The sequence below is a fragment of the Salmo salar genome, chromosome ssa02 (genome assembly GCF_905237065.1).
Source record: "Salmo salar chromosome ssa02, Ssal_v3.1, whole genome shotgun sequence".
In the NCBI taxonomy this organism is placed as follows: domain Eukaryota; kingdom Metazoa; phylum Chordata; class Actinopteri; order Salmoniformes; family Salmonidae; genus Salmo; species Salmo salar.
Genome location: NC_059443.1, coordinates 46,104,811 through 46,248,989, shown reverse-complemented (window position 1 = coordinate 46,248,989; position 144,179 = coordinate 46,104,811). Strand labels below are relative to the sequence as shown.

Genomic DNA, 144,179 nt, shown 5'->3' with positions numbered 1-144,179 from the left:
ATGGCAAACACTCCATCCACTTCTCCCAGACCTCTCGTATGGCTGCCAGTTTGTCTCTCACACGCCTTGCGGGTCTTGACTCACGGTTATCAAATCGTAGCATTCTTGAGAAAGTGTGAAAGACTTCCAGTGGCATCGTGGCACGGAAAATCGCCCTTCCACTCTCTGCATCCCAGAGACTACATGTAGACTCGCCTCAGGACCTACACACACCTGCACATTAGCAGCCCTATGTAGGCAAGCAGGTCAATCTCATCCATCCTTTTCCAGTTGTCTCCATATTTACGGAAACCCTCCAAATTTGTCATCTCCAGGATAATATTTTCGACTGCATGTCTTGTGGGCCCTGGGGTCATCCTTATGACATTTTGTGCTGCCATCCTGCCCTGGTTGTCATATGGTGACAAGGACCATGTTATTTTGCTGTTCTTTGACAAAAATGTCTCTTTCAGTTTGGGGGATTTCTTCTTCGTCTGAAGATGATGCATCATTCTCTGGGTTGTTTTCTTCCCCATCTTCTTCTTCAGATACCTCTTCTTCTAAATCATTGTTCTCTTGTTCCTCCTGGACATCTGAAAAAAAATCAGATCTACGACCTGTTGGGCATTGAAACGTGATGGCTTCAGCAAACTGGGGGGACTGTCATCTGCAGCACCTCTATAGCCTCTGACTGCATTTCCCATTAGTAAACAATGCTTTCAAGAAATGTTTATTTTGTCTAAAATTGTTTCTCATTGTGTGTGTGTGTGTGTGTGTTTTTGTGGTATATAAATGATTGTATAACTGCCGGGTCAAAAATGACCCTAAGCCAATATTTGTACAGCTTTCGTGGAAATATGAACAAAGGCAATGTTTCACTTTTTCTAATGTTGGGGGTCACTCTAGGAAAAGTCATCAAATTTCCTTGTTGAAAAAATATCATTTAGGGGGTTTTCTCTAATGTTAAACATAGTGGCGGGTCATTTTTTTACCTTTAAGACAACACAAGGTTTAAGATCATTACACATGTCTTTAGATTGTCTGAAGCCTGCATTTTCCAATAATTTAGGTCACCCAGGATAATAACTTCTGATTTCGCAAAAGAAGACAACAAACTAGTTAACCCCGAGTGTACAAAGGTTAGCAGAGGGAGGACGGCAGACCCCTATAACAATTATGGATATGTTTTTCCCCCAGAAAAATACTTAAAGATAGTAGCTCAAATGTTTTGGCAGTAATCCAGTTTAGGAAGTAAGCTCCTAATGTTCTGATGCATCAACCCAAGTCCTTTGAGATTGTAGGCCCTGTCTGATGGTTGATATTGATATAGTTGATATGGCTATAATATTGCATAGAGCTGCACCATATAGTACCACAGTATGAGTCATAATACCCATAAAACTGAGCAGCCAAACAGGGAAATGTTTCGAATCTTTTTTCCACCATTCATTTTTCCCATAGGGGATTATAGAAACAGTTCAAATAAGGGCTGTGTTTCATGTAGACTTACCCTGTCGTGATGTTTTGATAACCGTGTATCTCTAGGACGAGGACATTTTCATCAATATGCTTGTACTTACTTACTTGTACTTACTGAGAGCCGAATATATTGATAAATGTCACCTTGTCCGAGAGAGATTTACATGGTTATCAAAACGTCACCCCAGGTTAAGCCTACACGAAACACAGCCCTTATCTTAAGTATTTCTAAAATCACCTATGGGAAAAATAAATGATGAAAAAAAATTATTGGAACTGTCATAAGTGTAGAGAGGAGTAGGCAGGAGGCAGTCAGGGGTTTAGAACTACTGAATTTATTAAATATATATATATATTAAAAGTACAGCAGGAGAGATTCCTCTCAAGAAAACAAGCAACATTTACATCGACCAATCAAAGACAAATGACAGAGGGAGTATATATACAGTGATAGAGTGGAGATTGGAACCAGGTGTGTGTAATGATGACGAGACAAGTCCGGGGTTGATGAGAGAAGGGCGTTATCCAGCAGCAGGTTCAGCAGCAGCTAGAAGGCCAGCGACGCCGAACGCCTGAGCTGGACAGGAGGGGGAGCCAAGCGAAGGCTGGTTTGATTGGAACCATTTCCCTGTTTGACTGCTAGGTTTTATGGGTATTATAACATCTCCACTGTGGGGTTCTATTTGGTCTATCCCTATTAGTAATACAGGAAGGAGTAGAAATTGGAAATACTTTTCCAAAGTTAGCACCATAATGCCTGAGGCTGCAGCCAATGTCAATGAGGAACTCTCAGAGTAACCAGTGATGGAATTTCATAAACTGACTTGCATGGGATTTGGTTGCTATCGTGCAACAACCAAAGCCCTCTACGTGATTTGAAAACTGAGGGGGACTGAAGCCTCAGACACCCTCGAGGCTTGATGTGAGAGGAAGCCTGAGGGTATGGTCTTGTGGTAGAAACCCACTGAGCTGGACCCTCAGGAGACAGGGTAGAGGATGAAGGAGCAGGAATCTCTGGAAGCAGGTGTGCGAGACTGTGTGTATCCACCGCTGCCTTGCACTGGGCTTATGGTGTGTGACATGCCTCCTGGTCCTCAAAAAGCGTCCATTATGTTCCTTTATTCTTCAAGGGAGGTGGGGGGAGAGGTGCGACATGGTGGCAAGGCAGTGGCACGACGACCAGTCTGAGGAGTAAAAAAGGAAAAGGTCTTAGAGTGGGACCTTTCCAGGATACGCTGCAATCTCTCAATTTGCTTACTCTGGATTTCCAGCTCAGACAAAGTGCATTCGCAAAGAATTCAGAACTCTTGATTTTTTCCACATTTTGTTACGTTACAGCCATATTCTAAAATGGATTCGTTTTTTTCGTTTTTTCCCTGTTTTCCCCCACACAATTCCCCGTAATGATTTTTTTGCACATCTATATAAAAAAAGAAACTGTAATATCACATTTAAAAAACTATTCAGACCCTTTACTCAGTACTTTGTTGAAGCACCTTTGGCAGCAATTACAGCCTCAAGTCTTCTTGGGTATGATGCTACAAGCTTGGCACACCGGTATTTGGGGAGTTTCTTCCATTCTTCCCTTCAGCTCCTCTCAAGCTCTGTCAGATTGGATGGTGAGTGTCGCTGCACAGCTATTTTCAGGTCTCTCCAGAGATGTTTGATCGGGTTCAAGTCCGGGCTCTGTCTGGGCCACTCAAGGACATTAACAGACGTTGCGTTGTGTTGGCTGTGTGCTTAGGGTTGTTGTCCTGTTAGAAGGTGAACCTTCGCCCCAGTCTGAGGTCCTGAGCGCTCTGGAGCAGGTTTTCATCAAGGATCTTCTCTCGATCCTGACTAGTCTCCCAGTCCCTGCCGCTGAAAAACATCCCCACAGCATGATCCTGCCACCATCATGCTTCACCGTAGGGATGCTGCCAGGTTTCCTCCAGACGTGACGCTTGGCATTCAGGCCAAAGAGTTCAATCTTGGTTTCATCAGACCAAAAAAATCTTGTTTCTCATGGTCTGAGAGTCCTTTAAGTCCCTTTTGGCAAACTCCAACAGGCTGTCATGTGCCTTTTACTGAGGAGTGGCTTCCGTCTGGCCACTTTACCATAAAGGACTGATGTGCGGAATGCTGCAGAGGTGGATGTCCTTCTAGAAGATTCTCCCTTCTCCACCCAGGAACTCTAGATCTCTGTCAGAGTGACAATCGAGTTCTTGGTCACCGCCCTGACCATGGCCCTTCTCTCCCGATGGCTCAGTTTGGCCTGGCGGGCCAGCTCTAGGAAGAGCCTTGGTGGTTCAAAACTTCTTCCATTTAAGAATGATGGAGGCCACTGTGATCTTGTGGACCTTCAATGCTGCAGACATTTTTTGGTACCCTTCCCCAGATCTGTGCCTCTACACAATCCTGTCTCCGAGCTGTACGGACAATTCCTTGAACCTCACGGCTTGTTTTTTTGCTCTGAATGCACTGTCAACTGTGGGACCTTATATAGACTGGTGTGTCTTCCCGAATAATGTCCAATCAACTGAATTTACCACAGGTGGACTCCCAAGGGTCTAAATACTTATGTAAATAAGGTATCTGTTTTTTCTTTTTTATAAATTTGCAAGCATTTCTAAAAACCTGTTTTCGCTTGGTCATTATGGGGTATTGTGTGTACAGTAGATTGATGAGGAAAACATGTGGGAAAAATGTGGAAAAGGTCAAGGGGTCTGACAGTTCTCACATTGAAAATTTGGCCGGACAATATTATCCAGGAACTGTGCAAAGTAGGTGCAGCTCCTACATGGGATGAAACGTTCACCGTAGTCTCTGAAGGTGGTAGAAGTCAATATGGAAAAAGTCAGTTTTCCCATATGGCAGAAAGTGGTGGAAACAATTTTCTAAAAAGTCAATTAAAATCCACACAAATAAAATGGGTTGACTAGAAGTCAGCTAAAAGTCAATCAATCCACACACTGTGATAGTTAGATTGAATCACACAGTTTGTAGGATCACCACAGTTATAGCCAGCAAGCCAGATCCCAACCACAGACTAGAAAGCAGCCAGCCCTAGGGCCCACAATAAACACAACCCAGGCACAAAACTCGCCAGCATAACAACAGCAAGGAGAGAGCGGTGACTTACTCAATGCGATTAAATGCTGGGGCCCATCAAAACAGCAACACAACGGAGGCCATGTACCAGTATGATAGCCAAGTGTATAGTACATTGGAGGGAAGTAGTTTCCAGTATAGGCTGGTGGAGGCCGGGAGGGAGGCAAGCTTTTCATCGGGCTGTGGGAGAGTCAAAAATAGTAAATCCAAGTAGGCTAAACCAAGCGGAGTTCAAGTTTGGCAGTAGTCCAAAACAGGCAGGAAGCTCGAGCCAGGAACCTCCATCAATCTCAGAGTAGCTAAATCCATTCTCTCTCTCACCCTACTCTCCCCCTCCTTCTTTCTCTCTTACCTCACTCTCATTTTCTCCCATTCTCTTTGCCCTCTCCTTCTTTCTCACTCACCCCACTGTTTTTCTCCCACTCTCTTTGACCCTTCCCTGCCTCTCTCTATCCCTCTTTCCTGAACTTTATCTTTATAATGTTCATTCTTGCCCTTTCTAATTTGCACAAGTACACTAACCTCTGTGTGATATTCATTGACCAGTCATCACCTGTTGCCGTGTCTGTCTCTGGGGAGGACATGACAAATGGTTGCACTTTTAACTGAAATCCTGTTCCCTGTGTGACCTGCATGTTCTGTTCATGACCTGTGTCACATGTCTCGCAGCTGCTGCAGCTTTGCCTGCAGGTGTTTCCGAAGTCACAGGTGCAGCCGTCAGACCAAGCTACAGTGTGTGACCAAGTTCTGTCATGTTTCAGTTGGGTGAGGTTTAACTGATTCATGGTCTGAAAAGCACTCGGAGGGACTTTCAAACTCCCTCAAAGATAGACTTGGTCAGCACGAACATTCCATCATCCATATTTCTATGAAACGATACGTGCATGTATATGATGCTATGTTCCATGAAACACCTGATGATGAAATGGACACCCTGGCTCGAATGAGTGTGGAGGGGTGGAGGGACGGTATAAATGTCATCAGGTGGGATACATTTTCAGGCCTGAGGCCGAGTTGCCAAAGAGAGAGAAACTATCCTTCTCTGATCACTTGTATGTCCTTTGTGCATCGGGCCGTCAGCCACCAGCCAACACTGCCATCCCCTTGTGTCCCCTGGGTAGATTTGTCCCATGTAGACACACCCAGATGACTCGTATGCTCTCTATTAACGCTAAGGCAGACACTCCCTTACATCACAGTCTATAGGTCTCAGGAGAGACTGACCTGGGATCAGGTCGAAGGGTGGCTGGAATAGGATCTGAGAGGGGGAAGGGAGCTGGGAAATTAAACTAGTATACCGCTGTGGACTATATTTCACCTCACACACTTGACAGTTGTGTTCAACCTACATTAGGTTAGCTGGCTGGCTCCAGTTTCGAAGGTAGAGCTATGGTTGGGGTTATTATAGGGGAATAGTACTACCACTGAAAGTCAGCCAAAGGTTGTTACACTGGATTACTGTACATGGATTCAGTTCAACTTCAAGGAGCTAGCCAGCGTATAAATTGTAGCATGGGACATCATTATTATGTAATATTCTGGTTGATAACCAAATTACAACCAGATAAAGATGTTTTTCATGACTAGATTGAGACGCCTGGGAAAGATGACATATTTTGTCCAAGTCACAATCAAAAATTCGCTGAAAGGACGTCTTTTCTCAATCAGTGTTTTTGGGGACATGACTGTTCTACACTATAGTATTCACTGTAGTGTTTTTGCAGACATGACTGTAGTACACTATAGTATTCACTGTTGAGTTTTTGCGGACATGAGGGAAATATACTATAGTACTCACTGTAGTGTTTTTGCTGACTTTACTGTAGTATTTACTGTAGTGTTTCTGTGGACTTTGCTTCAGTATACTGTAATGTTTTTGTGTACATGACTATAGTAAAATATAGTATTCACTGTAGTGTTTTTGCGAGCATGACTATAGTATACTATAGTTTTCACTGTAGTGTTTTGCAGTCATGAGTGTAGTATACTATAATATTCGCTGTCATGTTTTTGCGGACATGACCGTTGTACACTATAGTATTTACTTAAGTGTTTTTGCAGACATAATTGTAGTGTTTTTGCGAACTTTACTGTCGTATTCACTGTAGTGTTTCGGTGGACATGACTATGGTATAGTGTTTTTGCGGATATTACTTTAGTATACTATAATATTCACTGTAGCGTTTTTGCAGAACATGACTGTATTATACTGTAGTATTCACTGTAGTGCTTTACAGAACATTACTGTGGTATACTATAATATTCAATGTAGTGTTTTTGTGGACATGACTGTACTACAATATTGTATTCACTTAAGAGTTCTTGCGGACTTTACTGTAGTACTCATTGTAGTATTTTGCTGCCATGACTGTAGTATACTATAGTATTCACTTTAGTGTTTTTGTATACTTCACTATAGATTTCACTATGGTGTTTCTGTGGACATGGCTGTAGTATACAGTAATCACTGTAGTGTTTTTGTGGACATTACTTTAGTATAATATAGTACTCACTGTAGTGTTTTTGCAGACATGAATGTAGTATACTATTATATTTACTCTAGTGTTTTTGTGGACATGATCATACTACACTATAGTATTCACTCTAGTGTGTTTGCAAACTTTATTGTAGTATTCACTGTAGTGTTTTCGTGGACATGACTGTAATATACTGTAGTACTTACTGTAGTGTTTTTGTGGACTTACTGTAGTATTCACTTTAGTGTTTCTGCAGACATGACTGTAGTATAGAGTATTCACCATTTTTTTGGCGGACATAACTGTAGTGCACTATAGTATTAACTGTACTGTTTTTGCAGACATGACTGTAGTATACAATACTTTACACTGAGGTTTTTATGGACTTTACTGACATGACAGTAGTATACAGCACTGGAGTGTTTTTACGGATATTACTGTAGTAAACTATATTATTCGCCAAATTTTGCAGACATGATTATAGTATACTATAGTATTCACTGTAGTGTTTTTACAGACTTTATTGTAGTATTCACTGTAGTGTTTTTGCGGATATGACTGCAGTATACTGCAGTATTTACTGAATTGTTTTTGCGGATTTTACAGTGAATACTACAGTAAAGTCCTCAAAAACACTACAGTGAATACTATAATAACGTTTACGTATCTTGCATTACTCATCACATATGTTTATACTGTATTCTATACTATCTACTGTATCTTAGTCAGACATTGCTCATCCGTATATATATATATATTCTGAAATCCATTCCTTTACTTAGATTTGTGTGTATTAGTTATTTGTTGTGAAATTGTTAGATATTGCTGCACTGTCACGTCCTGACCAGTATAAGGGGTTATTTGTTATTGTAGTTTGGTCAGGGCGTGGCAGGGGTGTGTTTGTTTTGTGTTGTCGGGGTTTTTGGGTATTGTTCTATGTTTTGTATTTCTATGTTGTGTATTTCTTTGTGTTGGCCTGGTATGGCTCTCAATCAGGGGCAGCTGTACTTCGTTGTTGCTGATTGGGAGCCATACTTAGGTAGCCCTTTTTCCACCTGTCTGTTGTGGGAAGTTGTTTTTGCACTGCTGTGGTTTGCCTGCAAACTGTCTAGCTGTCATTCGTTTTTTCTTGTTTGTGTAGTGTTCAATAAAAGTTAAGATGAGCATTCACATACCCGCTGCATTTTGGTCCAATCACTACGACGGCCGTTACATGCACTGTCGGAACTAGAAGCACAAGCATTTCGCTACACCCGCAATAACATCTGCTAAACACGTGTATGTGACCAATGATTTGATTGATAGTGTAGTACGGTTATGTCCGCAAAAACACTACAGTGAATACTGTATACTACAGTCATGTTCGCAGAAACATTACAGTGAATATTACAGTAAAGTCTGCGAGAACACTAGAGTGAATACTATAGTATACTACAGTCTTGGCCGCAAAAACATTAGTGAATACTACAGTAAAGTCTGCAATACCACTACAGTGAATACTATAGTATACTACAGTCATGTCCACAAAAAACACTGCAGTGAATATTATAGTATATTACAGTAATGTTCTGATAAAACACTAAAGTGAATACTACAGTATACTACAGTCACGTACGCAAAAACACAACAGTGAATATTGTAGTATACTACAGTCATGTCTGCAAAAACATTACAGTGAATATTATAGTGTAGTACTGTGTCACGGTTGTCGTCGGGAAAGGATGACCAAAATGCAGCAGGATTGTGGATGCTCATCTTGAATTTTATTTTAACTCAAAAGTGAACACCAAAATAATAAACACAACGAACTCACGATCAACAAAACAGTCTTGTCAGGCTCACACACGCTAAACAATCTCCCACAACTACAAACACAAAGTAATATATAGGACTCTCAAACAAAGGCAAATAGACAACACCTGCCTTCAATTGAGAGTCCCTACCCCAATTAACTAAACATAGAAACAGATTCACTAGACTAAACATAGAAATACATAAACATAACACGGTGCCCAAAACCCCCGGAATACATAAATCAAATGCCCTACTAAATCAACCACCACCCCAAACCACATAAAACAAATACCCTCTGCCACGTCCTGACCAAACTACAATAACAATTAACCCTTATACTGGTCAGGACGTGACATACTGTCATGTCCACAAAAACACTACAGTGAATACTATAGTATACTACAGTAATCCTACAGTATTCATTGAAGTGAATTCTACAGAAAAAAAATTGAATTCCCAGTGAATGCAAGCTATACGGTATGTTAGCAAGAGTTGAAATCAAATGTAAAAACAAAGGAGCAATACTGTAGGCGACTGAAGGGATATCTCAGTGTTGTTTGTTTCTGTGTAGAATAGTCTTTATGCAGTGACCTGCTTACCAAAGTCAGCAGAGATGCTGCTTTAGCAGCAAACACTTATGTCTCTTGTGCTTGGTGTTTGTTTACAGAAACATTATCACTTTCAAAAATATTACTACCCCTCCTGACTCCTCATGTTATATTTAGTCCTCCATTTGTTGCTTTGTTTATTTTTCTGTCTCTGGGTGATTGGTTGTAATATTGTATGTTACAAAGTTTCCTTGGGAAGTTTACTTGGTAATTAATAAAAAATAAACTCCTGCATACTAGCAAGGAGTGCACTATAGCGCTAACGAGTCAAATTTCAAATAAATGCATTAGTCAACAAAACGTGTTCCTTAAAGATGGAAAAAGTCTGATTAATTACTATCCTTTGATGTATGAACATCCTCTAAAGTAGTGCCAACGATGCACTCGAGACTTTAGACATATCACAGACCCCAAAAATAGATGACAGGATACTGAAAACAAACCGTCATACCCCAGATTCCACTCTCTCCCTGGGTAAGCTGCTGAACATGTGAAGGAGGAGTGGCAGTGTCCATGGTTGGGGGAATGGTCCCTTTATCCCTATCTGCATTAGTGTAGAGACAGCCTGTCTCCAGAATCAACCACGTCCCATTTACTCCTGATTATGGCATATTAGTGGCTGAGGCCCGGGGAGACAGGAAGCGTTGTCGGGGACGATGTGAAGGTAGATGTGCATCATCTGTTGATCCAGGAAGACTAATGGCTCCCATTAAAGATGAGTCCTGTTTGCGCCACGGGATGACAATGCTAGAGTACACAACACTGTTACTTGGGGACAGATGGAGAAAAAAGGGTAGGAGTAATTCAGATGGAAAGTGGTGTTACACTGAATAGTGAGAGTGGGAGCTGAGAAAGATGACCATACATGGGTTCCATATTGTGGATGCTAAAATGAGAGGAATCTCAATATGGGGAGGTGTGGCTGGTAGGACAGATTATTGGATGATATTTTTTCATCAATAGTGCTAATTAAATGAAGTGTACACCACAATGGGTTTTTATCACTATGGACATATTTTCTGTGGTAGATTCTCTGGCAAAGCTTTATTATAGAGCATTGTGAGATTCAATGGAGATGTCTGGTCATGAGTTCTGTTCCAGGAACATGAAGAGATGAAATGGTGATCACTGAAACACATACCCGTGAGGCATATGAGTAAATTTCAGCCATTAACCTATAATAGCATTTAGTGAAGCCTAGTTTGACCCCTGAGCAAGCCACAGTCAAAACCTCTCTCATCACATCCCCCTAGGGAATGTAAAATGTGAGCTGTGTTGTAAATTCTTTGTCTTCACCACGGGAGTTTTACACAGTCATCAATCTTCTCTCTTAGTGCAGTATCATCACTGGATCACTGGCCCCATACATAATGGCCGTCATCTTGGGGAGCAACTTAAGTGCATTTCACAAAACTACTCTCTCATAGACAGATGTACATAACATAAATGTATCGTAACAGTTATACAAGATTTTGTATCTGAATTTCGGAGATTACACAAAAGTGGTGGAGAATGGGTTTCGGTGTGGGGGTAAGATAATGTTGGGAGATTGTAATACTATAGTGGTCTAATGGGAAAAGAGGTGGTTTAGTATCTCTGGATTCCATAGAGGAGGAATTCATGGTACATTGAGAAAGACATGCACAGTGCAGACTCAGGTCCAGGCCTTAACCTGGCATCTAGCGAGTGTCAATATGGGAATTTAAGGTGGTTGGTATGACTATCAGCTCTGTTAACACTTTAAGTTTGGGAATGTGAGAGACATGCTGGAGTTTGACTGTGGCTGCAACCTGTGGTCTAAATACCCATGCTCCCTAACCAAAACCCTCTAAAGGATAGGATCATTTATGTTACTCACAATTTCCCTGTGTCATTGCAGCATTAGCTGTAAAAAAATAAATATGGAATTGACAGAATTTTAACTACTTTGCATTTATGAAACTAACAGACAATCATAATATCAGCAAGACATATACAATTCCCAGTTTATGCAACAAAACCAACCAGCATGACATAAAATTCCCAGTTTATGCAACAAAACCAATTTGATAAGAGGTTTTAAAATAGAACCTATTTGACTCAACGTTCCATGACGTACACTAAGGCATTGTTGGCAGAATAGATGGAGGCAGTTCAATGCATGATTAATATAATATAATTCACCAATACATTTCTTGGTAGTCCAAAACATATTGCTATCAGGTTGTAAATCACAGCTGGCCTGGTACATTGTTTGCTGCCTCAATACAATCAGACTAGCAAGGGCAATGATCACAAGTCCATCATAACGTGGCTAATAGGCTATCATGTCTATCTATGTAGCAAGCTAAAAACACAGAGCCTAACGTTAGCTAGAGAGCTGGCTAGCTGCTAGGAGAATGTCATGTCATTGGAAGAGTGGGTGAGTGACTGACTTTTCCCCTTCATATCCTTTTTTTGGTGGCTATAAACAGCTAGAGATACAGGTGTCATTTGGTTAGCTAGCAAGAACTTGAACAACTTATCTGGTTAGCTAGCATATCTGTTTCGCTTTCGCAAATTCACTCTGGCTATCTAGCTAGCTACTCTGATTTCAAAGCAGAATAACTGATGAATTTACGAATGCGCAACACCTGCTGAATATGCCTGGTGTCAGTAAACATAGGCAAAAAAAAGTTGTTAGTCAGTCACGATACGCTCTAGATAACATGTAAACAGTCTAACCAACTCTGCTAGGGTGAGTAAAATTGTCAGAGTGAGGTGTTCTCTCATTTATGTCTGGAAGTAGCTAGCTAGCAAGCTTGCCAACATTAGCCAGTTAGCTTGGGTGCTTGGTCGGGACAAACATCCATTGACAGGCTTGCTGCAGAAGGAATAGTTAGCTGCAGTACAATTCCCCATCGTTTATCAGTGCAATTTTGACAGACAACTAGCTGAAAAAGTTTGAGAGGGTTTATCTAATGTTCTTTTGTTAGATTTTAGCACATCTTGCTCTGGCTAGCGTTAGTTATTGATCTTGTTGTTGCTGATGTGCATAACTGAGGGAGAGAGAGCCTACCTTTTCATGGTTGTTTGACCAATAGGACTGTAAAGTTCCCAAATGTAAGAGACTCCCGTGGTATTTGTAGAAATCCATGCAGGTGTATTTTGTGGCTTTTGGAGAATGCATTCTAAGAAGCTAAAATCGTGCTGTTGCAACTGTCTGTAAACACACAATCCAGTTAAAAGTGAATGATGGCAGGCCTGTATGGCAAAGTGCTTTTTTTAAGTGTCATATTCTTCCTGGGAGAGTACTGTATATTAACAGATTTTAATAAGATTTCATGTTGCTAAGATGCTGTCAGTTCCACTTTAAAATCCCATGCAAACAACTCAAACACACATAAAACATGCATACTGTTGTGCACAAATCATATGGATTGTCATGTAGAATGTGGTATAGTCTTAGGTGTCTCTGGTGTCTGCCTGTATCTCTCTCTCTGTCCCTCACAGTTCCCCGCGATCTCCACTAAAGAAGGACCCATGCCTCGCTAAAAGAGCAAACATGTAGTTAAGTCTAAATGTGTCTGCGTGTATTGACGTGGGCGACACGTTTTATTACAAGAAAAAAAATGAAAGCATGGATTTGGGGAAAATGCCTGTTTTCCAGAGGAGGGTAATGACAGACCGCTGAGCTAGAAGAGGGGGGAGCTGTCACCCGCGTCGCACGCCAACCTCAGCCAGGCACCATCCGAGCCAGCCAAATATTCTTGGTCAGATATATGAGCCACGTAACATTACTTTTTGGTCAGATATATGAGCCACGTAACAAAAGCTGTAACAAGCTTTTTTACGTGCAATTACAGGCATTCAGAGGGGGATTGCTTGCATTGAAGCACTTGCGAAGGGTGCATTTTTGGGGGACTCATACCATTTGACTGCTCTGCAATTTTGTCTTTTCTCTCCTACTATTCCAGGCCTGGAAATTACACATGGAGCGTGACAAATGGCTTAACTGCAACATTTAGCCTATGCGTGCAGTATAGAGGTGTTACGCTCGTTGTTGGAAGGTTTGAGCCAAGGTGCAGCATGGTAGGCGTACATCTTTCTTTATTAAATTAATACCAAAAAAACTAAACAAAATACAAACAAAAAGTAACGTTCAGAAGGGCTACACAGCACAGTACTAAAACAAGATCCCACAAACTAAAGGTGGAAAAAGGCTGCTTAAGTATGATCCCCAATCAAAGACAATGATAGACAGCTGCCTCTGATTGGGAACCATACCAGGCCAACAAAGTAATAGAAAAACTAGATTGCCCACCCTAGTCACACCCTGACCTAACCAAATAGAGAATTAACTTCTCTAGGGCCAGTGGGACGATTTCGTCCCACCTACGTAACAGCCAGTGAAATCCCGTGGCGCGATTTTCAAATACCTTAGAAATGCTATTACTTCAATTTCTCAAACATATGACTATTTTACACCATTTTAAAGACAAGACTCTCGTTAATCTAACCACACTGTCCGATTTCAAAAAGGCTTTACAACGAAAGCAAAACATTAGATTATGTCAGCAGAGTACCCAGCCAGAAATAATCAGACACCCATTTTTCAAGCTAGCATATAATGTCACAAAAACCCAGAAGACAGCTAAATGCAGCACTAACCTTTGATGATCTTCATCAGATGACAACCCTAGGACATTATGTTATACAATACATGCATGTTTTGTTCAATCAAGTTCATATTTATATCAAAAACCAGCTTTTTACATTAGCATGTGACTAGCATGTGACTAGCATTCCCACCGAACACTGCCGGTGAATTTACTAAATTACTCACGATAAACGTTCACAAAAAGTATAACAATTATTTTAAGAATTATAGATACAGAACTCCTCTATGCACTCGATATGTCCGATTTTAAAATAGCTTTTCGGTGAAAGCACATTTTGCAATATTCTAAGTAGATAGCTTGCCCTGTGATGCCGGGCTATTTAGACACCCAGCAAGTTTAGCCTTCACCAAACTCCGATTTACTATTAGAAAAGTTTGATTACCTTTGGTGTTCTTCATCAGAATGCACTCCCAGGACTTCTACTTCAATAACAAATGTTGGTTTGGTCCCAAATAATCCATTGTTATATCCAAACAGCGGCGTTTTGTTTGTGCGTTCAAGACACTATCCGAAAGGGTAAAGAAGGGTGACGAGCACTGCGCATTTCGTGACAAAAAAATTCTAAATATTCCATTGCCGTACTTCGAAGCATGTCAACCGCTGTTTAAAATCTATTTTTATGCCATTTTTCTCGTAAAAAAGCGATAATATTCCGACCGGGAATCTGCGTTTAGGTAAAAAGACGAAAGAAAATAAAGCACGGGGTCGACTCGTGCACGCGCCTAAGCCCATTGTCCTCTGATCGGCCACTTGCCAAAAGCGATAATGTGTTTCAGCCTGGGGCTGCCTCGATATGATTCAGCTTTTTCCCGGGCTCTGAGAGCCTATGGGAGCCGTAGGAAGTGTCACGTTACAGCAAAGATCCTCAGTCTTCAATAAACAGAGACAAGAAGAACAAGATCTTGTCAGAGAGGGCACTTCCTGTAAGGAATCTTCTCAGGTTTTTGCCTGCCATATGAGTTCTGTTATACTCACAGACACCATTCAAACAGTTTTAGAAACGCTAGGGTGTTTTCTATCCAAAGCCAATAATTATATGCATATTCTAGTTACTGGGCAGGAGTAGTAACCAGATTAAATCGGGTACGTTTTTTATCCGGCCGTGTCAATACTGCCCCCTACCCCCAACAGGTTAAAAGGATCTCTAAGGTCAGAGTGTGACAAGATGAAAGGAAGGAGAAAATATGTTGTGCATATGTTGGCATTACGTGCTGTGTGAGGTGAAACCTATTTCCTGTGTCTTTTGTCTTATTGTGCTGAGGGGTTTGGCACCCTACACATGTGCTACATATCCCCACTGGATTGATTTTTTCCCCAAGGGGATTTTTCGCTTTGGCTTTTTGGGCCTTTTGTGTGGCTTTTATAATTGGGCCTTGCTGCACAGGTTGCAAGGCAGATCCTGACTGTGACAGATCTGGAAGTCCCTTAGGGGTGTTTGCCTGTTGTCATTGTACTCAGCGTAAAGAAATACATTATAATCAAACACCAACCTTCGTCGGTTTTGTTATTTCATTTATTAATCTTTCGACCTTGGCACCACGGGGTATTGGGTGCAGTTGTTAATCAAACAAAAGATGAAAATGCATTCCTACAATACCATTCATACCAGGAAGGGGCATGGCTCAGTAAATCATTGCTGATTCTTTAATAAATAGAACATTTGATTTAACTCGAAGTTAAACATTTATTGTTTCCTACTTTACAAAAATGATTTAGGTAAAGCAGCATTCAGTATGTGCTTCACTTTGTAAGTCTAGGCTGATATGAGTACTGTCATTCACCTGGCTACTGCTCTCATGAGTTTGTTAAAAGTGCTGGTTATGATGGTGAAGTTTACATTCTATGGGCGTGTCACTGCATGGTGGGAGGAGGATCTGAATGTGGACTTTAGGTAAACCTACCAACATCCAACCACACCCCCTGTCTATGTCCTCATATGACCCAATGACCTCACATTGTCATCTTCACAATCACACACTTGCACGCTCGCACACACGTACGTACACACAAACACTAGCACACACAGACACTAGCACAAACCCGTCAAAGTCAAATGCTACAGACCTCACACCATGCCACAAGGGACCTCACACACACATGCACGCACACCCACCCACCCACAACCTCTCTGGAAGAGTCACAATGTAACACACACCCACTGACCCCACAGCAGTTGTCCACGTCAGTCCAGCAGAAGACATGTGAACTCTGAATCCAGTCCAGTGTTGGGGAGACTGGGGTTAGTTTTCGCACGGGTTGGTTGTCACAGTGCGGTGTAATAAATATCAAGATAAAAATGTGTGTCCTGCATATGCGAGGTCATCCATGTGGTCAATATAGGTCAAAAATCACAAAATATTGAGAGGAATATTGTCATTTTGTTATGGGTGAAAGTAAATATTTATATTCTTGTTATTTCTTTAATAAATACAGTAGTTATGTGGTGAGCGTATCCATAAACAATTACTTGTATTGGGGGGAGGGGGGGGGGGGGTTTCATCCCCATTGGAACAAAGTAAGCTAAATTATGTTGAAAAGACGTCTATGTTTTACAAGTTTGGGCGGCACAGTACAGCAAAGCACAGTCAGTACAGAGTACAGTAAAGTGCACAGTGCAGTGCAGCACAGTAGAGCAAAGTAGAATACAGTACATTGCAGTACAGTGCGGTAAAGTACAGTTGAAATCAGTAGAGTATAGTACAGTAGATCAGAGTGCAGTACATTGTACTCTGCCCTACTGTGCTGAAATCTACTGTGCGGTATTGAACTGAACTATACTCTACTTTACTTTACTGTATCATACTGTGCTTTACTGTACTGCACAGTACTGAACTGAACTATACTCTCCTTTACTTTACCCTACTGTACTGAATACACTACTTTTCTTTACTGAACTCTACTGTATACTGTCAAACTTGTGAAACATAGACATCTATAATTGATTCAGATTTGGTTTGGTCCAGACCTGCTTGTCAAAACATGGAGTCATGCAACTCCTCTGAGAGTCAGCAACACACACACACACACACGCCAACCTATTCCAGTTTGAAAAAGCAATCCTTGTTTACCCCCCCCCCCCCAAAAGAAAAGGTTAACACAAATGTTTACAGCTTTACTTTTTTCACTTTATCAGAAGTCTCTTCTTCTTATTGATGTCCTTTAGTAGTGTTTTTTTTTTACAGCAATTCGACCATGAAGGCCTGATTTACACAGTCTCTTCTGAACAGTTGATGTTGAGATGTACCTGTTACTTGAACTCTGTGAAGCATTTATTTGGGTTGCAATTTCTGAGACTGGTAACGCTAATGAACTTATCCTCTGCAGCAGAGGTAACTCTGGATCTTCCATTCCTGTGGCAGTCGTCATGAGAGCCAGTTTCATCATAGCGCTTGATGGTTTTTGCGACTGCACTTGAAGAAACGTTCAAAGTTCTTGAAATGTTCCGTAGTGACTGACCTTTATGTCTTAAAGTAATGATGGACTGTCATTTCTCTTTCCTTATTTGAGCTGTTCTTGCATAATATGTACTTGGTCTTTTACCAAATAGGGCTATCTTCTGTATACCCCCCTACTTTGTCACAACACAACTGATTGGCTCAAACACATTAAGGATCTTTCCTTAATTCCACAAATTAACTTTTAAGAAGGCACACCTGTTAATTGAAATGCATTCCAGGTGACTACCTCATGAAGCTGGTTGAGAGAATGCCAAGAGTGTGCAAAGCTGTCATCAAGGCGAAGGGTGGCTATTTTACGAATCTCAAATATTTGTTGATTTCTTTCACACTTTTTTGGTTACTACATGATTCCATATATGCTATTTCATAGTTTTGATGTCTTCACTATTATTCCACAATGTAGAAAATAGTAAAATAAAAGAAGGTGTTCTTTTGACCGGTGGTGTACATATTTTCCTTAACTTCATTTTGATTAATTTATTTATACTATTTACTCCTTCCACGAGATGTAGTACCGACACAAATCTAGGGTTGCTACACAAGCCCGCTGGTCGTTCGTTCTATCGGGTCGGTTGCCAGAGACACGACCCAGTCGTTAATTATTTTTGTTCTGCATCTATGGACGCAACCCCGTCGTTCGTTCTAAATGTTCTATTGCCATACTGTTTGGCAGTGTTCTTATCCCTTGCTTGCTAGCTAGCCAACTACGGCTAACTTAAAGTCACGTCAAACAGTGCAGCCAGAAAAACAACGAAGTACCTGCGTTTGCAATTTTTTAAGCTGTTTTTTTGTGACATTTATTTGGATACATCCATAACAATAAGCTAATGATGTGCGACTTCACCTGGCATTGAACATATGCTCCCTCGTCAGTACACTGTTGTTCAGAAGAGCTAGCCAACAACACAGCTAACACAATAACTTCAAACTGAAGCTGTTAAGACTGCGAACTAGCTGCACTTCATTTCGTTTGACCTGTTTTCTATTGATATTTCTTTGTAATATGCCTTCGGCAATTATTCAGACCCCTTGCCATTTTCCACATTTTGTTACCTTACAGCCTTATTTTAAAATGTATTTAAAAATTCTGCCACAATCTACACACAATACTCCATAACAACAAAGCGAAAACAGGTTTTTAGAAAAGTTTGCAAATGTATAAAAAATACAAAACAGAAATACCTTAATCACATAAGAATTCAGATCCTTTGCAATGAGACTCCTGTTTGAATTCAGATGCATCCTGTTTGATCATCCTTGAGATGTTTCTACAACTTGATTGGAGACCACTTGTAGTCAATTCAATTGATTGGACATGATTTGGAAAGGCACATACATGTCTATATATGGTCCCACAGTTGACAGTGCATGTCAGAGCAAAAACCAAGCCATGAGGTCGAAGGAATTGTCCGTTGAGCTCCGAGACAGGATTGTGTGGAGGCACAGATCTGGGGAAGGGTACCAAAAAATGTTTGCAGCATTGAAGGTCCCCAAGAACACTGTGGTCTCCATCATTATTAAATGGAAGAAGTTTGGAACCACCAAGGCTCTTCCTAGAGCTGGCCGGCAGGCCAAACTGAGCATTTGGAGGAGAAGGGCCTTGGTCAGGGAGGTGACCAAGAACCTGATGGTCACTCTGACAGAGCTCTAGAGTTCTTCTGTGGAGATGGGAGAACCTTCTAGAAGGACAACCATCTCTGCAGCACTCCACCAATCAGGTATTTTTTGGTAGACTGGCCAGACAGAAGCCACTCCTCAGTAAAAGGCGAATGACAGCCCGCTTGGAGTTTGCCAAATGGCACCTAAAGACTCTCAGACCATTAGAAACAAGATTATCTGGTCTGATGAACCAAGATTCAACTCTTTGGCCTGAATGCCAAATGTCACATCTGGAGGAAACCTGGCACCATCCCTACGGTGAAACATGGTGGTGGCAGCATCATCCTTTGGAAATGTTTTTCAGCTACTGGGACTGGGAGACTAGTCAGGATCGAGGCAAAGATGAACGGAGCAAAGTACAGAGAGATCCTTGATGAAAACCTTCTCCAGAGTGCTCAGGACCTCAGACTGGAGCGAAGGTTCACTTTCCAACAGGACAACGACCCTTAGCACACAGCCAAGACAACGCAGGAGTGGCTTCAGGACAAGTTTCTGAATGTCCTTAAGTGGCCCAGCCAGAGCCGGGACTTGAACCCGATCGAACATCTCTGGAGAGACCTGAAAATAGCTGTGCAGCAACGCTCCCCATCCAACCTGACAGAGCTTGAGAGGATCTGCAGAGAAGAATGGGAGAAACTCCCCAAATACAGGTGTGGCAAGCTTGTAGCATCATACACAAGAAGACTCAAGGCTGTAATCACTGCCAAAGGTGCTTCGACAAAGTACTGAGTAAAGAGTCTGAATACTTAAGTAAATGTGATATTGAATTTTTTAACTTTTAATACATTTGTAAAAATGTCTAAAATCCTGTTTTTGCTTTGTCATTATGGGGTATTATGGGGTATTGTATGTAGATTGTTGAAAATGTCAAGGGGTCTGAATACTTGCCAAATGCACCTCCTACTATTACAAAAGATTCCAGGTGGCACCTACGTTTTAGGATCAGACTGGCCTACTTTCTTTAAGAAGTTCCTATTGATTGGTTGGTGTCATGCAGCGTTTCACTACAGTCATAGATATTAAGCCTTTTTTGGCCAGTCCCTCTTGAGGGTCACAACTAAGTGCATAGCAGTGGGAACTATGGCAACTACAGCCACAATATTCAATGGGACCACAGCTCCTCCTACTGGTCCCGAGGTTAACTCTCTTCTGGAAAAAAAAGGAGGATTTACCTTTGGAACATTAACTGATTTAATAGATGACACATATCAGGTTTAACCCCATCATATGAATGCTGTAAAGAAGTATTCTCTGTTGCTGTGACCAGTCTGGGTAAGGTGTTTGGTCTGCTCCAAAACAGTCAATGAAGGTTCAGGTTCCCATTCATCTCTTCGGACAACATCAATGTTTTGTTTGGACAGATTTATCAGTGCAATGTCGCGACAAGCAATGGAACACTGGCAAATACCCAGAACTCATTGAAAACCACTGTTATATTGTTTCACTCCAATCATCTTAAAATACATAGCCCTTGCAGTGGCCAAAGAAAAAACTATGTACAATAACATATTTTCATAGCTTTGTTGGCATGCTGTCCTTAGATATCTTGAGGGTTGACTGACAATACTACAAAGACGGGGCCATGATGAGAAACTCAAAGCCTTCATTCAGTCTCTAAGAAGAAACATACATAAAACTTCACCTCCAGACAGATGATATGATTGGTGTGAATTCTGTATGTATAAAAGATAACTAATAAGAACCACGATGCCAGACTTTTCGGGGGGCTTGTGAGAAAACGAGCGGCAACTGGAGGAGAGTCAAATCCCAGTGATGTGAGTGAGTTTACAGTCCAGACAGGGAGATCAGAGGGGTAAAGGATGGGGGGGTAAATGTGCAGAGATCCTGTGCATGTGGGGGTCGTCTGCAGGATTATGGAGTACGAGCACACTTTCATCAGCAGGTATTCCAGCACAGGCTAGAGTTTCGTCCAAATATCTGACAAACCATTCACACAGATACAGTGGAGCTTCGCTTCAGTTTCACAGAAGGGGAGAGCGCTAGAGCAGAGGGGCAGAGAGAGAGAATAAGAGATATATACACAATCAAATTTCCCTAGATCTCATGAAATCCACATAAGAACTTATTTGGCAAACTTATTTGGCATGAGTTTGTCAGTACAGATCAAACATCTTAAGCTTGTTCTTCAAGTTGGACCCATTAACCTAGAAATTAAGTTGAAAAGTAAAAACCTTTCCTCAAACTGACTTGTTTGTCTCTTAGTGCAAGGGGAATTCAAGTAATTATTCTCAATCTTTCCAGTGGAACATGGGGTGACCAATTTGTTACACACCACAGATGGGCTAACTTGCGTCACCTCAAGGCCAAATTCCTCAGTGTGCAGAATTCCGAAATAAAATTTTCAACAACCTTGAAATGTTTCCTTTCAGAGCTGTTTCTTCCCCAACCAGCCTCTATAATTAGCCAGAGCAGATCACTGCAGTTCCCTTATCAAGTGTCTGGAGAGAAACGGCAAATGTGAATGGAAAACTGAATGATCGGAAAATGATTGGACATTTCTGACCTTGTCAAAGTTTTCCCCCAGTTTTTTCCCCATTTGTCTAAAAACGTGGGACATACAGAACATAACTACCTGCAAGTCAAGAGGTGTTGTTGTGTCATCTGCTCCGTCTCACGATCTCCTGACTCAACCTCACCCTCAGTGTGACACTGGTTCAAATCATGGTAAACATCTGACTTTGTCTTAACTTTTTGGTTCATGAGGAAAATACCGCATGTCCAAATATATTCCTTTCTAATATTAAAAAAGGGTTAGTAGAGGCCTCTTATTTGCCAGTGAGGGGTGTTTGGACAGTGAATATAATAAAGGTCTGACTACCTCATTCATTCATTACATTCTACAGTCAGATTTCACACGTTAAGTGAAAACACTGGACAGACATAATTTGAAATAAAGGTTTAATGTATAGTTTTCCCAAAATATGTAACATAGATAAAGTAAATACTAAACTAAGGGCTCGATTCAATCCATAGCGCGGAAGATCTGCGTTGTAGTGCAGTTGACATTTACAGGTAATTTCCGATTGAGCAAACATATGCAGCGTTTATCGTGAATTCAGTCTCCGCGGTAACGTTGCCTTTAAATGTCAATCGGGCTACACCACAGATCTTCCGCGCTACAGATTGAATGTAGCTGTAAACGTAAAGTAAATGACTTGTATACAGGCAGAAGTTGACATGGGTTGAAATGTAGGTGGGTTTGGAGTTTCACTTATGGCTAGACACCACCTTCTCACTGTCACGGCCGTCGTCGGTGAAGGAGGACCAATACGCAGCAGGTACGTGTATGCTCATCTTGAGAATTTATTTACTTCAAAAAATGAACGTACAAAAATCACAAAACAAAAGAACGAACGAACAACTACAAACAGTCTGGCTAGCATAGGCTCAACACAGAACAATCACCCACAAATAACACATACAAACACACCCTAATATATGGGACTCTCAATCAAAGGCAGATAGACAACACCTGCCTTCAACTGAGAGTCCCAACCCCAATCAACCAAACATAGAAACACACACACTAGACTAACCATAGAATTAACTAAACATAAACCAAAACCCGGAAATACTAAATCAAACACCCTTTACACAAACACACCACCCCGAACCACATAAAACAAATACCCCCTGCCACGCCCTGACCAAACTACAAAACAATTAACCTTATATACTGGCCAGGACGTGACACTCACAGACCCAGATACACGCTGCCCTTCTGCAAGATGGGATCTAGAATGGCGCTGACCAATTGTGCTATTTTGTGTGGTTTTTTTGCGTTGGTCTTAACTTTTCTTCTCCATAATGTTTTCGGCATCATTTCCTATGACCAAAAAGAGGTTGTGGATGTCAGAACAGTGATCACTAACCTTGATTTGGATGGGGACTTCTACTTCAATGAGTCGGGGGAGAAGGACATTACAGCTCATCCCGGACCAGGCCCAAATTCCCGACACTCTATGACGCCTCCTCTTCCTTTTTCGAGGCAGGTGTGCGACATACATGACAAGACTACATTGGAGAGTGGATAAACCGCCTCTACCCTCCATTCTATTGCAGAACGGGCACTGTGCGAAAATAGTAAATATCAGGGGATATCTTTATCTACAGTGCATTCGGAAAGTATTCAGACCCCTTAACCTTTTCCACAATTTGTTACGTTACAGTCTTATTCTAAAATGGATTAAATAAAACAATCTACACTCAATACCCCATAATGACAAAGCAAAACAAGGTTTTTGGAAATGCTTGCAAATGTATAATGTTTATTTTAGAAAATAAATAATAACAATAATAATATATACATACAGTTGAAAGTCGGAAGTTTACATGCACTTAGGTTGGAGTCATTAAAACTAGTTTTTCAACAAATCCACTAATTTCTTGTTAACAAACTATAGTTTTGGCAAGTCGGTTAGGACATCTACTTTGTGCATGACACAATACATTTTTCCAACAATTGTTTACAGACAAATTATTTCACTTATAATTCATTGGATCACAATTCCAGTAGGTCAGAAGTTTTCATACACCAAGTTGACTGTGCCTTAAAACAGCTTGGAAATTCCATAAAATGATGTCATGGCTTTAGAAGCTTCTGATAGGCTAATTGACATAATTTGAGTCAATTGGAGGTGTACCTGTGGATGTATTTCAAGGCCTACCTTCAAACTCAGTGCCTCAGCTTGACATCATGGGAAAATCAAAAGAAATCAGCCAAGACCTCAGAAAATAAATTGTAGACCTCCACAAGTCTGGTTCATCCTTGCAATTTCCAAATGCCTGAAGGCACCACGTTCATCTGTACAAACAATAGTATGCAAGTATAAACACCATGGGACCACGCAGCCATCATACTGCTCAGGAAGGAGACGCGTTGTGTCTCCTAGAGATGAGCGTACTTTGTTGCGAGAAGTGCAAATCAATCCCAGAACAACAGAAAAGGACATTGTGAAGATGCTGGAGGAAATAGGTACAAAAGTATCTATATCCACAGTAAAACTAATCCTATATTGACACAACCTGAAAGGCCGCTCAGCAAGGAAGAAGCCACTGCTCCAAAACCGCCATAAAAAAGCCAGACTGCGGTTTGTAACTGCACATGGGTACAAAGATTGTACATTTTGGAGAAGTGGCCTCTGGTCTGATGAAACAAATTAGAACTGTTTGGCCATAATGACCATCGTTATGTTTGGAGAAAAAAGGGTGAGGCTTGCAAGCCAAAGAACACCATCCAAAGTTGTGGCAAAATGGCTTAAGGACAACAAAGTCAAGGTATTGGAGTGGCCATAACAAAGCCCTGACATCAATCCTATAGAAAATTTGTGGGCTGAACTGAAAAGCGTGTACGAGCAAGGAGGCCTACAAACCTGCCTCAGCTACACCAGCTCTGTCAAGAGGAATGGGCCAACATTCACCCAACGTATTGTGGGAAGCTTGTGGGAGGCTGCCCAAAATGTTTGACCCAAGTTAAACAATTTAAAGGCAATGCTACCAAATACTAATTGAGTGTATGTAAACTTCTGACCCACTGGGAATGTGATGAAAGAAATGAAAGCTGAAATACACTGCTCAAAAAAATAAAGGGAACACTAAAATAACACATCCTAGATCTGAATGAATGAAATAATCTTATTAAATACTTTTTTCTTTACATAGTTGAATGTGCTGACAACAAAATCACACAAAAATAATCAATGGAAATCCAATTTATCAACCCATGGAGGTCTGGATTTGGAGTCACACTCAAAATTAAAGTGGAAAACCACACTACAGGCTGATCCAACTTTGATGTAATGTCCTTAAAACAAGTCAAAATGAGGCTCAGTAGTGTGTGTGGCCTCCACGGCCTGTATGACCTCCCTACAACGCCCGGCATGCTCCTGATGAGGTGGCGGATGGTCTCCTGAGGGATCTCCTCCCAGACCTGGACTAAAGCATCCGCCAACTCCTGGACAGTCTGTGGTGCAACGTGGCATTGGTGGATGGGGCAAGACATGATGTCCCAGATGTGCTCAATTGGATTCAGGTCTGGGGAACGGGCGGGCCAGTCCATAGCATCAATGCCTTCCTCTTGCAGGAACTGCTGACACACTCCAGCCACATGAGGTCTAGCATTGTCTTGCATTAGGAGGAACCCAGGGCCAACCGCACCAGCATATGGTCTCACAAGGGGTCTGAGGATCTCATCTCGGTACCTAATGGCAGTCAGGCTACCTCTGGCGAGCACATGGAGGGCTGTGCGGCCCCCCAAAGAAATACCACCCCACACCATGACTGACCCACCGCCAAACCGGTCATGCTGGAGGATGTTGCAGGCAGCAGAACGTTCTCCACGGCGTCTCCAGACTCTGTCACGTCTGTCACATGTGCTCAGTGTGAACCTGCTTTCATCTGTGAAGAGCACAGGGCGCCAGTGGCGAATTTGCCAATCTTGGTGTTCTCTGGCAAATGCCAAACGTCCTGCACGGTGTTGGGCTGTAAGCACAACCCCCACCTGTGGACGTTGGGCCCTCATACCACCCTCATGGAGTCTGTTTCTGACCATTTGAGCAGACACATGCACATTTGTGGCCTGCTGGAGGTCATTTTGCAGGACTCTGGCAGTGCTCCTCCTGCTCCTCCTTGCACAAAGGTGGAGGTAGCGGTCCTGCTGCTGGGTTGTTGCCCTCCTACGGCCTCCTCCACGTCTCCTGATGTACTGCCCTGTCTCCTGGTAGCGCCTCCATGCTCTGGACACTACGCTGACAGACACAGCAAACCTTCTTGCCACAGCTCGCATTGATGTGCCATCCTGGATGAGCTGCACTACCTGAGCCACTTGTGTGGGTTATAGACTCCGTCTCAGGCTACCACTAGAGTGAAAGCACCGCCAGCATTCAAAAGTGACCAAAACATCAGCCAGGAAGCATAGGAACTGAGAAGTGGTCTGTGGTCACCACCTGCAGAACCACTCCTTTATTGGGGGTGTCTTGCTAATTGCCTATAATTTCCACCTGTTGTCTATTCCATTTGCACAACAGCATGTGAAATTTATTGTCAATCAGTGTTGCTTCCTAAGTGGACAGTTTGATTTCACAGAAGTGTGATTGACTTGGAGTTACATTGTGTTGTTTAAATGTTCCCTTTATTTTTTTTGAGCAGTGTATATCATTCTCTCTACTATTATTCTGACATTTCACATTCTTAAAATAAAGTGGTGATCCTAACTGACCTAAGACAGGTAATTTTTACTAGGATTAAATGTCAGGAATTGTGAAAAACGGAGTTTAAATGTATTTGGCTGAGATGTATGTATACTATATTATTTACATAAGTATACAGACCCTTCGCTATAAGACTTGAAATTGAGCTCAGGTGCATCCTGTTTCCATTGATCATCCTTGAGATGTTTCTACAACTTGTGGCTCAGTTGGTAGAGCATGATGTTTGCAACGCCAGGGTTGTGGGTTCGATTCCCATGGGGGACCAGTACGGAGAAAATAATGTATGAAATGTATGCATTCACTACTGTAAGTCACTCTGGATAAGAGCGTCTGCTAAATGACTCAAATGTAAATGATTATAGTCCACCTGTGGTAAATTAGATTGATTGGACATGATTTGGAAAGGCACACACCCGTCTGTATAAAGTCCCGGAGTTTCGGTATATGTCAGAGCAAATATCGAGCCATGAGGTCGAATTGTCTGTAGAGCTCCGAGACAGGATTGTGTCGAGGCACAGACCTGGGAAAGGGTACCAAAAAATGCCTGCAGCATTGAAGGTCCCCAAGAACACAGTGGCCTCCATCATTCTTAAATGGAAGAAGTTTGTAACCACCAAGGCTCTTCCAAGAGCTGGCTGACTGGCCAAACTGAGCAGTCAGGGGAGAGAGGCCTTGGTCAGGGAGGTGACCAAGAACCTGATTGTCACTGGCAGAGCTCCAGAGTTCCTCTATGGTGATTGGAGAACCTTCCAGAAGAACAACCATCTCTGCAGCACTCCACCAATTAGGCCTTTATAGTAGAGTGGCCATACAGAAGCCACTCCTCAGTAAAAGGCACATAACAGCCTGCGTGGAGTTTGCACCTAAAGACTCTCAATGAGGAACAAGATTCTCTGGCCTGATGAAACCAAGGTTCAACTCTTTGGCCTGAATGGCAAGAATCACGTCTGGAGGAAACCTGGCACCATCCATACGGTGAAGCACGGTGGTGGCAGCATCATGCTGTGGGGATGTTTTTCAGTAGCAAGGACTAGGAGACTACTCAGGATCGAGGGAAAGATGAACGGAGCAAAGTACAGAGGCATCCTTGATGAAAACCTGCTCCAGAGTACTCAGGACCTCATACTAACAGGACAACAACCTTAAGCACACAGCCAAGACAACGCAGGAGTGGCTTTGGGACAAGTCTGAATGTACTTGAGTGGCCCAGCCAGAGCCCGGACTTGAACCCGATCTAACATCTCTGGAGAGACCTGAAAATTGCTGTGCAGCGACGCTCCCCATCTAACCTGACAAAGCTTGAGAGGATCTGCAAATAAAGTGGAGAATCTCCCCAAATACAGGTGTGCCAAGCTTGTAGCGTCATACCCAAGATGAATTGAGGCTGTAATTGCTGGGTTTGAATACTAACGTACATTTTTAATAATTTTTAATACATTAAACATATTTTGGGCTATTTTTATTGTGGGGTATTGTGTGTAGATTGATGAGGATAAAACATAAATTTAACATAAATTCTAGAATAAGGGTTTAACGTATTTTTTTTTGAAAAAGTCAAGGTGTCTGAATACTTTCCAAATGCACTGTATATACAAAAGTATGTGGACACCCCTTCAAATGTGTAATGATGGGCGGTGAAACATTTTAATAAAACAGCAAAACTGCCGATACACAAGAACACCGATACACAAGAACAATACCACCTGGTGAGTGAACATGGGAGAGTGACATATAAAGGGGAGGAAATTATGAAGGTAATGGAGTCCAGGTGTGAATCATAATGATCATAATGATTCACAGGTGCGCGTAATGATGAGTGCCAGGTGTGCGTAATGATGAATCCCAGGACCGGTGGTTAGTACTCTGGTGACAGTACCACCCCTCTGACATGTGGCTCCAGCTGCAGTACAACAACGACCAGGGGGATGACCCTGAGGAGCGGATCGGGCCGGGCGACGAAGGTGGAAATCACGGATGATGTTGGGGTCAAGAATGTCCTCCACCGGAACCCAACACCGCTCCTCTGGGCCATACCCCTCCCAGTCCACCAGATACTGGAGCCGACATCGGGAGTCCAGTAGGGATCTGACAGCGTATGTCGGGCTCCCCTCGATGTTCAGGCGGGGTAGAGGTGTGTTGTGGGGGACAGCATCAGCTAGGGGACCAGGAACCACCGGCCTGAGAAGGCAGACATGAAAAGAGGATGAGATACAGGTTACCCAGTCACTACAGTATGTCACCTCATTGACACTCCGGAGAACCTTGAACGACCCCACAAACCGGGGGCTCAGTTTCTTGCAGGGCAGGCGGAGTGGGAGGTTCCTGGTAGAGAGCCAGATGCGATCCCCAGGATGGAACATAGGGGTCTCACTGTGGTGACAGTCTGCCTGCTCCTTCTGACGATGGATGGCGCACTGGAGTCTCACGTGCGCATTGTTCCACACCTCCTCCACGACTGTAGATATTCCGTTAAAAAAAATCTGCAGTTTCCAGCTACATTTCCAGCATTAACAATGGCTACGCTGTATTTCTGATCAATTTGATGATATTTGAACTTCTTAGGGATAGGCGGCAGTATTTTCACATCCGGATGAAAAGCGTGCCCAAAGTAAACTGCCTGTTACTCAGGTGCAGAAACTAGGATATGCATATAATTTGATTTGGATAGAAAACACTGTAAAGTTTCTAAAACTGTTAAAATAATGTCTGTGAGTATAACAGAACTGATTTGGCAGGCGAAACCCAGAGGACAAACCATCCAGCAAAAAAGAAAATTGTAGTCATAGTATTTCCCGATGGGTTTCTATGGGAAACCCTATTTAATAGGAACCTGGTTGCAGTTCCTATGGCTTCCACTAGATGTCAACAGTCTTTAGAAATTGGTTGATGTTTTTCTTTTGAGAAATTAAGAAGTATGGCTGTTCTTTGAAAGTGTCACTCCAGATGGATGTCTCTCTGTTTGGTGCGCGTGAACTGGAACACGCTTCACGTTGTTTTTAATCCAGGATTGGAAACAGTTTATCCCGTCTTAAAATGTATCGATTATTTACGTTTTAGGATACCTGAGGTTGGATTAGGAACGTTGTTTGAAATGTTTGGACCAAGTTTACAGGTAACTTATTACATAATTTGTAGTCATGTTGGGCGAGTTGGAACCGGTGTATTTCTGAATCAAACACACCAAATAAATGGACATTTTGGGGATATAAATAAGGACATTATCGAACAAAAGGACCATTTGTGATGTTTCTGGGACATTTTGGAGTGCCAAAAGAAGGAGATCTTCAAAGGTAAGGCATTTATTATATCGTTATTATTTTCATGTGTTTGTATGCGGGGCGCTGTCCTCAGATAATCGCATGGTCTGCTTTCGCCGTAAAGCCTTTTTGAAATCTGACACTGCGGCTGGATTAACAAGAAGTTAAGCGTCATTTTGATGTATTACACTTATATTTTCGTGAATCTTGAATATTGATATTTCTGTAGTTTGAATTTGGCGCTCTGCAATTTCACTGGATGTTGTCAAATCGATCCCGCTAAAGGGATTGGCGCGCGAAGGGATCACTATTAATGGACCAAAAATGTGCTTTTCTTTAAAAAACAATGAGATTTCTAAGTGACCCCAAACTTTTGAATGGTAGTGTATAGTGAAAAAAAGGTGGTCCAAAAACTGAACCTCGAGGAATACCAAAACTTAGCATTGATTTGTCAGAGGACAAACCATCCACAGAGATGAACTGATATCTTTCTGACAGATAAGATCTAAACCAGGCAAGAACTTGTCCTTGTAGATCAGTTAGGGTTTTCAATCTATCCAAAAGACTGTGTCAAACTCGGCACTACTGTCGAGGAGAACGAGGACAGATGCAGAGCATTGGTCTGACATCATTAAAATGTAATTTAACACCTTCACGAGTGCAGTCTTAGTACTTTTAGTTAGTTTGGTACACATCCAGAGGATAGGGAGCCACGTATTATGTTCAATATAGGAGTGCCAAACAGAAAGTAGCTCTTTTAGTAGGTTAGTTGGAATAGGGTCCAGTAGGTAGCTGGAAGGTTTAAAGGCCATACCTATTTTCATGAATGTGTCAAGAGATACAGGTTAAAAAAAACGTCAGTGGCTGCATTGATCCTAGCTTGTGGCAGTTCTGTGCAAGCAACGGAGTTTTGAAGAAATACGCAGATTAAAAGAGGAGTCCATAATTTGCTTTCTAATGATCATGAACTTTTCATTGAAGAAGTTCATGAATTCATCCCTGGTGAAGTTAAGGCCATACTCACTTAGGGAATGCTGCCTTTTAGTTGGCTTTGCGACAGTATCAATAATAAATGTGGGATTGTTTTTATTCTGCTCAATTAGGTTGGAAAAGTAGGCTGAACGAGCAGCAGTGAGGCCTCTTCCATATTGCACGGTACTGTCTTTCCAAGCTAGTCGGAAGATTTCCAGTCTGGTGGAGTGCCATGTCCTTTCCAATTTCTGGATGCTTGCTTCAGGGCTTGGGTATTTTCTGTATACCAGGGAGCTAATTTCTTGTGACCAATTTTTGTTTTTTAGAGGTGCGACTGCATCTAGGGTATTACGCAAGGTTAAATTTAGATCCTCGGTTAGGTGGTTAACTGATATTTGTACTCCGACATCCTTGGGTAGGTGAAGGTAGTCTGGAAGGGCATCTAGGAATCTTTGGGTTGTTCGAGAATATATAACACACCTTTTGATCCTTGGTTGTGGTCTGAGCAGATTATTTGTTGTGATTGCAAGTGTAATAAAATGGTGGTCCGAAAGTCTTGGATTATGAGAAAAAAACATTAAGATACACAATATTTATTAGACGGGACAAAACTAGATCCAGGATATGACTGTGGCAATGCATAGGTCCGGAGACATGTTGGACAAAACCCACTGAGTTGATAATGGCTCTGAAAGACTTTTAGAGTGGGTGTATGGACTTTTCCATGTGTCACCAAAAATGTGAATATTATCTGCCATGGCTACAAGGTCCAATAGGAATTCAGGGAACTCATTGAGGAATGCTGCATAAGGCCCAGGAGGCTTGTAATAGTAGCTATACGAAGTGATTGAGTAGGCTGCATAGATTTCATGACTAGAAGCTCAAAAGACGAAAACACAGTAATTTTATTTTCTCGTAAATTTTATTTGCTGTCGTAAATGTTAGCAACATCTCCACCTTTGCGGGATATGGTCACTAGTGTAACCTGGAGGGGAGGCCTCATTTAACACAGTAAATTCATCAGGCTTAAGCCATGTTTCTGTCAGGCCAATCACATCAAGGTTATAATCAGTGATTCATTCATTGACTATGACTGCCTTGGAAGTGAGTGATCTAACGTTAAGTAGTCCTATTTTGAGAGGTGAGATATTATCACAATCTCTTTCAATAATGACAGGAATGGAGGAGGTCTTCATTCCTGTGAGATTGCTAAAGGCAACATCACCATGTTGAGTTTTGCCTGACCTAGTTCAAGGCACAGACATGGTCTTAATGGGGAAAGCTGCGCTGACTACACTGACTGTGCTAGCGGCAGACTCCACTAAGCTGGCAGGCTGGCTAACAGCCTGCTACATGTACGTGGCCTGCACCTTATCTCATTGTGGAGCTAGAGTTAGAGTCCTGTCTATGTTGATAGATAAGATGAGAGCACTCCTCCATCTTGGGGACCTCTGACTGTATGATCACTGGATGATTTTTTAAAAGTCTTATGGAGTCGCCAATGACTAGGATGTTCAATTTTTCATAGCTAATAGTGGGAGGCTTTGGCAAGTCAGATCCCGAAACAGGTGGAGGAGAGACCTGAGAAGGCTCGGGCTCTGACTCCGACTCGTTGCTTAGTGGGGAAAACCGGTTAAACGTTTCTATCAGCTGAATAAGCGACACCGGTTGAGCATGCCGAAAGCATTACTCTCCAAAAGCTATGACAAAATTGTCCGGCTACTGGGATTGTGCAGGGAGATTAACACTACTACCTGTATTTACTGGTAGCACAGACACTGTATCATCCTTCCCTACACTTAAATTCCTTAATGATTGCGTCTTAAGCCAAGCTTGCAACTCGGCTATCCTCACAATAAGGTGATAGATGTACTGTATATTAAGAGTACAGCGACTGCAATGAGAAAGCATAATGTTTTTTTGTTGTTGTTGGGGTGTCCTGCATATCTAGATATAGCGTCCAGGGTAAAAAAAAAAAGTTGAATTAAGGACAAAACTTAGACATGTCAATATCCATAGCAAAAGAGGCTGCAATATTTTGAAATGCCACGTCTGTAATGCTAATTTTTTTTTAACTTTATTGCTCAAGTTGACAGAGTTCTCTCTGTCTCTCCTCTTTTGGACACTTCCCAATCCCACACACACCAAGCCTCGCCCCATCACTCAAGCAGGCAGTTCCTCGTGCTCGAGATTCACTCTGCATGCTTTGACCAAACAACTACGAAAGTCCAGAGGACATATGAATAACAAAAATGATTCCCTCGTTATGTCGAGATCACAACTTATTTATCTCATGATCACGACATAACAAAAGTTGTTTTGTCGAGATAAATTCTATAAATAGGAGTGGACGTATCGATGAGTGATTGAGGCGGCAGAGCCTACGGTGGATCAGCACATATTTCTTTATTGATTGCTAAACTAAGGGATGGTACATTTCATGCTAACATCATGCTTTCACTTGTGTTTGTAGCTCAATATCAATTAATAAGTTAGAATGTTAGCAAGCTAAATGTCCCTTACCTTGAGATAAGAGCTCTTGGGGCATCTATGCCCTCGAGGGGCATTTAAGCCTTGAACGATGCCTGACAAGACCACAGCCAATCGCATGCAAGCATCAAAGTAGCTAGCTTGGCTAGTCTTGTGAGCGAGCTAGGTAGCTAGGTAGTTTTCTTAGCTAGCTAGATAGCTTGTTATGTATTCTGGTTGTTAGCTTGCGTAACTGATGTGTATAATTGTAATAGACACTTCATGTTTTATGGATAATATTTACAGAGTGGTTGAGCTCCAGCAGACTCAGAGGCTGATAAGTCAGGATTCTGCCTTATAGGCTGTTTCAAAGGAAAAGGTCATTGCAGGCAGATACATTATGTTTATGATCAAGACTGGATGCACTCTATTCCTGTCAGGCTGATCGGATTCAATAGCAGCCTCAGAGGCTGATAAGTCAGGATGCTACATTGGAGCCTTACATATGAAACAGCCTATAACGCAGCATCCTGATTTATCAGCCTCTGAGGCTGCTGTTGAATCTGATCAATCTTCCAGGAATAGAGCTCACCCCATGGATCAGATATGCATCTGCATATAAAGCACTTTGACAGCTAATCTGCCAGCAAGGAGTCTTACCTATGAAACAGTCTACAATACAGCCTCCTGACTTATCAGCCTATGAGGCTGAAATTGAATCTGATCAGCCTGTCAGGAATGGAGCTCACCCACTGTAAATGTAAATGGTATCCACAAAAGTGTCCCTTATAATTATACACATATCAGTTATACAAGCTAACAACCAGCATAGATAACACGCTAGCTTGCTAACAAGACTAGTCAAGTTAGCTGCGTTGTTCCTTGCATGCGATTGGATGTGGTCTTGGGTCGGCAAGCAGTCTGGGATACAGGGTTGCCTGCTAGGTATCGTTCAGGGCTTAAATGCCCCGCATTGCAATCAACGCAGCCACAGGGCTCCTTAATGAAGTGCTTATTGTGCATCTAAACAAATTAATGGATGATGCGTGGTAATTTTGACTATCTTGTGATCTCGACAAAACAACTTTTGTTATGTCGTGATCATGAGATAAATACGTTTCGATAGCTGCCAGAGAGCGCAGAATAACTGATGAATTTACCAATGCTCAACACCCGTTAAATATGACCGGTGTCAGTAAACTCATTGGCCAAAGCATCCGCTGTGCACTCAACGTGAAACACGCTGAATTTACGAATGGACAATCTGATCAAGGCTCTGGATAACATAACAGCCTAACCAGCTCTGCTAAGGCGAGTAATGTTCAGTGTGCTGTTCTCTCTCACTTAGATGTCTAGAAGTAGCTAGCAAGTTAGCGTGGGTGCTCGACTGCTGTTGTTAGTACATTCGGATCAACCCTTAAATAGATGGGTGGGGCTAAAGCTTAAGCGGGTGTGAATGATGTTGAATGGGTGTAGACAAAGAGGGCTCTCCAATAGTAGTACCAAAATATTCAAAGTCCATTTTCTCAAAAGGGAGTTTACAAGTTAAGCAACTTTCACAGCTATATTACTTTCCCATTGGTCCTCAACTGTAGTGTATGATATACAATGTTGTAGCTTTGAGTCTCTATTTTTATCCAATGTAAAAAACACAATTTCAAATTTTTCTACATAAGACCGGTTTTGAGCCGGTTGGTCACATATGTCCTTTCTGGACTTCCGTAAACAACAGCATGCAGTCAACAGATTTTTCCAAACAAGAACGACGCAGCTTTTCACTTTGTTTCTTACATAATTTAATAGTTTGAATACTGTGAGCACTTGGAAAGCAGTTTTGTTTGGCGTGGCAAACAAAACTGCATTACAAATGCCCACTGTATTCCAACTATGAACTTAGAACGATCATTTTATTTCTATAGTTTACCCAAGGGTTTTTATCTATAATCACAAGTAAAATCGTAATCGCAAAATTTGGTACAAAAATGGCAATTAGATTTTTGGGCCATATCGTGCAGCCCTAGGACCAGTGGATCAAACTGTGAGCTTCCCTAATTTTGAAAGACTCTTAAGGCTCTTATCCTGGCTTGAGGGTCCTTGACCACTCTTATGTCTAACCTTTGAGCCACATTATGTCCGCTATAGTATAAATAGTGGAGCATATCAGAGATGTTAATGTGCTTACTTCGGACAGGCTCTCCCGGTCCTGCCTGGGCATTTCAGCAATTCTGCCATAGTTCTGACTGTCAACACTGCCCCGGTCATGTTCTGGTCATGCCTGGTCTTGAACTTTAGGCTTTAGGAGAGTCAAGTGTGAGCAATCGTAAAGATAATTCATAATGGTGTGTGTGTGTGTGTGTGTGTGTGTGTGTGTGTGTGTGTGTGTGTGTGTGTGTGTGTGTGTGTGTGTGTGTGTGTGTGTGTGTGTGTGTGTACACATTCTCTATTATGTCAACATGAATAAATGAGCTAGAGTGTGTATGTGTGTGTAAGTTAGCTTGTGTTAGTATTTGTTTTACACATGTCCAAATCAGCAATCTAAAATCTCCAACCCCTCGGGTCTCAGAGACCATCCTGCTGACTCCTAATAATGTGTTCATTAAAAGGTGGTCATAATGGTTCTCAATCCCGTGACTGGGACCATGGAGGACAACAGAGCTTGTTGCCCTCTCCAGTCATATATCGCCCTCTCCAGTCATATATCACCCATATCAGTCCCATGAAGTTGATATCCTCTGCCTTTAAACCATCTGCCTTGATCTCAGAGCCCTGCCAGAAATGTGAGCTGGGGGGTTGATAGAGCGATAGGACAATGTTTGGGCTTTGACACCCGCACAATGTGACACTGGAGGGTATCCACGCCAAACAAAATTCTGCCCTGCATCCCTGCCTGCCACAGTTACAGGGGGTGGAATTCTCTTTGTGTAACACTTCTCCTCTTAACCAATCACTGACCTTTCCAACTGCCACTCTCGGGGAAGGTTGACCAATTAGAATCGAACTTTCCATTAAAGGATTACCTTTTTGCGTCTCGACTGGAGTTGTTACCATGTCTGCTGACCTTTCCGCAATAAGCAACATGGACGCTCAGGTGGGGTGTTGAAAAGTAATCAACACTTGTCAGTATCTGGTATCCAAGCACCAAAGCACAACAATCTCGCGTTGCAAATACATTGTGGTGAACGAGGACACAAGTGTCTGTGAATTCGTTTACAAATGTGTAGCTAAATATCACACAAATATCAAATGTGCCTTTTCAATGACATTGCTATATTTTAGAATGTTTAAATCGGTCTTATAAACAAGAAGATCCATGTTAGCACTCAGACAACAAAGATCACAATCAGGAGCCAAAAATGCCTTTTTGTTCCCCTCGTTACTGTATTTATCAACTGTTTGAATACAGTATTTGTTTCTGTGTGTGACCATAGCTAAATTGGTAACTGTTTATCTCTGTCTGTAAAGTGGACGTCTCCCATTTGGCAGAACGGCCAACTTTCCAATATTGACTCTGTCATCGTGCAGACATGTAAGACAGCCAGAGCTGGCACCGTCAGATATTATTGTGAGAAGCTTGGCCTCTGTCCATTGGTTTCTATGACAGCCATCAAGTCCTTTGGCTGTTTTTTTATTTAACCATCATTCAACTAGGCAAGTCAGTTAAGAACAAATTCTTATTTACAATTATGGCCAAACCCTAAGCCGGATGACGCTGGGCCAATTGTGTGCTGCCCTATGGGACTCCCAATCACGGCCGGTTGTGAAATAGCCTGGAATTGAACCAGGGTCTGTGGTGACGCCTCTAGCACTGAGATGCAGTGCCTTAGACCGCCGCGCCACTCGGGAGCCCCAGTAAGGTGAGTCAATGTGTGAGTCATCCAAAAGCTTATACCCATTCCTAAAGGAGGGGTTTACAATGTATAGTGGATTCCCTATTTAACTCTGAACTCAAAGTGAAGTCATTGTGCACCTGAAATAAAAAGCTGTCATTCTGCCCCTGAACAAGGCAGTTAAACCACTGTTCCTGGGCCATCGTTGTAAATAAGAATTTGTTCTTAACTGACTTGCCTAGTTAATTAAATAAAAAATGTAAAAAGTTTCTGTCTCACAGTGGCACTTGTGGTCACTGGACGTCAGACAGGCGGACGTCAGTAAGGTCACTGGACTTCTGCACGAAAAGGAGAAGTGATGAGTCAGGAGAGTTGTGTGTGGCCTGTGACAAAAGCAATGTGGAAATGTATAATCATTAAATCACACTCACAGTTGAAGTCAGAAGTTTATATACACCTTAGCCAAATACATTTCAAATCAGACACATTTTTTTCTAAGGTCTTGGCTGATTTATTTTGGTTTTCCCATGATATCAAGCAAAGAGGCACTGAGTTTGAAGGTAAGGCCACAGGTACACCTCCAATTGACTCAAATTATGTCAATTAGCCTATCAGAAGCTTCTAAAGCCATGACATCATTTTCTGGAATTTTCCAAGCTGTTTAAAGGCACAGTCAACTTAGTGTATGTAAACTTCTGACCCACTGAAATTGTGATACAGTGAATTATAAGTGAAATAATCTGTCTGTAAACAATTATTGGAAAAATTACTTGTGTCATGCACAAAGTAGATGCCCTAACAGGCGGCAGAGTAGCCTCGTGGTTAGAGCATTGGATTAGTAACTGAAAGGTTGCAAGTTTGAATCCCCGAGCTGACAAAGTACATATCTGTCGTTCTGCCCCTGAACAAGGCAGTTAACCCACTGTTCCTAGGCTGTCATTGAAGATAAGAATTTGTTCTTAACTGACTTGCCTAGTTAAATAACAGTAATAAAAAACCACTTGCCAAAACTATACTTTGTTAACAAGAAATTTGTGGAGTGGTTGAAAAACAAGTTTTAATGACTCCAACCTAAGTGTATGTAAACTTCTGACTTCAACTGTATATATGCACACACACCTGGCCCCAGACATACAATTCTGTATGTAGCCGTTTAGCATCAGATGTTCTTATCACATCAGCTGTTCTTTTTTGGATGCTTCAAAGATATATAAACTCTACAGTATAACTTTATAAACACCCACGTAAAAGCTGCAGTAGGACACTAATGTCAGCGTGGCAAAACTCTCTTTAGAATGATTCATCACCGTGATGAGCTGAGGGGGAAATAACTAGGGACTTGAGCATCCTAGTCCACTGAACCTTACGGGACCGGCATCAGAACTCTGTGATCAGCACTGTGATATCATTTGGCAATTCATAGTTGATTCCTATCTAATTCCTATGGCAGACTCTTGTCTGGACCTGAATTTGAACCGTCCACTCCACCCATCAATTTACCAGAACTACCAAGGAGGTTTGCACTGCCAGCCAATAGGAATCATATCCACTGACTCTGGTTTTTCTTTTAAATATATTACATGAGCTGCCAAGTCCACTGTCCTCTCACATGATTAGCATCAGCTCTCTGATGGCATTGGGCACTGCATAATTGATGTTCATGTCATTCATGACTCAAATCAAATCAAATTTTATTGGTCCCATACACATGTTAGCAGATGTTATTGCGGGTGTAGCGAAATGCTTGTGTTTCTAGCTCCGACAGTGCAGTAATATCTAACAAGTAATATCTAACAATTTCATAACATATACCTAATACACACAAATCTAAGTAAAGGAATGGAATTAAGAATATATAAATATATAAATATATGGACGAGCAATGTCAGAGCGGCATTGACTAAGATACTGTAGAACAGTATAGAATACAGTATATACATGTGAGATGAGTAATGCAAGATATGTAAACATTATTATAGTGTTCCATTTATTAAAGTGATTTCAAGTCTATGTATATAGGCAGCAACCTCTAATGTGCTAGTGATGGCTATTTATCAGTCTCATCATGGCCTTGAGATAGAAGCTGTTTTTCAGACTCTTATCAATTTACCAGTATCAATCATCCTTGCAAGCAAATAGGAATCACATGCAATATCTGTGATCAAATTAACAGTTCAGGATTCTGATGAGTTTGTAAGTCCATTCACCATAACGTCATTTAAAATAAGTCATAGATAGGTTGCCCATAGATACTTTATGGTTGATGGCAGAGCCATGAGCAGAGATAACAGTATACAGTAGGTATTCTACTCTAACAATAATCAGTGATGAGGGTTCACACGACGGTGTGGTCATATCAGCCAGCAGTGGCGAAGGCAGTGTGACAGAGCAGTTTTAAATTGTGATATGGGAACCCCTTACAGGTTGGAAGTATAAACCAGCCTCGACCAGGAGGATAATCGTATCAACCTATGATGAGTGGAGAGGACAGAGAGAGACAAAAGAGAGGGTAGTGAGAGGAGAGAGAGGAACAGTAGTGAAGGCAGTTTGGGTAGATGGTAACCTTAAAGCTTTATTCCTTATTTTGACTTAATTCTACCATTTGGGATGTGATTTACACTGAGTGTACAAAACATTGGGAACATGACAGACTGACCAGGTGAATCCATCCCTTATTGATGTCACCTCAATCAGTGTAGATGAAGGGGAAGAGACATGTTAAAGAATGATTTTGAAGCCTTGAGTCAATTGAGACATGGATTGTGTATGTGTGCCATTCAGAGGCTGAATGGTCAAAACAAAATAAGTGCCTTTGAATGGGGTATGATAGAAGGTGCCAGGCACACCAGTTTGAGTGTCAAGAACTGCAACGCTGCTGAGTTTTTCATGCTCAACAGTTTCCCTTGTGTATCAAGAATGGTCCACCACCCAAAGGACATCCAGCCAACTTGACAACTGTGGGAAGCATTCAAGTCAACATGAGCCAGCAACCCTGTGGAATGCTTTCCACACCTTGTATTTGTATTTATTATAGATCACATTCTATCGAAAAGCTTCATGAGGTAGTCACCTGCAATGCGTTTCAATTAACAGGTATGCCTTGTCAAAAGTTAATTTGTGGAATTTCTTTCCTTCTTAATGTGTTTGAGCCAATCAGTTGTGTTGTGACAAGGTAGAGGTGGTGGGGATCCATAATAAATACATGGGGATCCATAATAAATACAAATACAAAATACTACATGATTCCATATGTGTTATTTCATAGTTTTGATGTCTTCACTATTATTGTACAATGTAGAAATTAGTAAAAATTAAGAAAAACTCTTGAATGAGTAGGTGTGTCCAAAGTTTTGACTGGTACTGTGTGCACAATGTATTTGCGAAGCATTGCAAAGTATGAAGTGATTGATAAGCACCAACCACCACAAAAAAAAAAATAATACATGAAGTTGGCATATAGGAAAGCCCATGTAGAAGCTGACCACTGAACATTTCTATTAAACAAGGGGATGATTGTGGTATTGAAGCTAGGTGGAGCATGAAGCATACAATATTGCGGGTGGCAACAGTGCAGCACTGCACGTCCTCTGGACTAATAGGCCTTGCACCCTCTCTCCCCAATAGTCTACCCCCGGACTCTGTACACAAAAGTATGCCCACTACTCTGACCTAGGACACACTAGCCCAGAAACCATAAGTGTACAATCTGATTGTCTGATCATCATCATAATTATTTTCACTCCAGTTCTGTCTGATTACTTAGTGTGTCACATCACCTTACTTCCTGGTCATGGTAATTCAGTGTGAAATCTCGAAACCGCGACTATCAGCCCTACATGTCCACACCCTTCCTTCATTGCCAGCTGGAACCTGAGGTCCCAGTCTCAGTCTGACGGTGGATGACATAATACAGTAAGTTCAAAGTCTGTTCCATAGGCGTACTTTAACTTCCATGCACCATATCAATGGTATGTACAGTGGGGGGGAAAAGTATTTGATCCCCTGCTGATTTTGTACGTTTGCCCACTGACAAAGAAAGGATCAGTCTATCATTTTAATGGTAGGTTTATTTGAACAGTGAGAGACAGAATAACAACAAAAATATCCAGAAAAACCCATGTCAAAAATGTTATAAATTGATTTGCATTTTAATGAGGGAAATAAGTATTTGACCCCCTCTCAATCAGAAAGATTTCTGGCTCCCAGGTGTCTTTTATACAGGTAAAGAGCTGAGATTAGGAGCACACTCTTAAAGGGAGTGCTCCTAACCTCAGCTTGTTACCTGTAAAAAAGACACATGGCCACAGAAACAATCAATCAATCAGATTCCAAACTCTCCACCATGGCCAAGACCAAAGAGCTCTCCAAGGATGTCAGGGACAAGATTGTAGACCTACACAAGGCTGGAATGGGCTACAAGACCATCGCCAAGCAGCTTGGTGAGAAGGTCACAACAGTTGGTGCGATTATTCGCAAATGGAAGAAACACAAAAGAACTGTCAATATCCCTCGGCCTGGGGCTCCATGCAAGATCTCACCTCGTGGGGTTGCAATGATCATGAGAACGGTGAGGAATCAGCCCAGAACTACACGGGAGGATCTTGTCAATGATCTCAAGGCAGCTGGGACCATAGTCACCAAGAAAACAATTGGTAACACACTACGCCGTGAAGGACTGAAATCCTGCAGCACCCGCAATGTCCCCCTGCTCAAGAATACATATACATGCCCGTCTAAAGTTTGTCAATGAACATCTGAATGATTCAGAGGACAACTGGTGAAAATGTTGTGGTCAGATGAGACCAAAATGGAGCTCTTTGGCATCAACTCAACTCGCCGTGTTTGGAGGAGGAGGAATGCTGCCTATGACCCCAAGAACACCATCTCCACCGTCAAACATGGAGGTGGAAACATTATGCTTTGGGGGTGTTTTTCTGCTAAGAGGACAGGACAACTTCACCGCATCATTTGACGGGGCCATGTACTGTCAAATCTTGGGTAAGAACCTCCTTCCCTCAGCCAGGGCATTGAAAATGGGTCGTGGATGGGTATTCCAGCATGACAATGACCCAAAACACACGGCCAAGGCAACAAAGGAGTGGCTCAAGAAGAAGCACATTAAGGTCCTGGAGTGGCCTAGCCAGTCTCCAGACCTTAATCCCATAGAAAATCTGTAGAGGGAGCTGAAGGTTCGAGTTGCCAAACGTCAGCCTCGAAACTTTAATGACTTGGAGAAGATCTGCAAAGAGGAGTGGGACAAAAACCCTCCTGAGATGTGTGCAAACCTGGTGGCCAACTACAAGAAACGTCTGACCTCTGTGATTGCCAACAAGGGTTTTGCCACCAAGTACTAAGTCATGTTTTGCAGAGGGGTCAAATACTTATTTCCCTCATTAAAATGCAAATCATTTTATAACATTTTTGACATGCATTTTTCTGTTTTTTTGTTGTTGTTATTCTGTCTCTCACTGTTCAAATAAACCTACCATTAAAATGATAGACTGATCATTTCTTTGTAAGTGGGCAAACGTACAGAATCAGCAGGGGATCAAATACTTTTTTCCCCCACTGTACGCCTGTGAGCCTACAAAGTAATTTTATGAATGGTTGAATTGTTGAATGGTGAAATGCTGGAATTGCTTCCACTTCTTCAAATCCAATCGTTATTTTGTCACTTCATCCCTAAGAGCATTACAATAATCAGATAAGAGACAAAACTGAAATCTGCACTGCTTGTTAGCATGCTCCATTCTGCATTGCTAGCATGATCTATGCTACTTTGCTAGTATAGGCCACCCAGCAAACATGACCCCATTGGCCCTTTGTGGGTATTTGGTGGGCGAGGTGGGCACGGGCTAGCCCACAGCAATCCCACATCTGCCCAACACAGGGATCCTTCGACCACAACAAGCCCATACCAGCCCAACATGGGTTAGTCCACACCAATCCCCCATCAGGTCAACATGGGCTAGCCTATACCAGCCCAACACAGGCTAGCCCACACCAGCCAAACATGGGTCAGCCCACACCAAGCCAAACATGGGCTATCCCACACCAGCCCAACATGGGCAAGCCTACACCAACCCAACACAGGCTAGCCTACATCAACACAACACAGGCTACCCACACGAGCCCAACACGGGCCGGGCCAGCCCACACCAAGCCCAACATGGGCTATCCCACACCAAGCTCACACCAGCCCAACATGGGCAAGCCTACACCAATCCAACACAGGCTAGCCCAACCCAACACGGGCCATCCCACACCAGTCCGACACGAGCCACGCCACACCAGTCAGACACGGGCTGGCCTACAACAGTCCAACACAGGCTAGCCCACAGCAGTCCAAGACAGGCCAGCCTACACCAAGCCCAACACGGGCCACCCCACACCAGTCCGACACAGGCTGGCCTACAGCAGTCCAACACAGGCTAGCCCACAGCAGTCCAACACGGGCCAGCCCACACCAAGCCCAACATGGGCTATCCCACACCATGCTTAGGGTTGTTGTCCTGTTGGAAGGTGAACGTTCGCCCCAGTCTGTGGTCCTGAGCGCTCTGGAGCAGGTTTTCATCATGGATCTATCTGTACTTTGCTTCGTTCAACTTTCCCTCGATCTTGACGAGTCTCCCACTCCCTGCCGCTGAAAAACATACCGACAGCATGATGCTGCCACCACCATGCTTCACCATAGGGATGGTGCCAGGTTTCCTCCAAACTTAACAGTTTCTCTTGTAAAACAACATGTGTATGATAGCAACAAACAATGTTGGCAGCCTACATGGGGCCAATATTTCAGCCCACATCGTGCCAATGTGGACATGTTTGCCTAGTCCACTCTATGCTGCCTGATCTAGATTATGCTGCTTTGCTGGCATGTGCTATGTTACTTTGCTAGCATGCTACTGTATTCCCTACTTTGTTAGCATGCTTTAGGCTAGGGTTAACAAGCTGGTTCTGTGTGGTTTGGATTTGCTAGCCTGCTGCTCTCTGAGCTGGTTACTGGCAGGTGGCTCTGACTTTGACCTACTCTCTCCTGCCAGAAGGCAGCTGACAGGCTGGCCCTCTGCCACCAAGGACTTAAGCTGCTGCAACGTGCAGCCGGCCATGTATACGCCTGGGTGCAAGCCCAGGGAAGAGGCTTGGCTGGGGTGTGAAAGGGAGTGGGGTGGGTGGGGTGGAGTGGTGCAGGGGTTAACAAGTCTGTCCTCATAGGTCAAGAGCAGCCACTGCTGGGCAAACCCAGAGACCCATTCATAAAAACAGAGAATACTTACTGGACTGTATGCTGATGTGTATATGATCAACTACTGCCTCCAACCACTACCACAACCAGCAGCTCAAGGATATCCAGGCCACCCACAGAGTGATGTCGTGCTTCACCAGAGATTAAATGTAATGGAGTTACATGGTATTTATTGTGGCTGTGTGGTTGAGTTGGGTCCACCCAAGCAGGAAGACTGTAGTGTGTGTTGTAATTGGTTATATAATGGGTCATTTGAGGTTGTTAATTGATTTGGTTGTACGTGCCGGCAGTCGGGTCCAGAGTATCAATCTGCGTCACTTGCAGTGGCTCTAGTGCCAGCACCAGTGCCACCAGGCCTGGTCATAATGGTGAGGGACCCAGAGTCTTGGCAAAGCATTTGTCACAAAATAGGAACCGGAAATTCCACAACACCTCCAGTATGACGTCAATATCTAAACACGACAGTCTAAATGCCAAAAACCAGGCCACAAGTACAGCTTCAGTCAACTTTTTTTTTAAAGGAGAGTGGTAGTGGAAATCTACTCTCCTTGGGTATTTTTATTGTTTTACTGATAGGGATAGACTTGAATGTAGGCCAAGAGGAGACAGATATGAGGGGAAACAGTGTAGAAGAGCAGTGGGGTCAAGATTCGATCCTACGTGGAACTGTAAGTTAGCTGTATCTCAGCCTCGCAGCAGTGGGTCCTAGGAAAGCAAGCGTGAGATTCTTTCATCTTGTACTACATTATCATGGTGAGTGTGACCCATGGCCCCATCCCTGGCACCTCTCTCCCTCAGACGGTGGTCAGTGGGGTGAGAGGGCGGAGGGGATGGAAGGTGCGGGGGCCGTATTAAGGGCAGTAAGTCATAATGATGGGCTGGATTAGTGCCGATGGCAAGGTCACCCCGGTTAATCTCCCGCGGGAAGTTTTGGATCAGAACACAGTGATCCAGTAATCAGTATTCAAGCCCAAAGCGCACACGGAGGCAGAAAGCATTAGAGGGGCCATACAATGCATGAGCACTAAAACAAATAGCTCCAAATAGCATTACACTAGTACATAATGTCCCTCTTATAAAGGCACCTGGGTCTGGGTCTAGTCTCATCGATTTTTATTTTCCAGCCTTCCCGTTACACTTGTGCCCTATAGGACGTTCTCTGTACTACAACCTCAGAGGATACATGCACTGACCTGTGTTTTCAATTGGATATGCGCTATGGATCTCTTCAGAAAAATGACTTGAGATCACACAGTTGGAAGACCTTTTCCCTCATGTATGTAATATGTGGAATTTGGTTCCATGCAGGTCTAGGCCGGGAAGTTTCCCAGATATATACTGAAAACCCCCAGCATCTTCAGAAATATTGTAAACCACATGAGAGGAGAGGTTTAATTCACGATGGAGAGCTCTGTGCAGATTATTGTCTTTGGCTTATATTAAATGTCCCGTGCAAGCTACAGGAGATGATACAATTTAATGCTGTGGGATTTCAGGGATGTGCTCTACCCTGGCATTTTTATTTCCCCAGGGAAATTTCTCTTATATTTAGCACATGCACTCACATGCACACACACATAAATACCCATGCACACACCCATGCACCCCTTTCAGTGACTCCAGCTAAAATAACAGCAGGTTTACCTAGCAACCTGTAGGAATACCAGTAAAAAAGCAGAAAGTTTAAGAAACACCTGGATCTTATTTGCTGAACAGTCTCCAGGTTTATTTGAACAGATGACTTCCCTTCAGGGGCTATAAATAAAAGCAGGCCAGGACGCCGCAATAGAGCAGAGAACCGCCGAGGTGCCAGACATCTGCAGGAAGAAGCAGCCGAAGAAGACGATGGGGTGGAGACGTGAGGAGACAACTAGACTGGCTCATCTCCCTTCAGATGATATATATGGTTTTTAGTCTGACTCAGCTACTTTGGAAGACTAGGCTATATTTGAAAAGTGCAAGATGGCGCGTCTGTGATTGTAGGTGCTATGATGTGTGTGTTTACGTCAGGTGCTGTGTTGTGGCTAGACAGCAAAAAACTGTGATTGGGATAGTGGGTTATTTTTGTATATCTTTTCCACCATGTCAGCCATCATTGTGATGTGACTGTGAGCTGCTCAGCTCTTTCAGTCACTCTCACTGTTCAACCACTCATCTCTTAACGGGCATGGCCTATTTCATCCACCTGCAGCACCCTGAGAATGAAACAGACAGAGGAAAGAAAGAGGCAGGATAAAGCCATCTCCTCACAGCAATGCAGCAGGTGAGGATGGTGGAGGGAGTGAGAGAGAAAGAGGGAGAAAGAGAGACAGTGTCTATGTGAGTACAGTCAGGGATATATTTCTCAATACCAGCCTGTCTCGCTCCCTCAATTCTCTCTCTCTCTCTACACTAGCGTAATGAGACAGTGTAACAATGGACAAGTGTTGAATTTCTGAGACGAGATTTCCGGACATCGGAAGAGAGCGGAGGGGTTTGATTCCCACATGGGCCCTAATCAGACACTGCACATGACGAACATCACCAGTGTCATTGTGTATGTGTGTGTGTGTGTGTGTGTGTGTGTGTGTGTGTGTGTGTGTGTGTGTGTGTGTGTGTGTGTGTGTGTGTGTGTGTGTGTGTGTGTGTGTGTGTGTGTGTGTGTGTGTGTGTGAGCGTGCATGCATGGCTGAGCATGTGTATGTGTGTATGGTGTATTACTGCTTGACCTTGATGACATTTACAATACAGCATTTCAGAAACATTGAACTCAGATGAACAGATGACACCAAACACAATGGGTACCTAAAAGTCAAAGTCAACCACAGAGTTTGTGGAGCAGCTGCCCTTGCCAAGCTCCGATGGGTTCCGCAACAGAATGACAATCGGCCCCTTCATCTGTTCGCTGTCATAGATGGAGCAGGAGGCAGCGGCCCATTTCACCAAAACAAAGCAGTTCACAAAGTCCCCTACTGCATATTATGCTCAATCTTTCCATCCTATATCACAAAAAAAAGGTGATCTAACTCCTAATCATTATCCAAAAGCTTCTGAATGCAGCACTGTAATTGTTGCATGTGTCTCTTGTATGTGAGCCCATTTTGTTGGCCACGTGACCACTGGATGAGGCAATTTAGATTTCTCCCTCTCTATGGTTTTAATTCAGTTCCATAAGGCCCTCATAGATCTGGCTGATAACTGTATATGAGAACTGCTCATAACCTTATCCCACAGAATCCCCATTGTGCAGCATTCACAGAGCCCACATCACAGAGCTGCAGAGGAACACCTGTGTGACATCCTCTATGAGACCTGGGCACTGCATGCCTCCTGTATTACGACACAATAAAGACCAGGCTGAGCACTGTGAATGTGTGGGGCTGCAGATGGGGCCGGCAGTGGATGCCATATACTGCACAGCGGCCCGGGAGACGCTGTCCTACTAGGAGGCATCTGCTGTGTCACCTGGCTGTATTGACTTTATTCTGAGTTCAGGAGGAATTCTGTGGAAATGTATGGAGGAAGATCTGGAGATAAAACTTACAGTAGACCTACATTCTTGCCACAACATGCTAAGATCTGAGCTCTGGTTGGCTAGTTTGCGTCTTCCTGCTCCCACCTCTCCCGTTCACCATTATTGCAAACCTGGAAGTTACTGAAATTAGCTAAAAATTGGGCATAAGAACTCTGTTACAATAAGGATTAAGTTACGGCTAGGTTTAGGCTTAGTTAGCGTATGGGTAAAGTGGTTAACCTGTTGAGGGTAGGGGGCAGTATTGACACGGCTGGATAAAAAACGTACCCGATTTAATCTGGTTACTACTCCTGCCCAGTAACTAGAATATGCATATAATTATTGGCTTTGGATAGAAAACACCCTAAAGTTTCTAAAACTGTTTGAATGGTGTCTGTGAGTATAACAGAACTCATATGGCAGGCAAAAACCTGAGAATATTTCATGCAGGAAGTGGCCTGTCTGACAAGGTGTCGTTCTTCTTGTCTCTGTTTATTGAAGAGTGAGGATCTTAGCTGTCCCGTGACACTTCCTACGGCTGCCATAGGCTCTCAGAAGGCGGCAAAATGCTGAATCGTGGCTTTGCAGGCTCTGGCTGAAACAAAGTAGCGCGTTTGGGTAGTGGCTGGTTACAGTACTGTGAGACTCAGGCTCGTGCCCGCGTCGACCGAAAGCTTTGTTTCCTTTCCTCTGTTTAGCTAAATGGACATTCCCGGTCGGAATATTATCGCTTTTTTACGAGAAAAATGGCATAAAAATTGATTTTAAACAGCGGTTGACATGCTTCGAAGTACGGTAATGGAATATTTAGATTTTTTTTGTCACGAATTGCGCCATGCGCGCGACCCTGATTTACCATTTCGGATAGTGTCTGGGACGCACGAACAAAACGCCGCTATTCGGATATAACGATGGATTATTTTGGACCAAACCAACATTTGTTATTGAAGTAGCAGTCCTGGGAGTGCATTCTGACGAAGACAACAAAAGGTAATCAAACTTTTGTAATAGTAGTGCTAAACTTGCCGGGTGTCTAAATAGCTAGCCCATGATGGCTGGGCTATGTACTTAGAATATTGCAAAATGTGCTTTCACCAAAAAGCTATTTTAAAATCGGACATATCGAGTGCATAGAGGAGTTCTGTATCTATAATTCTTAAAATAATTGTTATGCTTTTTGTGAACGTTTATCGTGAGTAATTTAGTAAATTGTTAGTGAATTCGCCGGAAGTTTGCGGGGGGTATGCTAGTTCTGAACGTCACATGCTAATGTAAAAAGCTGGTTTTTGATATAAATATGAACTTGATTGAACAAAACATGCATGTATTGTATAACATAATGTCCTAGGGTTGTCATCTGATGAAGATCATCAAAGGTTAGTGCTGCATTTAGCTGTCTTCTGGGTTTTTGTGACATTATATGCTAGCTTGAAAAATGGGTGTCTGATTATTTCTGGCTTGGTACTCTGCTGACATAATCTAATGTTTTGCTTTCGTTGTAAAGCCTTTTTGAAATCGGACAGTGTGGTTAGATTAACGAGAGTCTTGTCTTTAAATAGCTGTAAAATAGTCATATGTTTGAGAAATTGAAGTAATAGGATTTTTAAGGTATTTGAAAATCGCGCCACTGGATTAGACTGGCTGTTGCGTAGGTGGGACGAATTCGTCCCGCATAGCCCAGAGAGGTTCAATTGCTTATTGCTGCCCAAAAACACGGCTTGCCTCTAGAAATTAGGATAACGTCTGTGATAATGCATGGAGGACAGTTGGAAGGCCTTCTCTGAGATCTGGACTGCAGTGTAGCACAGCCAACACATAAACCTGCTAATTTCAGTGTCATATAGACAGAATGGAACATAATGACATGGCATGAGACACACACGCATGCAGCCACAGTGAAACATTTTGTTCTGCTTACTGTAATGGGCACACGGAAAATAACATACACAGAAACACACAGACAAAGCACTGTGGACAGAGATGCTCTGTACCAGGAGATTCCAGGATTCCTGCCAGCCTTGATGCTCCTTCCTTACACGTACGCCGAACCAGAGCGGGGCTAGAGGAGGGAAAGAAGAGGACCATTTGGAAGGGAGACAGAGAGGAACAGGCTAAATTGTTTTTGTATGTGGACTGGAGATGAGTAAGGATGTGTGATGGTTTGGTATAACATGTGTGTGTGTGAGAGCCTCTGAGAGGTAGAGATAAGTGAATTGGTGTCCCTTGTATAACATGTGATTTGATGTGCGGGTTTGATCATGTTTAATCGAACCCATCTCAGAGGGGTGACCCATCCTCTTCTGGTTGTACCGGGTAGATGTGTGTGTGCATGTGTGCCACCTTCACAGAACTGAAAAAAGGCATACCTACCTAGAGGTCATACAGTGGCTTGCAAAAGTATTCACCCCCATGGCATTTTTCCTATTTTGTTGCCTTACAACCTGGAATTAAAATGGATTTTGGGGGGGTTTGTATCATTTGATTTACACAACATGCCCACCACTTTGAAGATGTAAAATATTTTTTATTGTGAAACAAACAAGAAATAACACAAAAAAACAGAAAACTTGAGCGTGCATAACTATTCAGCCCCCCAAAGTCAATACTTTGTAGAGCCACCTTTTGCAGCAATTACAGCTGCAAGTCTCTTGAGGTATGTCTCTATAAGCTTGGCACATCTAGCCACTGGGATTTTTGCCCATTCAACAGGGCAAAAGTGCTCCAGCTGCTTCAAGTTGGATGGGTTCCGCTGGTGTACAGCAATCTTTAAGTCATACCACAGATGATTCTCAATTGGATTGAGGTCTGGGCTTTGACTAGGCCATTCCAAGACATTTAAATCTTTCTCCTTAAACCACTTGAGTGTTGCTTTAGCAGTATGCTTAGGGTCATTGTCCTGCTGGAACGTGAACCTCCATCCCAGTCTCAAATCTCTGGAAGACTGACAGGTTTCCCTCAAGAATTTCCCTGTATTTAGCGCCATCCATCATTCCTTCAATTCTGACCAGTTTCCTGATGCTGCCACCACCATGCTTCACTGTGGGGATGGTGTACTCGGGGTGATGAGAGGTGTTGGGTTTGCGCCAGACATAGTGTTTTCCTTGATGGCCAAAAAGCTAAATTTTAGTCTCATCTGACCAGAGTACCTTCTTCCATATGTTTGGGGAGTCTCCCACCTGCCTTTTGGCAAACAACAAACATGTTTGCTTATTTTTTTCTGGCAGCTCTGTGGAGTGTACGGCTTATAGTGGTCCTATGGACAGGTACTCCAATCTCCGCTGTGGAGCTTTGCAGCTCCTTCAGGGTTATCTTTGGTCTCTTTGTTGCCTCTCTGATTAATGCCCTCCTTGCCGAGTTTTGGTGTGCGGCCCTCTCTTGGCAGGTTTGTTGTGGTGCCATATTCTTTCAATTTTTTAATAATGGATTTAATGGTGCTCCGTGGGATGTTCAAAGTTTCTGATATTTTTTTATAACCCAAACCTGATCTCTACTTCTCCACAACTTTGTCCCTGACCTGTTTAGAGAGCTCCTTGGTCCTCATAGTACCGCTTGCTTGGTGGTGCACCTTGCTTAGTGGTGTTGCAGACTCTGGAGCCTTTCAGAACAGGTGTATATATATGAAATCCAAATTAAAATCAATTTAAATTACATGTTGTAATGAAACAAAATAGGAAAAACGCCAAGGGGGTTGAATACTTTTGCAAGGCACTGTACCAACAAGACACCTACTGTATCGCTTATCCACAAGCCCTATCAGACCGGCATCACCAGCTGTTTATCCCATCACCAAATAAATATGCTTGGCCTATTCTGGAGCACAACATCTCATTTCCTTGTGCAACCTAATCTACTGTGACATAGCCATGCTGGTGTTTCAAGGGTAAAGGGAACCCACTAATGGTTGTTGTGGACCTCTGTCTACACTGCCACTCAGTGGTGGAAAGGGGGAATGACTGTTATGGGCACACACTTCCTCTTGACACAGCTCCAAACCTTGTACACAATTGCATGACTGAAAGTGCAAACATTGAAGTCTTGTTGCATGTTTAGTTCATCATCTTCCTCTACGCCGTCTCAATTCTGCACCTCATTACACCCTCCTTTTTTATACATAAATCTTTTAGAATAGAGGTCACACAACAAAATACAAATAAATTGTACATTTTCAAACATTACACCTGGTTTAATCTCTCATGGGCAGACGCACATAACATAAATTGTTGCAGACAGAGACTGTGATGGAGCTGCCGACCTGTTTCCACCACTGGTTCTAGTATGTTCTCTCTTCCGTCTACCCCAAGAACTTAATCGAGTAGCTGGCGCAAGATTTAAGTTCTGGGTTGCCGAGATTACATATGGGTAAAATACAACAGTGCAAAAAAAAAATCTATATTCTTCCTGATTCAAATATCATTGATTGGATCTGGATTGATGGAGTTCCTGCTTGCTTACTTCATGTCCCCTCAGAGCAGAGCAGACTAGGAGGCACAACCCTCAGCTTGTGGAAGTGGAGCGACCCTCGGCTTGTGTTTCTGTCGGATGTAGGGGTATCGACCATCATCCTGTGGATGCTCGTAGTGCATTCTGGGATAGACGTACCACATTACGACTCCTGAGGGGTCGATGGAGACGGTGAACTCTGTGGTGGCAGACAGTCCACTCAATGTTTTCCCAGTGAACACGTCATAAGCCTGAAAGATATAGAAGAGTACAAATGAAGAGGTACAACACTGTGTCACTTACAAAAACACAGCTCACAGCTCAAACTTCCACTTCTCTCAACAGGAATAAATACAGTAATCATGCGCTGGAAGAAATCGAGTCATCATGTACTACAATGTGGTTGGAGAGAACTAGGAAAGGAACCAGGAAAGAGGAGCACACCTTGTAGCTGCCTGCTGTGTAGTTTAACTTGGCCAGGGAGGTGTGGTAGTGATAGGGCATGTCTTGGCGACGGCTGAGGAACACCAGAGCACTAGCCGACTGGGAGAGCGGCCGCCAGTACACTTCAATATGACTCCTCTTCTGTAAAAAAAAGAGAGTGACATACAAACAAAGAAAAGGAGAGTAAACAGTGAATTTCATGTAGAGACCGTGGTCTAGTGATAATGCTCCCAGCCAGTCACATACTCTACTCCCAATCAGAGACCAGGGTTCAGTCCCCTTCCTACTGTTCTCCCACTTGCCTGTCTCCTAACTGTCTGAATGAAGTGAATTTCATACTGCCAGAATGTATCTATGTGACTCATAAACAAATGTGTAATTTTGTCATTGGGGGTCACCTGTAGCAAGCGTCTTCCCTGGACACCCATAGGATCCTGGTTGATGGCGTCTCTGTTTTACAGGATGGCCCCGGCCTCACTACTTAGGGTTCGAAGGTTGTTAGACATAATGAGGGGAGCAGCCATGATCGCCCAAAGAGCCATCTGAGAGCGTGATTGGTCCATGTATACAGGCTTCAATAAATGTAAGACACAGACCAAAGTAAATGTGAAATAGGGTGAAAACTCTATCCAATACAATTCTGAGGAGAGTACAGTACTAAACATGAACAGAGAGGAGAGCACAGAAAGAAGGACAGAGGGATTGGTGTAAGTAAGGGACAGATATTGGTCAGACATAGGACAGACAGAGGACAGACCATGTCAGGATCGTTCCAGCGTCCAGGGCCGGCTTCAGGCTGCAGTATCTCCTGGTTGTCAAAGAACCAGTCTGTAATTTCTTGTACACTGTCCCATGAGTCCTGAATGTCATCATAGTTACGCCACAGGTTACAGATCTCCCACAGCAGAGTGTAATTCACCTGAAGAAAAAAGAGACATGGACCGTATGAGTGTTTGTGAGCAATAAAAATAAATTTACATACACCTTGATTTGTTTCTAACAGGGTACTAACGTTGTAATGACATTAGATTTGATACTGTTGCCTGTCTTTACGTCTTTGGAAGACATGTTTTTTTCCCCCTGAAGGATCAGGATAATCATCAAACAACTCTAATCAAGAATGATCTGAGTGATGGATCAAACGTGACGGAGCAACAGTTTCCTCATCTAACTACAGCAGTGCTGTCCCGGAATACCTGTAACCATGCAAAAGTAGCTCATGCTAAAAAAATGAATGGAATCAATGGAAATATGACAATGAATGGAGCATTATTCAAAGAGAAGGGTCATCCTTTTCCTCCAAGCCATAATTGTAAAACCAAAAATCTTTGCAACAAATAGCTATTCACTAACCCTTATTTTTTCCCCCATCTCCTTCCGTATTTTATTATTTTCATGACAGCACAGTAAGAAGCAAAGGAAGACAAGTATGTACAGTATAGGGAGACAGAGAGGAAGGGCACAGACAGTCAGCCGAGCCGGGGCTCAAACCCCCGTCACCAGGGCGGGATGTGTGGTCCCTTATTTTATTGTGTCACTGGTAGCATAATGAAACACACACTGGGAAGGAGTCCACCCCGATAGGCTGGCCAATTACAGGAGTAGCCAATTGGACGGCCTGTTGCATTCAAAGCCTTGGACATGAGAGGGTAACCTGTATGACAGAAGAACATAGTACACGTCAAGAAAAATCCACACTATACCGCCTCTGAGTCTATTTCCCTCTACCCTCTCTTGCACCCATCCCACGCCAGTCTACCGAAAGGACCACCAATGCTGATACACTCTATATAGTAACTTCTAATGTACAGTTACTGTTCACCCTCAAGATTCACACACCCTTCTATTGCTCCTCTTCATTGGAGTAACAGTTATCCAACTTCAGGAAGTCCACACCCCAACTAGCGAACATCTGGGCATCAGTCTCAATTTTGTCCAGCGTGGTGCCAGGGTACCCTCCACAGGTGTGTGTGCCCAGGTCCCCATAGATGCCCAGCTTCAAGCCGCGGTCATGGAGGTACCTCGCCAGCTTGGCAATGCCCCCAGGGAATCTGGGGTTAGAGAGATGGCAGTGAAGTCATGAATCTCATACCTAATACTGTCCTTTCCTAATGCTGTAGTAGATAAGACCTCAAACTCAAGTCAATGTCCTTCATTAGCTCATGCTAAGGTATTCATTACAAGCAGCACAGTTTTAGTACACCAGATTTACAGTCTTTAATTAAGGTTGAATGGGAAGAAGAGAAGGAAGAGGAATGACAAAAATGGAAAGGGTAAGGAAGAGGTAGAAGGCCAGGAAATAAGGAAGAAAATCAAAGATGGAGAGAGTTAGGAGGAGAAGGGTGAGAGAAAGGCCAACCTTTGTGGGTCAGGCTGCAGCCGTCCATCGTTATCCCGGAGCATGGAGGACCAACAGTCATCTATCATGACATGATCATATCCCATCTCTTTCCACCCATCCTCAGCCAGTCTGTCTGCCATGCCTCTGAAGAGATTCTCACTGTATGTAGAGATTCATATATTCATATTCATGCAATTATATTATTTGATGTAAAATGTGGAGCATCCTATTAATATCAGAGTCACTATGAGAAAAAAATGAATCTACAAGTAACCCAGGCCTATATACACCTCAATGGTCTCGTCCACCAGCTTGGTCATGATCTGTCGAGTTATACTCTATTGGCCAGTTTATCGGAAACAGATTAAGCCTAGTCCTAGACAAAAATGTGTGTTCAAAAGTGATTCTAGATTGAAAGTGTTTATTAGTCCAAAACTAATCTTAATCTGTATACAGGGAAGATGCCTAATATGCGGTTGCAATTAGCTTAGGGACGAGGTTAGTAGCTCCACAATAGGAGTGACTTCAGAGTCACTCTTTAAAACTGCACATAAATATGTCTACCATTATGTACCTGATGCAGTTCTTGGGATCATTCTCACAATCGATATTACAGTGAAAACGCTCCCAAGACATCCATCCCATGGGTGGGGTCCTCATCAAACCATTGTCCAAAGCAGAGGTAGCTGAGGTTAATGCCAGCAGGAAAATCACTGGCAACAGCTTCCTCTCTGAGGAGAAATAGAGATATGCAAAGCAACTGTAAGGTTTGTCCTATATTTAGGTCGCAGAAAAACTCTGCAAAACAAACAACAAATAGTTTTGCCCAGCAAAGAGAAACTGAAAGCACCACTCAGATTTGATGCATGGATCATATTTGTGATGACTACAATACTGATCTTAACTGGGAAAGTGAAAAAACTGTTTAGCCAGAAAGCAGGATACTTTGCCCTGTGTCTGCACATGGGTTGTTTATTACATACCATAATAACGTATTTCCGCATTGTTCCCAACAATCGAATTATGTAGCCTGCATGATTCTGGTCAGTCAAGAACCAGATCACCAACATTGAAGCAGTAAAATGAAATAAGTCCTTTTCCAATAATGATGTTTAACATATTATATTACAAAACTAAATTGGGGTACTATACCGGCTCAATGTTTCACTTTTGCAGTCAGTAAACCCATTTTATTAGTGCAAATTCCTCACTGTAGCTACTTCCTTTCTATTTTCTCTTGCTGGTCTCTATTTCCTGTACACAGAGCCTGGGTCATGTGACTTATCTCTGTCACATGGCAACCAGAGGGGAGGGATTGCTGCCTTCTAATTTAGCAGCACATAGCGATTGAACTTCGAATGCTGCTTCACACATATTGTGTGCACAGCTTCTAACGTCTCGTATATCAAATGATCATTACTGAAATATGAGTGATTCTAATCACACCATATAATTCAATTCAAAGGGCATTATTGGCATGGGAAACACATGTTTACATTGTGAAATACAGTAGATAAAACAAAAGTGAAATAAACAATTAAAAATGAACAGTAATAAACATTACACTCACAAAAGTTTCAGAAGAATATTGACATTTCAAATGTCATATTATGGCTATGCACAGTGTTATAACGATGTGCAAAAAGTTATAGTACAAAAGGGAAAATAAATAAACATACTGTAAATATGGGTTGTATTTACAATGGTGTTTTTTCTTCACTGGTTGCCCTTTTCTTGTGACAACAGGTCACACATCTTGCTGCTGTGATGGCAAACTGTGGTATTTCACCCAATCAATTTGGGAGTTTATCAAAATTGGATTTGTTTTCAAATTCTTTGTTGGTCTGTGTATTCTGAGGGAAATATGTGTCTCTAATATGGTCATACATTTGGCAGGAGGTTAGGAAGTGCAGCTAAGTTCCCACCTCATTTAGTGTGCACATAGCCTGTCTTCTCTTGAGAGCCTTGTCTGCCTACGGTGGCCTCTCTCAATAGCAAGGCAATGCTCACTGAGTATGTACATAGTCAAAGCTTTCCTTAATTTTGGGTCAGTCACAGTGGTCAGATATTCTGCCACTGTGTACTCTCTATTTAGGGCCAAATAGTATTCCAGTTTGATCTGTTTTTTCGTAAATTCCTTCCAATGTGTCAAATAATAATCTTTTAGTTTTCTCATGATCTGGTTGGGTCTAAATGTGTTGCTGTTGCAGTCCTGGGGCTCTGTGTGGTATGTTTGTGTTTGTGAACAGAGCCCCAGGACCAGCTTGCTTAGGGGACTCTTCTCTAGGTTAATCTCTCTGTAGGTCATGGCTTTGTTATGAAAGGTTTGGGAATCGCTTCCTTAGGTGGTTGTAGAATTTAACAGCTCTTTTCTGTATTTGGATAATTAGAGGGTATCAACATAATTCTGCTCTGCATGCATTATTTTGTGTTTTACATTGCACAGGGAGAATGTTTTTGCAGAAATCTGCATGCAGTCTCAATTTTGTGTTTGTTCCATTTTGTGAATTATTGGTTGGTGAGCGGACCCCAGACCTCACAACAATGGGTTCTGTAACTGATTCAAGTATTTTTTGCCAGATCCTAATTTTTTCCAGATCCTAATGTCGAATTTCATGTTCCTTTTGATGGCATAGAAGGCCCATCTTGCCTTGTCTCTCAGATCGTTCACAGCTTTTTGGAAATTACCTGAGATGCTGATTTTGAGGCTGAGGCAATAATTTTTTTGTGTGCTCTGGGGCAACTGTGTCTAGGTGGAATTTGTATTTGTGGTCTTGGCAGTTGGACCCTTTTTGGACCCTCATTATTTTTGTCTTGCTGAGATTTACTGCCAGGGCCCAGGTCTGACAGAATCTGTGCAGAAGATCTAGGTGTTGATCTAGGACTTTTTTTTTAAATCAACAAAGCATGAGAAGACTTAGCCTTTTTTTGGTTTGTTTGTTTGTCAATTAGGGTGTGCAGGGTGAATACACGGTCTGTCTTACGGTATTTGGTAAAAAGGCAATTGAACATTTGCTCAGTGCATTGTTTTCACTGAGGAAATTTAAGAGACTGCTGTTAATGATAATGCAGAGGATTTTCCCAAGGTTGCTGTTGACGCATATCCAACGGTAGTTGTTGGGGTCAAATTTGTCTCCACTTTTGTGGATTGCGGTGAGCAGTCATTGGTTCCAAGTATTGGGGAAGATGCCAGAGCTGAGGATGATGTTAAAGAGTTTAAGTTTAGCCAATTGGAATTTGTGGTCTGTATATTTTATCATTTAATTTAGGATACCATAATCACCACAGGCCTTTTTGGGTTGGAGGGTTTGTATTTTGTCCTGTAGTTCATTCAGTGTAATTGGAGAATCCAGTGTGTTCTCGTAGTCTTTAAAATGGTGTAAAATAGTTGATTGTTTGAGAAAATGGAATTATGAGATTTTAGCTGTTTTAAATTTGGCGCTCTGATTTTCCACTGGCTGTTGTCAAAATCAATCCCATTAACGGGATGAGAACGGGAAGGGGTCACCAACAGGTTAACTATTTTTTTTGTTGGCACAAAACTACTTACATACTTGTTATTTTTTTAATCCGGTCCCGGGTTACATTCAGACGAGTCACATAACACTAGTGGGGGTCATAGAGCAAAACAGAGAACACCATCGTGTTCATCAGAGTCTCCCCTTTCCAACTAGTGGTTATACCGTTCGGATGCTACAAACGTTTATGAGAAGACTGATTTTCGGGGGTCTCCTGGTCTGACAAACAGTGCTGTACTGTAGCTCTGCCACTTTCCACCGCGGATGCTGAGGCCAACATAGGCGGATGGAGATGCAGCCCATAACCCCCCCCCAGATATCTGTAGCTTAAAAACTTCTTCGGGATCGGTGTCCCTTCCACGGGACGGTTTCCCTGGACATAGACATATCGGATATTGGCAGAAAGCTTAAATTCTTGTTAATCGAACTGCACTGTCCAATTTACAGTAGCTATTACAGTGAAATTATAGCATGCTATTGTTTGAGGAGAGTGCACAGTTTTGAACATGAAAAGTTATTAATAAACCAATTATGCACATTTGGGCAGTCTTGAAACAAAATTTTAAACAGAAATACAATGGTTCATTGGATCAGTCTAAAACTTTGCACATACACTGCTGCCATCTAGTGTCCAAAATATAAATTGCAGCTGGGCTGGAATAATACATGATGGCCTTTCTGTTGCATTTCAAAGATGGTACAAAAGAAATACAAAAGAACAGATGTTTTTTTTATTTGTATTATCTTTTACCAGATCTATTGTGTTATATTCTCCTACATTCCTTTCACATTTCCACAACCTTCAAAGTGTTCCCTTTCAAATGATACCAAGAATATGCATATCCTTGCTTCAGGGCAGTTAGATTTGGGTATGTCATTTTAGGCAAAAATGGGAAAAAAGGGTCCAATGCTGAAGAGATTAAGGATTAAACACATGCTAGTTGATTTTCAGGTTGTGTAATGTCTAACCTTTTTTTCCCGAGAGAATTGTTTTAAATATTTTTTTATTTCCATAATGTAGTATATTACCAGATGCTGTGTAACACGGGTCGTATAAAGGGGACCAAGGCGCAGCGTGTATAGTGCTCATATTCACTTTTATTATGAAGACACTAGAATAAAACGACCGACAACAGTTCCGTCAGGTGAACATACACTAAACAGAAAACTACCCACAAATCCCAGGAAGAAAAAAACCCTACTTAAATATGATCTCTAATCAGACGCAACGATGATCAGCTGCCTCCAATTAGAGATCAACCCAAACAATCCCAACATACAAATAGAAAAACTAGAACTTAAACATAGAAATAGAAAACAGAACCCAAAAACACCCTCTGTCACACCCTGACCTACTCTACTATAGAAAATGACATCTTACTAGGCTGATGCTTTGTATTTCCATTTATTCATTAGTATATTTTCCACAGGTCGTGCCACAGCTGCCCCTCAGGTCAGTGTGTTTGCCTCAACTGGTAAGTACCTGACCAGAACTGGTGGTCAGACCACACTGCTGTGTCTGATCAACAACTTCTACCCTGATCAAGTCACTGTGAGCTGGACAATGGATGGGAAGAGTGTCTCCGGACACTAACAAGACAGCCAGTCCGTACGTATTCCTGATAGGACTTACAGCACAAGCAGCACTCTTACTTTACCCAGCTCCACCTAGGAGTCTGGAGAGAAGTATGTCTGCCAGGTCCAGCATTGTGCCAGAAGGAACCCATCACTGGAACCCTTCTGAGGAACCAGTGTGTGATGGAGGAGTAGCATCTCTATCTCTGTACTTTCATGAAGTGTAGACATACAGCTGGTGTTTTCACTTCTGCTTTTCAATAGAATGGTTCTGTTACCATAGCTATAAGTGCATTTGATTACTTTGACTACAACTAACAATGTTTCACTTCAGTAGCCTATTTGAGAAGTGTAATTACGTTTTCATCTGAAAATTATATTTATTAAGAGACATTTCTCTATTTACACTTACATTAAATGAAACGTTAACACAATGAATCATTACAATCAATGATGAAATTAAATGGTGTACACTTGTTAGACAGTATCGTTTTTGCTTGACGATGAACATTTCATAAAAAATAAAAAATAAATGCCTGAGCGTGATTTTTTGATAGGTTGTCTGATTAGCTTATCGAGGCAAGTGGGAGTGCTGGCATGAAACAGGTTCTACTGCATTGCTCGTGATTGCGACACATACCACAAAGCCACAACACCATACCTCATTCTCCTATTGGATGCTCTGTCAAAAAAGACTGCTCACAGAAAATATATAAGCCACCGGTATCTGCAATCCAATGTTGACAAAGTGCCGCTTACCCATCCCCAACGCTCCTAAAACCATCCTTGCTGTAGTCCCTATCGTACCTGCCCATGTGGACCACCCCACTGCCACTGCTGCTGTTCCCCAACAGACACCCCTGCTGCCCCTACCACCCCTAACATTGCCCCTGAGGTCCCTCCCGCACCCAGCACCACAAGGGAAGAGACCCTCACTACTATCATAATGACCACTGCCAACCCAGCTGATCCTACTATAACCTTCCCCTTATCTTCCCCCCTGCCCAAAGGGCCCCTAAGCCTAGCTGACATAGCTTTGACACAAAAAACCCTGCACCCAAGGCCTCTAGAGAAGATCTGTGGTTCATCCGGGTGCTAATGTTCCCTCTTGATACAGTATATCCTGACCAACCCTGTGCATTTTGATAGATTCCGACACCACTTCCTGACCTGCGTGCACAGTGAGCACCGCTATGGCAAACGTGGCAAACATTCCCATGCATCCTGCGAACATCCAGAAGTTAAAATTTGACAATTTCATGAAAATGAAGGACATGAACAAGACCAAAGCTAAAAGGACCACAAACACAAACCGGTAGTCCCCGAATCCAAACACCCCAAATCCTGCTGTGACCATGGCGGTCATATTCATGAGTATCCACGAAAACGTCAGGAAATCCACATATTTCACCACCACTTTGTTGATCTGCTCTTGAATGGTGCATTGCTCATTTACCTCCTCCATCCATTTTCTCCTCTTTCTCTCCATCTCCTTTCTCTCCCTGCGCTGTGCCTCTGTGCTCCAGGCCCTCTGTCCTTTCTCCTTCCTTCTCCAATGTGACAATCCTCTGCTCAATCTCCACTGTCACTCTGTCTCTCTTCTTCACCTCCCTCGCCTCCATCTCTCTGAGCTCTCACTCCCTGGCCTCCAGAGAGCTCTGTCCCAGGTGGACACATGACTCTCTTTGTCTCCAAATGAACTTGAAAAGGAAGTGCAAAGCAGGTTTGGGCAGGGTGAATATGCTTAGTGCCCAGAGAAGTCCCACCATCCCTGAGCCCACCACGATTGCCTCAATGACGACTCCAAGTGTTGCTCCACTGGCTGTGGTCCTGAAAGCACCAGCTAGTCCAACTGCTATTCACACAACCACAGATTCTGCCTGGGATGCTCCACCACCACTTCTCCTGGCACCCAGCAATATGGAAGCCATAGCTGCTGCGAATATGACCCCAGCCACCACTGAGGTCATGACTGTGGTTAGTGCCATTGCTCCCAGGAGGGTACCCAGTCCCAAGGGCCTCACAGTCTGGACTCTGTCAGACACAGGCTTAAGCAGGGCCCCTGAGGTCATCACAGGCATTCACTGGCTCCTCAGTGGCCCCCAGCACACAGCCTCCCACCACTCCCAGGACAAATCCCAGAGCTGCTTCTGTCATGACGTTGGCCTGTGGGTAAGGTTTATGACCCCCCCCCCCATAAATACCTTTCCCCCTTCCCCTCTCTTACTGACCCTACTGAAGGACTGCTGTCCTGTTAAATATAGAGAGTCTGGGAACATCAAACAAATGGAGAAAGGTACCACATATTTTGTTGATAAAACCAGTTGGAAATATGCTTGGGAACGTAATGAGTATGTATGTCAGTTCGGTTGTCATCTGAGACATTGTGACTGATGACAGGACGACATAAACTGTATCTGAGAAAGTATACACCCTCTGGTTATCAGAGTCACATGGAATTGTTATGCAATTGAAATGTTTGATATTGAAAATGTTTGTTAGGAGATGAAATGTAATTTTAGCTTCCGAATGAGAGATTTGGGTTTTCATAAAGAAAGTGCCCGGCTCGATCAGTAACCCAACCCTGTGAAGAGACAGGGGTTATAAACGATGAAACACCTCCCTCCCCCTCCCCACTATATAATCCTTTGACGAAAAGATAACCAGGTTGTTCCAGTACGGGAGGCCTGCAGCCTCTACGTTAGAAGGACACACATGTCAACTAAGCCAACCTCGGCGTGAGCTATGGTATGAACTGGTATGAACTTTGAGCTTATTCACTACAGAAGTGCTACTTCCTAGCCGTTGAGTTAGCAGCGGCTGCTGTAACGTGGGCTAGGAAAGGACGGACGACGGATCCAGTCTAACAGACGGACGAAGATACCACCACGTATCCAATTGACCACCAGAGACATTCTTCCGAGTAACAGGAAGATCTGTTGGCCAACCCGGCCAGCATCTACGACCAATCTACCGAAGCGCAGCTCAGAGTAAATATTTATTGCATTTTCCTTTTCCAAATGGCCGGTAATTTAGAATGCATAAGATAATGTATTTACGATAGCATAGCTGCTGTTTCTCTGTTCCTAAATCTCCCCACTCTTTCATTCAAGCCCAACCCCCTTTCCTTTGTGTAACCAGCCGTCATATCTGTTCCGTCTACCGGGACGTTTTCTGTATGACGACATTGTATTCTGTGTATTTGTAATTCTGTGTGATTAGTTAGGTATTTAGTAAATAAATAATTAAACCCAATTTTGTATTGCTGATTCAACTTGTTAGCCAGGGTTCGTGAAGATAGCCAAGAACTTACAACTTTCATTATGAGACTGAAAATAAGACAAGGGTTAATATTGACTGCTATCGAGGTGAAATATTACTATGTATTTTAAGAGTTTATTCGGAAGATAACAGCTCTATAAACGTTCTTCCGTGGTGCCCCGACTTTCTAGTTAATTACATTTACATGATTAGCTTAATCAGGTAATATTAATTACAGAGAAATCATTTTATAAGTTAGCATGTCATATCACTTAATCCGGCATAGCCAAAGACACGACACTTCCAACATGGGGCTCCTGGCCTCTGAAACAAAGCAGGAAAAGAGAGGGTCACTGACAAAAACACTGGATGTGGTATAACAGCTTTGTGGTATAGTTTATATATATTGCCTGAAGATGTGTAACAATTAAATATTATGAAAAAGTAAGTAAAGATATCCAATCATCCCTGATATGTAATTGTTAAGTGGTTGGCAATTTGAGTACATTAATCATATTATTCTATTGTACTTACAGTATTGACAGTATTTATACTGTAGACCTATGTATTTGTATTGTACCATGCAACTGAATGAAACCACCATTTGTCACTTCAACTGTGAAGTGCCTGTAGCAAGTGACTGTCAACAGACTTGCTGATCAGGTTTAACCAGTAGAACTGCCATGCATGGTGCCATGATATGTACTGTATATATTGTTCACGTTGCTCACATGGTTCCAACACTTGCAATACTAGGATTTAGCTAATGTTCAAGCACTTTACTGGATATACTGCATATGTCCCAATGCCTTCTCTCTGAAGCAACAAAGTTGTTCTCCAATACTTGTTTGCTATAAGATGTCCCAAAATAAGTACATGGTCAACATTATTCACAGTGTGCTGTCTGCACGTGTATGCCAAGACAAAACATGAGCTTCCATCTCATTGATAAATAGAATCATTTACATCTTGCAAGGTGCAGTACTTAATGCCAAACATGTCAATTCAAAACCACCTATCAAACAATTTGCCTCATATGCAAAGGTTGTTGAACACTACTTTATACAGCATAGGGAAATCATTCACCACCACCCCCACTATATGAAATTAACGGTTCAGTAAAATGCAGGTGACTTACTCAGCTTTGATGGAACCATGATGATACAGGAAGCTCAGTGTACAGTGGATGAGTTCCCTCTTCTTCCAGCGATTACAGTGCAGCCTCTCCACCAGCTCTTTGTCTCAGGTGAGACCCTAGCTCTGTCTGTGTGTGATACAGGTGAAAGTACTCCTATGCTCCTTAGTTGAGAGACTGACCAGAGCATGATATGCCCGTTAACTGATTCACGAATTCTCCCATCATTCTGTTCATACTAATTCATCTCCAGGATATCTACTACATCAAATTAGTATCAACACTCACATGAGCATCGATGTTCTTCCTTTATCTGGCATATGCCTTGACTCCTCCCTGTCCCTATCCTGTCATTCATCCATTTCCTACTGTCTTGGTGTGGGCAAGTTGAGTTAAACTATTCTGTAGTTTGGTATGTGAAGGTAAAATACTATAAAGATATACACACACGCTACAGTAGTAAAGTATTCATCTTTATTTATCAATTGCTTTCTTTCATAAGTGTAATAGAGTTCAAGTGCCTGTGCTGTTGTATAAATGGGTTTGAATAAAAAAAGGCAGCTCAAATGACAAAATGTGTCATTGTATAAGTACATTATGACAAACTAGACTCAGAAATAGTTTTTCAGGGACCATGACCAGAGTGACATCCAACTCCCTGTTCACCAACGACTGCATGGCCAGGCACGACTCCAACAGCATCATTAAGTTTGCATACGACACAACAGTGGTAGGCCTGATCACTGACAACGACGAGACAGCCTATAGGGAGGAGGTCAGAGACCTGGCCGGGTGGTGCCAGAATAACAACCTATCCCTCAACGTAACCAAGACTAAGGAGATGATTGTGGACTACAGGAAAAGGAGGACCGAGCACGCCCCTATTCTCATCGACAAGGCTGTAGTGGAGCAGGTTGAGAGCTTCAAGTTCCTTGGTGTCCACATCAACAACAAACTAAAATGGTCCAAACACACCAAGACAGTCGTGAAGAGTGCACGACAAAGCCTATTCCCCCTCAGGACACTAAAAAGATTTGGCATGGGTCCTCAGATCCTCAAAAGGTTCTACAGCTGCAACATCGAGAGCATCCTGACTGGTTGCATCACTGCCTGGTATGACAATTCCTTGGCCTCTGACCGTAAGGCACTACAGAGAGTAGTGCGTACGGCCCAGTACATCACTGGGGCTAAGCTGCCTGCCATCCAGGACCTCTAAACCAGAGGAAGGCCCTAAAAATTGTCAAAGACCCCAGCGACCCCAGTTATAGACTGTTCTCTCTACTACCGCATGGCAAGCGGTACCGGAGTGCTAAGTCCAGGACTAAAAGGCTTCTCAACAGTTTTTACCCCCAAGCCATAAGACTCCTGAACAGGTAATGAAATGGCTACCCGGACTATTTGCATTGTGTGCCCCCCCAACCCCTCTTTTTACGCTGCTGCTACTCTCTGTTTATCATATATGCATAGTCACTTTAACTTACATTCATGTACATACTACCTCAATTGGGTCGACCAACCAGTGCTCCCGCACGTTGGCTAACCGGGCTATCTGCATTGTGTCCCACCACCCGCCAACCCCTCTTTTACGCTACTGCTACTCTCTGTTCATCATATATGCATAGTCAATTTAACCATATCTACATGTACATACTACCTCAATCAGCCTGACTAACCGGTGTCTGTATGTAGCCTCGCTACTTTTATAGCCTCGCCACTGTACATAGCCTGTCTTTTTACTGTTGTTTATTTCTTTATTTACCTATTGTTCACCTAATACCTTTTTTGCACTATTGGTTAGAGCCTGTAAGTAAGCATTTCACTGTAATACCTGTTGTATTCGGCGCACATGACAAATAAACTTTGATTTTATTTTATTTGATATGGATGGTTGGAAACAGTAGATTTCCAGTCCATCCAGTTGACCCCAGTTCAGTTTTTAGTAGTTCAGCTGCTCCCAGCATCATAGCCCCCCATTGACACTAAAGCCAAGGCAGCTGAACCCAGTTCCCCTCATCCAAGCAAACACTAGTATTGGCAAGGCTAGCGTTCCCACCAGAGCTGTATCTAGTTTGCTCTATGTCACTGTTAGGTGCCAGTCACTGAAATGGTGCCAGTCACTGACCCAAAAACTGCCAGCCCAAGTCCCATCTTTGAATGTTGTTTCCCTACAATCATAACAACTGCTTCTAGATATACCCCGATGATCCAGCCATGCCAATCAGCAAACTTATCGCTCCTCCAGTACCAAGGTATGAGTCTCCTTCATGCCTGACCAGTGACATATCCACCTGTATGTTGTTGAGCACCACAACTGTCATAAGAGATATACTCATAGACACCCAGCCAGCTCTGTCTGCCTCCAGGGAGCTAACTGAAACTGTCCCCAGAACAGAGCCAACCACCCCAACTAGCATCTCCGCAGTATGAACCAGTGTGTCATGGATGTTTCAAACTGAGGGCGACTGCCTTCCTCAGCACTCAGTCCGAACGGGAATCCTGCCAAACCGACAAATTGTCCACATAGGGCTCAATTCCCTGCAACTGTACTTGGTAATCATGATAATCTCTGCCAAACAGGTCAGTTGACCGGCTATAGATAACAGAAAAATGCCTGCTAAAGGAATGGAAGGCAGGACACCCCCAGGAGACCTTGTAAACATCGCCAGCAAAAATCTTATAAGCATAGTCATGAATGTCACAGCCATGAATAACAGCAACAGTCCAATCTGTTGTTGTTGGCCTCTTTATTTGCCGTCTCAAGGGAAGTAAGGAGAGACCGAGAATCAGTCCCATGACACAAAGCCCTTTCGGTCCCTCTGTCATCAAAGTAGATCCTAGTACTGCTCCCCCTATTCTGGATCCCAGTGCCATTTACCAGACCAGTTAAACCCATCTCTACAGCAGATCCGACTCTTGTTTTCATGACCAGTAACATAGCTCCAGCTCCAAAGATAATGCCATGTGAGATGGATAAAAAGACCGTCCAAGTACTAGGAAGCCCAGCAGTGCAACCAGTCCAGAAAATCCAATGATTTTGTCTGCCTCATAGTGAAGATTGCCATGCAATCATCACTTCCACAGTCTTCATGGCTTTCGCTGCTGCCAGGATCAGAGCATAAGTACCTATGCCTGTGCTCAGAAGCCCGATGTGATATTACCTCTGCATTGATAGAAGCAACAGAAGTGCAACATAAGTATCAGCAATATGTGGCCAAAGCCCCCCTCTCTCTCTCTCTCTCTCTCTCTCTCTCTCTCTCTCTTTCTCTTTCTCTCAAACACACACATAGTCAATGACAATCACAATTTTTTCATACCTGAATGAAAATTAGTAAGAAAAGAAAATTAAGTCTTATCCATCTGTGGCTGTCTGTTGGTCTGTAAGAGGATACAGACAGCTACTGACAACCTGTGAAAAAACAGGCCTACTGCAAGAAAAAAGTGCTGTTCTCAGTTAATTGATTGCAGTTAGCTAGACAGTGGGGAGACAGTGCGGACTTCATCAGAGCGCAACGCATGCTAAACGCAGAACAAGAGAGCGCTCAATTCGTTGTTTTGAACGTTTCTGAAAAGGTTTTTCCTTGAAAAAACGACTATCTGTCCCAGGACACTGCCAAATCATAAAGTCTGAAGAGCCGCTAGCTATCAAGCTAGCCGCTAGCTATCAAGCTAGCCGCTATCTATCAAGCTAGCTATCAAGCTAGCCAGATTTCCTTAACAGTTTGAACACAGCCCGCGACGCAGTTATCCCTTCTGGGACCGCACATAGTCCCAGGCTTGTGACTGTTTAAATCCCTGCTGTTTGTTGCTGTTTCCATCGGCCCTGTGCTGTGCTGGATTGGCGTGGTGTAGCAGTGTTAGCCTACGTTACTACCATCATGCCACCCAAAATTAAAGAAGGTTGGAGTAATGGAGAGGACAGTACTTCGCTATCACAGGTGAGTGATCTTTTAAATCAACAAAAATATGTCTACAAACAATTGTTACAGCAACAGGAAAATAGCTCTCACGTGTTGCTCCCCCTTGTTTCCCCCTAATTGGAGACCGCCCATTTTGTGTGTATTTATTATTTATTTTGACTTTGCAGTGATCTTTATTCTACATCTACTATCTTTATTGGCATGCATTATTTTAGCCTTTGCATTTCCTTGGTTTGCTGTGCCTTTCATTTGTGTGTCTCCTAATTATAGTCTCCTCCCCTTTGGCTGGTCTCCATGGGGATCAGCACACCCCTAATTGACACACCTGAGCCTAATGCCCTTAATGAGCCATGTGCCCTGTTCAAAAAGGAGCTCCCAGCTCACTTCAGCCCTCTGCTGATGTTGAGAACAACCTCTACTACTGAGGCTGCCGCTGCCACCAGACCGCCATGCCACCTGACCGCCATGCCACCGCTAGACAACCGCAACAGAGCCAAGCTGTCACCTAGAGGGGCGATGGAGGACAGAGCCAAATGAATGAGTGCTACAATGCACAAAGCCCAGACGGTTTTTCCTGAACTGAGTGAGTGTAGATTAAGTGCTACAGAGGAATGCTAGCCCCTCCCCCCTGCTCTGGTCTTTGTCCCAGTGGCCAGGCAACATGTACTAACGATGGACTGACACAACGAGCTATTGGTCCGGCAATCTACCCTCTAAAATATATATATATAGATAGATATAAATGGACATCCAATGGATGGACAACGCACAGCAGCGGCGCGCATTTTGTTCTACCTTGGCAGCAGCCAGGATTTAATCATAGGCCTGAGTATCTGTGTTTGTGTGGGCCGTTTGAAAATGTGTAGACCTCAAGTAAAGATAAGAGTTTAGATTATCAAAAAATGTGTGTTGACCTAGGATCGTACTTATCTGATTCTGTCATGGCTTCAAGAGCTTTGTCCAAGTACTGGTGGACTCCACTAACAAAAGAATGGGTGATCTGACCAGAGGTCCAAGACCTTAAGAACAGTTTAGAGTTTTCCCAGGAAGAGGTGCATGTGCTGAAAGAGACTTGAGGCAAGATAACAAAGTCCACCTGAGATGACATCAGCACTGTCTGTGAATCATCATTATTACAGATGACTGGGAAAACCAACTTGTCTAGAGGGACAATCCAGGAGGAGTAACACTGTTACCAGAGTCTCCACGGGCCTGGAAAACCTGTAACCAGCCCAGGTGAAAAGACCCAGGCTGATAGTTGTCAGGTTCAAGGACAAGATGACTGTTTTGGAGAGGGGCAAGAACTTGAGAGGAACCAACATCTTCCTCAACAAAGAACTTATCCCAGCTATGAAAGCTGCCAGAGAGTGTGAGGACATTGCTTACATCTGCAATGACAAGCTCATCGTCCACCTTCCCTCTCAAAAGACTGGGAGGAGAAAGAGAGCCAAACTTCTGGGTTGGTAGCTTTAGCACATCACACACACCAACTGACACTCACAAGTCCCTGATTGTTTAGCTTATTGTTTAGCTTAGTCAATGTGTTTTTTTTTTATTTCACTTTTTTTTGTGAGAATAGCCTATATTAATATATGTAGCCTTAGAAATAAGGTTCACGAAATCAATAACTTGCTAACATTGGATAACATTCATGCAATGGCCATCTCTGAAACTCACTTAGATAATTCCTTTGATATAGTAGTAGCAATACAAGGACATAACATCTACAGAAAATACAGGAATGCTTATGGGGGAGGTCTTGCTGTATATGGAGACATATTCCTTTAAAACTTAGAGGACCTTATGTCATGTTGAAGTGTTGTGGTTGCAAGTTTACCTGCCTCATCTAACGCCTTTTGTTTTGGGGTGCTGCTATAGGCCGCCAAGTGCTAAGTCAGTATTTGGATCAGTTCCTATAACATTGTGGCAATGACAAGAAAAGCCAAAGTGCCAAAGTAATTTTATAAGAGATCATACAAAATGTTTTATCAGGACTCTTTTGTTGAAGATGTAAAACATTAATGTCGGTCTAATGTGTATGAGGAAGGGAATCCAGATTCTGCACTGGAGGTATTTGTAAGCCAAGATAAATGACATAATGGAAAAGTACCTTAAAAGGGCAGAAAACCCAATTAATCTCCAATGTTCATTGAAGTTGATGGTTCATTTATAACAAAACCTTTCGATATTGCCAATTATTTCAATGACTATTTCACTAGTAAAGTAGAAAAACTCAATTGAAATGACATTTGAAAAGGGAACCCTCATAATAAAAGAGAAGGATTGCTGTTTTGAATTTGGTCAAGTCCATGTGGGAGAGGTGGTAAGCTATTGTTATCCATCAATAATAAGCCACCAGGAATAGACAACCTTGATGGGAAACTATTGAGAATGGTAGCAGACTGTGTATCATCAGTAGATCTCCCCTCTTCATAACTGATATTTTCATCTGTGTCACATGAAACCGCTCGCATGTGCAGTGCGCTTTTTTACAGTATGTTTCGACCGGAAGCGATGCCTCCTCTTGACAACTCTTCGCTCCAAAGATTTGCCGCTTCGTGGGTGTAGGTATTCAAATGAGTAAATACATTTTAGAAAATGTAAAAAAAAAAAAACATGTTTTATTAGCTAGGTACATCAGGCCACTGTATGCAGAGGTGTGTATTCATGGATGCCAAGGAAAGCCAGGCTTCCCCCTAAAATTGACCAAGATGTTTTTTTTATCTTTCATCTCTCTGTGTTTCATAATTTTCCTTCAATTCGCAAGAGGCTGAATGTATCTCACTGGAGAAAGTATCCGAGCAAGCGAAACAGCACCCCTCTGTCTCTGTGTAGGCCATCTATCTGATGCATCTGGTCAAAAAGAGTATTTGGCCTTCCTTGATGAAAAAGTATTAAACAATATCCAATCAGTGTTGAGCTAAACAGAGTAAGCTCAACTGTGAATGGTCCTGGAGCACCAAAAAAAAAAAAAAGTGTAAAGGAAAGCCAGTTTGGATTTGGCTTCACTCCAATCACATCACACTGAGAGCAACACGTCATTGACAGAAACAACTTGAATTGTTGCATCTCGTTGTGTTGTCCTCCAGTGGGTAGCTAGCTAGCTAAAATTGTCCCTTTCCTAAATTAGTCATGGCTGGAGATAAAGATTTGGACTTCTGGTTTTACTTAATTCTCCACACAGGCCAATGATTATAAAGGCGATTCTGATACAAGCACAAATTCATACATTGTGCCCCTGGCCTAAGAGGATGGAAGTTCAATATGTAGCTAGATGTAGAAGGCTAATGTTAACTTGCTAATGTTGCCCATGAAAGGAAGTTAGGCTAGCAACCAAACATTTTAGCCACGTAGCCTAGGACAACAAAAAAATGTAATTCTGTACTGTATGACAGTCATAGACCTTTCGTCAACATGAAAGATGGGAGGATGGCATTGTAGTAGGGTGAGTCAACATGTGTTTTCTACTCCTACAAATGCACAAACAAACAAATCAGAACCATGGATAGCCATATCATATTTAGTTTACGTTGATTGGACTAAATTGTTTTTGGTATATTTTAGTTGTCACTGTAAGCATAGGTGATTTGCTGAAGTTGAAATTGTGCTGGAATAGTGGAGGAATCTCCTGTTTTCTTTGCAACTAGTGGTTCTAAATCAAAAGTTGTTTAGGAGCCCGAAAATGTCAGAAACATTAGCTTGCTTGACCATGCTGTAGATCATGTAACTGTTTGTTACATGCAATATGCTTTATGGACTTCACTGTACAGAGGTTGCTCTCTGGTTTTGTGATAGAACAAAGGTGTGGTTGAATGTTCTGCCACTGTCTTATTGTCTTGGCCTTATGCCTATATATCACGGTCACAAGGAATATGAACTAACAGGTTATAGAGCAAACAATGCAATTATCCCAACACATACAGTTGAAGTCGGAAGTTTACATACACTTGGGTTGGAGTCATTAAAACGTGTTTTTCAACCACTCAACAAATTTCTTGTTAACAAACTATGGTTAAAACTATGGTTAAAAGTATACTCAAGAAAATATTGTATTGATCATAGTGATTCAGAAGTATTATTAAAACAGGTTAATATGCCCCACCAACATTAGACAACTATACAGAAAGCCCTTCAATTGCTGAAATAAGTAAATCAAATCATTGATTAGAGAATAGTCAGATTAACTGATACCTGACACGGACCTGGTGGCATAGCAGGAAGATTGAAGTACCGTGAACCAATAGTTCAAATCCCGGATGAGGACATATTGAATAATAATTACTGTATAAATGAACATGCACAATGTAGACATGTATGTCAAAGTGTGTAAAATATGCAAGGTGAAAACAATGTATGTTAAAAGTGCTGTGTGTGTGTGTGAGTATTCCAAACATTACCAACAGACTTGGAGCTATGACTGGATCAGTGGCCCACCAATCAGGGCCATGATTGGCTCGGTAACAAGATGTGATGTGTAATACATTTTTCTTGGACACATAAACGTTCTTGCAATGTTCCCATGAAACATGTCTTGAACAATTTTTATTTTGTTATTTCACATTTATTTAACCAGGTAGGCCAGTTGAGAACAAGTTCTCATCTACAACTGCGACCTGGCCAAGATAAAGCATAGCAGTGCAACAAAAACAACAACACAGAGTTACATATAAACAAAAATACAGTCAATTACACAAAAGAAAAGAAAAATAGAAAGATCTATGTACAGTGTGTGAAAATGTAGAAGAGTAGGGAGGTAGGCAATACATAGGCCATAGAGGCAAAAAATAATTACAATTTAGCATTAATACTGGAGTGATATATGTGCAGATGATGATGTGCAAGTAGGGATACTGGGGTGCAAAAGAGCAAGAGAGTAAGTAATAATATGGGGATGAGGTAGTCGGGTGAGCTATTTACAGATTGGCTGTGTACAGGTTCAGTGATCGGTAAGATGCTCTGACAGCTGATGCTTAAAGTTAGAGAGGAAGATATAAGACTCCAGATTCAGAGATTTTTGCAATTCGTTCCAGTCATTGGCAGCAGAGAACTGAAAGGAAAGGCGGCCAAAGTAGGTGTTGGCTTTGGGGATGACCAGTGAAATATACCTGCTGGAGCACGTGCTGCGGGTGGGTGTTGCTATGGTGACCAGTGAGCTGAGATAAGGCGGGGCTTTACCTAGTAAAGACTTACAGATGGCATTGTGATAGGCTACATCCAGTTTGCTGAGTAGAGTATTGGTGGTTATTTTGTAAATTACAAGTCAAGGATCGGTAGGATGGTCAGTTTTACGAAGGTAAGTTTGGCGGCATTAGTGAAGGAGGTTTTGTTGCAAAATAGGAAGCCGATTCTAGATTTAATTTGGGATTGGAGATGCTTAATGTGAATTTGGAAGCAGAGTTTACGATCTAACCAGACACCTAGGTATTTGTAGTTGTCCACATATTTTAGGTTAGAACCGTCCAGAGTAGTGATGCTAGTCGGGCGGGAGGGTGCGGGCAGCAATCGGTTGAAGAGCATGCACTTAGTTTTACAAGCATTTAAAAGCAGTTGGAGACCACGGAAGGAGTGTTGTATGGCGTTGAAGCTCGCTTGGAGGTCAGTTAGCAAAGTGTCCAAAGAAGGGCCAGATGTATACAGAATGGTGTTTTCTACGTAGAGGTGGATCAGAGAATCACCAGCAGCAAGAGCGACATCACTGATATATACAGAGAAAAGAGTCCGCCTGAGAATTGAACCCTGTGGCACACCCATAGAGACTGCCAGAGGTCCGGACAACAGGCCCTCCGATTTGCCACACTGAACTCTATCTGAGAAGTAGTTGGTGAACCAGTCGAGGCAGTCATTTGAGAAGCCGAGGCGATTGAGTCTGCCGATTTAATAATGCGTTGATTGACAGAGTCGAAAGCCTTGGCCAGGTCGATGAAGACGACTGCACAGTACTGTCTTTTATCGCTGGCGGTTATGATATCGTTTAGGACCTTGAGCGTGGCTGAGGTGCACCCATGACCAGCTCAGAAACCAGATTGCATAGTGTAGAAGGTACAGTGGGATACGAAATGGTCGGTGATCTGTTTATTAACTTGGCTTTCGAAGATCTTAGAAAGGCAGGGCAGGATGGACATACAGTTGAAGTCGGAAGTTTACATACACTTAGGTTGGAGTCATTAACTTATTTTTCAACCACTCCACAAATTCCTTGTTAACAAACTATAGTATGGCAAGTCGGTTAAGACATCTACTTTTTGCATGACACAAGTAATTTTTCCAACAATTGTTTACAGACATTATTTCACTTATAATTCACTGTATCACAATTCCAGTGGGTCAGAAGTTTACATACACTAAGTTGACTGTGACTTTAAACAGCTTGGAAAATTCATTGCTTTAGAAGCTTCTGATAGGCTAATTGACATAATTTGAGTCAATTGGAGGTGTACCTGTGGATGTATTTCAAGGCCTACCTTCAAACTCAGTGCCTCTTTGCTTGACATCATGGGAAAATCAAAAGAAATCAGCCAAGACCTCAGAAAAGAAAATGTAGACCTTCACAAGTCTGGTTCATCCTAGGGAGCAATTTCCAAACGCCTGAAGGTACCGCGTTAATCTGTACAAACAATAGTACGCAAGTATAAACACCATGGGACCAAGGTGCTGTCATACCGCTCAGGAAGGAGACGCGTTCTGTCTCCTAGAGATGAATGTACTTTGGTGCGAAAAGTGCAAATCAATCCCAGAACAACAGCAAAGGACCTTGTGAAGATGCTGGAGGAAACAGGTACAAAAGTATCTATAGCCACAGTAAAACGAGTCCTATATCGACATAACCTGAAAGGCTGCTCAGCAAGGAAGAAGCCACTGCTCTAAAACCGCCATAAAAACTCAGCCTACGGTTTGCAACTGCACATGGGGACAAAGATCGTACTTTTTGGAGAAATGTCCTCTGGTCTGATGAAACAAAAAAAGAACTGTTTGGCCATAATGACAATTGTTATGTTTGGAGGAAAAAGGGGGAAGCTTGCAAGCCAAAGAACACCATCCCAACCATGAAGCACGGGGGTGGCAGCATCATGTTGTGGGGGTGCTTTGCTGCAGGAGGGACTGGTGCACTTCACAAAATAGATGCCATCATGAGGAATGAAAAATTATGTGGATATATTGAAGCAACATCTCAAGACATCAGTCAGGAAGTTAAAGCTTGGTTGCAAATGGGTCTTCCAAATGAATGATAACCCCAAGCATACTTCCAAAGTTGTGGCAAAATGGCTTAAGGACAACAAAGTCAAGGTATTGGAGTGGCCATCACAAAGCCCTGACCTCAATCCCATAGAAAGTGTGTGGGCAGAACTGAAAAAGCATGTGTGAGCAAGGAGGCCTACAATCCTGACTCCGTTACACCAGCTCTGTCAGGAGGAATGGGTCAAAATTCAGCAAACTTATTGTGGGAAGCTTGTGGAAGCCTACCTGAAATGTTTGACCCAAGTTAAACAATTTAAAGACCATGCTACCAAATACTAATTGAGTGGATGTAAACTTCTGACCCACTGAGAATGTGATGAAAGAAATAAAAGTTGAAATAAATAATTCTCTCTACTATTATTCTGACATTTCACATTCTTAAAATAAAGTGGTGATCCTAACTGACCTAAGACAGGGAATTTTTACTAGGATTAAATGTCAGGAATTGTGAAAAAAAGAGTTTAAATGTATTTGGCTAAGGTGTATTAAACTTCCGACTTCAACTGTAGGTCTATAAGAGTTTGGGTCTAAGGTGTCTCCCCTTTGAAGAGGGGGGTGACAACAGCAGCTTTCCAATCTTTGGGGATCTCAGATGATACGAAAGAGACGTTGAATAGGCTAGTATTAGGAGTTGCAACAATTTCGGATAGTTTTAGAGAGGGTCCAGATTGTCTAGCCCAGCTGATTTGTAAGGATCCAGGTTTTGCAGCTCTTTCAGAACATCAGCTGTTTGGATTTGGGTGAAGGAGAAGCGGGGGGGTTGGGCAAGTTGCTGCAGGGGGTGCTGAGGTGTTGGCCGGGGTAGGGGTAGCCAGGTGGAAAGCATGGCCAGCCGTGGAAAAAATGCTTATTGAAATTATCGATTATTGCAGATTTATCGGTGGTGACAGTATTTCCTATCCTCAGTGCAGTGGGCAGCTGGGAGGAGGTGCTCTTATTCTCCATGGACTTTACAGTGTCCCAAAACTATTTGGAATTAGTGCTACAGGAAGCAAATTTCTGTTTGAAAAAGCTAGCTTTCCTAGCTGACTGAATACAGTATATTGGTTCCTGACTTCCCTGAAAAATTGCATATCACGGGGGCTATTCGATGCTAATGCAGAATGCCACAGGATGTTTTTGTGCTGGTTAAGGGCAGTCAAGTCTGGGTTAACCAAGGGCTATATCTGTTCTTAGTTCTACATTTTTTGAATGAAGCATGCTTTTTTAAGAGCAACCAGGCATCCTCTACTGATGGGATGAGGTCAATATCCTTCCAGGATACCCGGACGGTTAGAAAAGCATGCTCGCTGAAGTGTTTTAGGGAGCTTTTGACAGTGATGAGGGGTGGTATATTTTTATATAATGAGCTCCAGCACTAAACAATACCCAATTTTGTCGGTCCGTACTGGACCAAATCGCTGAGCGCGATATGCAACATCTGGGTCGAGCATTCCTAGGCATTAGCCAAGCATGATGGTGGAAAATGAAGTTTCATAAAGAAAGTACATATATTTTCCCAATTTCTTTGCTGCCTTCTCACCATTAAATCGAGTTAAGGAGGAAATCCACACCTTTGTAGCCTGAAGGGAGAATGTTTTACGTATGAACCGGTCCACAGGGGATACAAGTGTATAGCTGGCTGCATGCAGTCCATTTGGATGGTAAGATGAAACGGCTCAATATCGCCATCTGCCGGCCTTGGGACTACAGTCAAGTCAAGTGGGAACTAACATCACGGAAAGGAACGTTGTTCACGGAATGGTTTCAGTGCTGCACAATAATGGCATCTGTGGAAAAGGCACATGTGGAGAACTCAGCTGGGATATTAGGTAAGCTTGAATTGTTTTTCTTAGACTTGTTCAAAAATAAGTATAGCCAGCTAGCAAGATGAATAACCTTGTATCGTTTGTTTCTCCCAGACTCAACAGACTGGACTCAAGCTGGTAGCTAGGCTAGCTATAGCATTGGCACTCTAGCATGGTCAGATAATCTTAGGCTGTACGTTAGGTATCTAAAAAGTTACATTAAACCATTTGGAGTCTTAAGTAGGCAGATCAACGTACTAGCTAGCTATGTACGTCTTCACTCTGCATTTGAAATATCAAATGGAATTAACGTTCGCTTTACACGCGAAAGGTCCCAGTTTTTCGGGGCTCCCGAGTAGAGCAGCGGTCTAAGGCATTGCATCTCATTGCTTGAGTCGTCACTACAGACACCCTGGTTCTAATCCAGACTGTATCACAACCGGCCGTGATTGGGAGTCCCATAGGGTGGCCCAGCGTCTTCCTGGTTTGTCCGGTGTAGGCCGCCATTGTAAATAAGAATTTGTTCTTAACTGACTTGCCTAGTTAATAAAGTGAAATAATAAACAAATCTAAAAAGTAGGTAGCCTATGTGACGTAACTTTGCTAGCTTAGGGAGCTAATTTAGATAATTGATTAGCAAGCTGTCTGTGTAAGCTAAACATTTGATCGAATCAATAGTTAATGCCCAGCCTTAGATTGTAGCTAGTGTTTATAGAGAAGCATGAACAATGATAACATTAGGTGTTAACTGTCTGTTAGGTTAAGCTAGATCTGAAATGGCAGAGCTAAATTGTTATGAATTTGCAACCGATTAAGCCAAGCGATTATTTGTATAAGTCAATATGATAAATGCCTTATTTTCACACATCAGAAGAGGATTCTGAGCCCCAGGAGGACCACATTGCTGAGAGTGATGATTCTGACAGAGGGAGCAATGGAGAGGGGTCAGAGGATGGAGGGAGCGATGGAGAGGGGTCAGAGGATGGAGGGAGCGATGGAGAGGGGTCAGAGGATGGAGGAAGTGATGATGGAGAGAGTGATGGGGAACAGGCTAAGTATGGAGGGAGCAAAGGAGAGAAAGAAGAGGGTGAAGGCAACAGGGAAGTAGATGATGTAAACACCAACCCCAATGCTGGATGGGCGGAGGCCATGGCCAAGATTCTGCAGAAGAAAACGCCAGAGAGCAAACCCAGCATCCTGCTGAAGAACAAAGAGCTAGACAAGATAAGGGAAAAGGAGAAGAAGGTGATTCTGGAGAGGAAGAAACAGGTAGTGTTTATTTTCATGTCTGTACATGTTTGTGTGCTTGTACCTGTACGTCAATTTCTCACTTTAATGAAAACAGTTATTGAAATCCGATGATAGCCTGAGAACAGAAATGGCCTTAGACCAGTTCACCTAGCGTTAAATTGCACCCATGGCATTTAGTCAGTACAGCTTGCCTGTATGTGCGTGCTTAATAACTTTTTTTCCTGGCTGACAGACTGATAAAAAGCGAGCTTGGGAGATGATGTGTCGAGAGAAACCAGACGTTGTAAAAGACCGAGAGAATGAGAGGAACCTGCAGAGAGTTGCTACCAGGTACAAACACACTTGTGCCGCTTACAAACCTACAGTGCCTTCAGAAAGTATTCACACCACGTGACTTTTTTCAAATGTTGTTGTTAAAGCCTGAACTTAGAATGGATTAAATTTCGATTTTTGGTCACTGGCCTACACACAATACCCCATAATGTCAAAGTGGAATTATGTTTGTTTTTTTATTTTTACAAATTAATGAAAAGCTGAAATTACTTGACTCAATAAGTACAGTGCATTCGGAATAATGTGCGTAACAAGTCGCATGATAAGTTGCATGGGCTCACTCTGTGCCATAATAGTGTTTAACATAATTTCTGAATGACTACCGCATCTCTGTACCGCATACATACAATTATCTTTAAGTTCCCTCAGTCGAGCAGTGAATTTCAAACCGGTTCAACCACAGAGACCAGGGAAGTTTTCCAATGCCTCACAAAGAAGGGCACCTATTGGTAAACTTAAAAAAAAAAAAAAATAGAAATATCCCTTTGGATGGTTTATCAACACACTAAGTCACTACTGAGATACAGGTGTTCCTCCTAACTCAGTTGCCGGAGTGGAAGGAAACCGCTCAGGGATTTCTCCATGACTTTAAATGGTGACTTTAAAACAGTTAGTTTAATGGCTGTGATAGGAGAAAACTGAGGATGGATCAACAATTTTGTAGCTACTCCACAATACTAACCTAATTGACAGAGTGAAAAGGGAGCCTGTACAGAATACAACTATTCCTAAACATGCATCCTGTTTGCAACAACACACTAAAGTAATACTGCAAAAAATGTGGCAAACCAATTCACTTTTTGTCCTGAGTACAAAGTGTTTATGTTTGGGACAAATCAAATACAACACATTACTGAGTACCATGCGCCATATTTTCAAGCATAGTGGTGGCTGCAACATGTTATGGGTATGCTTGTAATCGTTAAGGACAGAGGGAGTTTTTCAGGATGAGAAACTAAACAAGAATGGAGTTAAGCATAGGCAAAATCCTTTCCACCAGACACTGGGAGATGAATTCACCTTTCAGCAGGACAATAATCTGACCAAATATACACTGAAGTTGCTTACCAAGAAGATGGTGAATGTTCCTGAGTGGCCCGAGTTAGTTTTAGCTTAAATTTCCTTGAAAATCTATGGCAAGACCTGGAAATGGTTGTCTAGCAATGATCAACAACCAACTTGACAGAGCTCGAAGAATTTTGAAAAGTATAATGGGTAAATGTTGTACAATTCAGGTGTGCAACGCTCTTAGAGACTTACCCAGAAAGACTCACAGCTGTAATTGCTGCCGATGGTGATTCTAACATGTATTGATTTAGTGGTGTGATTGTTTATGTAAATTTGTTTTTTTACATTTCTTTTTCAATAAATTAGTGAATATTTCTAAACCTGTTTCCACTTTATTATGGGGTTTTGTGTGTAGATGGGTGAGGGTGGAAAAAACACTTTAAATCATTTTGAATTCAGGCTGTAACACAACAAAAGGTGGAATTCAACAGCATATCTCTTTATGATGATACAGTGCCTGCCAGGTGAGGATGGGGATAACAAAATTATTAGATCAGGAAAAAATCCCATGCATTTATGATTTTGTGCTAAATATAAGCGTCACAAAATATTACAATTAATCTTAGTGAACTGGCTTTAAATTCTACCAGAATGACAGTGTTCTGTGTGTACCTCTCCACAGGGGAGTAGTACAGCTGTTCAACGCAGTGAGGAAGCACCAGAAAACGGTGGATGAGAAGGTGAAGGAGGCGGGCGGCTCGGAGAGGAGGAAGGCCAAGCTCCTCTCCTCTGTCTCCAAGAAAGACTTCATCGACGTGCTGCGTGGCACAGAGGGGGGCAGCGAGGTTGTCACCAAGACAGAGACACAGATGGTGAGTTTCATCCCCGATACCTCTCTCTCCCACTGATGTTGTTTTCCCAGAGTTGGTCTTAAGGCAGGTGCTAAATCTCTCCCCCCCCAAAGATGTATTGCAGCTAAAGTGTAAATTGCAGCCAGTTGTAGTTATGCTGAATATAATAATTATAATTCCATTCTCCCGGATGCCATTCGCTGTGCACCAAAACACCTCACTCGCATGGCTCTCTCAGCTATATCAATTTTTATTAGCCAATACCCTTCAAGTGATCGGGTCCTTCTCACAGGCCTAGCAGCTCCGAAGTAGCCTACAAGTGAAGACAGACACATCGGGGATGCATCAGCGTGCATCCTTCTTATCGAATTCTGATGCGCACTTTGAAGATGTTAGAAGAACTGTCCACATTTGGCTTTTCCTCAGCCAACAAGACAAGTAAACAAACAGCAAAATCACTAGCCTATGTCAATTTTCTATACCCCGTAGTAATAAAGTGAACCTAATCTATTGGTTAGCTTGTCGTTCTGTGCGAGAAATAAACATTTGAAACAGACTCTGGGGCAGTTGCGGGGCGATAGATCCCAAATTCATACAACCCCTACACACAATTGTTTTTTTTTTTAAAGCAATAGATCAACAAGTTTAGCTTAATGTCGATAAACTATTTTACATTATAAGCATTGCGCACACGGCTGTAGGCTACGCGCAAATGTTCCAATATGCAGTGGTGGAAAAAGTACCTAATTGTCATACTTGAGTAAAAGTTTAGATGCCTTCATAAAAAAGTAAAAGTGAATGTCACCCAGTGAAATACTACTTGAGTAAAAGTCTTAGTGTTTGGTTTTAAATCTACTTAAGTATCAAAAATAAAAGTGAAACTATGAATCATTTCAAATTCCTTATATTAAACAAACCAGACAGCACAAACTTTCTTGTTTTACATTTACGGATAGCCCTGGGCACACTCCAACCCTCACACATAATTTACAAACTAAGCATTTGTGTTTAGTGAGTCTGCCAGATCTGAGGCAGTAGGGATGACCAGGCATGTGTTCTTGATAAGTGTGTGAATTGGACCATTTTTCTGTCCTGCTAAGCATTCAAAATAGATCAGGTACTTTTGAGTGTCAGGGAAAATGTATGGAGTAAAAAGTACATTATTTTCTTTAGGTATGTAGTGAAGTAAAAGTTGTCAAATATAAATAGTCAATTACAGATGCCCAAGAAAACAACTTAAGTAGTACTTTAAAGTATTTTTACTTAAGTACTTTACACCACTTCCAATATGCAATTAGCAGGAAAACACCGTTCTCAAAGCACAACGCACGAGAGAGCGGTTTCGTGTGACGGAGATGAAAATATCCGTTAGAAATGTAGAAAGCTGGGAGATCTAAACATGCAACAACTAGCATGGGTTGCTAATATGACTAGAATTGGGCCTTTGGCTAATTGACAATGAAAGTTAAATAGTTTTTGATTAAAATTCTAATTGACTGAAAGTCAATGCACAACAATTGTTAATGTAGGAAAAACACTTTTCAAAGCCAAAAACATCTTTCAAGTGAATGATGAATTATACTTTGTTATTTTTATTAGGTCTAATTATTTTAATCAGGATGTTTTGTCTAATGGGGTAAATGCAGATGGACAAACCGCATGCTTCAGTCTATGTATTTATAGCCACTATGCTGCATCACTTGGGCTACAGATGATCATGCTTATTGCTTCTAGCACATCTGATAATATAGACCTCTCATACTCAACTCGGGACCTCTGACAGTTCCACAGCTTTTTTTCATTGTTCCCCTCTAGTCAAGGACTGATTAAGACCTGGGACACCAGATTTGTGCAATTAATTATCGGGTAGAACAGAAAAACAGCCGTCTCCAGACCTCTTAGGGTAAGAGTTGAATATCCCTGATATAGACCATGCATAGGTTATATGTTAAAGTATTTTTTTACGCGTATGTTATTGGGCTCATTTATTGAGGTGGAAATTATATTTTAGATGTGGTCAGCATCATTTTATTTTCATTCGTTTTGGGTAGCATGTCCTTTTAAGTCACCAGAACTGAGCTTCTCAGTCCTACATAAAAATTATCCCGGGAGGACCCTGGACCTAAGCAAGGTGACTGGAAAATGATCCTCTTTCCCTAAAAGCATGATGGTCATTACTTGCTTTCACATGAAAGGGGAAGTTAACTTGGCCCCGCAGACAAACGAGCTGAGATCGACTAAAGTTTCAGTCATAGGATTATTTTTTGCTTAATCTTACATCTAGACGTTCCGCTAGCGGAACACCTGCTCCAATATCCAATGATAGGCGTGGCGCGAATTACAAATTCCTCAAAAATACAAAAACTTCAATTTTTCAAACATATGACTATTTCACAGCATTTTAAAGACAAGACTCTCCTTTATCTAACCACACTGTCCGATTTCAAAAAGGCTTTACAGCGAAAGCAAAACATTAGATTATGTCAGCAGAGTACCCAGCCAGAAATAATCAGACACCCATTTTTCAAGCTAGCATATAATGTCACAAAAACCCAGAAGACAGCTAAATGCAGCACTAACCTTTGATGATCTTCATCAGATGACACACCTAGGACATTATGTTATACAATACATGCATGTTTTGTTCAATCAAGTTCATATTTATATCAAAAAACAGCTTTTTACATTAGCATGTGACGTTCAGAACTAGCATACCCCCGCAAACTTCCGGGGAATTTACTAACAATTTACTAAATTACTCACGATAAACGTTCACAAAAAGCATAACAATTATTTTAAGAATTATAGATACAGAACTCCTCTATGCACTCGATATGTCCGATTTTAAAATAGCTTTTTGGTGAAAGCACATTTTGCAATATTCTAAGTACATAGCCCAGCCATCACGGGCTAGCTATTTAGACACCCGGCAAGTTTAGCCTTCACCAAAATCAGATTTACTATAACAAAAATGTTATTACCTTTGTTGTCTTCGTCAGAATGCACTCCCAGGACTGCTACTTCAATAACAAATGTTGGTTTGGTCCCAAATAATCCATCGTTATATCCGAATAGCGGCGTTTTGTTCGTATGCGTTCCAGAAACTATCCGAAATGGTAAATCAGGGTCGCGCGCATGGCGCAATTCGTGACAAAAAAATTCTAAATATTCCATTACCGTACTTCGAAGCATGTCAACCGCTGTTTAAAATCAATTTTTATGCAATTTATCTCGTAAAAAGCGATAATATTCCGACCGGGAATCTCCTTTTCGGCAAACAGAGGAAAAATCACAAAGACGGGGCGGCCAGTGCACGCGCCTAAGCCCACAGTCCCTTGATCGGCCACTTGACAAAGGCGATAATGTGTTTCAGCCTGGGGCTGGGATGACGACATTCTGTTTTTTCCCGGGCTCTGAGAGCCTATGGAAGACGTAGGAAGTGTCACGTTAGAGCAGAGATCCTTTGTAATTGAATGAGATGGCAAAGAAGTTCAAGAAATGGTCAGACAGGCCACTTCCTGTAAGGGAATCTCTCAGGTTTTGACCTGCCATTTGAGTTCTGTTATACTCACAGACACCATTCAAACAGTTTTAGAAACTTTGGAGTGTTTTCTATCCAAAGCCAATAATTATATGCATATTCTAGTTACTGGGCAGGAGTAGTAACCAGATTAAATCGGGTAAGTTTTTTTATCCAGCCGTGAAAATACTGCCCCCTAGCCATAACAGGTTAACTTCACTAGGGTAGGGGGCAGTATTTTCACGGCCGGATGAAAAACGTACCCAAATTAAACAGCCTACTACTCGGGCCCAGGAACTGGAATATGCATATTATTAGTAGATTTGGATAGAAAACACTCTGAAGTTTCTAAAACTGTTTGAATGATGTCTGTGAGTATAACAGTACTCATATGGCACGCAAAAACCTGAGAAAAATCTAAGCAGGAAGTGAGAATTCTGGTGATTGTAGTCCTTTCAAGTCATTGCCAATCGAACACACGGTGAGTTAGGGTTAATTTTGCACTTCCTAAGGCTTCCACTAGATGTCAACAGTCTTTAGGAAGTTCTTTGAAGCATCTACGATGAACAGAGACTTGACTAGAAGGCATGGAAGTTGTAGACCAGGGATTGGCATCACTTCATTGGGGCGCGTTCACGAGAGAGGATGCTCTGTTCCAAAACCTTTTTCAAGACACAGGAACCGTCCAGTTGAAATATTACTGAATCTTCGCGTTCTATAGGCCCTAAAGATTGATGTTTTACAACGTTTGACATGTTTGAACGAACGTAAATACCATTTTTTTTAAACTTTTCGTTGTGACATTTCCCTCGCGCACCCTACATTTGGAGTACCTTACTGAACGCGCAAACAACATGGAGTTATTTGGACATCAATTATGGATTTTATCGAACAAAACATTTGTTGAGTACCTGGGATTCCTGGAAGTGCCTTCTGATGAAGATCATCAAAGGTAATGTGAATATTTCTAATACTATTTATTAATTTAGATGACTCCAACATGGCGGCTATCTGTATCGCCTAGTGTTTTTTTCTGAGCTCAGTACTCAGATTATTGCAAAGTGTGATTTCCCAGTAAAGTTATTTTTAAATCTGGCAATGCGGTTGCATTCAGGAGATGTTAATCTATAAATCTTTGAATGACAGTTTAATATTTTATCAACGTTTTTGACGAGTATTTTTGTAGATTGTGGTACTGATTCATCAGCAGTATTGGAGGCAAAATATTTTCTCAACGTCACGCAGCAATGTAAAATGCTGTTTTTATATATAAATATGAACTTGATCGAACAGAAAAATGCATGTATTGTATAACATAATGTCCTAGGATCGTCAAAGGTTAGGGCTTCATTTAGCTGTGTTTTGGGTATTTGTGATGCATGCTAGTTGCTTAGAAAATGGCTGTGTGGTTGTGTCGATGTACTCTTCTAACATAATCTAATGTTTTGCGTTCGCTGTAAAGCCTTTTGGAAATCGGACAACGTGGTTCGATTCAGGAGAAGTGTATCTATAAAATGGTGTAAAATAGTCCTATGTTTGAGAACTTTGAATTATGACATTTTGTGGTTTTAAATCTGGCGCTCTGATTTTTCACTGGCTGTTGAATAGGCTGTCAAGGCAAAGGGTGGCTACTTTAAAGAATATAAAATATATTTTGATTTATTTAACACTTTTTGGTTACTTCATGATTCTGTAGGTGGTGTTTCATAGTTTTGATGTCTTCACTATTATTCTACAATGTAGAAAATAGTAAAAATAAAGAAATCCTTGAATGAGTAGGTGTGTCCAAACTTTTGACGGGTACTGTATATATGGATGATTTATAAAGCTAGGCACATTTAAGTTAGGCTATTGATTATAGACCTAATTAAGTTGGGATTTCCGTTCTCCTCACTTTGACAATTAAGGTAAGGGCTGTTTTCGTGTCTCTTAAGTCTGCTGCTGCCTACGCCACATTGTTCTCAACACCAATATGCTGGTTAATTTAGCTGTTATTCACATGGCAACATGGTCTAGGAAAAGGTGCCAATTCAACAGCGCACTGATATTTCAGAACTGTGGACAGCGACCGCTATCCAACACATTTGTTACAAAATAATATTTTTTATTTGTGTTGCACCATGGACTGTGCCATCCCCACGGCCTCCACAATGGATCAGTCCACAAGGTGTCTTGTACACCATGATTTTAGTTTTTTTTGCTACTTCTCAACTAAAGAAATCTCAGTTGACCAAACAATCGATCAGTTGACTAAATGGGGTCAGCCCTCTTTGCAACCCAACTCACCTGGTAAAATAAGGAATAAATCAAATAAAAACTGTTAGCTTGGATATAGCATGTGATAAGTAGTGTTTAAAAAATCTAATAATCTGATATGGTGGCAGTTATGGGGCAGAGGTGCACTGTGTTGATTGGGAATGTGAAGATGTCTCCGCTTTGGCCTATGTCCCACTTTTCGGCCTTCTCACATCTGTATAAATATTAGAGGTCGACCGATTTATGATTTTTCAACCCCAATACGATACCGATTGGAGGACCAAGAAAAGCCGATGCCTGTTTTTATTTATATATATTTGAAATGATGACAATTACAACAATACTGAATGAACAATGAACACTTATTTTAACTTAATATAATACATAAATAATATATATTTAGTCTCAAATAAATAATGAAACATGCTCAATTTGGTTTAAATAATGCAAAAACACAATGTTGGAGAAGAAAGTAAAAGTGCAATATGTGCCATGTAAAAAAAGCTAACGTTTAAGTTCCTTGCTTAGAACATATGAAAGCTGGTGGTTCAATATTCCCAGTAAAGAAATATTACGTTGCAGTTATTATAGGAATTATGACGCGTCGACTATTTCTCTATACCATTTGAATTTGATATACCTTTGTCTATTGGATGTTCTAATAGGCACTTTAGTATTGCCAGCCTAATCTCAGGAGTTGATAGGCTTGAAGTCATATACAGTGCTGTGATGAAGCATTACTAAGAGCTGCTGGCAAACGCAGTAAAGTTTGAATGAATGCTTACGAGCCTGCTGCCGCCTACCACCGCTCAGTCAGACTGCTCTATTAAATCATAGGCTTAATTATAATATAATAAACACAGAAATACGAGCCTTTGGTCATTAATATGGTCAAATCCGGAAACTATCTTTTCGAAAACAAAACGTTTATTCTTTCAGTGAAATACGGAACCGTTCCGTATTTTATCAAGGAGGTGGCAACCCTAAGTCTAAATATTGCTGTTACATTGCACAACCTTCAATATTATGTAAAATTCTGGCAAATTAGTTCGCAACGAGTCAGGCGGCCCAAACTGTTGCATATACCCTGACTCTGCGTGCAAGGAATGCAAGAGAAGTGACACAATTTCCCTGGTTAATATTGCCTGCTAACATTTAAAAAAAAATAAACTAAATATGCAGGTTTAAAAAATATATATATACTTCTGTGTGTTGATTTTAAGAAAGGCAAAAGATGTTTAGGGTTAGGTACATTCGTGCAACGATTGTGCTTTTTTCACGAATGTGCTTTTAAGTCATCACCTGTTTGCCGAAGTAGGCTGTGATTCTATGATAAATTAACAGGCACCGCATTGATTATATGCAACGCAGGACAGGCTAGTTAACCTATTAATATCATCAACTATGTGTAGTTAACTAGTGATTATGTGAAGATTGATTGTTTTTTATAAGATAAGTTTAATGCTAGCTAGCAACTTACCTTGGCTCCTTACTGCACTCGCGCAACAGGTGGTCAGCCGATTAATCGGTCGACCTATAATAAATATATAGAATTTCTGCTGTCATACTAACAGCAGCACCATAGGGACAGTCTGACATACATGTTGATATACTAACAGGGCCTCTGAGCTTCAGGGTTAGAGGGTCAGTGTTATAGCTGGGCTGGCACTGGGGATCGAAGGGTTTAGATTGATGCCAATCCCCAAACTACTATCTATTGAGTCTAGGAAATTTTTCCGAAGCCCAAACCCAGGATATTTTTCTGGTGATGGACATGGGATTTTAACATTAATAAAATGCGTATTGTATAGGGCAGGTCTGTAATAATTGCCATCATAACCGCTTATTTAATTGTAATAATTTAATAAATATTCTCTGGAGTGGCCTGTTGTCATAAGTGTAATTTCCCTTGATGTCCACATGGTGGCACTGTTGGCTTTGGGATGTTGTGAAACTTCCTTGGAGACTATTGTTATGAGACTGAGGAGTTGGGCGTTATAGTGGTGGTCTATTCCTGTGTTTGATCATACACCTGAAGCGGAAATATTTTATATAAGAAATGGATCATGTATGGGTAATAAGTACCATCTTTGTAAAAAGCTGATATATTTTGTTTGTGTATAGACTGGCAGGGAGGCAGAAGAGAAGCCAGCCTGGAGCGTGTTGAGAGACGACTTTATGATGGGAGCCTCCATGAAGGACTGGGACAAGGAGAGCGACGAGGAGGGGGGCGAGCAGGAGGCACCAGGGGGTGTGGAGGACGACAACAGCGAGTCGGACTGAGCAGACAGGCCCATCTAAGTGTGTGTATGACGGAGCACGCCCAGGAGTGTGTGTGTGTACACAAGACCGTGCCTTTTGAGTCCACTGTGAGGAATGGAGCTGAAGGTTCCTGCATCGCTGAGATCGGCTCAACCCAGCCTCCCTCTCCTCTTCCCCCAGAGGCAGCTCTACCAGGACCAAAGACCCCTCTTTGTATTTTCTATATGGAACCAGGAGCTGAAGAAAGACTGCGGTCAAGGTCCTGTTCTGGCTCACAATGCATTGGGTCAGGATACCTAGTTTGTGTAATGCTGGTGCTTTCTGGCTTGTCAAGGTCCCACTGAACATTTTTCCATCTGAACTCTGTGTATATAGACCTCTTTTTCCCCTAACGGTTGCATGTCCCTCAATAAAAAGCCAGTTGATAAACATTTCCCTTTTCAGTTTTGTGTTGAATAGTTTTTTTGGTGAACTGAGTTATAGCACTAGTTTAACTAAAGACTTATCAATGTGTTTATACACTGTGTACAAAACATTATGCACACCTGATATTTCCATGAGACTGACCAGGTGAATCCAGGTGAAAGCTATGATCCTTATTGATGTCACTCGTTAAATCAACTTCAATGTGTAGATGAAGGGGAGGAGACAGGTTAAAGAAATATTTAAGACTTGCGACAATTGAGACATGGATTGTGTATGTGTGCCATTCAGGGGGTGAATGGGCAAGACATAATATTTAAGAACTGCAACGCTGCTAGGTTTTTCACGCTCAACGGTTTCCTGTTTGTATCAAGAATGGTCCACCACCCAAAGGATGCCAACTGTAGCTCAGTTGGTAGAGCATGGTGTTTGCAACGCCAGGGTTGTGGGTTCGATTCCCACGGGGGGCTAGCACAGGAAAAAATGTATTAAATGAAATGTATGCATTCACTACTGTAAGTCGCTCTGGATAAGAGCATCTGCTAAATGACTAAAAATGTAAATGTAAAAAATCCAGCAAATTTGACAACTGTGGGAAGCATTGGAGTCAACATGGGCCAGCATCCCTGTGGAACTCTTTCGGCACCTTGAGGCTGTTCTGAGGTCAAAAAGGGGGGAGGGTGCTACTCAATATTAGGAAGTTGTTCTTAATGTTTTGTACACTGTTTGTTTATTTAGTTTATTTCATACATTTTATATATATATATATATTATGCAGTGGTAGAAAAAGTACCCATTTGTCATGCTTGAGTATAAGTAAAGATACCATAATAGAAAATTACTCAAGTAAAAGTGAAAGTCAGCCGGTAAAATACTACTTGGGTAAAAGTATTTGGTTTTAAATATGCTTAAGTATTAAAAGTAAAAGTATAAATCATTTCAAATTCCTTATTTTAAGCAAAGCAGACAGCACCATTTTCTTGTTTTTAGTGAGTCCTCCAAGCATGTTCTCTTGATAAGTGCATGAATTTGACAATTTTCTTGTCCTTAGCATTCAAAATGTACTTTTGGTTGTCAGGGAAAATGTGTGGAGTAAAAAGTCCAAAACAAAATAGGATTGTAGTAAAGTAACAGTCAAAAATATAAATAGTAAAGTACAGATACTCCAAAACACTACTTTAGTACTTTAAAGTATTTTTATTTAAGCACTTGACACCACTGGTTTTATGTGGTATGGTTGTAGTGATCATATGACAAACAAAAGACGTAGTAGACATGCTCCCTGTCTGTCAGAGAATGTGAGATGTCCTACTGATGACCCCTCAGAGGAAATGTGTGTGTGCCAGAGAGCACAGAACAGCTGGTGACACTGAGATGCTGTCCCACTACATAAACCTCTTGTTTTGTGACGCCCACCCCGTTTTACACACTGCTCTCCTGCGTGTGTCTACTGGACGGTTGCCAAGGTGACAGCCCTCACATCGGAGTGACCCTGAGCGCCAAGTTCATGTGGCGACTGCCCAGTGGCAGTTCTGCTGACTCCTCTTTTCTCTTTCTCTCCCTTTCTCGTCTTTTTTTTTAACGCCCTCTCTTCCTGTCTGACCCTTGCCACACTCACACAAGTAGTGGAAATATTTGCAGGAGAATGCCGCCACGTCTCAGCCGACCTGTCTCAGCCGACCTGTCTCCACCGCTTCGAACGCTCATTCGTCATGGCAACACTGCGACCTGCCACCATGGAATGCCAGGGCTCTCCTGGCTCTGTTGACACACTGCTAGAGAACCAGCCTGCTATGTCATCTCATCCTCTCCGGTCTATATGGTATTGTCCTCTGTCCCTCTCTATTAGGTCCAGCTTTCCCTTTGTTGCTTTAACCTGGGCCATGTTCATTAGGCACAGAGTGGAAGAAAATGTAGGTAATTAGTGAGGTACTACCTGAATTTGCCCAATAAGACACACTTGTTTTTGTCATTTTGTCAGTGTGCCCAAATGAACACGACCCAAGGGTTTTCCTGAGCCAGTGTACAGGGATTGTAGAGATGGAGTTACTAATACAGGTTCACTGGGTGTAAAGGAATGAAATAGGGATATCTGCAGCTGCAGAAGGGAATTAAACATGACAGGGTCACTCACTACATATGTTTAGAGGGCTTAAAGTAATAATGGTGTTCTCTCTGTGTTACTGTACCGTATACACTGACAGGTCATGGTGTGTTCAACACAGTGACCAGGTGTTGGAAAGGACATGCAGGAACTACCTTCCCTGTGTGAGATATCTACCTCTACTCCCAATGCATCTCACACACTCACACCTCTTGTTGGCCTAAGATGTCTGTGTGGGTATTGATTTAGTGACAACATCTGGTTTACACCAGTAAGGCCGGGCTCTGAGAGAGTTTCTGAGAGCCTGTCATAGCTGATGAATTGCAGGCTTTGGTTTGGGTGGAGTGGGGTTGGAGGTGTGGGGGCAGGGTGAGAGAGGGAGGTTTTAGCAGAGACAGGAAAAAAGACTTGGCAAAGGATGAAAACAGTGGGATTTTCTTGGGAGCGTAAATGTAAATCAACCTGGCGCATTATGACTATGGGAGTGAGAATCCAAGAAAATAGAAAAATAGAGTGGATGCGGGAATGTCCATGAACTTTCATGGCTGACATGGTGCAGTCCCCCTAAGACAGGTGCAGGGATGACAAGAGAGCTGTAGTGTACCACTCCCTAACAAAGACCCAGGGGAGAACCGTTCCAAACATCCCCCATTTAAGAGCTGGATAAAGGGTTTAAAAAAGAATGGGCATAACAAATTACTTGTAGTAGTGATGTTAATATTTAAGTTATTCAAACCTATGGGAAGCAGTATTCTTGCCAACTTCTGTCATGTTATTGAGGAGGATTGAGAAAAGAAAAGGCTTTCCCAGAACCCACAAATCAAATCAGCCTATATAACTTATTTATCCAGTTCATATAATTTCTCAGGAAGCTCAATTGTATGTTCTTGTAATTTCGGGGGTTTTCATCTGCCAGATGTTTCTTTGGAACCATCCCAACTCGAATCTTAAATATTTATGGTCTACTTTATCCATTGCAAAATGCGGTACCAAAAGAAGTGTATGTTTTACACCGGACTTGGATATGGTTATTGAGCTAGTGGACGCCAAATTAACCATCTGGCGTTAGGACCCCGTGGTTGCGCGCAGGGACATTACCCGCTGCACTGTCCGGATGGGCACACTAAACACTCATTACAATAAATCGTCTCGTAACCTGAAGTTGAAGGAGTCCCCCGGTCTGAAAGTGACGACCACAACATCCATTTGAAGAAGAAGGAGCACGTGGTTAAGTAAGTCTTATAAATCTCCCTCTACAACCGGCCGCATGCTGTTGTGCCACTGGCAACATCAGCTCTGTGGACCGATTTTCAGAGCAAGAAGAGATGGAGGAACGCGTCAACGGTCTACCATTGTATTAAAAGGAAATACCGATTATCTTTATACTTCAACCTACTTGCCATACTTTTGATACATTTTTCCCCCCGCATTTTCTCCATTTATATTGACCCAACACATGCGTTATAACAACTTTAATAGGTTATATCTCCTCGAGAGGACATCTTGCGAGTACCAGGACGGGTTGATTTTTGCACTGTTGTATGTTCTTCTGTCAAGAACCGCGATGCAACTGCTCAGCGAAGCCCACCTTGATCTTGAGATAGAGAAATCAAAGACGGACTTGTGCTGAGCGCGGTACTGGCCACAGTTGGAAAGCTCGCTGCGCTCTGATGCGGTAGAGGTGTGCGCTAACCCACAGGCTACACGTCTGTTCTGTACAACTGGAGATAGCGAGCTAGCTGGTTGTAGTTTGTTTTTGCTTCAAGGTTTTTGTATTAAACTTTGATAGGCATTTAATGGCCACAATTCGGTCTTTTTCGTTCGGTCTTTTTCGTTTGGACAATTGTAACTTTACGCGCGTTTAGTATGTGTTTATTGTGAAGTGATTGGTAATATCATATTGCTACAGATTATTTATTATTTCACTTGCATGGTTGAATGGATTTCCAGGTACAATTTGAAATACTGTGCTGAAACTGGGATCACAAAACTACCACGTTTCCCAATATTTACGCCACAATTAGTTAATTGTGTAAGCCTATATATCCAATATTTAGGCTTTTTTTTCATGTTTATATTGCTTTCCGTTATATTTAAATCAACTTTCCAAGGCCGCTTTATCTTTTTTTTGTCAAGATTTCAAGACGCTGCTGTAGCCTACTTTTAGAGTTCACAATGAACTACTGCGTTTTAAGTCTTCTCCTGACCATGGATTTAGCCACTGTGGCCGTCAGTTTGTCTACATGCAGTACGCTGGACATGGATCAGTTTATGAAAAAGCGCATAGAAGCCATCCGTGGACAGATACTGAGCAAGCTGAAGCTCACGAGCCCCCCGGAGACATACCCCAAGCCCGAGGAGGTGTCGCGGGATATCGTCGCCATCTATAACAGCACGAGGGACCTGTTGCAGGAGAAAGCAAACGATCGGGCGGCGACGTGTGAGCGCCAACGAAGTGAGGAGGAGTACTACGCAAAAGAGGTTCACAAAATCGACATGCAACCCCCCTACCCCTCTGAGAGTAAGTGTGTGTGTGTGTTTGTGTGTGTGTGCGCGCCTGAATACGTGCCAGAGCGCACGCGCACCTGTGTAACGGTTTAATGCATAATTGAAATGCTCCAATAACCCAGTAATTACCCACTGGGCACAGAAGTCAGTTCAACGTACATTTGGTTGAGTTGAGAACTAAAGTGAATTCAACGTGAAATCAACAAAACATGTCACCATGTCATTGGATTTAGGTTAAAAGTTGGGTGACTGCAAATCCAATCAGTTTTCCCCTGTGAGTTTTTGGGTTGAAATGACATGGGAACAACGTTGATTCAGCCAGTTGTTGCTCAGTGGGTAGTATTATATGCAAAGTTTTCAAAGATCCCCTTCCCTTTATGTATGTCATCATGTGTGTTTGTGATTATTGTGGGGGAAACTGTACAAACTATTCCTGGCACTGTTGCATCCAGGCAGGCAAAACAACGACAATGCGAACCCTGCAGATCGGCCTGTGCTGCTAGAGCGGTCATCGAAAAAAGTAGCCTGACATGAACCTCTCGTGAGATAGGGGGATCGATTTCCTCCTAGGCTGACTCCCGGCGCCGCCTTGACAATGTGTTATTGCATAGTTATGAGGTAGTAGAAGCAGACTACAATGAAACACTGATCCAATATTTACCCCCCCCCCCCCCCATCTCACTCTACAGAAAGAGTTCGTATTGTGTATGTGGGTAAATTTGTAACATAACACGCAAGTTTTCCCTAATGTTATGTTAATTCAGCATGTCCTTGCCTGAGTCTCTGCTGTGTAGATAGGGACAGGGTGAGCCCCGAGGACTCATTAACCTCATAGAGAGGCCTATGAGTATTTATATCACATTGAAAGAGTGGATTATATCAGTGGCCGCCTCTGAATTCCTGTTTCACCTGACTGCTATAAACTCTATCAAAATTGATAATACACTTACACTTCAAGTTCTTCACTGTTTACATGTCAAAAGCATGAAGAGCAGGGCAATCTAAAATATTGTCAGAACAGTTTTGAGATATCAAGTTTTATTCCTTTCATCTCAGGAGGCAGGGGGTGATATTGAGAAAGTGGAGTGTGTGTTTTGTGTGTAAACCTACACTCCCAAATTGGATTGGATTAATAGGGGTCTGAGACTGCTAACCCTGGGCTCCCAGAGTCACTACAATTACCTAATTTAAAGTTGTTTTTACCCCCTCACTGCTTTCAAGTAATAAACCACTGTGTTAATAACTACATTTTTACATACACATTCATATTTTCAAAGTCATGGTTGCCTAAACATAATAATATTAAACACTGCTATTGTGCCATTTATTCTGTAATCATCTTTTCTCCTCCAGATCAAATGTGAGTACACGGCATGGAGGAAAAATTAATTAGGAGATATTTTATATGCCCCAAGGTATATTTTGCATTAAATATTATCCTTGGCCCTGCCCGTTGTATAAATACCCTAAATTTGAATAGATCAGGCAATGTGCCAAGCGCAGTCAGGAAGGCATTTACAGGGTATAAATAATCCTGAGTCAACATCCAGAGAAAAAGGCTGAATTATTTTTTTATTTATCCTTTTTAATCTTCACTTCTGACGCTGCTCCACTCTTTAGCTCCTGGGAGGAAAGATGACAAAGAGAGAGAGAGGAGAGAGAAAGTGGGAGAGGGAGTCAAACCACCAGTTGTTAGTCCCATAATACACAGCCAAAAATGATACGGATGGCTATTTTTTTAACAGTAGACTGTGTGTGTGTCTGTGTGATCCAGTGTCAAAGTGTGAATGTCTTTGCCAGCTAATAATGCACACAGACACACAAACACACAAGGGTATCAACCTTATTTGGTAGGGTGCCAGGAAGTCCTCAGAGGCAGCACTGTGGGGCACCATGGCACTGGAACTCACACTAAAATGTGCAAGGGGGAGATGGGTGGGGTTGAGGGACGGTGTAGTGGGGGCAGAGACAGAAGCCTGGCAGGCCCACAGTGCACTATTTAAACCAGCAAGCAGGCATTGTACATATAATACTGAATGCTGCCCTGGGCTCTGCTCTGCCACTTGCTCCATGGAAAATTCCAGCAGGAGACGCACTGTTGCTGTGCTCTGGAGTGGTTGGTAGAAAGATAAACTATCCTTCCCCCATCCCAATCTCTTCCTCTCTCTTTCTCATCTCCCCACTCATTTTTGCCCCTCATTGATACTCATTGGCCCCCATTTAAACTCTTCCCAATGTTTGCCTTCTCTCACGCCCCCTCACCCCCCTTCCCAATCTCATATGTATGTGTGTGTGCGTGCTGCATGCATTGCCGGCGTGTACTGTAGGCGTGCTGCATCTTTTTCAACCTTGTCACCTAGGCTATGTCATGGGACAGTCTCTCATGATGCTGCATTATGGACTGTACAGTGGCAAGAAAAAGTATGTGAACCCTTTGGAAATACCTGGATTTCTGCATAAATTGGTCATAAAATGTGATCTTTATCTAGGTCACAACAATAGACAAACATAGTCTGCTTAAACTAATAACACATGAACAATATGTTTTCATGTCTTTATTGAACACACTGTGCAAACATTCACAGTGCAGGGTGGGAAAAAGTATGTGAACCCTTGGATTTAATAACTGGTTGACCCTCCTTTGGTAGCAATAACCTCAACCAAACGTTCTCTGTAGTTGCGGATCAGACCTGCACAATGGTCAGGAGGAATTTTGGACCATTCCTCTTTACAAAACTGTTTCAGTTCAGCAATATTCTTGGGATGTCTGGTGTGAACTGCTCTCTTGAGGTCATGCCACAGCATCTCAATCGGGTTGAGGTCAGGACTCTGACTGGGCCACTCCAGAAGGCGTATTTTCTTCTGTTGAAGCCGTTCTATTGTTGATCTGCTTCTGTGTTTTGGGTCGTTGTCCTGTTGCATCACCTGACTTCTGTTGAGCTTCTATTGGCGGACAGATAGCCTAACATTCTCCTGCAAAATGTCTTGATAAATTTGGGAATGAATTTTTCTGTCGATGATAGCAAGCTGTCCATGCCCAGAAGTAGCAAAGCAGCTCCAAACCATGATGCTCCCTCCACCATACTTTACAGTTGGAATGAGTTTTTGATGTTGGTGTGCTGTGCCTTTTTTTCTCCACACATAGTGTTGTGTGTTCCTTCCAAACAACCCAACTGTAGTTTAATCTGTCCACAGACTATTTTGCCAGTAGCGCTGTGGAACATCCAGGTGCACTTTTGCAAACGTCAGACGTGCAGCAATGTTTTTTTTGGACAGCAGTGGCTTCTTCCGTGGTGCCCTCCCATCAACACCATTCTTGTTTAGTGTTTTACGTATCGTAGACTCATCAACAGAGATGTTAGCATGTTCCAGAGATTTCTGTAAGTCTTTAGCTGACACTCTAGGATTCTTCTTAATCATTGAGCGTTCTGCGCTATGCTCTTGCAGTCACCTTTGCAGGACGGCCACTCCTAGGGAGAGTAGCAACAGTGCTGAACTTTCTCCATTTATAGACAATTTGTCTTACCGTGGACTGAGAGTAGCATCACCTATGCTGTCTTGTCCTTGTGATAAGACAGGAATGCTGGTTGGCTCATATTTAGCAGTGGTGGAAAAAGTACCCAATTGTCATACTTTAATAAAAGTAAAGATACCTTAACAGAAAATGACTCAAGTTAAAGTGAAAGTCACCCAGTAAAATACTACTTGAGTAAAAGGGGTTGGGAAAACACATTTCAGTTGAATGCATTCAGTTGTACAACTGACTAGGTGTCCCCCTTCCCCTTTCCCTAAAAGTATTTGGTTTAAATATACTTAAGTATCAAAAGTAAATGTAATTGCAAAAATATACTTAAGTATCAAAATAAAAGTAAAACTATAAATCATTTAAAATACCTTATTTTAAGCCAACCAGACAGCACCATTTTTATTTGTATTTTTTAAATTTACAGATAGCCAGGGGCACATTCAACACTCAGGCATAATTTACAAACAAAGTATTTGTGCTTCGTGAGTCCGCCAGATCAGAGGCAGTAGGGATGATAAATGCATGCATTGGACCATTTTCCAGTCCTGATAAGCATTCAAAATGTAAACAAGTACTTTGGCGTTTCAGGGAAAATGTATGGAGTAAAAAGTACATTATTTTCTTTAGGAATGTAGTAAAGTAAAAGTAAAAGTAGTCAAAAATATAAATAGTTAAGTCAAGTACAGATACCCCAGAAAAACGTTCAAGTATTTTTACTTAAGCACTTTACACATTACAATGCAAACTTTACAATGCAAACTGTTACAGCTGTACTTGAATATAGAACATTCTGCTCATTATATACTGAACAAAAATATAAACGCAACACGCAACAATTTCAAAGATCTTACTGAGTTACAGTTCATATGAGGAAATCAGTCAATTGAAATAAATAAATTAGGCCCTAATCTATGGATTTCACATGACTTGGGCAAGGGCGCAGCCACAGGGAGGCCTGAGAGGGCATAGACCCACCCACTTGGGAGCCAGGCCCAGCCTTTCAAAATGAGGTTACAAATGGTCTGCGGTTGTGAGGCCGGTTGGATGTACTGCCAAATTCTCTAAAATGACATTGGAGGTGGCTTATGGTAGAGAAATTAACATTAAAGGATCTGGAAACAGCTCTGGTGTGCATTCCTGCAGTCAGGATGCCAATTGCACACTCCCTCAAAACATGAGACATCTGTGGTATTGTGTTGTGTGACAAAACGGCACATTTTAGAGTGGCCTTTTATGGTCCCCAGCACAAGGTGCACCTGTGTAATGATCATGCTGTTTAATCAGCTTCTTGATATGCCACACCTGTCAGGTGCAGGGATTATTTTGGCAAAGAGAAATGCTCACAAACAGGGATGTAAACAAATTTCTGCCCAAAATTTGAGAGAAATACGCTTTCTGTGCGTATGGAACATTTCTAGAATATTTTATTTTATCTCATGAAACATGGGACCAACACTTTACATGTTGCGTTTATATTTTTGTACAATATAGAAGTGCAATCCTCGTTCAGAGCAGCCTACTCCTCCCATGATTTTAGTCATATCACTGGGAGTGTTTGTATTAAACTATATGTGGCATTTGATTTACATTAATGTTAACTTTGGAAATGTACATTGTAGAGTAGAAGATTACATTGTACATAGTGTAGTACAATTTACTACACTATCTAAACTACACTCAATGCATTAGACATTGATATGTTGTACTCACAGCAAATCACTTGACATATTTACAATTTATGAGACGTTGTTGGGCAAACATTTCAAAGTGTTTTAAGAGAGGTCAGCTGTTTAGGAGCTAACACAGTGAGTACAAAGCATCTTCCTGTTGTACCAGCGTAAATAGAGACCACATGTTGATTCTGACTTTTATTTAGTAATGTGGATTCAAAGGAGCACTAATTACCTAGCCTTTCAATAACACGTCAGTACATTACACTTCAAATAGGTATCTGAACATCAAACTTGACATGGTTCAAATAAAATGCATTATGGCAAGTTTGAATCACTTTAGATTTGGAGTGCTTCAGTGTTATTTGCTCATAAAGCCTCATTGATATGCGCTGTAGTTTAGTATAGTTAAGTAACGATTTTTTTGTGCAGTAACACAACTCTACTAAGGTAAATGAATTGAACATGAATGTAATAGAACAATGTCCACGTTGCTTAAAGTGCATGTCAGAGCAAAAACCAAGCCATGAGGTCGAAGGAATTGTCCGTAGAGCTCCGAGACAGGATTGTGTCGGCACAGATCTGGGGAAGGGTACCAAAACATTTCTACAGCATTGAAGGTCCCCAAGAACATAGTGGCCTCCATCATTCTTAAATGGAAAAAGTTTGGAACCACCAAGACTCCCCTAGAGTTGGTCGCCCGGCCAAACTGAGCAATCGGGGGAGAAGTACCTTAGTCAGGGAGGTGACCAAGAACCCGATGGTCACTCTGACAGAGCTCTAGAGTTCCTCTGCTCCAGAAGGACAGCCTTCTCTGCAGCACTCCACCAATCAGGCCTTTATGGTAGAGTGGCCAGGCGGAAGCCACTCCTCAGTAAAAGGTACATGACAGCCTGCTTGGAGTTTGCCAAAAGGCACCTAAAGGACTTTCAGACAATGAGAAACAAGATTCTCTGGTCTGATGAAACCAAGATTGAACTCTTTGGCCTGAATGCCAAGCATCACATCTGGAGGAAACCTGGCATCATCCCTACGGTGAAGCATGGTGGTGGGAGCATCATGCTGTGGGGATGTTTTTCAGCAGCAGGGACTGCTAGACTAGCCAGGATCGAGAGTAAGCTGAATGGAGAAAAGTACAGAGAGATCCTTGATGAAAACCTGCTCCAGAGCACTCAGGACCTCAGACTCGTGCGAAGGTTCACCTTCTAACAGGACAACGACCCTAAGCACACAACCAAGATAACGCAGGAGTGGCTCCGGGACAAGTCTCTGAATGTCCTTGAGTGGCCCAGCCAGAGCCCGGACTGGAACCTGTTCTAACATCTCTGGAGAGACTTGAAAATAGCTGTGCAGCAACGCTCCCCATCCAACCTGACAGAGCTTGAGATGATCTGCAGAGAAGAATGGGACAAACTCCCCAAATACAGGTGTGCCAAGCTTGTAGCATCATACTCAAGAAGACTCGAGGCTGTAATCGCTGCCATTTGTGCTTCAACAAAGTACTAAGTAAAGGGTTTGAATACTTCTGTAAATGTGATATTTCAGTTTTTAACTGTTTCTGCTCTGTCATTATGGGAAATTGTGTGTAGATTGATGAGTGGGGAAAAAAACAATTTGATCTATTTTAGAATAAGGCTGTAACATAATCAAATGTGGGAAGGGCCCGTAAGTAAGCATTTCACTTAGTCTATACCTGTTGTTCACGAAGCATATGACAAATACAATTTGATTTGATTTGGATTTGTTATTTTGCTTTTGTCCAGTTTTTTGTTCTTCATAATATAACTCGCTAGCTAGCCTAGCGCTGTGTAGAGACATTTTTCTGGTGAGAGTTTGCAGAGGGGCCAGATAATAAGAAAGGCCCAGTGTGTGTGTGCCAAGTGTTTGAGTTACATAATGACATCTAATCAGCTTTTTAAACTTTCTGCAGGAAGGATGTGTCACTTTTGTTATGGGAAGCAGAGAGTGTCAGGATTACATAGGTCTTAAAGACAAATGCACATTTATGAATAGCACTGCTTGTATTAAGATGTAATGGTGTGTATTGTGTGTATTGTGTGCATGCATGTGTGTGTGTCCATGTTTGTTTACATGTGTGCTTATGTGCATTCAAGCATGTACAATACCAGTCAGCAGTTTAGACACACCTACTCATTCAAGGGTTTTTCTTTATTTTGACTATTTTCTCCATTGTAGAATAATAGTGAAGACATCAAAACTATGAAATAACACTTGAAATCTTGTAGTAACCAAAAAAGTGTTAAACACATCAAACTATATTTTATTTTTGAGGTTCTTCAAAGTAGCCACCCTTTGCCTTGATGACAGCTTTGTACACTCTTGCCATTCTCTCAACCAGATTCATGAGATAGTCACCTGGAAGGCATTTCAATTTACAGGTGTGTCTTGTTAAAAGTACATTTGTGGAATGTCTTTCCTTAGTGTGTTTGACCCAATCAGTTGTGTTGTGACAAGGTAGGGGTGGTATACAGATATGGATCAAGTCAATATTATGGCAAGAACAGCTCAAATAAGCAAAGAGAAACGACAGTCCATCATTACTTTAAGACATGATGTAACGGCCGTCGTCAGAATGAGACCAAGGTGCAGCAGAGGATGTGTTCATCTTGAAATTTAATGCAAAAATGAACACTTTACAAATTAAACAAAAATGACAGACGACAGTTCCGTCAGGTACTTACAACTTAACAGAAAGCATTCACCCACAAACCCCAAAGAAAAAACAGGCTGCCTATGTATGACTCTCAATCAGCAACAACGATCTACACCTGTTCCTGATTGAGAGCCATACACGGCCGAAACAAAGAAAACCACCAACATCGAAAAAGAAACCTAGAACGCCCACCCATGTCACACCCTGGCCTAAACAAAAATAGAGAACAAAAAACCCTCTCTATGGCCAGGGCGTTACACATGAAGGTCAGTCAATCCAGAAAATTAGAAGAACTTTTAAAGTTTCTTCAAGTACAGTCACAAAAACCATCTAGCGATATGATGAAAATGGCTCTCATGAGGGCCGCCACAGGAAAGAAAGACCCAAAGTTACCTCTGCTATAGAGGATAAGTTCATTAGAGTTAACTGCACCTCAGATTGCAGCCCAAATAAATGCTTTACAGAGTTCAAGTAACAGACACATCTCAACATGAACTGTTCAGAGGAGGCTGTGTGAATCAGGCCTTCATGGTCGAATTGCTGCAAAGAAACCACAACTAAAGGATGCCAATAAGAAGAAGAGACTTGCTTGGGCCAAGAAACATGAGCAATGGACATTAGACCGTTGGAAATCTGTCCTTTGGTCTGATGAGTCCAAATTTGAGATTTTTGGTTCCAACCGCCGTGTCTTTGTGAGACGCAGAGTAGATGAATGGATGATCTCCGCATGTGTAGTTCCCACCATGAAGCATGGAGGAGGAGGTGTGATGGTGTGGAGGTGTTTTGCTGCTGACACTGTCAGTGATTTATTTAGAATTCAAGGCACACTTAACCAGCATGGCTACCCCAGCATTCTGCAGCGATACGCCATCCCATCTGGTTTGCGTTTAGTGGGACTATCATTTGTTTTCAACAGGACAATGACCTAACACACCTCCAGGCTGTGTAAGGGCTATTTGACCAAGAAGGAGAGTGATGGAGTGCTGCATCAGATGACCTGGACTCCACAATCACCTAACCGCAACCCATATGAGATGGTTTGGGATGAGTTGCACCGCAGAGTGAAGGAAAATCAGACAACAAGTGCTCAGCATATGTGGGAACTCCTTCAAGACTGTTGGAAAAGCATTCCAGGTGAAGCTGGTTGAGAGAATGCCAAGAGTTTGTTAAGCTGTCATCAAGGCAAAGGGTGGCTGCTTTGAAGAATCTAAAATCTAAAATATATTTTGGTTTGTTTAACACTTTTTTTGATTACTACATGATTCCATATGTGTTATTTCATAGTTTTGATTTATTCAATATTATTCCACAATGTAGAAAATAGTAACAATAAAGAATGTGTAGGTGTGTCCAAACCTTTGACTGGTACTGTATGTGCTTGTGCTCTTGTCTGTGTGTGTACAGTATGTCTGTGTGCCTGTCTATTATGTTAAAGGTCCAATGCAGCCGTTTTTATCTCAATATCAAATCATTTTGGGGTAACAATTAAGTACCTTACTGAGATTGTTTTAAATTAAAATGGTCAAAAAGAAACAAAAATAGCTTCTTAGCAAAGTGCAATTTCTCAAGCAAGATTTTCGCTAGGAGTGTCTGGCAGTGGGCTGAGTGGGGAGAGGGAAAACAAGCTGTTATTGGCAGAGAGGTTTGGAACTATCTTTCTTATTGGTCTATTAACTAATTTACCGCCTGGTGATGTCACCAGGCAGGCCAAAACTTCATCCCACCAAAACAGGCAGAAATTTCAGGCGGTCTTTTGAAACAGCTCTTACTCTAAAAGAGCATTATCATTATTTGGACAATTTCACAGTATTATTTCCTCAGAGTGCAGAAATATGAAGTACAGATAAATCTCTTTTTTTACTGCACTGGGCCTTTTATTTAATATCAGCATCGTTGATAGTTTGTTTTTGACTGCTGGTGTTTGTGTGTTTGGATGTGTTAGCTCAGTATGTTGAAGGCCTTGTATGTGTTGATCCTGGTGTAGCTCGATGTGTGTGATGAATTGTGTTTAGTTTAGTGAACACTCTTGCCTATCTCCCCTGCACTTCTGTAAATAAATATGGTCATGTGGCGTGTGTGTCCGTATGTGCGTTCGTGCGTGTGTTGCTGCTTTGTGAGGAGAGGGCTGTACGAACAACAGCCAAACAGATGAACACAAACACACTGTGGAGAGCGGAACTATTTTGGGGCGAGTCAAAGCCTCCCTCTCATGTTGTTTGCCACTATTATTAGCTACATCTGACTTTCACCAAGCTGTTTCAAGGGAGAGGGACTTTCCTGGGTTTGGTGCCATGGTACCTCAAGCAAATTGCATGTCAGTCTTGAAGGGATATTGTCCGAAAGCAACTCCTATAGTCAATGTGTTGCTCCTGTATCCCTGTTTCAGGTATATGGCTGTGATACGTAATCCTATGTCTTTCTCTATACTGGTGGCTTTATTGGTGCTGTGTCATGGAGCAGAGTTCTATCATAATGAAACTGTGTTTGATATGTAATCATAATGCCATGTAGCCTTGGTGTTGGGTAGATCTTTGAGGTCTTTGTCAGTGTTCAGTTTCTCTGCTGTTGATGTCTCATTGGTGCTCTTAGAGAGGGAGAAGGAGAGAGAGAGACAGAGCCAGGAGGTATCAGCAACAGCAGCACTGTGGGGTTGTTGTTGAGAATGGGGCTTGATCCTCCGCTAAACTTACGCAAGACCTGGACGCTGCTGCCATTTGAATTGGAGGACAACCGTGGCCAAGCAGCATTGCGTAACTGAGGGAAAGATAGAAAAAGAAACGGGGAAAGAGTAAGCAAAAGAATAACAACTGTTCCTCCAACGACTTTTGGTATTGTTTACAACAATGGGACAGGTTCCCGTGTAAGATGACAGTAATAGAAGGGAGTGAGAGCTAGTGCTGCTGTTAGTGGAGGGCAGTTTAGTGAATGTGTACTGCAAAGAGGCACGTTTTATGGGACTGTTGAATGTGTGATTGCGGTTTGTAATGTTATGCAATCATCGAGCAGAGGATAGTGTATTGCAGTGTGTCATAGTGTTCCGAAGGTTTATGTATTCAGCGATTAATGAGGTGAGGTATTCTCCCACTGAGTTTGGACCAGGCCACTGCTACCCAGCATGCATGCACACCCTCTCTCTCTCTCTCACTCTCTCTCTCTCTCTCTCTCTCTCTCTCTCTCTCTCTCTCCATACACACACACATTTAAACACAAACATACACACACCGCCATGAGGTCTCTCTCTTTCTCCTTCCCCCTTACACTATCTCTCCTCATCTTTCTCCCTCGCTGCTCTGTTATGCTGCTGCCTAGCTTGCTTGTTTTCTGGTTGCCATACAGCAACAGTGGAGAGGGACCATGTGTCTGTCTGGTGGCTGAAGCCCAAAAGCCCCTCTCATCTGAGTCTCTCTCTCTCTCTCTCTCACACACTCTCACACTCTCTCTCTCACACTCTCACACTGTGTGTTTTTGTGTATGTTTGTATATATGTTTCTGTGTGTGTGTGTGTGTTGGTCTGTTGCTGGGAAAGAGGCCTGTGGAGACTGACAGGCCTTCGTGGAAGGGGCTTCAAAGCACCGGGTATTTTTAGTTCCCAGGGATTATGTGCAGAGTTGTTTTCAATTTGCTATTGGCAGGTGAGTGGCTGGGCGGAGGCGTCTGCAGGGAACGAGACAGCCGGGAGCTCTCTTCCGTCTCACATTCCCTCTCGCTCTTTCTGTCGTCTTTTTTCCCCTTTACTCTCACTCCCCCCCACTCTTTCCTCTGTGATCTCCTGTCTGTCTGTCCCTGTTTCCTTCTCGACTTCTCTCTTTATCGCTGTCTCGTTGTTCTCCTATTCCATCTGTCAAGTTTGACTTTCTCAGCCAGTCGCCTTTTCCTCTCCTCTCTCCTTTCCTCGACCTCTTCATTACATTTTCTTGACTAATATTTCTCTCCTTTCTTATTGCTCATGCCTTTTTTTTCATCCTCAGATGTTCGTCTTGATTCCACAAGGGATCTGTCTCTCCCGCTCTCCCGCTCACCTTTGCATTCCTCCCTTCTATCTTTTCTCTCCTCTCCACGTCTCCTCATCTCAAATAACATTTTATTTGTCACATGCTTCGTAAACAACAGGAGTAGACTAACAGTGAAATGCTTACTTACGGGCCCTTTCCAACAATGCAGAGAGAAATATAGAAGAAATAATAAGGAATAAATATACAATGTGTAACAACAACTTGGCTATATACACAGGGTACCAGTACCGAGTTGATGTGCAGGGGTACGAGGTAATCGCGGAAGATACAGTGCATTCTGAAAGTATTTGGACCGTTTCCCTTTTTCCACATTTTGTTATGTTACAGCCTTATTCTAAAATGGATTAAATAAAACATTTTCCTCATCAATCTATACACCATAGCCCATAATGACAAAGCAAAAACAGGTTTTTAGATCATTTTTTAACCAAGCCATGAGGTCGAATGAATTGCCCGTAGAGCTCCGAGACAGGATTGTGTCGAGGCACAGATCTGGGGAAGGGTACCAAAACACTTCTGCAGCATTGAAGGTCCCTGAGAACAAAGTGGCCTCCATCATTCTTAAATTGAAGAAGTTTGGAACCACCAAGACTCTTCCTAGAGCTGGCCTCCTGGCCAAACTGAGCAATCGGGGGAGAAGGACCTTGGTCAGGGAGGTGACCAAGAACCTGATGGTCACTCTGACAGAACTCCAGAGTTTCTCTGTGGAGTTGGGAGAAACTTCCTGAAGGACAACCATCTCTGCAGCATTCCACAAATCAGGCTTTTATGGCAGAGTAGCCAGACAGAAGCCACTCCTCAGTAAAAGGCACTTGACAGCACACTTGGAGTTTGCCAAAAGGTACCTAAAGGACTCTCAGACCATGAGAAACAAGATTCTCTGGTCTGATAAAACCAAGATTGAATTCATTGGCCTGAATGCCAAGCGTCACGTCTGGAGGAAACCTGGCACCATACCTACGGTGAAGCATGGTGGTAGCAGCATCATGCTGTGGGGATTTTCAGCAGCAGGGACTGGGAGACTAGTCAGGATAGAGGGAAAGATGGATGGAGCACAGAGAGGTTGTTGATGAAAATCTGCTCCAGATTGGTAGAAAACATTTACAGAAGCCTAAGGCATTAGGTGGTTTAGCTCTACCAAATGTTCAGACATACTATTGGGCTGCAAATTTAAGAGCCCTTTTGTACTGATCCTACTGGCCCTAGACCACTCTACGTCCAGATGGAGTCTGAATCGTGTAAACCTGCTGCACTTTCTTCTGTGTTGTGCTCGTCTCTCCCAGTGTCCCTAGGCAAAAGGTGTGTCAACCCAATTGTAAAGCAGTCTCTTAAAATTTGGAATCAGTTCCATTTATCCTTTAGCCTCCGAGGCTTTTCTCTATCAGGCGCAATCAATCAGAACATTTTATTTCTTCCATCTTTAAATTATGGGGCTTTTGGCATCTGGCACTCACTAGGCCTCTCCTCACTACCCCAATTATTCTTTGATGATACATTTGCCTCTTTTGCTCAGCTACAGGAAATGTTCAACCTCCCTCAATCCCACTTTTTCCGCTATCTCCAGACTAGGAACTTTGTCAGAGCTAATACATTTGAATTTCCCCATAGGCCTGCAGAATACAGCTATAGAGAGCATCTTTGAGCTGAACAAGCTTCCTAGGGGCGCAATTTCAGATGTATATGCAATCATTAATGACTTACAGAACCCTCCTTTGGTGCCTTTAAAGACTTGATGGGAAAAGGATTTAGGGGAGGAACTTGGGGAAGACACCTGGGAATCTGTGCTGCATTTGTCCTCTTTTAGCACTAGACATAGCCTCATTCAATTCAAGGTGGTTCACCGTATCCACTGGTCCGGGGCCAAACTTGGAAGAATGTTCTCTGATTTTGATCCTACCTGTGTCCGATGTAAAACGGAACCAGCCACACTGTATCATATGTTTTGGGGCTGTCATAAACTGTCAGGTTTCTGGGAATTAATATTTAAATGTTTCTCTGATATATATGACACTGTTATAGATCCGTCTCCCCTTACAGCCCTTTTTGGAGTACTGCCCATAGAATCCCCCCTGTGAAGAATTCAGTTGGACACTGTTGCTTATACAACTCTTTTAGCTAGACGGCTAATACTCCAGAACTGGAAGATGGCAGTTCCTCCATCTTATAAATATTGGGTGGGAGATGTGTTGTGCTCTCTGAAACTAGAAAAAATGTATTTCAATACACGTGGGAACCCCAAACTGTTTTATGAGGCTTGGGCTCCATTCCGATCTTACTTTAAACAATCCATCTCTGATGGAATTCATATTAAAACAATAATATGTCTGTATTTGACTCCCCTGTGACTTAAGGGCTGGATGAGCATTTCTTTGTGTTTTCTTTGGGGGGGGATTAAGGTTGATGATGTGCTTATTCATTGTGACCTGCGGATGCCTTGTTCATCTTGCCCAGTCAGAGACTAAGATGTGAGCTTGTTTTGCCCTGTTTTTATTTTTATTTTGTTCACGCTCACGTTTTTTTTTTTTTTTTTTTAAAGCATTGTCAACTTTGTTTTTGGTCCAGTGGATGGTCGGTCTGTGGCCATGACTGTCTGTGAGTGGCTGCATTTCTCCACCCCTGTCCCTTGTTTGTTTACAGAAACAATGGTGAGGTGTCTGCTCTGTCCCTGTACTACAGATTGTCCTTTAACCTTTGTAGCCTTCTGCCCGGTGTGTTTAACTTGTCTAAAGTATGGTATCTTTAAAGCTATTCTTTTTTATTTGTATTTTTTCTAGTTGAGTATATTATTTATATTGTTTTGTGTTGTCTTGTTTGTAAAACTGAATAAACAGAGTTAAAAAAGAGTTAAATCTGCTCCAGAGAACTCAGGACCTCAGACTGGGGTGAAGGTTCACCTTCTAACTGGACAACGACAAGAGTGGCTTCGGGGAACAAGTTTCTAAATGTCCTTGAGTGGCGCTTGCCATCCAACCTGACAAAGCTTGAGAGGATCTGCAGAGAAGAATGTGAGAAACTCCCCAATTACAGGAGTGCCAAGCTTGTAGCGCCATACCCAAGAAGACTCGAGGCTGCAATTGCTGTCAAAGATTCTTCAACAAAGTACTGAGTAAAGGGTCTGAATACTTATGTAAATGTGATATTTCAGTTTTTTCTTTGTAATAATTTTGGGGTATTGTGTGTAGATTGACGAGGGGGGAAAAAACGATTTAATCAATTTTAGAATAAGGCTGTAACGTAACAAAATGTGGAAAAAGTCAGGTGGTCTGAATACTTTCTGAAAGCACTTTATGTACATATAGGTAGTGACTAGGCAACATGATAGATAATAAACAGTAACTGCAGCAGTGTATGTGATGAGTCAAAAGAATTAGTGCAAAGAGGGTCAAATGCAGATACAGGGCTCTATGCTGACTTTTTTTTTTTACAAGGAACACGTGCGCCTAAGTAGAAAAATGTCGGCTGGCACAAAGAAATGTTGGAGCACAATGATAAATATTTATGGTAATAAAGCTAGAATCCTTCATTTTTCTAGGCGCACTGGTGCTCCTAAATAAAAATTCCAGGTTGCACAGAAAAATATTTAGGCACATATGTGATATGTGAGTAAAATGGTCGCACTGTAAAGTCCTGAGATAGTCCAGGTAGCTATTTAGTTAACTATTAAGTAGTCTTATGGCTACTCCTGGTAGAAGCTGTTCAGGGTCCTGTTGGTTCCAGACTTGGTGCATCGGTACCACTTGCCGGTCCAGAGTGTGTGTGAGAGAACAGACTGTCCGTGCATAGAGGAAGCCTGGGGAATCTGAGAGCATGTCTTACAGAAGTGACAAATGCTCCAAAGTAGGTCAAATAATTTTCCCTTCAGTCTGTCCCGGGATATCTCAGCCCTGCAAACCAATTTCCATTTTCAAATGGTAAAAATTACTCTGAGGTAGCAAACAGTTGCATCCGGTAATTTTACAAAGTCATAAATCAGACTTTTGGGGAATTTGAACAAACATTTTGATATTTTCCTCGTAATTCATGGCTTGTAGGACCATTCCAACAATGAAGAAAATGAATGTCTCCTCATAAAATATATACCACTTAATGTCATATTTTATTAAAGCCACATGTTATGCCATTAAGGTCTCCAGGCAACTCAAATGTTTTAATATTACACAAAACACCCTGTAATATCCCCCTGTGTGTGTGTGTGTGTGTGTGTGTGTGTGTGTGTGTGTGTGTGTGTGTGTGTGTGTGTGTGTGTGTGTGTGTGTGTGTGTGTGTGTGTGTGTGTGTGTGTGTGTGTGTGTGTGTGTGTGTGACAGTGTTTGCATGCGCCATGGCAATTTATCTGCAAAAACACTTGCAGGTGTTGTTATGAAATCCTAATAGCCTGTGCTAGTACCACAGGTTTTTATTGAAACCGCAGTTTTTAGCCTGGTCCCAGATCTGCTTGTGCTGTATAGCTAACTTCTGGTTGTTGTCATGCTAAATGTTTGGCATGACAATGATCATAGGAATTGGCAAGACAGCTCACTCAGATCTGGGACCAGGTATGTTTTCTCCAGAGCAGAACCTTGTGAGTTAGGTATTTTAACTTTTGTAGGCACTCTTCAGCTGTTTCTCACTGATTTGCACTGTTTATTATCAGGGAGTGAGGGCAGGAAAAATCAACTTGTCTTCAAGTTAAGGAGACGAAAGAGCTTGTTGAATGAGATTTTAATATAGTGTGTAGATCCTAAGTAAAACCTGTGCAGACATTTTTATTGGCTAACCATTAGCAAAAGGGGTCAAAGTCCAGTACTGCTGGAGCAGTGTGAGCTCAGCCGAAACCAGCACAGACCAACTCCAAATGAAACAGTTTGGCCTTAAATTGTTTTTTTTTCTTTCTCGGAGGTCAAATGTTTGCCCACTGCAGGTGTTTCACTGAGCTTTGCCAAGCACTGTGAAGTCCCTTTCATGTAAAAAAAATCTCCTTAATGTCGCTCTGTAAAGTAGAAGCCAGACACAGCTTGAAACATCGCTCTTTGTCAAACAGTCTGCAATTAAGGCCAGTTTTAGTGTCATTTCAGTATAAACTGAGAGAGTTTGGGCAGCTGGAGGCTAGTCTAACTTCTCCTCACACACACACACACACACACCACGGTGTACTGTATAAAACCTGCATGTCTGGAGTGCATTAAAGGACAAAGATGATGCTGGCTGCAGTTCTGGAACCGCTCCGGGGACTGGAAGCAAGTGGGTGGAGCCAGGGCGCAGGAAGTGTGTGTAGGGTCAGTGGAGGTCAGTGACAGTGTGAGGATTGAAGGACGCTGGGAGGGGTTGCATTGGTTGGCACAGGTCCCTGTGACTCTGCTGTTTAGATAACTGCACAGCAGACATTGAGCAGTTCACAGTCCTCCCGGCTCTGGAGCCATGGGAAAGATGCGTATTTAATGGAATTCCCGCAAGATAAACGCTACTGGAGGCTCTTCAGAGGAAGAAGGGGGGCACCGTCATACTCAGTGAATTTCATAGAAATGTAAATAGTGAAACATTAAACAAGTTATCCTTATTAGATAAAACTATACTAAATATACTCACGTCACCAAATAACTGATAAAACTCACTGTTTTGCAATGAATGTCTACAGAAGCCTCAACAGCACCTTCTAGGGTAGCACCATGGTGTAGCTGGACATTCACTACCGAATTCCAAACTGCCTCTGGAAGCAACGTCAGCACAAGAACTGCTCGTTGGGAGCGTCATGTAATGGATTTCCATGGCCGAGCAGCCACACACAAGCCTAAGATCACCATGCGCAATGCCATGCGTCAGCTGGAGTGGTGTAAAGCTCGCCGCCATTGGACTCTGGAGCAGTGGAATTGCGAGTGATGAATCATGCTTCACCATCTGGCAGTCCGACGGACGAATATGGGTTTGGCGGATGCCAGGAGAACACTTCCTGCCCGAATTCTTAGTGCCAACTGTAAAGTTTGGTGGAAGAAGAATAATAGTCTGGGGCTGTTTTTCATGGTTCGGCTAGGCCCCTTTGTTCCAGTGAAGGGAAATCTTAATGCTACAGCATACAATGACGTTCTAGTTGATTCTGTGCTTCCAACTTTGTGGCAGCAGTTTGGGGAAGGCCTTTTCCTGTTTCAGCATGACAATGCCCTTGTGCACAAAGCGAGATCCACATCGAAATGGTTTGTCAAGATTGGTGTGGAAGAACTTGACTGGCCTGCACAAAGCCCTGACCTCAACCCCATTGAACACCTTTGGGATTAATTGGAACGCCTACTGCGAGCTTGGCCTAATCGCCCAACATCAGTACCCGACCTCACTAATGCTCTTGTGGCTGAATGGAATCCCCACAAGTCCCCATAGCAATGTTCCAACATCTAGTGGAAAGCCTTCCCAGAAAAGTGGAGGCTGTTATAGCAGCAAAGGGGGGACCAACTCCATATTAATGCCCATGATTTTGGAATTAGATGTTTGGTGAGCAAGTATATACAGTGCCTTCGGAAAGTATTCAGATCCCTTGACTTTTATTAGGTTTTTATTAGGTTTTAGCCTTATTTTATTAAGTTACAACCTTATTCTAAAATGTATTGAATTGTTTTTTTCCCTCATCAATCTGCACACAATATCACATAATGGCAAAGCAAAAACAGGTTTTTAGATCATTTAAAAAAAACGGAAATATCACATTTACATAAGTATTCAGACCCTTTGCTCAGTGCGCAGCTATTTTCAGGTCTCTCCAGAGATGTTCTATCGGATTCAAGTCCAGGCTGGGCCACTCAAGAACATTCAGAGACGTGTCCCGAAGCCACTCCTGCTTTGTTTTGTCTGTGTGCTTAGGGTCGTTGTCCTGTTGGAAGGTGAACCTTCGCCCCAGTCTGAGGTCCTGAGCACTCTGGAGCAAATTTTCATAAAGGTCCTGTGTGGCTCAGTTGGTAGAGCATGGTGTTTGCAACGCCAGGGTTGTGGGTTCGATTCACACGGGGGACCAGTATGGGGATTTTTTTTTTAATGAAATGTATGCATTCACTACTGTAAGTCGCTCTGGATAAGAGCGTCTGTTAAATGACTAAAATGTAAATAAAGGATCTCTCTGTACTTTGCTTCGTTCATCTTTGCCCCGATCCGGACTAGTCTCCCAGTCATTGATGCTGAAAAACACCAACACAACATGATGCTGCCACCATCATGCTTCACCGTAGAGATGGTGCCAGGTTTCCTCCAGACGTGACGCTTGGAATTCAGGACCAAGAGTTGAATCTTGGTTTCATCAGACCAGAGAATCTTGTTTCTCATGGTCTGAGAGTCTTTAGGTGCCTTTTGGCAAACTCCAAGTGGGCTGTCATGTGCATTTTACTGAGGAGTGGCGTCTGTCTGGCCAATCTAACATAAAGGCCTGATTGGTGGAGTGCTGCAGAGATGGTTCTCCTATCTCCACAGAGGAACTCTAGAGATGTCAGAGTGACCATCAGGTTCTTGGTCATCTACCTGACCAAGGCCCTTCTCCCCCAATTATTCAGTTTGGCCAGGCGGCCAGCTCTAGGAAGAGTCTTGGTGGTTCCAAACTTCTTCCATTTAAGAATGATTGAGGCCACTGTGTTCTTGGGGACCTTTAATGCTGCAGACATTTTTTGGTACCCTACCCCAGATTTGTGCCTCGACACAATCCTGTCTTGGAGCTCTACAATTCCTTCGACCTCATGGCTTGGTTTTTGCTCTGACATGCACTGTCAACTGTGGGACTTCATATAGACAGGTGTATGCCTTTCCAAATCATGTCCAATCATTTGAATTTACCACAGGTGGAATCAAGTTGTAGAAACATCTCAAGGATGATCAATGGAAACAGGATGCACCTGAACTCAATTTCGAGTCTCATGGCAAAGGGTCTGAATACTTATGTAAGTAAGGTATTTCTGTTTTTCATTGTAAGAAATGTACAAACATTTCTAATAACCTATTTTCGCTTTGTCATAATGGGGTATTGTGTGTAGATTGCTCTGTATTTTTATTTATTTAATCCATTTTAGAATAAGGAAAACATGAGATGTGGAAAAAGTCAAGGGGTCTGAATACTTTCCGAAGGCACTGTATATAGGTTGTAATCAATAAATGTTATAATAGGGCACATTAGATTGTCTAAGTCTTGGATGTGGCCTAATATACAAGAACCAACCCCACAACCCTGGTGTCACAGGCACCCTCTTCCAGCTAACTCAGCCATTGTAACCACACCAGCCCACTGGTGTTGCTTTAACCTTCCATGGCAATACTCTGTGTCAGCAGCACAAGGTGGAGAGTCCAGCTAAGCCCAGCACACTGCCCTCTCTTTCCTCTCAGGAAGGAAGCTGATGTTTGAAGTATCCTAGGACAAATTTCTTCCTCCCCGCGCAGGAAAAAATTCCTGGTGTATTATTATGAAGCAGTGTGATCCCTGAAAGATGGGCCTAGTTTTTTTTTCCTCCCCCAGTTGCTTGTGTGACTTGCCACTTGCCAGGCCGTCATAACTGACTTGCCTGGTTGAAAAATGTGATAATAAATAAATATGTGAAGAGTGTGTGCTTGTTGTTTATTTTTGAAAAGTCCATGACAATCATTGCTTGGCTTCTGAATATACATGGGGGCAATATAGTATTTTTCTCCCAGCAGCACATGCCTGACTATTTAGCCATTGGCCTGTGATGTCATGGAAGTGATGAGTAATGAACGGAATGATTAAAGGGATCAGGGGGCTGTCTATTCGCTGTGTGTGACAGCTCTCATGTGACATCAGGCTCCCCTCTGGAAGGAAAGAGGGAACGGAGGCCTTGGTCTGGTTAATGAAAGTATAGTGCAACCCCTCTAACCAACCCCCTCACCCCCTCCCAATGAGCCTGCGCTTGGTGTGATCCGTTCCGTGTGTGACATCACCACTGCCTCCTCGCTTCTCAATTCCCTGAATGAGCCCGGGTGCAGTGCACACAGACACATTTGTTTAACACTTTTTTAGTTACTACATGATTCCATATGTGTTATTTCATAGTTTTGATGTCTTCACTATTATTCTACAATGTAGAAAATAGTCAAAATAAAGAAAAAGCCTTGAACGAGTAGGTGGTCTAAAACCTTTGACCGGTAGTATATGTCTGTTTGAAGTGTATGCAAATAGATTGTATGTGTGCGAATGGATATCCAGACCTGTACATTAGGTGAGTGTGTGTTCATTGTGGTTAGTCCAGCTGCACTATTTCCTGTGCCCTCAGTCAATGCGGCCAGTGTTGTGTTAAGCACAGCGGCATCATTCATGAGGCAGTGCTGCTGTGTAGAAGTTACACACCGCCTTAAGCTGGCCCATTGGGACTTGGAAGTGTGACTTTCTCTGTTGACAGATGGGAAGGAAGCGAGCAAGAGCGTAGTTAGTCTTGGCTCATCTGACTCTCTGGTCACACAGAGAAGGGTTAGTGTTGGCGCGCCCAGACCATTGGTCACTGGCGCAACACAGAGAGAGAAAATGAGAGAGAGAAAAAAGATTGATAGACGACTGATAAAAAAAGACAGGACCTGCTCTGGAACATGACCCTGGGATGGGTATTTGGTAGGTGCCTGTGAGAGACCTGAATGGGTATCTCACTAAGAAGGTCAAAGGTCACATTAGACACAGTCACCTCACACATGCTCCCTCTGACACAAGAGCATTGTCACAGCTTTGTGTTTAACACACACACAAACCGCACACACACAAGCTATTATAATTCAACTAATTTATCTCAGTGTTGAGTAAAGTAAATGGTTTTGGCTGTAGTTCTCCTTTAAGGTCTGGCTCCAAGTACAACTGCTTAGCAGTTTCTCTCCCCCTTCTCTCCCTCCTGTCTTGATGGTCGTTGCGGTTGTATACTCTCTTTAAACAAACGATGGTGGCTGGCTAATCCTGGGCTTCTGCCTAACGTCGCAGCCATCAATTTAAGGCTCCGGGCCTCCTAATACACCGTGGTGTAGGGAACTGTCAAACACACACCACCGCACAGATGGTTCCCAGCATTACGTGTGTTGCATTACTTTCTGCGCCCAAGCACGGCTGTCAGGCGCACCACTACACACAGGGTTGTCAGTGCTAAGTGTGTCACCCGGTTCTACTGTGTAAGCTTCTGTCAAACACACGCTTCCACCACACATGGTTTTGAGTTGTGTGTGAGCGTTACAGTACTACTGTGCAGGTCCCGTATCAGATACTTACACAGGGTTACACACATGTTCGGGAGTATTCAGTGAGCGTTACCATAATACCGGGTTCCTATAGGAACCATATGAACTGCAGCATTACCCCCAAGTGACCCTCGGGAGAGACAGCGAGACGTGTGTGTCTTAACATTGCAAGTGAGCGAATGGCATCAATTCTAATCTGGTGTGTGAGCCATTTTGATAACTGCTGTGGTTTCTCATAGAGAAACTATGAGAATTTGACCATTCTTTGCCTTTTTATGACCTTTCAACTGAACACAGTGAAGAGTAAAAGTAGGGATGAATTTCCACCCTGTTAGCCATTACATTTGGATTGGTCTTGTCTTTACACACACATAAACAAAATCGTCAGTCGTGTTGCTAAACTCCGTCCTCCTTCCTGTGTTTCAGATGTTATCTCTCCCACGCACTACAACCCGTACTACAGACGGCTCACCTTCGACGTGACCTCCATGGAGAAGAATGCCTCTAACCTGGTCAAGGCTGAGCTACGCGTCTTCCGCCTCCAGAACCCCAAGGCCCGCGTGTCTGAACAGAGGATTGAACTGTACCAGGTAAACCTCCCTTCTGTCCTCATCTCTAACCAGGTTTCCATCCAACCATTTAAAAAAAAAATGTGTATAATAATAGTATAAAAAATAATAATAGTATAAAAAAATTTAAAAATTACAACCAGCCTGATGGAAACAGAAAATTTGTTGGTAAACTTTCCAAATGTAGACTAAACAAAGTATGCTGAACAAGTTGGCATCTTTTTGTGTCAGTATAATTAATTATGCGAGAAATGTCAGTGGAAACGCTTTTATTCACAAATATTGATATAATAACCATCATATCGAAGTAAACTTGGGGTCACGCGATAACATGTTGTGTGGTACTCCCACTACGCCGGACGGACAGGGATTCGTCACTGGGCTCTTCCCTCTTTGCTCGCCGCTACTGAGTGAATCCTGGTTAGTTTATTGTCCTCCACTTAGAAATATGCATAAATTCAGCGGGTTGTCTCATCTGATCTGAGGTCGTAGTCAAAGTGAATGGAGTGTGGCCGGGCGCCCGGGGTCACCTTCTCAATCCGGTTCAGGTCGGCGGTCGGAGCTCCGCGGCCCAAACCTAACCCCGAGCGCTACCCCGAGAACCACATGTGTAACGTGGGCAGCACAGAAAGACAGAGTCTACCGGCGGCCGCGCCCGACCATGCGGGGAAAGTGGGTGCCTCCGGCCGAGGCAGGAAGGGAAAGGAAGGGAGCACGGGGGAGAGGAGAGAGAGCTGAGGCCCCTCCTCAACACTCACACCGAACCGTCCTGGTCGCACGGAGGCAGCCTGCGACTGCCTCAGCCGCGGAAACCTGGGGGTTTCGATTGATGGCAAAGCGACCCTCAGACAGGCGTAGCCCCAGGAGGAACCTGGGGCCCAAGGTGCGTTCGAAGTGTCGATGATCAATGTGTCCTGCAATTCACATTAGTTCTCACAGCTAGCTGCGTTCTTCATCAACGCACAAGCCGAGTGATCCATCGCTGTGAGTTGTACTCTTTTGTTTTTTTGTTTTACGCAGAGGCTAGTGGCTAGGCGGAGTTGGGGAGGTTGCCTTCATTTTCCCTGCACACCCTTCGCCAGAGCGAGAGGCCACAGTTCACGGAGCAAAAAGGTTCGAGGTTGAACGAAAAACATCCGGGTGCTCCACTTCCGCCGAAGCGACGGGAGACATTAAACCTACACCTGGGCACGAAGCGGATGGCTGGGTTCCCAGAGCCGTGCGAGGGTCCTGGGCGATACCCAAGCAGTTTAAATATGGAGACCAAGTCGGGAAGACCCGGTTCACCGGCAACCCCCAATCCCCTTCGGACGCGACTGCCAAGCGGCCGTGCCTAACGGGGAAAGGGGGGATGGAGCCGGTCGGGTGCAACCCAGGCGACATGGTGATGCGGGGAACCGGGCTCGGGCTGGGGCCGAAGCCACCCTCCCGGCCAAGAACCCCGCGCCGAAGGGCGTGAGCCCCCTACCCAACCCACAGCAGAGTTTTGTTTTTGGAGCACAGCCCCACGCCTGTGGCTGGCAACCCGTTAATGATCCTTCCGCAGGTTCACCTAAGGAAACCTTGTTACGACTTTTACTTCCTCTAGATAGTCAAGTTTGATCGTCTTCTCGGCACTCCGCCAGGGCCGTGACCGACCTCAGCGGGGCCGATCCGAGGACCTCACTAAACCATCCAATCGGTAGTAGCGATGTGCAGTGTGTACAAAGGGCAGGGACTTAATCAACCGAGCTTATGACCCGCGCTTACTGGGAATTCCTCGTTCATGGGAAATAATTGCAATCCCCAATCCCTATCACGAGTGGGGTTCTGCTGGTTACCCACGCCTCTCGGCGAAGGGGAGACACGCTGATCTGCTCAGTGTGGCGCGTGTGCAGCCCCGGACATCTAAGGGCATCACAGACCTGTTATTGCTCAATCTCGTGTGGCTGAACGCCACTTGTCCCTCTAAGAAGTTGGACGCCGACCGCTCGGGGCCGCATAACTAGTTAGCATGCCGGCGTATCGTTCGTTATCAGAATTAACCAGACAAATTGGCCAAATCCACCAACTAAGAACGGCCATGCACCATCACCCACAGAATTGAGAAAGAGCTATCAATCTGTCAATCCTTTCCGTGTACGGGCCGGGTGAGGTTTCCCGTGTTGAGTCAAATTAAGCCGCAGGCTCCACTCCTGGTGGTTCCCTTCCATCAATTCCTTTAAGTTTCAGCTTTGCAACCATACTCCCCCCGGAACCCAAAGACTTTGGTTTCCCGGACACTGCCCGGCGGGTCATGGGAATAACGCCGCCGGATCGCTAGTTGGCATCGTTTATGGTCAGAACTACGACGGTATCTGAACGTCTTTGAACCTCCGACTTTCGTTCTTGATTAATGAGAACATTCTTGGCAAATGCTTTCGTCTGTCTTGCGTCGGTCCAAGAATTTCACCTCTAGCGGCAGAATACGAATGCCCCCAGCTGTCCCTATTAATCATGGCCCCAGTTCAGAAGAAAAACCCACAAAATAGAACCGGAGTCATCAGGTTACAGACTAAATAAATGATGATGAACTTCACAGGTTTGTGAAAGTGCAATGTGATGAGCTTGATGCTCCTTTCCAATAAACATCGAGGGTCTTAGTCTGGTGACATGATCATCGATGCTTGGCTGCCGTTTGACAAATACAAATAATCTTGCTCTTTTGTCCATAATAATCTCATCATGTAGGCCATAGGCCTAACCGCACGGTATCTGTGAGCTGTTGGCTAGAGCGCATGTGTCAATAACAGAGTGGGCACACTCGCTATATAACGCAAAATCTTTTGTGAGAAAACCATCAGTAGAGTTGAAAATGCATTGGAAACCCATCTTACTTTTTTATTCGGGAATTTAACCGCAAAAGGTATTTTTATGTGCATTATGTCGTCACGCACAGCTTTTTATCCACAACAAGTCAATTTGATGGAAAACCTAGTTGATGAACCACTCTGAGCTGGATCTAGTGTCATTTCCACTTAAGGACAAAACAGACCGTGCCAGCGAATGGTTAAAAGCAGTGAGTGGCCATCTTATCACCTCTGACCACAGTACAACAGCTGTCATTTTCTGTTAATTTCCCAACTATTCTACAAGTTCAATCGCCACAGTTCATCGACACCCAGCAGGTGATGTACATTATGGTGTGTCTATTCCTTTAGCCTTTACTCAACCACTCCATACTATATACATACTGTATCTTTATTAGCACATCTGATACAGCATGAATAATAATATGGTGGTATTCCACAAATATACTACTTTTGTTTTTTTAAGTTTTACCAGTTCAAACCAGTATGAAATAGATTACTAAATGCTTACCACTAAATGACTACATGCCATACTTGAGTGTACATGCGTACACACACACACACACACATTATGAAGTTCAGCGTGGGCCTGTTAGAAATGTGTGAGTCAGTAGTGTCGGGAGCCGGGCGGCTCATGGATCAGTCCAGCGTTATTTGTGAGTGGAGAGAGGAGTGTGGAATGCAGAGCGGTGATTTAGACCCGGTGCTGAGTCTCCGGGGGCTGCGCTCCGGCCCAGCCAGCCCAGCGTCTACTGCCTCCACACGGTGTAGGACCATCGGCACCAGCCCATTCCCAGGGCGTGGTAGTGTTTATGTCCAGCCAGGGGAATGACAGGTGGCCTAAACACAGCTCAACATGGAGGATTTTCTCACGCGAACACAGGCGATTGAAAGCGTGTGAGGGAGGACAGATAGAGCCGGTGCAACCAGGGAGAGTTTCTCCAAGGAGATCAACTGATAACCTTCAGTAATACATTCAAGTCGTGCTGTACTTGAACTGGACAGCCAAAACCTTACACTGACGTGTGTAGTTCCACACACATTCAGATACAGAGTGAAATTGAGCGTATCGCAATTATGTATTTTTCACAGATACAGTGTTAATATACATTAACTACTAGGAAGATTCTCTCTTTACCATGACTGTTGAGGAGTGATCGGGCCCTGAGATGGTTCACTCGCCAGGGCCTAGTGAAGACTAGCCAGGGACTTGAGGAAAGATAGCTAGGGCCTAGATATGTTGAAGTAAGTGACCATCCAGGTAGATGGGCCCCAATGTCTGTCTCTCATCTCAAGGGTTTGTAAGTAATTAGCCCCAGTCTCTGTAGGCTTACTTTCCAGAGATTTTGACTAGTCTCAACCTCTCTTTCCTTTTTCTCTCACTCTCTCTCTCTGCCCCTCTCTCGCCTTTCCCCTACCTCTTCTCCCTCCCTCTCTTGCTTCCCTCATCAGGCTTCCCTGTAGCAGCAGTAGATCTCAGTGGTGTAGCAGACAGTGGTGGAGTAGAGGAGCAGTGTTTCTCACATTAAGGAGAGCATGGCCAACATAAACACATGGTTATGAAGGACAGCAGAATAACAACGCTCTGTCCGGCATCTGTTTCCGGGCCCAGCTCGGCTCCTCTAGACCTGCTCAAACGATCGGGGCTCTGATGGCAGTCTTGGAGACTGGGGGGACCACTACTAGACCCGAGTAACTGAACCAGGAGCGACTTCTGGGACTCTTACCAGAATTTCCCTCCAGGTTGTTCTCATACATAGGACATGTGTTGTTTCCACAGATTTTGAGTCACAAGGACCTGGCGTCCCCGACGCAGCGCTACATTGACAGCAAGGTGGTGCGCACGCGCACGGAGGGAGAGTGGCTGTCTTTTGACGTGACAGAGGCAGTCAGTGAATGGTTGCTTCACAGAGGTAGGACGCAGAGGTTTTGACTTCCTATACTACAGCTGAATCACTGATCATACATGATGCTGAAATCTCATTGGCCTGTTGTATATGAACAATCCTGTCTATTTTTCCCCCCAGACAGAAACAGTGGATTCAAGATCAGCTTGCACTGTCCGTGCTGTACGTTTGTGCCCTCAAACAACTACATCATCCCCAATAAGAGTGAGGAGCTGGAAACCCGCTTTGCAGGTATGTATTGGACAATACATGTGTGTTACTCTACAAGCATACAGATGCTATCTTAATTTGAGTAGTTTCTCACAGCAGGAAAAGAATCCTGCAGAAACAGTAAATGTGAATTATGAACATTTTTGAAGGGGTTGATACATTTTTCATTCGGGAAAATCAAGTCTGAAATTTTTAAGTGGAAATGAAAAACTTTAGAAGCCTTGAACACTACAGTTTGCATTTCCTGCTGTGCAGGAAAATTTTCTGTGACAAGAGTGATCAAATAAAGATAGAATATCTGTATATTGAGAGATAAGTACGTTATATTTTACTTTCATTCATATGTAGCTAACTGACATGAATAGTTATGCAACAACGTGTTTGGCAAGTGTACATGTGCAGTAAGTAGCTGTCACGGTTGTCATAAGAACGGGACCAAGGCGCAGCGGATGTTGAGTTCCACATATTTATTACAAAGTGAAACTTTAAGCAAAGGCAAATAAATCAATAAACGAACAACGAAACGTGACTACATGGTGCACATGCACAAACACAAACAATATCCCATAAACACAGGTGGGAATAATAGCTACTTAAATATGATCCCCAATTAGAGGCAACGATTACCAGCTGCCTCTAATTGGGAACCAAACCAAAACACCAACATAGAAATTTTCAACTAGAACACCCCCTCGTCATGCCCTGACCTACTACACCATAGAGAAACAAGGGCTCTCTCTCTATGGTCAGGGCGTGACAGTAGCAGATATGCATTTTGTGGGATTCACTAGTACAGATGATTTTGAGTGTGTCCCAAATGGCACACTAGTCACTATATAGTGCACTACTTTTGACCAGAGCCCTATGGGTCCTACACAGATGTTCTATCTTAATATGATCACTCTGTTGTCGCAGAGAATTTTCCTGTGCAGCAGGAAATGCAAATTGTAGTGTATTCAAGGTTTTAAAAAGCTTTTAAAATGTGTCATTTCCACTTTAAAATGTCACACTTGATTTCCCCCCCCTAACTTGATTTGACATTGTATGAACATGATGGATTTTGATGATATGTATGTGTGTGATTGACAGGTATAGATGACAGCTTCCACCACAGCGGAGACCTGAAGGTGTATAGGAAGCGGCGCCACAGCGCCCAGGCTCCACACCTGCTCATGATGCTGCTGCCCTCCTACCGCCTGGAGTCCCAGCACAAGAGCCACCGCTCCAAACGAGCCCTGGACGCTGCCTTCTGCTCTAGGTACTGACCCATAATGACCCCTACTGACCCCACTGATCCTCACATGACCCCGACACCACTCTGCTGGCGGGAACTCCACACACACACAAGCATGTGTGCATGCACACTCACATCTAATAGACACTGTACATACCTAGTAAACAGTTACCTCCTTCACTAGCTCACCCTCTCAGTGGTGCACACACACTTGGCAGTTGTTCTTATTGCAGAACTCTCTCTGCTCACAGCTATGCATGTATTCACTCTCTCTTACACACACACACACACACACACATACAAACACACACACACATACAAACACACACAAGTGTGGCTCCCACAGAACCGTATCCATCCCTCACTCCTAACTCTCTCTGTCTTCCTATGCACAGAAATGTCCAGGATAACTGCTGCTTGCGGTCGCTCTACATCGACTTCAAGAAGGATCTGGGCTGGAGGTGGATCCATGAGCCCAAGGGCTACAATGCTAATTTCTGCGCCGGGGCCTGTCCCTATCTATGGAGCGCTGACACCCAGCATTCCAAGGTGAGAAGTCAAGGGTCAAAGGTTAAATAATCCAAAGGGATTGGTTTAGAGCCAGCAGAGGTCAGAGTGGTAGTAGAGCAGTGGTGAGAGTAGCAGTGTGGAGTAGTGGTCATTGTGGCAGCATTGTGCAGTGGAGTTCTTCTGAAGATCGTCGCATTCCTCTTTTTTGTTTTTTTGATAGTTTCACAGCAGGCCATTGCCTTTGTCAACATCAAGCCTCATACTTGACCTCTGTGTGTGATTCTTCGCTTCAGGTGCTAGGCCTGTACAACACTATCAACCCGGAGGCGTCAGCATCGCCCTGCTGTGTGTCTCAGGATCTGGAACCTCTCACCATCCTCTACTACATCGGCAAGACCCCCAAGATAGAGCAGCTCTCCAACATGATCGTCAAGTCCTGCAAGTGCAGCTAGGAACTGTGCATATTCAGTCACACACACATGCATACACACGTGTATGCACCCACCCACCCACACATATAAATACACATACTGTACATATACACATACGCACATTCATCAACAAACACATACTGTACATCCACACAGTCAGTCACACTATTACTCTCCTGCACTATTGTACAGACATATTTGATCTCCTACAAGCACAAGTGGAAAAGGTGCTGAGCAGATCTAGGTACAGAAAACATATCTCCCGAAACATCCATGCACACACACACACACACACACACACACACACACACACACACACACACACACACACACACACACACACACACACACACACACACACACACACACACACACACACACACACACACACACACACACACACACACACACACACACACACACACACACGCAGCTGTGGCTTTTGTACAGGTGTGCCTGTGTTTTTGTGTTTAGAAAGGCCCTGTTAACATGCCTCACCTCACACACTTGTCACACAAAGACGCAAGAGTACGGCAAACACTGGAAAAAAGTATAAGTGTCTATATGTGAAATAATACGTCTGAGAAACAAAGACGACCCCCCCGGTTTCAACATTCAAAGCCATCTCCTTGATTTTGTTTGTCTTGTTTTGCATTCTTTTGAAACTATTGTCATTTTATATTTTGTTTAGATTTTTGATAATTGTATTGCCTATTTAATATCCAGTGTTTTATGGTTAGCACCCAACGCGTTTTCAACTCTCTCGGGAAGTGGTGGATGAATCCACTTCCCAATGTCAGTTTACTAATATGTTATAACATAGTAATGTTACAATCGCATCCCATATGCTGTTTATATGTGCTGTAACAGCCACTTAAGGCAGAAAGAGGCTAGGAGACTGTGAGAGAGAGACAGAGAACAAAAGAAAATAAGCACACCTAGCATGCCTACCTTTTCAACAGAGACTCATCCTCACACGGGCATACTCATAAAAAAAAACACACAGACCCATCCCAAACCCTGCAGCAGGCAACATATTCAAACTCTGCTGGAATGAACAGTAATGTTGAGCTCTGTTTACCTTGTGCATTGAATCTTGAATGCTTTAGGAAGCCCAACAGTGATTCCATCAACTACACAAGGTATGTCATCATAAACACACGTTTAAGATTTCTGTGGATATGTTGGATTGTTCTGAGTAGAACAGGGTTGTCCTTGTCTATATGATGCAGTGGTATGGGAATGTGGAGGTATATTAGTTAGCGAAGTATAGTAGTGGTGTAGTGACAATTAGAGAGAAGGGATACAATAGGTGAGAATGGACAGTAGATGTGACCTGGTTCAGAGATTGTCCATGAACCTTCGAGACCATTCCATTAGGTGTGAGATTACTTTAGGTCAGAGGTCAAAAGGTCATATTTACAGGTGTGCAGTAGTTGTTACAGACACCAGCGTTGTATCTGCTCATTTGCATCCGAAAAGCTTTGTCTCGCCCGCCTCCCTCAAAGTGTAAAGCCATTATTCAGTCATAGGTTTTTGTCCTTTGTAGGAATAAAAATTGTTGGATACAAAGAATTGCACTGACGCTATTTTGATTCTGTTTTTTATTTTTGTATTTTTTATTAGTCGTTACTTCCCCCTTATTAAATGAGGAGTGTTGATGATGTGACTTAGAGCAGGAAGTGTAGGTGACACTACCCCGCCCCTAACCCCACCCCCCCTTTGGGCACCCGCGCCAGTGGACTTCCTGGAAAACCAGGAAGAGGAGCGAGGCACCAATATTGTCATGATAGAGCTATTATTTTTCATTGTTGTTGTTTATGATGATTATGTTTTTGTTGTTGTTGACCCACTATGATGTATTGTAACACATTATTGTTGTTGTACTCTAGTGGTAAATAAATTATTTAAATTACAAGGGAATAACGCAATTTGCCTTTTCTTTTTGCTGTTAATCTGTGTTAATCGAAGCGTGATATAAATGTTATCAAACCTTGAGAGAGATGTTGAGAAAGAAGTTTCAAAAACAAATTTATTTGCCACTCCCATTGAGCAAAACAATAACAGTATGATTTTCTTATGCTGCATGAGTGGGCTGTCATTTTCATCTCCAACACAAGCACTGAATGCATCTCTCTCTATTTCTTACTGTGAAAAGCTATGGAGGTAAGCTAGAATGGCACGTTGTTAGTACTCCATGAATATACATTTACAGTATTTGTCAGAATTGAATAACTCTCCAGAAGAGTAACTGCCAGAGATGGACTGAGAGAAGGGAACGAAAGGGAGTCTGCAGACGAGGAGGAAAGAAGAGGGAGTGTGTGCACAGATAGGGTGCAGGAAAGGAAAGAAAGATGGAAGGAGTATGAACAGTTTTAAAAGGACGTGGGAGGTTTGAGTCGGTCCGTTCTGGTATGACGCTTCTCACCTTGACAGTGAGAGGGAGACAGGCAGGCTGCCCAGGTAGAAATATGACATGGCAGATATCAAAGTAACCGCTGAGATAAATAAAGACAGTGTGGTCCTAGGTAGAGCTGGGCTTTCTGTGTGGTAACTAAGGAAGACACACACGCACACACCCTCTAGGCCAACCTAGTGCCTGGCTCCACTCTAACATGTCTCAACATCTCTGCTGGACCCAACGAGACTCTGGCATCATCTGAGCCTGAACCAATGGGGGGGTCAGTTCTATTCTCAAATTATCAAGTTGGATACGACTGCAGTGTTCAACACATCGTTCTCAATGCATTTTATTCACGCTTTGAAAACCATAACATCGGGTGTGAGGGCCGTCACCGACCCAGAGGACTGGGTGATCTCGCGCTCCAAGACGACGTGAGAAAGGTCTTTAATCAGGTCAACACCCGCAAGGCCGCGGACCCCGACAGTATTCCAGGCCGTGTTCTCAGAGCATGTGCAGAACAGCTGGGAGGCATATATACTCACGGTAATTTTAAACCTCTCCTTGTCTGTAATCCCCACATGTTTTAAGATGATCACAGTCATTCCTGTTCTTAAGAACTCTAAGGCTTCATGTCACAATGACTACCGCCCTGTAGCACTCACTTCTGTAATCATGAGGTGCTTTGAGAGGCTGGTTATGGCACGCATTAACTCCACCATCCCAGCTACCCTAGACCCACTTCAATTTGCATACACCCCAACAGATCCATAGATGCCGCAATTTCAGCTGCTCTCCACGGTGCCCTCACCCACCTAGATAAGAGGAATACCTATGTGAGAATACTGTTCATTGACTACAGCTCAGTGTTCAACAAAATTATACCCTCCAAGCAAATAGGTTGCAAAGAGATGGCAAATAGGTCTGGCTGTACAACCGATTGGCAAACATACTGCAAATTGAGAATTCATGTGACTAAACTGAATAAAAAGAAGAAGAAATTACACTCTGAAACAAAGATAAATTACATAAAGAATGATAGTATAAAGCTTTGGAGCACCTTAAATGAAATTTTGGGCAAAAAGGTAAACTCCGCTCCATCATTCATTGAATCAGATGGTTCCTTTGTCACAAAACCCACTGATATTGCTTTAAAATTGCCAAAAAATGTAAGATCTCGTACAACGCTGTGTATTACTCCCTTCACAGAACAGCGCAAACTGGCTCTAACCCGAATGAAAGAGGAGTGGGAGGCCCCAGTGCACAACTGAGCAAGAGGACAAGTGTCTAGTTTGAGAAACAGATGCCTCACAAGTCCTCAACTGGCAGCTTCATTAAATAGTACCCGCAAAACACCAGTCTCAACGTCAACAGTGAAGAGGCGACTCCGGGATGCTGAACTTCTAGGCAGAGTTCCTCTGTCCAGTGTCTGTGTTCTTTTGCCCATCTTAATCTTTTATTTTCATTGGCCAGTCTGAGATTTGGCTTTTTCTTTGCAACTCCGCCTAGAAGGCCAGCATCCCGGAGTGGCCTCTTCAGTGTCTTGGAATTTTCTCGCATGGAAATACCTTCATTTTTCAGAACAAGAATAGACTGACGAGTTTCAGAAGAAGGTTCTTTGTTTCTGTAATCGAACCCACAAATGCTGATGCTCCAGATACTTAACTAGTCTAAAGAAGGCCAGTTGTATTGCTTCTTTAATCAGGGCAACAGTTTTCAGCTGTGCTAATATAATTGCAAAAGGGTTTTCTAATGATCAATTAGCCTTTTAAAATGATAAACTTGGATTCGCTAACACAACGTGCCATTGGAACACAGGAGTGATGGTTGCTGAAAATTGGCCTCTGTACGCCTATGTAGATATTCCATTAAAAAGCTGCCATTTCCAGTTACAATTGTCATTCACAACATTAACAATTTCTACACCGTTTTCTCATCAATTTGATGTTATTTTAATAGACAAAAAATTTGCTTTTCTTTCAAAAACAAGGACATTTCTAAGTGACCCCAAACTTTTGAACGGTGGTGTATGTGTTCTTGCTTTACACCCCCTGCTATATTGTGGATAAAGAGTTACCTGTCTAACAGAACACAGAGGTTGTTCTTTAGTTGAAGCCTCACCAACAAAATCCAGGTAGAATCAGGAATTCCCCAGGGCAGCTGTCAAGGCCCCTTACTTTTTTCAATCTTTACTAACGAGTAAAGCCAGTGTGTGTGCGGATGACTCAACACTATACACGTCAGCTACCACAGTGACTGAAATGACTGCAACACTTAACAAAGAGCTGCAGTTAGTTGAATGGATGGCAAGGAATAAGTTAGTCCTAAATATTTCAAAAACTAAAAGCATTGTATTTAGGACAAATCATTCACTAAACCCTAAACCTCAACTACATCTCGTAATGAATAATGTGGAAGTTGAGCAAGTTGAGGTGACTAAACTGCTGGGAGTTACCCTTGATTGTAAACTGTCATGGTCAAAACATATTGATACAACAGTAACTAGGATGGGGAGAAGTATGTCCATAATAAAGCGCTGCTCTGCCTTCTTAACCTGTTAGGGCTAGGGGGCAGTATTGACACGGCCGGATAAAAAACGTACCCGATTTAATCTGGTTACTACTCCTGCCCAGTAACTAGAATATGCATATAATTATTGGCTTTGGATAGAAAACACCCTAAAGTTTCTAAAACTGTTTGAATGGTGTCTGTGAGTATAACAGAACTCATATGGCAGGCAAAAACCTGAGAAGATTCCATGCAGGAAGTGGCCTGTCTGACAAGTTGTGTTTCATCTTGGCTCTTTTTATTGAAGACTGAGGATCTTTGCTCTAACGTGACACTTCCTACGGCTCCCATACGCTCTCAGAGCCCGGGAAAAAGCTGAACGATATCGAGGCAGCCTCTGGCTGAAACACATTATCGCTTTTGGCAAGTGGCCGATCAGAGTACTATGGGCTTAGGCGCGTGCCCGAGTTGACCCCATGCTTTATTTTCTTTCGTCTGTTTACCTAAACGCAGATTCCCGGTCGGAATATTATCGCTTTTTTATGAGAAAAATGGCATAAAAATTGATTTTATACAGCGGTTGACATGCTTCGAAGTACGGTAATGGAATATTTAGACATTTTTTCTCACGAATTGCGCCATGCTCGTCACCCTTATTTACCCTTTCGGATAGTGTCTTGAACGCACGAACAAAACGCTGCTGTTTGGATATAACTATGGATTATTTTGAACCAAACCAACATTTGTTATTGAAGTAGAAGTCCTGTGAGTGCATTCTGATGAAGACAGCAAAGGAAATAACATTTTTCTTATAGTAAATCTGACTTTGGTGAGTGCTAAACTTGCTGAGTGTCTAAATAGCTAGCCCTGTGATGCCGGGCTATCTACTGAGAATATTGCAAAATGTGCTTTCACCCGAAAAGCTATTTTAAAATCGGACATATTGAGTGCATAGAGGAGGTCTGTATCTATAATTCTTAAAATAATTGTTATGCTTTTTGTGAACGTTTATCGTGAGTAATTTAGTAAATTCACCGGCAGTGTTCGGTGGGAATGCTAGTCACATGCTAGTCACATGCGAATGTAAAAAGCTGTTTTTTGATATAAATATGAACTTGATTGAACAAAACATGCATGTATTGTATAACATAATGTCCTAGGGTTGTCATCTGATGAAGATCAAAGGTTAGTGCTGCATTTAGCTGTGGTTTGGGTTTATGTGACATTATATGCTAGCTTGAAAAATGGGTGTCTGATTATTTCTGCTGACATAATCTAATGTTTTGCTTTCGTTGTAAAGCCTTTTTGAAATCGGACAGTGTGGTTAGATAAAGGAGAGTCTTGTCTTTAAAATGGTGTAAAATAGTCATATGTTTGAAAAATTGAAGTTTTTGCATTTTTTAGGTTTTTGAATAACGCGCCACGGGATTACACTGGCTGTTACGTAGGTGGGACGATTTGGTGCCACCTACCCTAGAGAGGTTAACAACACTATCAACAAGGCAGGTCCTACAGGCCCTAGTTTTATCGCACCTGGACTACTGTTCCATCGTGTGGTCAGGTGCCACAAAGAGGGACTTAGGAAATTGCAATTGGCTCAGAACAGGGCAGCACAGCTGGCCCTTGGATGTACACAGAGAGCTAACATTAATAATATGCACGTCATTCTCTCCTGGCTCAAAGTTGAGGAGAGATTGACTTCATCACTACTTGAATTTTTGAGAGGTATTGACATGTTGAATGCACAAGACCACACAAGACATGCCACCAGAGGTCTCTTCATAGTCTCCAAGTCCAGAACAGACTATGGGAGGTGCACATTACTACATAGAGCCATGATTACATGGAACTCTATTCCAAATCAGGTAACTCATGCCAGCAGTAAAATTTTATTAAAAAAAACCAGATAAAAATACACCTTACGGAACAGAGGGGACTGTGAAGCAACAGAAACGTTAACACAAGCATACAAACATACAATAACATATGCACTATACACACTATGTACACATGGATTTTGTGCTATAGATATGTGGTCTACACCTCCCTTTGCAACTGGATCCTGGACTTCCTGACGGGCCGACCCCAGGTGGTGACGTTAGGCAACATCACCTCCACCACGCTGACCCTTAACACAGGGGCCCCACAGGGGTGTGTGCTTAGTCCCCTCCTGTACTCCCTGTTCACCCACGACTGCGTGGCCACTCAAGACCAACACCATTATCAAGTTCGGTGACGACACGACGGTGGTAGGCCTGATCACCAGCAACAATGAGTCAGCCTACAGGGAGGAGGTCAGTGACCTGGCAGTGTGGTGCCGGAGTAACAACCACTCCCTCAACATCAGCAAGACCAAGGAGCGGATTGTGGACAACATGAAATGGGGGGGCAAGCACGGCCCCATCCACATCAATGGACCGACAGTGGATTAGGTAGATCATTTTCAATTTCCTCGGTGTCCCAATCATTAAAGACTTAAAATAGTCCAACACACACGTACAGTCGTGAAGAAGGCGCGACTGTACCCCCTCAGGAGGTTGAAAAAGTTTGGCATGGGCCCTCAAATCCTGAAAAAGTTCTACAGCTGTACAATTGAGAGCATATTGACTGACTGCATCACCATTGGTATGGCAATATCACTGCCCTCGATTGCATGCCGGCTACAGAGGGTTGTACATCACTGGGGCCGAGCTCCCTGCCATACAGGACCTCTATATCAGGCGGTATGAAAAGAAGGCCCGGAAAATCGTCAAAGACCCCTACCACCCAAGCCATAGACTATTTTCCCTGCTGCCGCATGGCAAGAGGTACCGGTGCATCAAGTCTGACACCAACATGCTCTTGAACAGCTTCTATCACAGAGTTTACCTTGTATCACAGAGTTTAACTTGTATCATAATTGACCTTTTATTTCAACATCTCTATGCACACTCACAGGTCCCTACACACTCACACACATTGTCACACACAGTCTCACAGAAACACTCACTCCATCATTTGCTCACTCACAAATAATATGCACATGCATTTGACTGTACACACCCACACCCTCCCTCACATGCAAGCTGCTTCTACTCTGTTTATCTTATACAGTGAGGGAAAAAAAATTATCCCCTGCTGATTTTGTACGTTTGCCCACTGACAAAGAAATGATCAGTCTATAATTGTAATGGTAGGTGTATTTGAACAGTCAGAGACAGAATAACAACAAAACAATCCAGAAAAACGCATGTCAAAAAATGGTATAAATTGATTTGCATTTTAATGAGGTAAATAAGTATTTGACCCCTCTGCAAAACATGACTTATTACTTGGTGGCAAAACCCTTGTTGGCAATCACAGAGGTCAGACGTTTCTTGTAGTTGGCCACCAGGTTTGCACACATCTCAGGAGGGATTTTGTCCCACTTCTCTTTGCAGATCTTCTCCAAGTCATGAAGGTTTCGAGGCTGATGTTTGGCAAGTCGAACCTTCAGCTCCCTCCACAGATTTTCTATGGGATTAAGGTCTGGAGGCTGGCTAGGCCACTCCAGGACCTTAATGTGCTTCTTCTTGAGCCACTCCTTTGTTGCCTTGGCCATGTGTTTTGGGTCATTGTCATGCTGGAATACCCATCCACGACCCATTTTCAATGCCCTGGCTGATGGAAGGAGGTTCTCACCCAAGATTTGACAGTACATGGCCCCGTCAAATGATGCGGTGAAGTTGTCCTGTCCCCTTAGCAGAAAAACACCCCCAAAGCATAATGTTTCCACCTCCATGTCTGACGGTGGAGATGGTGTTCTTGGGGTCATAGGCAGCATTCCTCCTCCTCCAAACACGGCAAGTTGAGTTGATGCCAAAGAGCTCCATTTTGGTCTCATCGGACCACAACACTTTCACCCAGTTGTCCTCTGAATCATTCAGATGTTCATTGGCAAACTTCAGACGGGCATGTATATGTGCTTTCTTGAGCAGGATTTCAGTCCTTCATGGCGTAGTGTGTTACCAATTGTTTTCTTGGTGACTATGGTCCCAGCTGCCTTGAGATCATTGCCAAGATCCTCCCGTGAAGTTCTGGGCTGATTCCTCACCGTTCTCATGATCATTGCAACTCCACGAGGTGAGATCTTGCATGGAGCCCCAGGCCGAGGGAGATTGACAGTTATTTTGTGTTTCTTCCATTTGCGAATAATCGCACCAACTGTTGTCACCTTCTCACCAAGCTGCTTGGCGATGGTCTTGTAGCCCATTCCAGCCTTGTGTAGGTCTACAATTTTGTCCCTGAAATCCTTGGAGAGCTCTTTGGTGTTGGCCATGGTAGAGAGTTTGGAATCTGATTGATTGATTGTTTCTGTGGACAGGTGTCTTTTATACAGGTAACAAGCTGAGATTAGGAGCACTCCCTTTAAGAGTGTGCTCCTAATCTCAGCTCGTTACCTGTATAAAAGACACCTGGGAGCCAGAAATCTTTCTGATTGAGAGGGGGTCAAATACTTATTTCCCTCATTAAAATGCAAATCAATTTATAACATTTTTTACATGCATTTTTCTGGATTTTTTTGTTGTTAATCTGTCTCTCACTGTTCAAATACACCTACCATTACAATTATAGACTGATAATTTCTTTGTCAGTGGGCAAACGTACAAAATCAGCAGGGGATCAAATACTTTTTTCCCTCACTGTATCCTGTTGCCTAGTGCCCTTACCCCTATACATATCTACCTCCACCACTTCAGTATCCCTGCACATGTAAACATGCTATTGGAACTGACTTCTTAAATATTTCCTGCATATAAACTCAGCAAAAAAATAAACGTCCCTTTTTCAGGACCCTGTCTTTCAAAGATAATTCAGAAAAATCAAAATAACCTCACAGATCTTCATTGTAAAGGGTTTAAACACTGTTTCCCATGCTTGTTCAATGAACCATCAACAATTAATGAACATGCACCTGTGGAACGGTCATTAAGACACTAACAGCTTACAGACAGTAGGCAATTAAGGTCACAGTTATCAAAACTAAGGACACTAAAGAGGCCTTTCTACTGACTCTGAAAAACACCAAAAGAAAGATGCCAGGGTCCCTGCTCATCTGCGTCAACGTGCCTTAGACATGCTGCAAGGAGGCATGAGGACTGCAGATGTGGGCAGGGCAATAAATGGCAATGTCCGTTCTGTGAGATGCCTAAGACAGCACTACAGGGAGACAAGACGGACAGCTGATCATCCTCGCAGTGGCAGACCATGTGTAACAACACCTGCACAGGATTGGTTCATCTGAAAATCACACCTGCGGGACAGGTACAGGATGGCAACAACAACTGCCCAAGTTACACCAGGAACGCACAATCCTTCCATCAGTGCTCAGAATGTTCGCAATAGGCTGAGAGAGGCTGGACTGAGGGCTTGTAGGCCTGTTGTAAGGCAGGTCCTCACCAGACATCACCGGCAAAAACATCGCCTATGGGCACAAACCCACTGTCGCTGGACCAGACAGAACTGGCAAAAAATGCTCTTCACTGACGAGTAGCGGTTTTGTCTCACCAGGGGTGATGGTCGGATTCGCGTTAATCGTTGAAGGAATGAGCGTTACACCGAGCCTGTACTCTGGAGCGGGATCGATTTGGAGGTGGAGGGTCCGTCATGGTCTGGGGCGGTGTGTCACAGCATTATCGGACTGAGCTTGTTGTCATTGCAGGCAATCTCAACGCTGTGCGTTACAGGGAAGACATCCTCCTCCCTCATGTGGTACACTTCCTGCAGGCTCATCCTGACATGACCCTCCAGCATGACAATGCCACCAGCCATACTGCTCGTTCTGTGCGTGATTTCCTGCAAGACAGGAATGTCAGTGTTCTGCCATGGCCAGCAAAGAGCCCAGATCTCAATCCCAGTGAGCCCGTCTAGGACCCGTTGGATTGGAGGGTGAGGGCTAAAGCCATTCCCCCCAGAAATGAACTTGCAGGTGCTTGGTGGAAGAGTGGGGTAACATCTCACAGCAAGAACTGGCAAATCTGGTGCAGTCCATGAGGAGGAGATGCACTGCAGTACTTAATGCAGCTGGTGGCCACACCAGATACTGACTGTTACTTTTGATTTTGACCCCCCCTTTGTTCAGGTAATGTGTACCTTCCATTCCATTTCTGTTAGTCACATGTCTATGGAACTTGTTCAGATTATGTCTCAGTTGGTGAATCTTGTAATGTTCATACACATTTTTACACATGTTAAGTTTGCTGAAAATAAACGCAGAGGACGTTTCCTTTTTTTGCTGAGTTTAGTACGCTTAGTTACTTTATTGTGTATTTCATATTTCTTATTCTTATTTCTCGTGTTTTTTTCCTAGTAATACATTGTTATTGATTATTGCATAGTTGGGTTTTTTTGTTTGCAAGAAAGGCATTTCACTGCACTTGTGCAAGTAACATTAAAACTTGAAACTAATAAGTTGCAATATGGGTTATTCAATTAACTATTTACATACAACTATTTATATATAATATGCAACAATATATCACCAACTACAGTACACAACAACCTTATCACTCATAGTCAAATATTTGCAAACCAATTCTTAGGCACGTGTATAGGATACCATCCATAGTAGTATTATGGTCTTTATGGAGAACGTAGGCTGTTGAGAATAACATGTTTTGAAGCTAAACGGGAACTTCCTGGGATTGAGACAGAGTTGTGCTTGGAAAGATAAATGCTCCACTAACTGATGATGTCACAGTTCACAGCAGTGCAAAAATCACTGAACAGTATTGAGTTTATTCCAGCAGTCCCTCCCTGCCCACCCCAATAATTCCTAAGCATCAAGATGGCATCATAATTACTCATAGGAATTATTGTCAAACGGAGGACAACAGAGTGACTAACCGTTTAAACCATTAGAAATAATCATTTTTCTTATAAAATATTAGATAGCTTTTCGATCAATGCAAGACCTACAGTAGCTAAAAACTTCTAGCCTGTTATGGTTGGGAACACTTTAATGCAACTTCCCATATGTATCCATTCATAAAGTCTCTATAACAGCTACATAAGACATTATAACATCTGTCATAGGCAGTCATAAACATGATAAACAATGGCACAAATTACCAATGGTTGATAGGTACAGTGCTATGGGATTCAACTGAGAAACACTAACACACAGCTCAGGGAGTATAGTGCTCTTGGGCTTTAGACATTGAGCAGTGAACAGCATAGTCTAACTAGGTTGTCGTTTTCTTCTTTGTTGTGATTCTTCACATCGCGTCTTACTGTGTCCAGGTGTGGCCTCTCTCTCAGGGTTTGTAACATAGGGGGAATGCTGGAGATTTCACATGCACTTCTGAGACACCGTTTAATGTCTTATCTGCTTCTCAGCTTCCTCCCCGCTGACACACACATACGCAAACGTATACACACATGCACACTTGTCTGCTCTAAATACACGCATGCATATGCACATACACGTACGTACACATTCAATCTTTCTCACACACGCGTATACACACATGCATTATTTGTCTCTCTTACACACACACCCATACTGCACACAACCATACTGCACACACCACACACTTTTAGATGTCCACAATACCTCAGAAGTGTTCTCCCTCTTTGGCATTCATGCACAAACACAGAGTGAAAGCCTGAGAGTATCCAGCAGATCAGAGCGAGGGGTTTGGGGTGAAAGGGCTCCTCGTCCTGAGGGAGTAAAGCGATTTGGTGATTCAGCCGCAGCTGGCGGCACACAATAATATGAAATCAGAGCGAGGCACTCTGAACGGTGACATCAGCATGAAGCAATGCACAGGCCCTGATTATCACAGAGAAAATCTCAGGCTACTTGTCAAAAAATGTATGTCTGATGACAGTTTGTGTGTGCGTGTGTGTGCATGCGTGCTTGCACGTGTTCATGCGCGCGCGCATGTGTGTGCTTATATTGCTACCCTAATCCCCCAAAAAATGAAAATCCCCAAAAGTCCCCACAAGGATAGTAAAACAAGGAAAATTCTCCCTCGTGGGTTAGAGGTTAAAGGGAAACTTCACCGCTAAACACTACTATTTGGAATGTTTTTCAGTCTACCTACATAATTATGAGTGATGAGAGGTGTTTCAGACATAATTATCCACCATAGCAGTATGATCTAAAATTGAATGGAGTCATGTTTTGTAGCAATTATGGTGGCCTTTGTTGTGTGTCGCCGATTACACAATCACACAAGTAGCGCGTAAATATGGTTGTCCTTGTTCAATAGAGCATTGAACTTGTCTCAACGATGTTCCCGTCTGCCACAACATGCAAACTGCAGTCTGACAGCTATAAAAAGGCAGGATTTTCAAAACGGGGCGGACAGTTCTTACTGGAGAGGGTCACAGCAGACCCCATGGATCGTGTGTCTGTGACAGACCATCGAAGTTTCGATGCAGATATGGATAGAGGTGTTTTGGAGACGTTCTTCAGAACGTGAGTAAGTTGAGTAAGTTGTTTTGAGTCAGTTGAGTAAGTTGTTTTGCTGTCAGTAGCTAGCTAGCAATATAAGCTCTCTTTTCACGAGGCAGTGTTGTGCAGTGTAATTTCGTGACTGAGTCGGCCGTAACAGGGCTTGCTAGTACCACTTCAAGCCAAGCTAGCCAAGTTGAGCTAGGTAGCTTTGTTTGCTATACCCAAAATGTACTGTAGCCTAATGTTATAGCTAGATAGCTAGCTAACGTTATTAGCTAGCCTAGCTACCCTCAGTGCATCTTATTAGGAGATTCTTATTAGCAAAACTGGAGAAATGTTTTGATGATGATGAAGATGATGACGACGACGAAGAGTAATGGAATGAGTTTGGTTTTATGACACACATTAGTCTTTGAGTAACTATACCTGTATTTTGTAGCTTAAGTGTGTCTGTGAGATGTGTAATATCATTCATTGTGCTGCTACAGTAGGAATAGACAGTACACAACGATTGCTCATGAAAGTCTAATAGCGTTTAATTGTCATTCTCGTACAGGCAATATTGTTTGGTGGCCTACGGATTCTTTTTGGAGTTAGTTCTATGTGGGGAGAAGCGAGGGACAGGACACCCTTGCCTGTGTGTGTTGTTGGGGCCATTCAACCCTCACACGATGGACAGTATGTTGGATACAAATAAGATGTGAAATCTCCCATTGTATCAAAGTGACTCCGAACACCTCACTGCACCCACCAAGCACAACATATGCAAGTATTCCCTTTGTAGAACTGTAGTATTTATTATAGGCGTTAGAAGAATATTTCTGGTCATGCATTTATTTTACATTTTTTTATTTCACTTTTATTTAACCAGGTAGGCTTGTTGAGAACAAGTTCTCATTTGCAATTGCGACCTGGCCAAGATAAAGCAAAACAGTTTGACATGTACAACAACACAGAGTTACACATAGAATAAACAAACATACAGTCAATAATACAGTAAAAAAAAGTCTGTAGCGGGGTGCGTAATTGGCGGCAGAGAAGTCAGGCGCAGGAGAGCAGAACTGGGTAATCACCGGAGATTTATTAAGCAAAACCAACGGCAACCAGAACAAAAAGATAAATGGGCACAAAATAACCCGAAGTGCGCTCACGGGGAACGTGCACAAGCACTACAATAAACAATCCCACACAAAGACATGGGGGGAAACAGAGGGTTAAATACACAACAAGTAAATGAGGGGATAGAAACCAGGTGTGAGGAAAACAAGACAAAACAAATGGAAAATGAAAAGTGGATCGATGATGACTAGAAGACCGGCGACGCTGACCGCCGAGAGGACCCGACTTAGGCGGAAGTCGTGACAGTACCCACCCCTTGACGCGCAGCTCCAGCAGCGCGCCGATGCCGGCCTCGGGGACGACCCGGAGGGCGAGGCGCAGGGCGATCTGGACGGAGACGGTGGAACACCTGCTGCATTGAAGGGTCCAACACGTCCTCCACTGGAACCCAGCACCTCTCCTCCAAACTGTACCCCTCCCACTCCATGAGGTACTGAAGGCCCCTCGCCCGACGCTGGCGCAGCACGGCCCACTGGAGGTGAACATGGGCAGCGTCCCATGTCTCCTCCACACACCTGAACCAGTCGTCCACCGCAGGAGCCTCGGTCTGACTCTGATGCCAAGGCGCCAGAACCGGCTGGTACCCGAGTACGCACTGGAAGGGTGAGAGGTTAGTGGAGGAGTGGTGGAGCGAGTTCTGAGCCATCTCAGCCCAGGGCACGAACGCTGCCCACTCCCCCGGCCAATCCTGGTAATACGACCGCAGTAACCTGCCCACATCCTGGTTCACTCTCTCCACCTGCCCATTACTCTCGGGATGAAACCCCGAGGTGAGGCTGATCGAGACCCCCAGACGTTCCATGAACGCCTTCCAGACCCTCGAAGTGAACTGGGGACCTCGATCAGACACTATATCCTCAGGCACCCCGTAGTGCCGGAAGACGTGCGTAAACAAGGCCTCCACAGTCTGTAGGGCTGTAGGGAGACCGGGCAGAGGGAGGAGATGGCAGGACTTAGAGAACCGATCCACAACAACCAGGATCGTGGTGTTTCCCTGTGAGGGGGGGAGATCGGTAAGAAAATCCACCGACAGGTGCGACCAAGGCCGCTGTGGAACGGGTAAGGGGTGTAGCTTCCCTCTGGGCAGGTACCTAGGAGCCTTACACTGAGCGCACACCGAGCAGGAGGAAACATAAACCCTCACGTCCTTGGCCAAAGTAGGCCACCAGTACTTCCCAGCCAAACAGCGCACCGTCCGACCGATCCCAGGATGACCAGAAGAGTGTGACGTGTGGGCCCAATAGATCAACCGGTTACGGACAGCAGACGGAATGTACAGACGCCCAGCGGGACACTGGAGGGGAGCGGGCTCTGCATGTAACGCCTGCTCAATGTCCGTGTCGAGCTCCCACACTACCGGCGCCACCAGGCAGGAGGCCGGGAGTATGGGACTGGGATCCATGGGCCGCTCCTCTGTGTCATACAGTCGAGACAGTGCGTCTGCCTTCACGTTCTGGGAACCTGGTCTGTAGGAAAGGGAAAAAACAAAACGGGTGAAAAACATGGCCCACCTTGCCTGGAGAGGGTTTAGTCTCCTCGCTGCCCGGATGTACTCCAGATTGCGGTGGTCAGTCCAGATGAGGAAAGGGTGTTTAGCCCCCTCAAGCCAATGTCTCCACACCTTCAGAGCCTTAACCACAGCCAACAGCTCCCGGTCCCCCACACGGTAGTTTCGCTCCGCTGGACTGAGCTTCTTCGAGAAGAAGGCACAGGGGCGGAGCTTCAGTGGCGTACCCGAGCGCTGAGAGAGCACGGCTCCTATCCCAGCCTCGGACGCGTCCACCTCCACTATGAACGCCAAAGAGGGATCAGGATGGGCCAGCACGGGAGCCGAGGTAAACAGAGCCCTCAGGTGACCGAAAGCCCTGTCCGCCTCAGGCGACCACTGCAAACTTACCAGGCCCCCTTCAGCAGTGAGGTAATGGGAGCCGCTACCTGACCAAAACCCCGGATAAACCTCCGGTAGTAATGGGCAAACCCTAGGAACCGTTGCACTTCCTTTACCGTGGTGGGAGTCGGCCAATTACTCACGGCTGAAATGCGGTCACTCTCCATCTCCACTCCCGAGGTGGAAATGCGGTACCCTAGGAAGGAGACGGACTGCTGGAAGAACAGGCATTTCTCAGCCTTGACGTACAGGTCATGCTCCTGCGCACCAGGGACACATGCTCGGCGAGTGTAGCGGAGTATATCAGAATGTCATCAATATACACCACTACACCCTGCCCGTGCAGGTCCCAGAAAATCTCGTCTACAAAGACTTGGAAGACTGATGGAGCGTTCATCAACCCGTACCGCATGACGAGGTACTCATAAGGCCCTGAGGTGGTACTGAACGCCGTCTTCCCCTCGTCTCCCTCCCGGATACGCACCAGGTTGTAAGCGCTCCTGAGATCTAATTTGGTGAAGAAGCGCGCCCCGTGCATTGACTCAATCGCTGTGGTGATGAACAGTAGCAGGTAAATGTACCTCACCATGATCTGGTTTAGACCTCGATAGTCAATACACGGGCGCAGACTTTCCACCGTGGTAGCACCAACGGAGTCCCCTACACACCTCCCCGAGCACTCTCGCGACCACCCCGTGAGAGCCCTCTGTTGCCATGAAATGGTGGGGTTTTGACGAGCCAACCAGGGAAGGCCTAGTACCATGGGAAACGCAGGAGAGTCAATGAGAAAGAGACTGATTCTCTCCTCATGACCTCCCTGCGTCTCCATGGCCAGGGAGATGGTGGCTTCCCTGATTAGCCCGGACCCTAATGGTCTACTATCCAGAGCGTGAACCGGGAAAGGTCTAACCACAGGAATAATGGGGATCCCTAAACTAAGAGCTAAACCTCTGTCGATAAAATTCCCAGCTGCGCCTGAATCGACGAGCACCTAATGCTGGGAATGCCGGGAAAACTCAGGGAAACAAACAGGTGCACAACAGAGGACTCTGGATGAGAGTGGTGCAGACTTACATGCTGACTCGCCTCCCAGAGGGACCAACCCGGCACCGACCGGCAGTGTGCCCTCTGCGGCCACAGATGGTGCATGTGAAGGCCCCTCCTCCAGCCTCCCTACGCGCAACCCCTCCCAACTCCATGGGCACCAGAGCGGAAGTGCTGGGAGATGGAACCGACAGAGCCCCCTCAGGACGTCCACGGGTGACGAGCAGGTTATCCAACCGGATGGATAGATCCACCAGTTGGTCAAAAGTGATGGTGGCATCCCTGCAGGCCAACTCTCGTCGGACATCCTCGCGCAGGCTGCATCGATAGTGGTCGATGAGGGCCCTGCCGTTCCATCCTGCTCCGGCGGCCAAGGGCCGGAATTCCAGTGCGAACTCCTGTGCACTCCTCGTCCTCTGCCTCAAATGGAAGAGCCGTTCCCCCGCCGCTCTTCCTTCGGGCGGATGGTCAAAGATGGCCCGGAAGCGGCGGGTGAACTCCTCGAAGTGGTCCAACGCCGCGTCTTCCTCTCCCCACACGGCGTTTGCCCACTCCAGAGCTCTCCCCGAGAGGCATGCGACGAGGGCGGACACTCTCTCCCTTCTTGAGGGAGATGGGTGAATGGTGGCCAGGTATAGGTCCAGTTGTAAGAGGAACCCCTGGCACTGTGCTGCCGTCCCATCATACTGCCTGGGAAGGGAGAGACGCATCCCACTGGAACTGGATCCGGACGGGACAGGTAGAGGTAACCCCGGTTGCGCTGGTCGAGGCGCTGAAGAGACTTCCTGTCTCTCCCAGCGGTCCATGCTCTGGACAACGCGATCCATCATGGCACCGAGATGATGCAGCATTGCCGTGTGTTCCTGGACACGCTCCTCGACTCCTCTGACCGAGGTACCTGCTCCTGCTGACTCCATGGTTGGTGTGAGATTCTGTCAGGCGTGTGCGTACTTGTGGTGAAGTCAGGTGCAGGAGAGCAGAGAATTGTGAACAGGCGCACACTTTATTTCGGCAGGAGAGAGATACAGACGGACGCAGCTGCATCCCAAAAACCTCCAGCCAACAAGGCAAAGTGTAAAACGTGCAAAACAGTCACAAAACATCAACTGTATAACAATACAAACAGGCTACGTGAAATAACATGGAAAAAAACGCACGCAAGTCTAGTGCGTACAAAACACGTTACACACAAACAATCTCACACAAAGACATGAGGGGGAACAGAGGAATAAATACATGTAGTGTGATTGGGGAATGAAAACCAGGTGTGCAGGGAACAAGACAAAACAAATGGATACATGAAAAATGGAGCGGCGATGGCTAGAAAGCCGGTGACGTCGACTCCCGAACGCCGCCCAAACAAGGAGAGGAGCCGACTTCGGCGGAAGTCGTGACAACTGGCCAACACAGAATACTCCATAATGTCTTAGTGGAATTATGTTTTTCAATTTTTTTACAAATCAATAAAAAATGAAAATCTGAAATGTATTGAGTCAATAAGTATTCAACCCCTTTGTTATGGCGAGCCTAAATAAGTTCAGCAGTGCACAATTGCTTAGTCACATAAGTTGTATGGACTAATAGTGTTTAACATGATTTTTGAATGACTACCTCAACTCTGTACCCCACACATACAATTATCTTTAAGGTCCCTAAGTCGAGAAGTGAATTTCAAACATAGATTCAACCACAAAGACAAGGGAGGTTTTCCAATGCCTCGCAAAGGGCACCTATTGGTAGATGGGTTAAGAAAAAGCAGACATTGATTATCCTTTTGAGCATTGTGAAGTTATTACTTTGGATTGTGTATTAATACACCCAAATACAGGAGTCCTTCCTAACTCAGTTGCCAGAGAGGATGGAAACCGCTCAGGGATTTCACCATGAGGACAATGGCGACTTTAAAACTTTAAGACTTTACAGAGCTTAGTTGCTGTGATAGTAGAAAACTGAGGATGGATCAACAACATTGCAGTCACTCCACAATATTAACCTAATTGACAGTGAAAAGAAGGAAGCCTGTACAGATTAAACATATTCCGAAACATACATTCTGTTTGCAACAACACACTAAAGTAATACTGCAAATAATGTGGCAAAGCAATTCACTTTTTGTCCTAAATACAAAGTATTATGTTTGGGGCAAATCCAATCCAACACATTACTGAGTACCACGCTCCATATTTTCAAGCATAGTGGTGGCTGCATCATGTTATGGGTATGCTTGTAATCATTAAGGAATGGGGAGTTTTTTGAAGATAAAAAAGAAACTAAATGGAGCTAAGCACAGGCTAAATCCTAGAGGAAAACCTGGTTCAGTCTGCTTTCCACCAGACACTTGGAGAAGGATTCACCTTTCAGCAGGACAATAACATAAAACCCAAGGCAGTGAGCACTGTAGTTGCTCACCAAGAAGACAGTTAAAGTTCCTGAGGGCTGAGTTACAGTTTTCACTTTCACAGTTTCCACAGTTTTCACTTTCATCTACTTGAAAATCTATGGTAAGACCTGAAAAAGGTTTTCAACAATCAATTTGACAGAACTGAAAATAATAATGGGCAAATGTTGCACAGCCCAGTTGTGAAAAGCTCTTAGAGACTTACCCAGAAAGACTCACAGCTGTAATCACTGCCAAAGGTGCTTCTACAAAGTATTGACTCAAGGTTCTGTAATTCAATTTCAATAAATGTGCAAAAATCTCTAAAAACATGTTTTCACTTTGTCATTATGGGGTACTGTGTGTAGATGTGTTAAAACAAAGTTTGCCATTTTGAATTCAGGCTGTAACCCAACAAAATGTGAAGTTGAAGTCAACACTTTATTGGTTTCTCCCTCTGCAACTGGATCCTGGACTTCCTGACGGGTCAGCCCCAGGTTGTGAGGATAGGCAACAACACCTCCGCCGCACTGACCCTCAACACAGGGGCCCCACAGGGGTGTGTGCTTAGTCCCGTCCTGTACTCCTCGTTCACTGAGTGGCCGCCCACAACTCCAACATCATCATCGAGTATGCTGACGACATGACGGTTGTAGGCTTGATCACCGACGGCGATGAGTCAGCCTACAGGGAGAAGGTCAGAGATTTAGCAGTGTGGTGCTAGGACAACAACCTCTCCCTCAACGTCAGTAAGACCAAGGAGCTGATCGTGGACCATATGAGAAAGATGGGAGAGCACGCCCTCATCCACATCGACGGGGCTGTTGTGGAGAG

The 144,179-nt window shown here is 43.1% G+C and overlaps 2 protein-coding genes, 2 long non-coding RNA genes, 1 other non-coding gene and 1 pseudogene across 5 annotated transcripts; 3 read left to right on the top strand and 3 right to left on the bottom strand.

Annotated features, from left to right (window-relative positions):
• Nucleotides 1-1,773: 1,773 nt before the first annotated feature.
• On the bottom strand, nucleotides 1,774-4,919 carry LOC123739253 (uncharacterized). Its single transcript, XR_006767652.1, has 2 exons — nucleotides 4,580-4,919; nucleotides 1,774-2,642 (listed from the first exon to the last, which is right to left on the bottom strand). It is a non-coding gene; the product is annotated as an uncharacterized lncRNA (long non-coding RNA).
• A 46,916-nt stretch (nucleotides 4,920-51,835) lies between these two features.
• On the bottom strand, nucleotides 51,836-64,715 carry LOC106584170 (alpha-N-acetylgalactosaminidase-like; annotated as a pseudogene).
• A 12,497-nt stretch (nucleotides 64,716-77,212) lies between these two features.
• LOC106584165 (RRP15-like protein) lies at nucleotides 77,213-89,245 on the top strand. Its single transcript, XM_014169112.2, has 5 exons — nucleotides 77,213-77,355; nucleotides 78,203-78,600; nucleotides 78,815-78,912; nucleotides 80,606-80,795; nucleotides 88,675-89,245. Exons 1-5 carry the CDS (start codon nucleotides 77,307-77,309, stop codon nucleotides 88,831-88,833), a joined length of 894 nt encoding a protein of 297 aa, XP_014024587.1. The 5' UTR covers nucleotides 77,213-77,306; the 3' UTR covers nucleotides 88,834-89,245.
• Nucleotides 89,246-92,465: 3,220 nt separating this feature from the next.
• On the top strand, nucleotides 92,466-125,513 carry LOC106584161 (transforming growth factor beta-2 proprotein-like). The gene is made up of 7 exons (XM_014169098.2): nucleotides 92,466-93,860; nucleotides 116,324-116,487; nucleotides 121,075-121,207; nucleotides 121,322-121,432; nucleotides 122,501-122,669; nucleotides 123,041-123,194; nucleotides 123,449-125,513. The coding sequence occupies exons 1-7, from the start codon at nucleotides 93,515-93,517 to the stop codon at nucleotides 123,605-123,607; spliced, it is 1,236 nt and encodes a 411-aa protein (XP_014024573.1). The 5' UTR covers nucleotides 92,466-93,514; the 3' UTR covers nucleotides 123,608-125,513.
• Nucleotides 117,305-117,457, bottom strand: LOC123740016 (5.8S ribosomal RNA). Its single transcript, XR_006768106.1, has one exon. It is a non-coding gene; the product is annotated as a 5.8S ribosomal RNA (ribosomal RNA).
• On the top strand, nucleotides 118,182-118,842 carry LOC123729605 (uncharacterized). Its single transcript, XR_006761254.1, has 2 exons — nucleotides 118,182-118,272; nucleotides 118,672-118,842. It is a non-coding gene; the product is annotated as an uncharacterized lncRNA (long non-coding RNA).
• Nucleotides 125,514-144,179: the final 18,666 nt, after the last annotated feature.

Excerpts from the sequence above, each read along its gene's own strand:
- LOC106584165 (XM_014169112.2), top strand. The coding sequence starts at position 77,307 with ATGGCATCTGTGGAAAAGGCACATGTGGAGAACTCAGCTGGGATATTA. Across the intron at positions 77,356-78,202 it reads GAACTCAGCTGGGATATTAG|AAGAGGATTCTGAGCCCCAG; the intron begins GTAAGCTTGAAT and ends TTCACACATCAG. Across the intron at positions 78,601-78,814 it reads TTCTGGAGAGGAAGAAACAG|ACTGATAAAAAGCGAGCTTG; the intron begins GTAGTGTTTATT and ends CCTGGCTGACAG.
- LOC106584161 (XM_014169098.2), top strand. The coding sequence starts at position 93,515 with ATGAACTACTGCGTTTTAAGTCTTCTCCTGACCATGGATTTAGCCACT. Across the intron at positions 116,488-121,074 it reads AGAGGATTGAACTGTACCAG|ATTTTGAGTCACAAGGACCT; the intron begins GTAAACCTCCCT and ends TTGTTTCCACAG. Across the intron at positions 121,208-121,321 it reads TGAATGGTTGCTTCACAGAG|ACAGAAACAGTGGATTCAAG; the intron begins GTAGGACGCAGA and ends TTTTCCCCCCAG.